The sequence below is a fragment of the Podarcis filfolensis genome (assembly GCF_964270895.1).
Source record: "Podarcis filfolensis genome assembly, chromosome: 10".
NCBI classification, from domain to species: Eukaryota; Metazoa; Chordata; class Lepidosauria; order Squamata; family Lacertidae; genus Podarcis; species Podarcis filfolensis.
This window is the reverse complement of record NC_139612.1, coordinates 47,692,872-47,836,522: the sequence shown is the minus strand read 5'-3', so window position 1 is coordinate 47,836,522 and position 143,651 is coordinate 47,692,872. Positions and strand designations below refer to the sequence as shown.

At 45.6% G+C, this 143,651-nt stretch overlaps 4 protein-coding genes across 4 annotated transcripts; 1 reads left to right on the top strand and 3 right to left on the bottom strand.

Moving 5' to 3' along the window:
• Nucleotides 1–8,170: 8,170 nt before the first annotated feature.
• C1QTNF6 (C1q and TNF related 6) lies at nucleotides 8,171–17,115 on the bottom strand. The gene is made up of 3 exons (XM_083573980.1): nucleotides 16,715–17,115; nucleotides 13,273–13,522; nucleotides 8,171–11,901 (listed from the first exon to the last, which is right to left on the bottom strand). Exons 2-3 carry the CDS (start codon nucleotides 13,514–13,516, stop codon nucleotides 11,354–11,356), a joined length of 792 nt encoding a protein of 263 aa, XP_083430106.1. The 5' UTR covers nucleotides 13,517–13,522; nucleotides 16,715–17,115; the 3' UTR covers nucleotides 8,171–11,353.
• A 21,344-nt stretch (nucleotides 17,116–38,459) lies between these two features.
• SSTR3 (somatostatin receptor 3) lies at nucleotides 38,460–42,004 on the bottom strand (the record flags this gene model as incomplete). Its single annotated transcript, XM_083573961.1, has 1 exon — nucleotides 38,460–42,004. The coding sequence occupies one exon, from the start codon at nucleotides 42,002–42,004 to the stop codon at nucleotides 40,775–40,777; it is 1,230 nt and encodes a 409-aa protein (XP_083430087.1). The 3' UTR covers nucleotides 38,460–40,774.
• An 18,092-nt stretch (nucleotides 42,005–60,096) lies between these two features.
• On the bottom strand, nucleotides 60,097–79,756 carry RAC2 (Rac family small GTPase 2). Its single transcript, XM_083573990.1, has 7 exons — nucleotides 79,590–79,756; nucleotides 76,015–76,086; nucleotides 72,541–72,658; nucleotides 70,533–70,595; nucleotides 67,618–67,777; nucleotides 63,927–64,059; nucleotides 60,097–61,192 (listed from the first exon to the last, which is right to left on the bottom strand). Exons 1-6 carry the CDS (start codon nucleotides 79,622–79,624, stop codon nucleotides 63,929–63,931), a joined length of 579 nt encoding a protein of 192 aa, XP_083430116.1. The 5' UTR covers nucleotides 79,625–79,756; the 3' UTR covers nucleotides 60,097–61,192; nucleotides 63,927–63,928.
• A 5,053-nt stretch (nucleotides 79,757–84,809) lies between these two features.
• On the top strand, nucleotides 84,810–134,177 carry CYTH4 (cytohesin 4). Its single transcript, XM_083573962.1, has 13 exons — nucleotides 84,810–84,960; nucleotides 103,161–103,243; nucleotides 105,091–105,155; nucleotides 107,495–107,561; nucleotides 111,303–111,421; nucleotides 111,853–111,933; nucleotides 113,598–113,710; nucleotides 115,454–115,602; nucleotides 122,186–122,297; nucleotides 123,681–123,757; nucleotides 124,368–124,439; nucleotides 132,116–132,270; nucleotides 133,646–134,177. The coding sequence occupies exons 1-13, from the start codon at nucleotides 84,942–84,944 to the stop codon at nucleotides 133,716–133,718; spliced, it is 1,185 nt and encodes a 394-aa protein (XP_083430088.1). The 5' UTR covers nucleotides 84,810–84,941; the 3' UTR covers nucleotides 133,719–134,177.
• Nucleotides 134,178–143,651: the final 9,474 nt, after the last annotated feature.

The window sequence follows — 143,651 nt, the reverse complement described above, 5'->3', positions numbered from 1 at the left end:
GAACCACCGAGCCTCTTGGGCTTGCAGATTGGAAAGTTGGCAGCTCAAATTCCTGTGATACAGTGAGCTCCCATTTCTTTGTCCCAGCTCTTGCCAGCCTAGCAGTTCAAAAGCATGACAGTTCAAGTAGATAAATAGGTACCGCTGTGGTGGGAAGGGAAATGGCATTTCCGTGCACTCTGGTTTCTGTCACAGTTTAGTCATACTGGCCACATGACCTGGAAAGCTGTCTGCCGACAAACGCCGGCTCCCTTGGCCTCAAAGCGAGATGAGCGCCACAACCCAATAGTTGTCTTTGACTGGACTTAACCATACAGTGGTCCTTTACCTTTACCAGCTCCTCTTTTTCTAGAAAAATAGCACTGATCACTTCAAAAGGAGGCAGGTCTAGGATCCTACTTGCCACAATTGCCAACTATGGGGGAAACAGCAGGTAAAAAAGTAAAATGTGGGTCCCATGTCTAAAAAGACCATGGAATATTTGCATGAGATGTGCAGATGGAAATGTGGTGAGGAAGTGCTAGTGAAGCCTCAGTAGGCTGCACATGATGATAATATCCAAATGGTCAAGAGACCACAGTTATATCTTTATGCAAATAAGGTGTGACCAAGTGTTTCTCAAAGGTTTCAAACAAGGAAAGGTTTCTACAAGTGGAATGCAGAACGATACACCATAAAAGGGCATGAGAAGCGAAACATAGCTGTCAAAATTCCTGGAGTGACAGCATAGTTCTCAAAATGTGGTGATGCAACATCTTAGATTCACTCCCCTAATAATCTTCTCATCTGTATCATGATAATGTCTGATCAGGGATGATAAGATGTTTTGGACCACAACTCCTGAGAGTATCAAGTTTGGGAAGGTTGATGTACATAGTTTTTTGGGGGTTTTTTTTTTGCCCCACATCCTCTCTAGCTAGATACATTTTGCAGAGTTCAACGAAAACAAGAAAAACCTGTTTAACTGGAACTGAGAGTGGGATAGGGCTACCATCTTGCAACCCAGACAGTAGAACCCCCTGATTCACTGGGAGGGAAGGTAGCTCTGATGTCTCCTACCTGCACTTGTCACTCACCTGCTGCCATCCCTGCAGTGGCAAGCCAGTTTCCTAAGGGTGCCTCCAGGTAGACACAGAAGGGAGAATTCATAGAGTTGTTGTGAAGATTGACCTACTTCTAAATGCTATAGTCAACGAGCTCCTTGGAGGAAGGATGGGATAAAATGCAGCAAATAAATGGAAACAGCTTCATGGCAAGCAGAAATATTTCAAGCCCAGCTTCCCTATCACCCTCATGCATGAAAAATATTCACCTGCTGAATTTCTCCCTATTCTGCAACTAGGGTAACTCAAGAGCACCTGTAGCTTAAGTTCCCTCTTTTATACATCTGCTAAAGACTGAAAAGGGAGGAACACTGTCAGAGACCAGGCTGAGGAGTACTGCTCTGATGAGGAATGGTGGGAACCTCCCCCCACCCCGTGCTCCTGACCAGGATCCTGAAGCTGCCCAGGAGCAGTGGAGATTCGGAACAGTGGTTTGCAGAGGGGCATAGTTCTGAAGACAAAAGCTGGGAAGAACTGAGGGGTGAGCAGCAAAATGAAGAAGAGCTGGAAGAGAGAGAGCTAACAGACTCTTTCTCGCTGGAGAGTGTCCAGCCTATCAGTCCGAGGTCACGCAGAACAGATAAGGTGGCTACACAAAAAGCAGGGTAGTTGTGAGATCAGGTTGCAAGATGGAAGTGACTAGGAGGGAAGTGGGTAGAATCCTTAATTGGGAACACCTTTATTCTGAGAATGGATCTTTGATTATTAAAGACTCTTTAAATGGTAAGGGACTCGTTTCGCTTTGTCCTGCTTATCTATGGCCAAAGGGGTGGCGGGGGGGGGGGGGAGGAAGCCAAGTCACTGGAGCCTGAGAGACACTATTCCAGTTGGTTAGATGCCAAGTACTGTACTGTATTTTTCCATGTATAAGACTAGGTTTTTCCCTAAAAAATAATGCCAAAATTAGGGGGTGTCTTATACACAGATACATCTTCCCCATTTTCTTAAATCTGAGTCCCAAAAAATAGGGGGTGTCTTACACATGGGGGCTTCTTATAAACAGAAAAATACAGTAAGTGTACTACAGCATTGATTTGACATGTCAACAAAGGAGGAGGAGCCAAAACAAGTTGGCTTCACCTGCAGTGACCTCCTCAGCCACTCCAGGAGGTCCAGTAAGGGACCTTCTGCATTAGGTCAGGTGAAGCTATTTGCTTCGGGTGACAGATCCTACCCTCATCCCTCCCCTCTGTTGGGCTGCTTCATTCTGTCTAATGGTAGGACTGCCTCCTGGGGAATGGGGGGAGACTTTAAGAGAATGTGTCTTGGTGTCCAGCTTGTGAACTGGCATTCCTGCAGCCAGGTGGGCATTGCCTGCTATCTATTCCGGTCCCTCACTCTTGTCTCTGTGGCCTTCCCTCCCCCCTCCCCGCAACTTTCGACCTCTGCCACTCTTTTCACGGTCAAACAATGTCAACCTCTTTTAAGAACCAAACCATGGAAGCAGAACAAATTATGCAAAGCAAATAGATGCAAATGTCCTTAATCTGTGCAATTTATTCTTAGCACAGAATGTGGATTACTTCGGTGCGGCGTAAGTCCCAGCCTTAGAATTAATAAGGAAGTGATTTACGTGTGATTTGCTGAAGCCAGAAGAAGGGATTCCATTCTCCAGGAGCACTACCAGAAAGCCCTGCTAGAAAGCAATATTGGAAACAGAGGGAAATCTCAATGCAAGAAATATGGGGCCCACAAAATATATGCAAACCAGGAATGCACAGGCTAGGCATGTTTAAATTAGCATACTTTCTTTGTATTCCCTTGTGGTTTTTCTGTAATTTGAATGGCATGATTTTGTACGTGAAAGCCAGTGTGATGAAATGGTTAGAGTGTCGGACTAGGACCTGGGAGATTGGGGTTTGAATCCCCATTCAGCTTAATAGGTGACCTTGGGCCAGCCACTGCCTCTCAAAGCCTAATCAGCCTCGCAGGGTTGTTGTGATGATGAAATGGGAAGGAGGAGAATCATGGACACCTTGAGATCCTTCGGAAGATAAAGGTGGGGTATAGAATAAAGTAAGTTTCTGTTATGACAGCCTATAGGCAAATGTGGGGTGGGAGGAAGAAAAGGATTCGAGTTCTAATGGGGAATGGGGGTGCTTTCTAACCCCTATAGTGCATTTCAAGATGTCCAGGAAGTCTCCTCTTGCCCCATGCCCAGGACATGCCTTCTGTCATTTGGTTTTGTGTGCACTGATGATGGAAAGGCTGCCAACTTTTCTTCCAACAGAGTTCCTGTGACTTTAGCAGCTGCCTGGCAAGGTAAATGCAGGGCTTTTCTTGCCATGAAGTGATGGGGAAAGCTTCACCGCTTAAATTGTTTGGTTTTGTAACTGTTAAAAGGTCCAGAAGTCTTGCTCAGACTTGCATATAAGTCTACAAAAATTGCTAGTCTGCAATAAGCAGATAAATGAATGAATGAATAAATGGTAGCCTAGTGAGAGTGCTGTGACCCTCCTCTGCCAGCCCACTCGTTCATCAACATGCAATTCCTTGTCGCTTATGGTGACCAGGTAGTGCTTCAATGTAAGTCTGGCCTTGTTGGAATATGAAAAGCTGGCAGAGCAAAGGGGAGAGGTTTTGAGGTTTTGGAAGGCACAGCAGCACTGCCCTCTGCAAAAGCATGCTGCTGGTCACATTAAACACTGCTTTCCTATGCAGCCCAGAGCCCCAGCTAACACCTGTCTTGGGCTCACCTGTCAGAAAACATCAGCTCTGCTCTAGCTCTTTGAGCAGTGCTGGATTGCTGGGTCCAGCAGTCATTAAAATTTCTCACAATGCCCCAGAGCAGTGGTTTTCAACCAGTGTGCCCTGGCACCCTGGGGTGCCTTGAATGATGGTCAGGGGTGCTGTGGGCAACACTGACCTCTGTCCCTCCTTTCTACCCTCTGTTCCTCTGACGCCCTCTTGCATCTCTGCCTCCCAAAGGCTTGAACAGCCTTTGGTGCCTCTGGGGCTGGTCAGGGGGTGCTTCCCAGGTCCCTGAGGGGCAGTGTGAGGAGACACCTCTCTTTGGGGCAGGAGGGGGCAGCTCAGAGACCAGGGCAGAAGCTGCAGCTGCCCAGAGGACTCCCAAGGAGAGGGAGAGAAGAGAGGAGGCTGAGGGAACACTCCACAAAGGAGGGTGTTCGAAAAGGGATGAGGGGCTGCCGGCTCTGCAGGCACAGGGGTGTCACAGAAAGAATGTGGTCAAGGGAGCCGTGGACCCAAAAAGGTTGAAAACCTCTGCCCCAGAGCGATGCCTTAATGCAAGTGGTGGCTAGACCCAGTTGTTTGGTGCAGCTCAGAGCACTGCTGCCACTGTTGCCTGATAAGCACCCCCAGGATTCACTTTGCCCAGAACCTGCTCAAACCTGGAACTGGCTGACCTAGCCAACATATATAAGACACCAAACACTTCTGTACCAAGAAGAAAGCACTTTCCTTCTAGAAAGTCTATTTCTGTTTGTATAGATTTTTATCAGATTTACGGCTTGTAAGAAAGAGGAAACCACACATTGGGGTCAGTATTCGGAAGGCCAAATGAAACACGATACCATCAGCCAGGTTTTGTTAAACAAAGTGTATGTGTGTTTTCAACATCAAAAAGGGGCTCAAAAATGAGGGGAGTGCAACTTCCCCCTCTCTTAACCTCCTTTACCCCAGGCATTTCTCCCCCAGTCAATTGCAGAGTTGGGTTAGGTGGGAAAAGGCAATGCAGGTGACAGTGCACAGGGAGGTTAGGGCCGGCGAAAGAGGTTTCTTCTCAGTTCAAGTTAGGTCCACTAATTGAGGTGAAGGACAAAATTATGCCCTCTCTTCTCCTCCCACGTATGAAAACAAACTGGGCTGTTGAAGCTTCCTTCAATACGAGCAGTAGGACAGAACTTCGTTCAACACTGGCAGTAGACACAGAGCATAAACATGTAAGAGCCCCTGCTGGATCAGGCCAAAGGCCCATCTAGTCCAGCATCCTCTTCTCACAGAGGCCAACTAGCTCCCTTTGGGAAACCAACAAGCAGGACATGCGGTCAACAGCAGTACACTCTGCCCTTGTAATTTCCAGCAACTTGCGTTCAGAGGCAATCTGAGGTCAGCAGCAGAAGCAGAACCTAGCCACCATGGCTGGTAGCCAACGATGGTCTTAACTTTCATGACATTTAAAGCCATACAAGTTGGCAGCCACTACTGTCTCTCATGGAAGTGAATCCCATAGTTTAACAAGGCACAGTGTGAAAAAGAACTTTATTTTGTCTGTCCTGAATATTCCAACGTTCAGTTTTGGTGATGTTTCTGAGCTCCAGTGTTATGAGGGAGAAAAAAATTATCTCTTCCCACTTTCTCCTCACATACAATTTTATACATCTCTACCATGTCCCCCTCTTGAGGCTTACTTAAGAATATAAGAAAAGCCCTGCTGAGTTAAATCAAAGACCCATTTAGCCCAAAATCCTGTTCTCACAGTGATCAAGCCACATGCATGGAAAGTCCACAAGCAGGACCTGAGTGCAGCAGCCTACTGCTTCCTTGTATCCCCAGAAACTGGTATTGAGGGGGGGAAATATTTATACACAGAGAAAATGGCATGTCAGAGAGAAGGTGAAGCTGGAAGTCTTAAGCCTGACAAGAGTTTTCCACATGAAGGGATTTTTTAATTATTTTTGATAGGGAGTCCCTATATCTAAAAGTAGTACAGTCTAGAAACAGGTTTACAGTCTCCTCTGTTTACATGAGCTGGGTCTGAGGGAATATAGGATATTTCGGTTGTCCTTCCACTGTCTATCACATTATTTTGGAGATATTTAAAGACACTCAGCACCCCTGAAAAGAAATTCAGAAAGACCTTTGTGTGTTATCCTTGATCCCTCGAGCAAAACCAATTCAATCTGACTTGTTTTATTTCTGCAGCTTGTCCAAGCCATGAACGAGAAGCCTCAAACCTTCCCTTTCCCACATGCCCTTGAATCAAACCCCACAGCTCTTCTCATGTTATCATTTTCAAAGCTTGTAAAAGTCGATTTGGAGGTTTTGTGCGTGTTTTTTCTCTGCTTCCAGTTCCTAAAACAAAATGGACATACAAAAAAAATCCAGAAGGAAATACTGCTGTTCCTAGCCAATTAGAAAAAGTTCCTGTTCTTCCATGAGACTCTTATTTCCAGCTTCATAACTGCTAGTTATAGGGCCAAAGTGTCAATCAAGTGGCTTTGCACTCCTCTTTTCCAGTACTTCTCTAGTGACCCCTGCAGGTTGAGTTTTGTGAAGGTCATTACTTCCAATTTACATTCAGAGAAGGAGAGCGAGAGATGGAGCAGTATTAGTGACTCCTGACCTGATGTCACACAGCGGGGACCATGGCAATAGTCTTAAGTTCAGAGGCAAACTATTTGCACTAAAACAAAGACTCAAATTCTGTGTTATGGAAACCCAAATTCTAGAGTTCAACCGCACAAGGCACGCAGTTCTGCATGCATGCATTATATCTCTCTAAAGTAAGTTTGCCTCCCCTCTTTCCGCAAGGAAGAACATTCTGGTCTAACAGCCAGTTGTCCCAGGACTGCAGAACCAAAGGGAGGCATCCTCTGGCCTCTCCCACCAAGCAGGGCAGCAAGGGCCACTGGGAAACTGCACCTTCTGCTTCTGAGGCACAACATCAGGGCAAGGGGAAAACCAGCCTGGCCTCACCTATCAGCCAGTTGTTGTTGTGTTGCTGTTGTGATATGATTGTTAGGTGTGCTCTGGATCCTGGAAGGATGCAGTTAACCACTAAAACCAGATATTTATCAGGTGAATAGCACCAGAGATACTGAAGTCTAGAAGCTAAATGTTTTGCTTTCTGCCTTATTACTGATAAGAATCAAAATGTGCTGTGGTGAAGGTGGCAGTTATAGAGTATTTAGCCGTGTGGCATTTGTTGTGGCTGTGTGACGTGAGATGTTATCCTTTCTAAGCCGAGATCATGTGGAGTTGGAAGCTATGCCAAACATCTGATTAGTTTCTGGGATTCAAGAAGAGCCCTGCTGGATCAGGCCCATGGTCCATTGAGTCCAGCATCCTGCTCTCAGAATGGCCAACTAGATGCCTGTGGGAAACCCGCAAGCAGGATTCAAACACAAGACCACTCTCTCCTCCTGCCATTGCCAGCAACTGGCATTCAGAAGCTTTCAAGTATGCAGGCAAAGCATAGCCATCATGAATTTGTCTTTCAAAGCCATCTTGGTTGGTGGTCCATCACGTCTCCTGCAGGAGCAAGTTCCATATTTTAAGACAGATTTAAGACTGCATTAAGAAATACTGTCTGAATCTTCCAACCTTCCGCTTCATTGGTTGTTCAAGAGTTCTTGGGCTAGGAGGGAGAAAAACTTGTCTTGTTCCACATTCTCCATGCCATAAATAATTTGATAAAACTTCTGTCATGTCACCTCTTATCTGCCATTTCTCCAAAGTAAACAGTCCCAGACATTCTGAAACATACAGCTGCCTATGCATGGTTACCCAGAAGATAATCCCAGTGAGCTGAATGGGGCTACTCCTAAATTAGCTTTCATGTTATGTACTGTTATCCTGCACTTCCTCCAAGGAGCAGCTTTCTAGCCACACAACATCTGTAGGGCAAGTAAGACTGAAAGGCAGTATCTTGCCCAAAGTCGACTGTTGAGCTCATGTTCCTGTTGAGCAACAGAGCCTGAGGTTTCCCATGTTCATAAGAACACAGGAAGCAGAGTCAAAGCATTGCTCCATGTACTCAGGGCTGTCAGCTCACAAGGGTTTCAGGTAAGGGCTATTCCCTGCCCTACCTGGAGATGTCGAGGCTTGAACCCGGGACATCCTGTGTAGGAAGCAGATACTCTACTTCTGAGCTACAGCTTTTCCCCAGTTCCAGTCCTCCAGCCATACCTCTATACCGGGTCTCCCCTCTTTTTAGAAATGCCCCTCTTTTGCAAAGAAACAAAATGTTCAATTCTTAAGCAGCTAAAATCTTGATAGATCCTGCAGAGCAGAAGTAGAAAGGATGTAACGTGGCTCTTGCACAACAGTGTCCTAGCTGCTTCACAGAGAAACAGGGTGGGAACAAAAGGAGAAAAACCATCTCAAAGTGCAATAAAGAAGTTTTAATATTTAGGAAAATACACACACACACAAGAAACCTGGTTGGGTGATTTGGGTTCTCTATAAAGCACCATAAATTCCACAGTCCACTATGTCTGCAATATATCTCTCATTAAGCACCAATTAATCTCCAGGATCCTGGTTTAGCACCAAAGGAGCTTCTTTAAAAGTCAGAAGCCTCTTTTTTTGCACCAAAAAGCAAGCAGTAAACACCGACACACCACACACTTTGCCTTATTGACTTTAAACGCAGAACTTCTTGTTAGGAACATTTGAGAGCTCTGCTGACATTGGAATGGAGGCAGAGGCTCGAGGAATTCAGAGCTCAGGTCTGGAAGCGATTCAGTGCTAGAAATTCCTGCTGTTCCCTAGAGAGACACAGGGACGCCACGCGTTGCAAATATACAACAGCTGGTTTCTCCGTTTATGCCTTGCAGAGAGGAGGAATTTGGTTCCTTGTCCAATCAGTCCCGGACTTCCACATCTGAAGAAAGCCCCCTTTCCTGATTCTTTCTCATAACCTTGCTCTGCAGGGCTCTCCATGGGGGTCAAAGCAAAAATGTCTGCCCCCACATAGCCCTTTGCCCCCTGAGAGACCTGTCAACTTGGAAGGAGAGCCCTGCTTTCCTATCTGCTGTCTCTGCACACTTGGCCACATGGCAGTGGGAGAGGCAGCGAGTACGCTTGGTGGGGCATGTGCAGATTCACAGCTTGTGCATAAAAAGTCGCAGCTAAACATTGTGCACAGCCGTATGCCAACTACATAGCCCTTTAGAAACTTCAGAGTGCTTTACTCAAAGTACCTCTGCAATTAGGGCTGGGGAATATATCAATATATTGTCCAAAACTGGATTGAAACCAATATTGTGATATCGTTTTCATAATTTTTGACCTGGCTGTGAATCATGATGTATCACGAATCATGATGTGTTTGTGTGTGCTATGTGAAATTTACAATGTAGGAAAAACTGTGAAGCCAGCCAATGCCTCTAGATAGCTCCAACTTTATTTCAGACATCATGTTTAGCTGGTGATATATCATGATGTTGAAAACCAGATATTGCCCAGCCCTATCTGCAATCCTGGCAAAATCCCTGTAAGGCTGATCAGCAACATCATCCCTATATAACAGGAGGAGCAGGATTCTGGATGAGTGAAAGTAGCTTGCCTGTGGGTGGAAAAGGGTTGTTGCTTTTGCTACCTTCTAAACTGGCTGCAGCTTGCTGGATATGCATAAGACAAGGAACCGTGGGGGGGGGGGCTACCACCTACCGTGCCCACATGGTAGTACAAGGTGAATAGAGAAATCATCTGCTACTCCTTCTTCTGATGAAGAACATTAAAGCTGCCTTCTCTTGAGTCAGACTGTTAGTCCATCTAGTCCAGGACTGGCTAGTCCAGGACAGCAGCTTCCCAAGTATTCAGACAAGATGTCTCCAGCTCTGCTACTTAAGATACTTCTACTACTGAGCTATGGTCTCTTTCCTATGATGGACAGCTACCCATTCCCTGCTCTATCCCAGACCGCTTCCTGATGAATTGCCTGCAGGAATAGGAGCTAGTCAGTGCTGTGCCACTGCCTGCCATATGACTTTCAGTTTTTTTAAAGCAACCCAGGATTAATGTGCTATATATTATTAATAGTGAATTCATTATCTTTGTTTGGATCATGGTGTATAGCAAAGAGCAGCCTCAATACTCAAAAAAGTGATAGCTACAGAGAGCTGGGGGGTGGGACCGGGACCCAAGGTTTGCACAGGTATGCATTTTTTAAAGGAAAAAATCCTAAGGACTGGGCATGCTCAATGGGCACAGAATACTGACTAACTGATGGAAGGGGTGGAATGGAAAAGCAGGAAATAAGGGCATGGAATGGAGTATCTTCAAAGTGGGTAGGGCTGGCTAGTTGGAAACTTGAACAAAAGCACTCTACAGTGTAGTAGAGGCAACGGCACTTTAAAGCATGCATGATTGTGCACATGTGCATCACTGCAAGCTGGAAATGGCTGGAAAAGGGGGTGGGGATATAATGGGGTGGAGTGGGCTCTGTCAATGGGGGGGGGGAGTCATGAAAGCATCCCCCATGCAAAATGATCATTGCCTGTACATAGGTGCAGGTCTCACTTATGAGAACCAGAAAAAATGTTCCCTCTAAAAGCCTTCTTTCCTTTGATGTTTGCCCCAGCCTGAGCTGACCTATTTCTTCAACACTTAAGGCACCATCAAAGTTAAACCAGTCTAGGCCCATGTAACCCATATGTGCAAATGTCCTTGCATGGCAATGGCAAACAGAAGTTTACAAAAAAGGTAGTTGCACCATTCCTTTCTTTACACTTCCCTGTATCTTTTACACACCTATTTTAAACCATGACTGTTCAGCTGACAAGCTCTAAAATCACAGGCTACGATCCAGTTCACAGTTGTGTAAGCCCCATTGATCTCATGCACAATTTGTGGGCTGGATTCTGACCTTTGTGTGCACAGCCTACTGAAGAGATCTAAATTTCAGCCTACAGAGCTACAAAACCTGTTCAGAGATGAGCATGGCATGCACACAATGGGTGGGATTCTGAGTCGAGCTATGGCAATTGCTCCATCAGAGAAAGCACTTCTGCTTGCCAGGCAGAATTGCCTCCCCTCTCTGCATGAGCTATTTTGGGGGTTCTTCTGACCCTCCCAACCAGATTTTGGAGAGGAAGGTCCCATTGCACCAGGTGAACTCATGTGCAAAAATAGTGGCTGCCGGGGTGTGTTTAGCTTGGAATTTATATGAAGATGTCACTCACTTGAGACTGCTCAATTCATCTGTGTCCTTCATGTACAACAAGAGCACTTTGGGCATTCCAGTAAGGAAGCACCACTTTCCAAGTCCACGCACCAATATTCCCATGAGGGAAATGTCTGGGGTAGCAGGTGTGAAGATTTCAGATAACCTAGAAAGCCCAGCTCTAACCTCACGATCTTGTCTGAAAACAAGCAGGCTTATGAATTGGTCAGCAAAACATTTCCCTTCTTCCATCTTAATTCTCTAGTGAAATGGTCTTCTCGAATGGCCCCGCATTCTTTGGATGCTTCCAGTCCTTCTGTGTATGATTTGCAGCAGCTTACAGGCAGTGTTACAGTAATGCTTAGGAGGACAGCGGAGGTGCTGGAGAGGCAAGCAGCTACTCAAGGCTGGGCTTGATCAGGTAGCCGCTGAAGGTGATGTAGATGTCCACGTTGTCACTGTAGATGGCGTTGTCGCGTTCTCGCTTGTAGAGGCGCACCCAGACCTCATCGTTCTCCCGCAGCTCCAGCATCAGGCTTTGGCTCTGCATGATGCTGCGGTCGCTGGGCTGGGCATAGAGGATGACCTCCTCCTGGTCGTTCCGCATGACGTGCATGTAGGTCTCCTTGAAGTTCCAGGTGTGGACGTTCAGGCTGAAGAAGTACAGGCCAGCCACGTAGCAGTAGAACTTGCCCTTGAACATGTCAAAGTGGCTGTAGAGGTTCACGAAGACCGTGTCGAAGATCAAGGCCTGGTAGCCTTCGCTGCTGTGGAGCGCCTTCTTGCGGCCGACTGAGAAGGCCGCGTACTGGTGCTTGCAAGGATCTCCGGGGGCACCCATCTGCCCCTTGCTGCCCTTCGGGCCTGGGGCTCCCCGTTCACCTGGGGGCCCCTCTTTGCCCCATTTCCCAGGAATCCCAGGTTCTCCTTGATCTCCTTTATCTCCTGTGCAGGGAGAGAGAGAAAGAGAAAGCAAAGGCTTAGGGCACCCATGGTTTGGTGAGTGGGCTTGGAACCCTCCCTTACAATGTGTTTCCATGCATTTTGTAGCATCTTTGGCAGTCATCGTGATAAAAGGATGACACAGCTGCCAGCGAAGGAGGTGGGCTGTGGGGAAAGATCCACGGAAGGCGGGGCAAAAGCAGCAGCTATGTCCCACATGCAAGGACAGCTGGAGAAGGATAGTCTTTGGAAGCCCTCAAAGATAGGAGGCTGCAGCCAATTAAAACATATGCTACCACTAGGCAGACTTTCCTCAATTAGTTGCAGGCTGGCAACCTCTGTCTGCTTTGCATTTGGCCTGAAGAGGATAGCTTTTGGTCTTGGGCCTGAACTGATTTCAGGCTTTTTCTAACCAAATGGAGCCATTCCTTGGACTTTTATGGTTCTGCTACAGACAGATGAGCAACTTACCCAGCATTGAGGAATGTTACTTGTGGGCAACTTTAGTTACAAACAAGCTTGTACTGGGCTTAGACACACACACACACACACACACACACACACACACACACACTTATACACAATCATATTGTACATATTCAGGGGAATGTGAATTGAGTGGTTAATATGTGTAACGACTGACCGTTGTGCACATTCATTGGGTCTCATGGAGAATGTTCACATAGGGTCAGATTCATTTGAGTTGCTGCACTTAGGAAAGCCAGGGCAGTGAATCCCACTAGCTCCTCCCACCAACATTTCCTCCCTCCATACCCTCCCCAGTACTGCTTTGGATGGTCAGGAGACCCTGAACACTGTGCACACCCTGAACACTGTGCAGGGGTGGAGGAGATTGTTTTATCTGGCAATCTGAAAAGCTTGGGCTGATGGAACATGGCCTTAGTGTGGCATTGAATTCTACCCATAATCCTTTCATGAAGAGGAAATTGTGCACTTTTCATGGTCAATATGCCTAATTGCCAACAGACGTTGGGAAATGTGCATATCTTGATTGAATTTTGTACATTCTCTGGCCAGCATGCATAATCCCCAACAAGCCTCATTGATTGACCGGGAAATGCGTACATTTTCCTCTTCTTGGAAGAATTATGTGCTCTCCATGAGGCCTGGTAAATGTGCACAATGGCCAGTTGCTTTGCACATTAAACCGCTCAAATTACATTTCTATATATGTTATATACACACAAGCATATATACAGTAACAACACTTCACACGGATGTTTACAAAGTAACAGGCAAAATTCAAGTACATCCCCCGGCCCACTGGGAAGCTTAAAATATGATTTTAGGCACTGTGGTGATGCTGGGAGGAAAGAATGAAGGGAGAGGAGGAGTAGCTGAATATGTACTTACCCTTCAGAATGGTAATGTTGATATATGGACGCACCTCTGGAATAATATACGGCAAGGAGTGGGGACTGTTTCTGCCGGGACTGGCCTCAGAGGAGCCAGGTGTATCCAGGGAATCACAGCAACGTTTGCAACTGCTCGAGGTGATGGTGACTTCTTGGGGGCCAGACGCATCAGCGGGAGCCCCAAATACAAATAGTGGGAGTACAAGGAAGACCAAAGGTACTTGCATTTGGATGGTTTCCATAGTGACCTGGCAGAGAAGAGAAGGAAACACAAAGGGAACTGAAATCGAGAGGATGTGAAAGGGCAGGGTGTTTCTGGGCCTCGATTCTCTGCGGCTAAAAACGCCTCAGAAGCAAGGAGAAGGTAGGGCAAGCAAGCAGAAAGAAAGAAGAGCGAGAGCGAATCCTCTTCAGAGAGGTGCTATATTAGTCCTTTCAGATCTCAAAAACATGGCTGACTGCCTCTAGTCATGAAGGAACATTCTTGATATTTTGGGGGGTTTGAGGAGCTGGGTTGGATAAACTCTTACAGCAGGGGGCTGGTCCACTGTACCTCAGACCTTGTGGGTGGCTGGACTATATTTTGAAAAAAGAAATGATGCAAGAGCACCATGAGCCCCCATGGCTGCTTACCTGTGTCTTGCGAGCGGCAGGGGCTGGCGGCAGCGGCGGCAGGACAATGAGTGGCGCATGAAAGGGCTCCGGAGAGGGCCTGCTTAAAATGGTGGCTGCTCAAGTGCTGCTGCTGCTGGCACCAACAAAGCCCAGCTTCCTTCCTTCTCTAGGCAGGGCGGGGAGAAGCCAGGAGGAGGGAGGAGGCACCAGCGCCACTGCTGCCGCCGTTGCCCTGTGAGGGAGAGGGAGGGAGAGGGAAAGAACGTGCATGCTGGCGATCCACGCAGAGGTTCCCGGACTGTCCGCAGGCCAGATCCAAAAGGCAATTGGGCCTGATCCGGCCCACGGGCCTTAGTTTGCCTATCCATTTCTTACAGTGTAGGGGGGGTATTCAACTAAGTTTTTACTCAGAGTAGACTAATTTAAAAGTCTGTTAATTTCAGTCTACTCTAAGTAAAGACTTAGTTGAGTACCACCCCGCCACTGTAAGAGTTTATACAACTCAACCTCTCAACCCCCCTTAAAATACCAAATGTGTTATTCTCTTATGATTAGAGGCTGCCAGTCATGTTTTTGAAACCTGAAAGCATTGATATAGCACCTCTGTGACGATTCTCTCTCTCTCTCTTCTTTCTAGGTATTTCCTGTTTGCACAGATGGTAAATTACTTTACAGCAAGTGACGCGGTTGTTCCTTCTGCACTCAGAGATGATGAATAGCTCCTGTGGGCCATAATCTTCTGCATACGTCCTCAATGGACCTTTTCTTTTGAGTGGACCTCCACAGGATCGCTCCATTGGTTGCACAGAACATGTGGTAGAGGTGAAACATCTCCAAGAACGTCAAAGAAACAACTGAAAACCAGTAATTCCTTCACTGGCCAACGGAAACCTTGATAAGGGCAAGAGGCTACGTATGGGCCAAACAGGATGTGATGTGGAAGATCTGTGATTGGATTTCGCAGAGTCCTTTATCTTCAGTTAAAAGCACCCATGGGAGTGGGATTCGGATCGGGGTTGCAGCAATGGAGGAGAAGGAGATTAACTTTCCCTGTTGTGCAGTCTCTCTGATTTACAGCTGCCAGCAGGCATTGTTATTAACCACAGGGACCTGTGTTGTTCCTGTATCTCCCTTTCACTTTTTTGTTTGTTTGCATCTTTATTTAAGATGGAGAAATGGTGTGGATTGTGGGTGTGAAGGGTAGTCCCTCTTCGCCACCCTGCAATCCAGATTCCCCCTCCTCCAGCAGTTGCTTTTAACCAAACAAGAAGACATAAAGAGATCTTATCAACAGACCTTCCACATTACATTTAGTCTTGCTCCTATAATTTATCATGTTACCTTTAGAAAGGTACCATAAGCGGGAAAACAATAATACGTGCTAATGTACACCTTCCTTATATAATAACTTCCTTACCTTACCCCTTTTCACCACCATTCTTAAGCCCCCTGCCATGATTACAGACATCACAGTAATTACAAGGGGATATTTCCCTCCAGGATGACTTAACTGAGATAAGTATTATTTATAGTGATCTTGAAAGATCCCTCCCATTCAGGGAGCATTTTGGATGAACACAGCTCATCCAGTCAGGAAGGCAGAGTTTAGATTGTTAACTGATCTTTCTTCCTTGCCAGAAAGTTTCCTGTTCTAAAAATGAAATCTCAGTAGTATTAGAAATGTTAAAAGTCTGGTGTGTATGTGTGTGTTTAGATCTTATGAACATAGTAGCATAGGAAGCTGACTTATACCAAGTCAGTTCCATCTGTCAATCTAGCTCAGTTCTGTCTACACGGACTGGCAGCAGCTCTCCAGGGTTTCAGGCAGGGGGCATTCCCAGGCCTACCTGGAGATGCTTGAGAGGACTGAACCTGGGACCTTCTGCATGCAACAAAGGTGCTCTCTCCCTGAGATGCTGTACCAATCAGCCCTTTCCCCTATCCATTTTTAGGCGGGGCAGTTTGTCTGCAGCGCCCACCCTATCCGAACATCTGAAAGGATGCTTTAATTTTAGTCTGCACATGTGTGCAATTGAGAACTTCAGATAATAGCCTGCCTCGGTTTTGTGATCTGCAAAATGGGAAGGAAAGCTGGAGCAAAACAAACAAACAAAAACCCAGAACAAAAACCAAACAACCTGATTCAAAGGGAATTGACAGGGCATTTGCACATTATTTTTTTAAATTAAAAAAATACTATTTCTGCTAGGGATGGGGAAGGAGAGAAGAGCTCCTTTCCGCTCTAGCAAGCCGTGCCTGTGAAGACCTACCTCGCGTGCGTTTCGGAAAACTGTCTAAAAAGCAGCTGACTTCTGCCCTCTGGTGAAGCAGCACCCCTTGCATTTGAAAGAAGAAGAAGAAGAAGAAGAAGAAGAAGAAGAAGAAGAAGAAGAAGAAGAAGAAGAAGAAGAAGAAGAAGAAGAAGAAGAAGAAGAAGAAGAACAACAACAACAACAACAACAACAACAACAACAACAACAACAACAACCACAACAACCCCGTGTTCTTTTGACCCTCCACCCCTTTGGAAGTTTGCAGAGCGGCTGTGGAAGCAGGAATATGCAAGCCTTGCAGAAGAGGCGGAGGGGCTGGCACGGCTGGAGCGCGAGGGGAAGGCAAAAGCTGCTGCTGCCGAGGCATGTGCGTTTGATTAGGGGAGCCCGGGCTGGAGTTTTGCAAGCTAAGCATACACGCGCGCGCGCGCGCGCACAAAGGTGACACGGAGGAGGGAACGGGGGGCTGCAAAGGGGCGGAAGGCCAAGGAGTTCTTCTCTGCCTGGATCCATCCCCCGGGACACCTAGCCCGTGACCACCAGCAGGCTCACCCTGGAAGAGTGGCGCGTCGTCGCCGCCGCCGCCTTCTTTCAAAATCCCTGAAAGTTTCCGCTCCTCTGCCTTGCCGGTCAGTCCCCTCTGCACACTGGCTCCCCTCTGCTAGCCAAGCCAGCCCGGAGTCCCATGTCTTTAATAGCTTGTTGTTGGCAGAGGAAACTCAAACCGCCGGCACAGCCCGCCTGCGAGGCTCCCGTCCCGTCCCCTTTCTCCCCTCCGCGTTTGGGCTCTACGGCTCCAGCGGGTGTTAGGTTTCTGCCGCGTTAACTCTTTCCTCTGCAAAAAAAGAGCAGTTCCTGCCTCCTTCCTGGCTCCGTGCCTGCTCATCCCGGCCCCTTTGCTGGGCCCGGTGAGAGCCAGAGAAAGGGTGGAGGGAGGCATGTCTACTTGGGAGTAAGCGCAGGCGGACTGGGCCCCCAGCCCAGGGAAGGGAGTGAAGGGATTGCAGCCTGTCCTCTGTTGAACAACAGAAATGGATGGTGACCCTCGTGCCAGAACCGAGGTGAATTCAGTCTCTGTGAAATCTTAGCATCACCCGCCCAAAAGGAGATGCCTCACTCCAAAAGATTTGCACAACACTTTCTGCTGCTAATTGTTAGATATAGATGTGGCTTTAGAAACAGCTCATCACAGTGGGGAAGGTGAACTAGGTGGATGGTGTGGCAGCTCATATTCCTGTCCAGATTCCACATTATTGTTGTGGATTTGGCAGTTAGCTTAGCTGGTGTGTTGTTGATAATGCCAGGGTCATGGGTTCAATCCTCACATGGGCATTGCAGGGGGTTGGACTAAATGGCCCTTGGGGTCCCTTCTAATTCTACAATTTTATGGTTCTAGGGTTTGTTCTGGATGATATCTGTGGGTACCATCTAGGCCTGTGATCCAATGTATGTAAGGTTAGGATCCATAAGAGGAAGCCTGCTGAACCAGTCAAACCAGCTCCTTTGTTAAGATCATGGCCTTAGCCACTCACCTAAGTACCCATCAGCATCTTATAGAGTAAGCTCTGTTACCATAGTGACAAATGAGTGGGCCTTTCCCCACCTCACTTGGCTAGATGCCTCTTCATCCTGAGCAAAGTGGACCAGTGGTCTGACTCAATAAAAGACAGCTTCTAACCTGTGCAGAGGAGGGTGACCAAGATTATCAAGGGGTCTAGAAACCAAGCCTTATGAGGAACCCTTGAAGGAGCTGGGTATGTTTAGCCTGGGAAAGAGGAGACTGAGAGGAGATATGATAGCCATCTTCAACTATCTAAAGGGCTGTCATGTGGAGGATGGGGCAAGCTTGTTTTCTTCTGCTTCCAAATATAGGACTCAAACCAATGGATTCAAGTTACCAGAAAGGAGATTCCAACTAAACCTCAGGAAGAACTTTCTGACAATACAAGCTGTCTAACAGTGGAACGGTCTCCTTTTGGGAGTTGGTGGACTCCTTCCTTTGTGGTTTTAAAGCAGAGGTTGGGTGGCATCCGTCAGGGATGCTTTAGTAGAGATTCCTGAATTGCAGGGCATTGGACTAGATGGCCCTTGGAGGACCTTCCAACTCTATGATTTTATGATTCCTCCAGGAATTTCCCTCATGTCTTTTAAAAGCCATCTAGATTTGTGGCCAACACCACATCTTGTAGCAGTGAATTCCATAGTTCAACTACGCACTGTGTTATGACTGTCCTTATCTTCTACCTTCAGGTAGGTAGCCGTGTTGGTCTGACACAGTAGAATATATATATATATATATATATATATATATATATATATGCCCAGTAGCACCTTAGAGACCAACTAAGTTTGTTCTTGTTATGAGCTTTCGTGTGCATGCATATCTGAAGAAGTGTGCATGCACATGAAAACTCATACCAAGAACAAACTTAGCTGGTCTCTAAGGTGCTACTGGACCATTATCTTCTACCATTCAGCTTCACTGTATGAACCCAGGTCCTGGTGTTGTGAGGGAGGAAACAAAGGTTGTGTGAATTGTTTCTTTCATAACATATCCTGTTGGAGATCAAGATCAGGCACCTTTTAATATTGCAGTTAAAGTAATCTGGGGTGCAAGCTGGTAATAGTTCTCACAGTTTTGCTATCATATTTGGTAGACTGGCTGGGCTAATTCAAAATAAGCATCGGGAAAGGCTAGGCAATATGTTTGTCATTGCTCAAGTATTAATGGCTCAAAATGGAAGGAAACAAGAATTTCCACCAGTAGAGGCCTGGAAATAAAATATATGGCATAGACTAGAGTGATGTTGTATAAGATAATGTATTATATTAAAAAATGTGGGAAGCATGTGTGACAATAAAAGACTCTCTGGATTGTTGGCAGAAATTTATTCAGTGCTGAAATCAAACAACAAATTACAACAATGTTGGGAAAGAAGTCTTGGAAATGATTTAAGTTACTATGACAATAAGCCAATCTATTAGTAACAGCAGTAGTATTGAAATAGCCAAAAGATAATGCAATTTAAATAAAAATGTATGTGTATGCAAACATACAACTGATATTTTCAAAAAGATAATACTCTCTTTTTTAATGAAAATAATTTCTATCAATGCTGCAGTCCCACTGAAAACCGCACAAACGGCAGAAGCATAAGGCATTCATTGGGAGAGGTCTGTAGCTCAATGGTGCAGCATCTATGTATAGAGAAGGTCCCATGTTCAATCCCTGGTACCTCCAGGTAAGGCTGGGAAGAAATTCTGGGGAGCCACTGCCAGTCCATACTGAGCTAGAGGAACCAATGGTCTGATTCAGTATAAGGCAGCTTCTGATCTCTTTTCCTGTGTTGTTCATGGCGCAGGCTCTGCTTTTGGCTGTCACCAACTTGTCTTCTTTGATAACAGAGAGACCGACACCTACGAATGCAAGTCTTCCTGGATGCTCCCTACAATATGGTGCCAGTCATCTTCTTTGCACAACCTATTTAAGAGCTGCAGAGCATTCCCGCCGACAGCCTTCCGGGTAGAGGCAGCCACTGCTGCTGTGCAATACTTTAAAGGGCCCAAGTGCATGGTAACATTTAATGTATGCTCTCTTAAGTGCTAAATTGGACTTGATTTTCCTGGCTTTGCACCCTCCCGTTCTGGCAACAAGCAAAGAGAATCGCATTCTGGCCAGTTGGAAATCCCAACCGGAGGCTTTCCTGGCTTCTCCTCCCAAAAACTGAGTGAGAGGGTTTGGTGGGTCTGTTCCTGGCTGAGGCATATAAGGGAATCAATTCTTGCTTGCTTCCCACTGAAGGCAGAACAGCAGCATCAGCAGGTTTACTGTATCTCTCGAGTTATTTGAGGAAAAGCTGGAGGATGCCTAACATGAGGCTCTGGAGTGGACAAATTGTTTCCATTTGTTTAGATTAGGGAGTTGGAGATGGCTGTAGCCAAATCTGGGTTGCTTCTCACAGCTTGGCAGGAAAGCAAAGAGCACAGAGGAGCAAACGGAAAGTCTGGAGAAGGAAATGTGGAGGGGAGGGGAGGGGAGAACGGAAGGTACTGGGATGTTGTTGCCTTTGAATTCTATCATAAAAAGCCATTTCTGAAAATGGAGTGGGTTTTATTTGCATCCCTGGAGCAAGTGTGGTCCTCCCCAGCCAATGGTGGCTGAGATGTGAAGCTGTGAACAAACCATGATGTTCCAAGTAGTCATCCCTGCTCTGCTTCTGGTCTTCCTGTGTCCTTCGCTAGATCATTCCATCTCTTGTGATGCTTTGATTGCTCCTTAAGGAATTCCCCAATGTGTCTGGAGGAGGAGGGCTGGCGGTATCATTCCTCTTATTGTGTTCCCTATTTCCTCTGCTTGTCCCTGGCTTTCTCTCTCTGTCTCTCCACCTCCCTCCCTCTCTCTCACACTTTGCCATTTCCAAGAGAATTCCTGCTAAATGCAAACAGCCATATTCCGTCTTCTTCAATTAGGCTTTCAACGTTAGGGTAAAACTGACCCTTGAATCATCTTCTTGTCTAGGGGAGCTGCACATCTTGGCAGTGCTGTTAAAACAATGTCTCCTGCATCCCCTCCCCAAAGCATTCTCTGTCAACTGATGAGGGAGAAATTGCATTCAGAAATAACCAAAGGGGTTATTTTCAGTGGCATCCCCATGGGTGGTGTGGGGTTTGTTGTTGTTGCTGCTGCCCTTTCCTTACTTTCAAAGTGACCAAGGGGTGTTTGTGAATGTCCCTCCTTTCACCCTACAAAGCATTTCCCCAGCGGTCTGTACTCTGCAGCCTCCCAAGGTGCCCATGTTTCAACCAAAGCCCAGGGGAACACATTGTTAGGTAACTCCTACCATAGGGCTTTTTCAGATCAGGAAGCACAGGTAGCTGGGGAGCCTGCAGAGAGGCTGGAGAAATGTTTACTGGGAAAGTGAAATACACACAAAACCCTGTGCTGAAGTTCTAAAGAAATTATTTAGTGCCCTCAGAGGGATGCAGAAAAAATGGAAGCTTCTTTTATACAGGGAAGAAAACCAAGGAGAAACTGGAGGATAGGTTTTGGCAGAGCACTAGCTTTTGGGCACCCAGTTTGCTTATGACATTACTCATACGTGCCGAGCCTCTAAGCTTGGGTGTGTGTGGGAAAAATCAATGGAATCTTGCTATATACATAAAAAGGGAATGCTGTTGTCACACAGTCCCCATTGGAGGATCAGAATACTGGATTTGCAGGGGAGGGGAGCCAAAGAGAAGGCAGATTGCACAAGAGCCGAGGCTATGGTATGGAAGTGAGAAGGGAGGCACACAGAGTGAGGAGGCGGCATGGATATGCGGGTGAAAATGGGTGCAAAGTGGGACTGCAGAAGAGAGAGCGGCTTCAGAAATGAGGTTGGGAAGGTGAAAATTGAGCTTAGGAAGTGGAAGCTCCAGGGGTTTAATGTGGGGGGGATGGTAGGGGGCTGGCAAGCAGGGTTGCAGGCTTTGGTAGCCATGTAAAGGTATAAGCAAGCGGAATGATAAGATCACATTTCAAGAATCTAGTGCTTGCACCCGGGGAGGGGGTGTCACTTTGGTGCACAAATGCAGCGGTTTGACTTCACCCCTTGAGGTGCACTCTATTGTCTCTGGAGACAGATGGATGCAAACAACAACCTGTGACATTGAATGCATCTTTACATTGAATGTGCATGATTGTTTTTTTTAATTGTACAAAAAACAGCTGCTTTGGGTGATGACAACAATTACTGAGACCAAAAGCAGGTTTGGTGAGGAGGAATTTAACTTTTCTGCTGCTGCTGTACTTCTGAGGAAAACCCTTCCTCTGAAAGTGCTCTTTTCATTTGGAGGAAATTTCCCACTTAGATCCCCTCAGCGGATGCTATTTGTATCCTCAAAGGCTTTTGTGATAATTGTAAAGACGTGTCTCAGATCATGTCTAGATCTTAAATGTGAGCACCATATCTTAACAGGGTGTTATCACCACCGAGTTGAATGGCAGATCGCTAATCAAATTTTCCAACTCGTTTCTGAAAGTGCAAAAATAAATGAAATGGCACAGGCTAAACAAAGAAAATAGTAAGATCACCCTGACATAGTCTAACACTCGTGCATGCTTCTTGCAGGGACTTAGCTGATTGCTCTGAAGGTAGGGGAAATGTGGTAAGCTAGCCATGAAACTACCATATGTATGGGCTATGCATTAAATCCAGAGAACCAGAGGCCAGTTCTGATTCACAGTAATAAAAAGGGGGGGGCAGGAAGCTCAATGTATCCCTTTCCCCAGCATCTGGATGTACTCTAAATTAAAGAAGGAAAATACAATACGAGGGAGGATGCTTCCTCTCGGAATAGACAAAAATCCCAGGGAACTTTATGCATAATGAGAAGGGCACTGCAGAACATTTCATAATGGATGGAACAGTCATCCGCAGATAATCTGTGGAGGCCTGTTCAATCCATTATGAAGTTTTTGATAATTCAGTATTAAGCATGTCAAACAGGAATCAAAGAAAGCAAAGCAGAGAAAGGAAGATAAAAGTAAGCACAGAAAGATGCTTTTAAAAAAGAAGTTGGATAACACTCCACTAAAACAAAACATAGATGGAGAGAAAACTTACCCCTGGCTAAGAGACCAATCTCAGAAACCACTGTCCAGTTCCTAGATATCTTCTTCTTCTTCTTCTTCTTCTTCTTCTTCTTCTTCTTCTTCTTCTTCTTCTTCTTCTTCTCCTTCTCCTTCTCCTTCTCCTTCTCCTTCTTCTTCTTCTTCTGTTCTATTTATTAAATTTCTATACTGCCCTTCATCCAAGGATTACCGGATGGTTTACAATATAAAAACCCAAAAATACAAAGCATAGTAAAAAAAAAAAAGCAACAACACAGTATTATTATTATTATTTATTAATTTCTGACAGCATGTCTTTACCACAAAAGGCTTGACCATGGGCAGGGATGTTGAAGAATTCTGATGAAAACTGCCATGGGAACAGAAAATGCTAAAGTTTTTTTTATTTGTTCCAAGAAATACGATTCGAATACGATTGGTATTTGCTGCTGCTGTTTATTTCAGTCTGCAAACAATATTTAATTGATTGTTTTCCCCTTCCATATTTACATTATGTTTCCTTTGCACTGAAATGAATAGGGGTAGAAAAAGACATATACATAATTTTATTTGTATGCCGCCTTTCCACAGTTCAAACCATGCTCAAGGCAGCTTACAAACACACAAAAAAATACATAACTACAACATAACAAAAGTAGTCATTAACAAGAAATAAAACACTAAATAAATACACAACCAACTGGACAATTTCCGCATAAATCACACTCAGATCTAAAATAAAGATTCAAAAAACAACCGCAACAAATCTCCCTAAACAATACCAAAGTGCAAGAGTCTGTTCAGCAGCCTTAGCTTTTGTAGCTGGAGTCAGTGAAGGCTGTGTCCCCACCCCCGCCCCCCAGCCAGGTGGGAAAAAGACCTGCAGGGCAGGGAGCAGGTCTTCCAGAACTCACAGATAAGATACATAATAAAGTAGGTCAGTTGTGTAATTCTACTTCATTAGACAGCGAGATGAATAACATTTTTGGTGGAAGAGGAACTGCAGCAGAACAGACGTAGTGCTGCATGCAACAAAGCCATGGGCAACAATTGCTTTTTTTTTTTTTAAAGTGTGTGTATAGGGACATATAAAAACCCTGTGACCACCTTCTAAGTTTAAGTAAGGTAAGCAGGATCTCTTGAAAATTTCAGCAAATTTTCTCCCTGCCCATCATTTTTAAGAAGGGCTTAATTTCACCCCCACCCACCCAGCAAGTGGTTGGAAAATATTTTTTTTCTAGAATTCACAAGTAGTAGAGAGAAAGTATGTAAAACCTGTTATGATAATCCAAAATAATTACTTTGCTGGCTTTAGATTTGGTTAAACATGCCCAAGGTTTCACTCAGCAGCTTAAGATAAGCTTTACAAGGGGTTGGTTTCCAGACTAAAAGGTTTACAATTTATAACCACAGTAAATTTTTGTTAAACAGGCAAAATATTATTCTTTACAAGATAAGCTTTATGAGAGGTTGGATGCCAGAATTCCGATTTAAAGCATGCATATCTTCTCAAAGTTTGAGATGTCACTGACCCCAGCTTCAGTGCTGGCTCCTTCTTTGCAGAGCAAGAAGACTGGGGCAGAGAGATCAAGAGGGGAAGTGGGGCGGGCGGAGTTGTAAGTACCGTATTTTTCGCTCTATAAGATGCACCAGACCACAAGACGCACCTAGTTTTTGGAGGAGGAAAACAAGAAAAAAAATATTCTGAATCTCAGAAGCCAGAACAGCGAGAGGGATCACTGTGCAGTGAAAGCAGCAATCCCTCTTGCTGTTCTGGCTTCTGGGATAGCTGCGCAGCCTGCATTCGCTCCATAAGACGCACACACATTTCCCCTTACTTTTTAGGAGGGAAAAAGTGAGTCTTATAGAGCAAAAAATACGGTAAATGCCCTTTGTGAGACTAGAATGTGTTTACTTCTTGTGGGGCAGGAACATAAAAAAGGCATCTTAACAATTGCAGATTTCATGTTTTTTGTTGAATGAGTGCATTTTAAAACACTTTAAATCTTTTCTTAAACCAAACAGGGTTCTTAAAATCAAAGATAAGTGTATGCCGTTCTTTTCTCAGCCTGAACTCAGTACCAGCACCTCTCAGGTGGGCGCCACTGTGGGCCAGTGCTCCTCTTGGCCACTTCTTGCCTTTTAGTACTTCTGAGAAGCCCCAAATGAGCATTCCAAGTCAAAATGGAAGCTGGTCAGCGTGTGCAAGTGTACCCTTTTTTTAGATCTATGACTCCACCTAGCTCCTAGCTGCTCCTAGGACGTCAGGGTTACTGTGAAATGTCCTGTGCAGGTTTATCAAGAGAACAAGTCCTGTTTGGCTTTGCTAGCTTCAGAGTTGCAAGCAAAGAACCAAGCACTTGCAGATAAAGTTACATAGTGCAAGGACTCATTCAGGTGTCCTACATGCCAGGAAATGAGATTCCTGCAGATCTGTTGTCTAAAGTTAACAGGGAACGTCGACACTAGCTGCTTCTATAACTCCACCTAGCTACTAGCTGCTCCTCGCCACCATTGGTAAAGCTATGGAGTGGGGTGCTGGATGGGTGTTTTGAGGTAGTGATGGTTGGATAAATTGAAACTGAATCCTGAAAATACACAGGTGTTCAGGGCCGTCTTTACCCGGGGGTGCAAGGGGTGAGGGGCACCCGGGTGCCGAATTCTGGGGGGAACTAGACGCCCGCCACTGAAGCCGCCTAAGCTCTTAACTATCTACCTGTTATGAAATAATAAATAATTTTGATCAAGCTAGAAAAACAAAATACATATATACCTAGGTATTACCGAATGTATACCTATTGTTTCACTAAAGGACTTTCGACTTTGTGCGCTCATTTACCAAAGACGCGCCGTGCCAGTGGTGGCACTTGTCATTCACAACGGCGGCGTTTGTCAGACTCAACGATGGCGCTTGTCATTCTCAACGGTGCCGTGCATGCAAAAATAACTCTTACATCAAAACATTATGTTAAGAATTGTATTGAGCTGCTATTCTGCAGTGGAGTAAGCCGTGTGGGAATGTTGAGGGATGCAGGAGAGGATATATTGTTTGATTATAGCCTTTCCAACTTGTGTAAACAAGTTCACAATTTAGCAGAGTAACATCCCCCCTTTTAAACTTGCAGTGGATGCGTTTGCTCAGGCTTGCTAAAGCCTCTATAATAACTGTCCTGGTATTTCCCCCTTATTCCCTTACAAAAGATAAGACATGACACAGTCTTCTATAAACGTATAAAAATAGTTTACTCACATTCTGTTCACAATCAGATCCCAGAAGCTTAGAAAAGTAACATACACCTAGAAACTATCCCATAAAGAGACAGTCCCTCTGTCCTCTCTTGGAGAGCATCTTTGGCTAAGCAGATGTTGCTTCTTCTATGCATGTAGTCAAAGAGAGAGAGATGGCTGCCCTGCCCTGTGCTTTTGTTGTTACCTGCACAGGTGAGGCCACACCCACCTCTAGTCACATGCAGAAGAAGTCTGTCCCAGCCCAGAAGGAAATAGGAAGTTTACCTGCTGGCTGGACAAACATTCTTCCCCGTGTTCACTCTAGGAATGTTGTACATGACTGCTCTTGTGTTTCACATCCCACAAGCGGCACCTTTGACACTACTGATGTTTCTCCTAAGTAGGTGCCTAAACAATACTTACTGTATAAGTTTAAGTGTGGTGGTGTTGTATACTTAAGTATAAGTGTATTGTAAATAAATGAGCAAATAAAAAAGTTTGTTTCTCTCCCCCTTCTTTCGTAAACAAGAGATAAGGTGTAAGTGTGGTGTGTGACATAAGCATAAAAAAGTTAATTTGGGGGCTAAACTAAATTTGGGGGTGCTGGGTGGATCTTTGCACCCCAGTGGCGCATATGCTAAAGATGGCCCTGCAGGTGTTATATGTTCCAAGGTATTGAGTCCAGGAGGTGGTGTTGCAGAGCTGTCAGGCATGGAATGCCCAGAGTGAGGACTTAACTCTTTATTTTCAAAACTACACATACAAGTTAGGAAAAGGCTGGTCTATCAGTTCTATATCTCTCAGCTACTCCTAGGTGTGCACCCGATGAGGCAGTTGCAGCAGCAGAGAGGCCTCACTCCAACCTCAGCTCATGTATCTGCCCTATCCAAGCTGTGTGCAAGCAGGTGAAGATTCCACCTCCCACTTCAGTCCTCTCCTGTTCCTGGGAGACAGTGGAGCAGGAAAGGTGGGGACAGGAGCAGGAAGTGTGGAAGCGCTTGACTCTCCACCAACCTGACCTATCTCCCCCCACCTCCTGCAACTCTTCCTCTCTCTCCAGTCCTGCAGTTTCGCCTGCCTCTGACTCTCATCTACTGGCTGTTACAGGCTCCCCCCAAATCTCTGCTCCCTTCTTCCAAGTCAGTCTCCAACCCCTCTTCTCCCAGTGCCCACTCATCAGAATCCAGCCACACTCCTCAGTGTCCAGCCAGTCCCTGGCTGGTGGGAAGACAGCTTATTCTGGGTAGAATTACACTTCACTGGAAGGAGTAGGTTCATAGCTTGGAGGTATTCCTGGAACCAAAATTGTCACTTGAGGCCCAAGTGGTGTTGGTGGTTTGAGTAACTATTCCCAGCCCTAGCTAGCTTACTAGCTATGATCCCTTTGGGACAGAGATGACTTGGGCACAATGCAACATGCTCTGCTAGCTTCCAGATTTGATTATTGCGATGCGCTGTATGTGGGGTTGCCCTGGAAGACACACCAGAAACTTCAACTGGTTCAAAATGCAGCAGTCGGATTACTGGCTGGGCTTGCCTTTACCATTTCCTGAGTGGCTTAACAGTCAATCCCCTTTCCCAAGGAACTCTGGGAATTGTTCTGTGAGGGGAGTAGGGGCCTCTTAACGACTCTCAGCACACTTAACAAACGATAGGTCCCAGGATTCTTTGGGAGAGGTTGTGACCTTTTAAAGTGGTATAATAGTGCTTTAAATCTATAGTGTGGATGTGGCCCTTGACTGGCATTGCTCTGAAGTGTATGTTTGGGGCACAATATGGAAGTCCTCCTTTCCTCCCCAACAAGCTTTGCCTACGAAGCCAAGTTGTTTATTTCTCAAAGTGACTGAGGTGGAAATAATTCTTCCTGATAGCAGGCACCCCCCACCCTAGTCAAGAAACATTATTTTAACCATTTTATACGACAGGCTGACTTAATTTTCGTCTCTGAGATGAGGCATTTCTTCTGTGGAGCAGCTACTTAAATGGGTGACCCTGACACGGTGCCATTGTGAATCTGCCTTAAAGGCTTTCACTGTGATGACTTGCTCACTTGCCAGACTGGAGCCTGGCTACTTTCCTCCACTCTGCTGCTCAGCTGTTTGGAAGTCTCAAGATGGATTGTCTGATGCAAAGTACAATTATTCCCAGTTTGTACACCAGGTTTTAAATTTCGGATTCCCATATTTTGACCCTGGGACAATGCACCTTTCTGGGTTGGGTGTCTGAGGTATTCCACTAGTGAAACCTAAGAGTAAGAGTTGTTTGACAGTGGAACAGAAGAGAGGTGGAAGACTCTTCTTCCTCACCACATTCTTTACAACTTCTGTCATAGCTTCCTGACTGGTGGAATGAGGCACATCCCATATATTAGATGTGCATCTCCATTTGAAAAATTATACCAGTGCCACTATCCTGACTTTCCCCAAAGGATTCTGGGAATTGTAGTTTGGTGAGGTCACTGAGAATTCTCAGCTAATAATCTGTAGCCCCTCACAGAACTACAGTTCCCTGAAGAGAGGGGATGACTGTTAAACCGGTTTTAAGTCTGTAAGTGTAGACATACCAAATGAACCAGGAGCTCTTTACTATCTAAAAACTTAATTATCTTTGCTGATAATTAAGCCTTCCCCCTCAAATATTATTTGATATGGGTTCTGGACTTGGAAGGGAGGGCTTTAGTCTGAATTGCTGAAGGGGAATGTTTGTTGGTGTTTGGATTATGGACCTCTGTGAGTGAATAGCTCCTCCTACAGGAGAGCTGGGGAATCGCATGGAGAGAGAGAGAGAGATGTGACCTGTGCAGGGGATAGACGGACTATCAATTTCCTCATTCTATAGCCTTACACTGTTAGCTCAGGACATGGACTCCAAAGCAGTTCACCGACGCAATCCCCACACTTGGTACCAGCTTTTGAACTGGAAGGGGAACCCTCCTGACTTCTACTTCTGCATTGTTGGCTTGAACATGCACACGGCCCAGTGATCAAGATCTGTGGCATGCTGGGATCCACTGGCGGGATGCAGGTGTGATCTACTACAGCAGCCATATTGAAGTGGGGAATTCACCCATGCTGGGGGACTTCATTGGGACGTCCAGTGAAGCTGAATGTTGGAAGGCACTTCTTCACACAGTGCATTGGCAAACTATGAAATTTGCCCCCACAAGTGGCATACCCTCCAACATTCCTCAGACGGAAATAGGGACATTTCTCATCCCACCACAGAGCATTTCCTATCAAAAGGAGGGACACAGCATACACACCCTCCACTGTCCTGAGAAAACCCCTTAATTCTGATTTTATTCTATTATATTCTTTGGTAGATTTACAAAAAAGAACGCTCCAGAAAAGAAAAGCACACTCCAATAAATAAATTTTAGAAAGGGGCAAGATTAGACACGAACACACAAAGCATAAAAAAGACTTATTGAGCTCTGCTCTGCTCTCCCTTTCATCCTGTCCAGGGTGGCCCTGCCCTATGCCTGCCCCTCAGATCCAGTGAATCATGTCGGGCTGGGCCTCAGTGGCGGCAGCCTCTCCCCCACCTCTCCCATTCTGTAGCAGCTGCTCTGAGCTGCCCAAGGGAGGAGGCTGGCCATGGCGTCCATGGATAGAAAATGGAGTGCTCCCTCACAGCCACTACTACCATTGCCACTACTCGGGACAAGTGATTGCTCATCCACCTCCCCACTCAGGTCCTGAATCCCACAGGGATCAGGTTGGTCATGAGTATGATCCAGCGGGGCTCTTCTTACATTCATTCTTATGTTTGAAACTCCCCCTGTCCCACCCAACGAAAAATAGAACTCAAAGGTCTCATTTTATCTTGATGCCTTCCGTTTCTTAGTCTGCTTCTTTCGGCTTCTGTCAATTGGGGTATGCCCTCCTTTTATTCTGTAGTATTATTATTGATTGACAAACCTAGACAGCATCTTAAAAAGCAGAAAAAAAGAAAAAAAGCAAAAAGCAGAGACAAAGGTCCGTATAGTTAAAGCTATGGTTTTCCCAGTAGTGATGTATGGAAGTGAGAGCTGGACCATAAAGAAGGCTGATTGCCGAAGAATTGATGCTTTTGAATTATGGTGCTGGAGGAGACTCTTGAGAGTCCCATGGATTGCAACAAGATCAAACCTATCCATTCTTAAGGAAATCAGCCCTGAGTGCTCACTGGAAGGACAGATCCTGAAGCTGAGGCTCCAATACTTTGGCCACCTCATGAGAAGAGAAGACTCCCTGGAAAAGACCCTGATGTTGGGAAAGATGGAGGGCACAAGGAGAAGGGGACGACAGAGAACGAGATGGTTGGACAGTGTTCTTGAAGCTACCAGCATGAGTTTGATCAAACTGCGGGAGGCAGTGGAAGACAGGAGTGCCTGGTGTGCTCTGGTCCATGAGTCGGACACGACTAAACGACTAAACAACAACAATTATTATTGATTAAATTTGTTATATATCACCCTTCCTCTGTAGAGCTCAGGTCGGTTCACAACATAAAAATGCAAGATGAAAACACAAAAATACATAATGAGAACAAAACAATTACCCCATTGGCGGTGTAGATTAGAAATGGAAATGAACTGATGGCAAGTCAACAAGATTTGAGTACATCAGGGACCTCCCTTTCTCCTTTGCTAAGTGTTCACACAATAATATGCACACACACACATATGGAGGATTGCAGTTGCAATTGACTGAGCCAAGATTATTTTTATTTACTTATTTATTTCCCACCCTTCACCCTTACATCCAAGGGCAGGTTACAGCATTAATACACAACATTAAAAACAATTAAAAACAACTTACAATCATAAAAATAAGGTACGTCTTCAAAATATACACCTTAATTGTCAAAAGCCCAGGTAAAGCAGTGTGTGTATTCAGCATCCTCTGGAAGCTGTATAATGAAGGTGCCTGACACACCTCTGTGGTGAGGGGGTTGCACAGTTTAGGGCTTGCCACAGAGAAGGCCCTCTCCAGGACACCCCTAGCCTCTGAGGGTGGAGGAACTACTAGGAGGGCCCCTTCTGTTGACCGCAGCCCCTGAGAGGGTCTGCAGGGAAGGAGATGGTGTTTCAGATATTTGGGGCCTGAGTCATTCAGGATTTTAAACTCCAACGTGAGCACATTGAATTGGCTCTGGAAATGAACTGGCAACCAGTAACCCGGCTGCTGCATTTTAGACCAGTTGAAGGCTATGAGTTGTCTTCAAGGGCAGGCCCACACAGAGTATGTTGCAACAATCCCATCTGGAAGTTAAGCAAAGCACGGACTACAGTGGCCAAGTCTATGACAAGTAAACAAACATGTGGAAATGAAACACGATCCAAGCTGGCTGATATGTGCACCTAAAACCATGTTGCAACCCTGTTACCTGTGTAGGCGAGATCTGTTGCTGGGATATGGACCCCGAGATAAGAATCTTTGAAATAACACCTGAATCTCCGATGGTGCAAACAATCTTGATATCTAGATAAGAGGCCCAATGTAAACTCGCTGAGGTTAATGGGGAGATGGAGAGCGATAACCCAAGTTATTTGATTTGGTTTGGCTTTGGGATCATGGATATAATGGTGTGGAAAACTATGTTCGCACTCCATGAGCAAATGAATTGTTATCCCTGGGAACAGCTGCATTTGTGGTTGAGAACAGCAGTCACAGGACGTGCTGTGCAGGAGGACCTCAGTCTGCAAACACCTGCTCTTGGCTAAGCAGGACACCTGGACAAACAATTATCCCCCACACAAGGCATGCACTGCAGGCATACAGTTGCCGGCCTGTGCATGTCATGGTAAGACACAGAACCTATTATTTTTCCAAGTTGCATTCTGTCCCACAGGTATTTTCTGAATGAGTTTGTCAGTAGTGGCAGGTGGGGTGGTGTTGCTTAAGTGGCTTCCCAAAGTAGAGGTTGCTGCCAGTTATGGAGATGGAGAGGAATGAGCTGGGGTTGGCTCTGCTGCTGTGCTTGCACCACGCTGGCCTCCTCACCCCTCTCAGTTACTGACAGCAGCCTCTGTGTTGGAAAACCAGGTGAGCAATGCCACCCCGACCTGCTCCACCAGCTGCTACTGGCAGCTGCCAATGAAAACCCAACTCAATCAGAGTTTAATAATAATAATAATAATAATAATAATAATAATAATAATACAGTAGTATATGGTCCATTTTGTGGTAGGGTGAGAGTGGTCATGTGCAGGGCTGGCCCTACCATGAGACAGAGTCGGGCAGCTGTCTCAGGTGGAAGATGCTGAGAGGCAGGGAGGAGACACGGTTGTAGTGAATTTCCAGGTATTTAAGGAACAGGAACTGTTCAGTGAAAAAATGTTGGCAATTCTAGTAGATGTACCAAGTCAACATGATCACAGAAAAGAGACTGATAGGCAACTGCCAATGATTCAGTGGGAAGAGATATGACTACACTGCCCGATGTGCCACACCAACTACACAGCGCATATCTGTGCCTGCCTGCCCTGGTTCTGGGTAACGTGCCTCTGTGCTGTGTGAGGGTAGGCAAGCTGTGTGTGGCACTAGCATAGTCTATGCTTGAGAAAGTACAGAGTGGCATGCTTTCGTGAGCAAATATTTGCATATTATCCACTCGTCCGAGCAGATGAACTGCTCCGTGCCCGCTCTGGCTCTGTGGAGCCCCTTGCTCATTTCAGAGGTGTGTACCGTGCATGTGTGCAGCTGGTTTTTCACCACATCGGAGCTGCAGGGAGAGTGCCGGCAGCCCAGGCCTCCCCTCCTCCTCCTCCTGACGATAGCTCGCAGTGATGGCGAGTGTGCAAGCAGCCTGCGCAAGTGATTAAGATGCATCGCCTTGTAATAGGCCCCGCGTTATGCCAAGTCAACCCCCTCCTCTGCTTCCCCCCTCCTTCTCTCTCCAAATCTCTTTAAAGCCCAGCAAAGGTCTCTTTTCTTTTCCCTTTTCTCTCTCTCCCTCCGCCTCTCTCCAGACGCCACAGCCGTGGCTTGAGGGGCTATAGAGGCAGTTGTGAAGGGAAGGAGACGTGACTGATTAGTGCAGTGGGTACATTCAGCCAAGGGGGTGTGTGTTGGTGGTACGTGGCGTTTGTGCTGCGTGGGTGAACCTTGTTTGCATGGGAGGGCTGTGTGTCGTTGTCGTTTGCGTGGGCGGCTGTGCTGTGGTGGGCCAGCTGAAACTCGAGGTGTGTGGAGTCACAAAGGAAAGGCCTCTCTTCCTCTACATCAGGCACACAGGCAGAGGCTGCTTTTGCCTTTAGAATTTGTGTGTGTGTGTGTGTGTGTGTGTGTACTTCTTCCTATGCAACCTGACTGTGATCAAACAGGAGCTGGGAAGAGGCACTGCAGGGGCTGGTGTGTCCGCCGCAAGCCTTACAGCTCTGGCCACCGTGTGACAGCAATGAAAAACACTTTGCCCCCTGCAGGGTCTGAAGAAACCTCTCGTCTCTCCGACTCTGCACCTGGAATTGGGGGAGAGAAATCCATTTCCACAGCGGATGAAACAGATGCACTAAGACATGCCCAGAATGCAACTCCAACGCTGCTCTGTGTGTGAGGCTCCTCTGCCGTCATCCCCATCGCAGCTCTCTCTTGCGCAGTGCGCAAGCCAGACACGACTCTCAAGGCTGTTCAAGCTGCAGGAGCAAAAGGCAGCTGGGCTTTGCTCCCTCCCAGGACCACAAGGAGCCTGAGTTCAGATTCCCACCCCAACCCTCATGCTTCCTCACCTCTTCCCAAACAGAACAGCCAGTGGGGTTTCATGCAATGCCTTTTTCCTACCCAGTGTCAGTCTCCTGTTACAATGTGGGATCCACTTGTCCAGCCCGATCTGGGGCTTTTTTTTTACTGCTGAGTTCATAGGGGTTTATTGCCTGGTGAACATGCAAAGACATTGCAGCCTTAATTTTCTATGATCCATGTCAGGAGTGGGAAACTTTGCTCCTCCAGATGTTGCTGAACTACAAGTCCCATGAGCCGAATAAGTGAACACCGGCAATTTCCGCTCCTGTTTTCATCAGAATTTGACAACCTGGGTCTTGTAGGACCTTAAAGCCTAATAAATAGATCGTGGCACAAACTTTTGTAGATCAGAGTCCACAACTCGCTTCTGACCAGTGGCCAAGCAGGATGAATGAATGTAGTGGCAAGATGAACGATGTAACAGATGAGCAATTGAAGAAAGACAATTCCACTCTCTAGTGGGCTGGGCATTCCCCGTGTCTATTGAGACCAATATCCACTATGTCAGGGCTGCTAAAACTGATTACAATTCAGTAGTTTCCATGCTGGAGTCTTCCTTTGAAATTATTATTTTGATAGAGTATGCTATCTATGATTATTTATTTATTGCATTTATATCTCACATTTTACTCCAAATAGCTCAAAATGGCATACGTGGTTCTCTTCCTCCTCCTCATTTAATCCCCACAGCAATCCTGTGAGGTAGGTTTGACTGAGAGAAGACAGTGATTGGCCCAAGGTCACCTAATGAGCTTCATGGCCAAGTAGGGATTTGAACCCTGATCTCCCAGGTGCTAGTCTGACTCTCTAGCCACTACACTAAACGTATTCATTGCCTGTGGAGGTCATGAGTTGCGCCCACATTGTATGTTTCTATTCAGAAGGTTTATGTGTTTGACAAACGCCCTGTTCGGACATTTGCCTCCATTCATACTCCTGATGTGTGCAGGAGGGAGTTTGGACCACATCCTCTTGCCTTGCCTCTGATATCATTCACCCTCTTCCCCAATGTTCATGCATTTGACATGACATCTGAAAAACAGGGATACTACACCAACAGCATGAATTCAGAAAACCCCCCTGTACCCACTTTTGATGTGCAATGGTGTGGGTGTGGGAGAACAACCGAATATAGACTCATATTCCGAAATCAACAAAGAATAGAAATTCAAGATAGTTTATGGGCTTGGCAAGCAATACAAGTTTTACCAATGAACACTTGAAAGGCAGATCTCTAAAGAATCTGCCAGTGAGCGGGGAATGAGGAGAAACGATCTCTCCGTTTAAGAAGTGTCAAGTTTTGATGGTTTGGTTTCCCCAATCCTTCATGTTCATGTTGGCACTGATAGCTGTTGTTTTAATAGCACATATGTCAATTACAGCCATCTGGACTCAATTTGGAGTATAAATTGTGCAGGTACAGCAAAACAGGAAGAGATGACTTATTCTTGCCTCGACTGGGGAGAAGGTCCATAATTCTGTGTCTTACCAGACTGCTCCTGAGAGCCTGATGTCTTGTTCACCGTTGGGCTAGAGCTGAAGATGGCGCTTTGCACCTTTACCATTCTAAACAAAGTACCGTATTTTTCGCCCTATAGGGCGCACCGGCCCATAGGGCGCACCTAGTTTTTTTTTTGGGGGGGGGGGATAAAGAAAAAAATTATTATTTCCCCCCCAGGTGCGGGGCTGGGGCGGGGAAAGCCTGAGCTTCCCCTGACCCCAGCCCCCAGAACAGGCTGCTATCCGCAAGCCTTGAGAGCCTGGTGGGAACTCCCGCCGGGCTCTCCAGGCTTGCGGATATCTGCCCAAAGCCTGGAGAGCAAGAGGGATCAGTGCGCACCAACCCCTCTCGCTCTCCAGGCTTCAGCGAAAGCCTGCATTCGCCCCATAGGACGCACACACATTTCCCCTTCATTTTTGGAAGGGAAAAAGTGCGTCCTATAGGGCAAAAAATACGGTAACTGTGCATGGCAGGACCTGTTCTTGCATGTTTCCTGCTCCTCAGCAAATAAGGCAAATGTGTGACTGTCTGAAGTAAGTGCCTTTCTGTTCAAATTGCTCTGGTTTTGTACAGTCATACCTCGTGTTGCATTAGGTTCATGTTGTGAACGCGGCAAACCCAGAAGTGTATACTTCCGGGTTTTGCTGTGCGCACATGCAGAAGCGCCCTGTGCATTTTGTGCATGTACAGAAGCACTCTGCTTGCTTTGCACATGCGCAGAAGCGCTCTATTGTGCTCTGCGTTTGTGCAGAAGCGTTGCTCTAGTTGTGGACTTTTTGGGGTGTGAACAGCACCCCGGAACGGATCGTGTCCGCAACTAGAGGTACCACTACACTATGAAGTCCTTCCTTTCTCTCTCTGTTACCTCCCTTGAAGTTATTTTGCACTGGTCTTCAAGGACAAGATCCTCATTCATACATTCTGCAGAGTCTTAACCCTGTACAGTGGTACCTCGGGTTACAGACACTTCAGGTTACAGACGCTTCAGGTTACAAACTCCGCTAACCCAGAAATAGTAACTCAAGTTAAGAACTTTGCTTCAGGATGAGAACAGAAATTGCGCAGCAGCGGCGCAGCGGCAGCGGGTGGCCCCAGTAGCTGAAGTGATGCTTCAGGTTAAGAACAGTTTCAGGTTAAGAACGGACCTCCAGAACGAATTATGTTCTTAACCAGAGGTACCACTGTACAGCAAATATTTCTTTATTTGTATTATTTAACAAAATTTGTGTACCTTGATTGTAATAAAACCTTGCAGCGGTTTACAAATAATAAAATAATAAAATAAAATAAAATAATGTTTTCTCTTAAAAGGATGTTAAAGCAACAAAGGGGAACCTGTGACACACACACAGCAACATTGTTGGACTACATCTCCCATAATCTATCCATGCTGGTTGCAGCTGATGGGAATTGGAGTCCATTACAAGCTCCAGAACCACTCAAAAAGATTTGTGCCAACAAGATGGCATTTTAAAGCCCACAGTAATACTGTAGGCAATACTTGGATAGTATACTGACTGAATGTATGCATGTACACTCAGAAGTAAATCTCACTGAGTTCAGTGGAACTATTGCAATATAAATGAGCAAAAGCTCATTTTCTCAAACTCTATCAGCTGCCTGGTACTAGGCTGTCCGATGCCTCAATGACATCACAGCAGCAAACCCAATTGTAGCTTTGAGGGTCAGTAACACTGACACTGACTTCAGTCATAGGTACATGCTAAAATCTATCCTTTTTATAGCTCTCTATAGACTTTGCTACAGGTTGTTAAGGAGTAATACCTCAGCTTTAAGTCATTTAAGGTGTTGATAGCTTGAAATGTGCTCACTCACCTCCTTTTAACACATCAGCCCTGACTCAAATATAAGAAAAACTGCACAAACGCTAACATAGTTTCTCATAGTTTCACCCGGGCTGTTCCCAAATGGGGCATTTTTGGAAAAAAGAAAACCCAATGATTGATGTAGTATTGAAGAGCAGGGTTTCTCTGTCCACCCTTGTCCACCCATCCATTTGCTCCTCAGCATATCAAAACCCTTTCCCTCCTGTTCTTTCCTTCTCTTTTGTCCCCCCTCCCTACTCGCCTCTTTCTGTTTCGGAAAGCTCCCTCTGGAGGATAGTGCCCAAGATCACACACAGGACTCCAGATTGAAGTTGGTCTGTGTATCTTAGCAACGGCCGTGTATTAGAAAGTTCAAGGCGTGGGGGTGAGGGAAAGTCATATACCAGCACTTGTGGAAGCAGAATAAACCTGAAGGAAACATACTTGGGCCCACTTGTTCTCCCATCCACCCACCCGCTCTCATTCCTCATTGAACACGCTCCCAAACATGGCTGTTTTCAAATAAATGAACTTGTTGAAGCTGCTTGGCGAAGAGGAGAAGGGTTGACACCAGATATTGCCTAGCACCAACACGGAAACTAATTTCAAGGATTCCTACTCAAGCAAAGAAGAAGAAGAAAGCCCGGCTGCAAGAAATTTAAAGAGGCTGAAAGGAATGTTGATGACAAATGGTGAGGTCTTGGAAGCGTTGAAGTGTGCCCGTCTTCACAAAGCTCTCTTAATCTGTTCGGGTTTTTTGCTGACTGCCATTTAGCTTTCAAAGGCCGCTACTTGGGGAGGGAGAAGATGGCAATGTGAGCATCAGAACACCAGGAGAGCTCTGCTGGATCAGGTCAAAGCCCCATCTAGCCCCATCTTCACAATGGTCACCCAGATGCCTCAGGGAGAAGCCAGCGAGAAGGACCAGTTGTAAGAAGGACTTTCCCTGCTTGTGATTCCCAGGAACTGGTATACAGAGGCAATGGAGAGATCCTTTGGCAATGGAGCATTATGCAGTGATCATGGCTATGTTGTGAATACAGTGGTACCTCGGGTTAAGTACTTAATTCGTTCCGGAGGTCCGTACTTAACCTGAAACTGTTCTTAACCTGAAGCACCACTTTAGCTAATGGGGCCTCCTGCAGCTGCTGCCGCGCTGCTGGAGCACAATTTCTGTTCTCATCCTGAAGCAAAGTTCTTAACCTGAAGCACTCTTTTTGGGTTAGCGGAGTCTGTAACCTGAAGCGTATGTAACCTGAAGCGTATGTAACCCGAGGTACCACTGTATTCCCAAAACATTTCTCCTCTGTGCCCTTTCCCACCAAGAAACCACCCCAGATCCTAAAGTTAGGGACAACACATTTAGGAGAATTCCAAGAGTTTTGTAATCATAAAAGGCAGCAATGAGAAATGGAGGCCAATACCACTGGAGGGAAAAAGTTTATTGTATTTGCTTCCTGAGGAAGTGGTTACTTGTCAGAAAGGGTGGGTATAAGTGGCAGCATTTCATAAAAACAAACTCTTTTTTTCCTGCCACCTTCCCTGCTCACCCACAAGGGCACATCACAAACAAGACCCCTTCCACTGAACTGAGGGCTGTGCTTAATAACCTCTCCATATGTTACAGAGCAAAGCTGCAGCGAGAATAATCACAATTCTAGTATTATTATTTTTTTAAGAGAGCATTTCAGAGCATTCATTGCACTTCATATACAATCCTTACAGGGGCGCCATCCCATAGGGACATAGCTCTCCCCCCAATATTTTTCGGAACGGGTCAGGGCTTCCCCCATGTTCAAAAGCAGTGGAGGAGGTCAAGTGCGGAGCCATTCAGGGCACAGCTTTAGAGGCTGGCTCCTTCTCCTCCTCCTCTGGCAGATGGGAAGGAGGGTTGAGGAGGAGGAGCCATTGAAGCTGTGCTGCCACCACCTTCAACATCAGCCCTGCCATTCTCCTTCAGAAGCCGGCACCTCTGGTTCCTTCAGTCAGTAATCCTTACAACAACCTTGGAAGGTAGGTTAGGATACCCGTGTGGCAGAATGGGATGCCAAGACTGTTCTCAGTGTTCCACTTGGTGGTATGGGGACAATACTAGCAGAGAGGAAATGAGATTTAAATCAGGGACTTCCTGGTCCATAACTCAGGCTGTAATCCTATGAATACTCCCTTGGGAGTAAGCTCCATTGAATATAGTGGGGTGTACTTCTCAGTAAATAGGCATACAATCACACTGCACTTCTTCGCCACTATATTGCACTGACTCTCCAAAGACTTAAGTCTTGTCCTACATTTTTGTCCAACAGACCTTGTTTTTCAGGTATACTGCCTATTTTCTGGGACGTTTCCTTAGTAATAACAGATACTTTTTTAAAAAAGAGATTCTGGAATGGCTTTTAAAGCATTTTGTTAGTAAAATGCCCCTGTTAGTAAAGGACCCCTGTATGGTTAAGTCCAGTCAAAGGCTATTATGGGGTTGCAGTGCTCATCTCGCTTTCAGGCCAAGGGAGCCGGTGTTTGTCCACAGACAGCTTTCTGGGTCATGTGGCCAGCATGACTAAACCACTTCTGGCACAATGGAACACTGTGATGGAAACCAGAGCACACAGAAATGCTGTTTACCTTCCTGCCGCAGTGGTACCTATTTATCTACTTGCACTGGTGTGCTTTTGAACTGCTAGGTTGGCAGGAGCTGGAACAGAGCAATGGGAGCTCACCCCATTGTGTGGATTCGAACCGCCAACCTTTCGATCAGCAGGCCCAAGAGGCTCAGTGGTTTAGACCACAGTGCCACCTGCTCCCATCATTTTGTTAGTGGGAGCACATGGGAAGGTGTCTTATACTGAGTCAGACCATCTCGATCAGTACCTGCCCTGATTGCCAGCAGCTCCCCAGGGTTTCAGGCATGGGACATTCCCAGCCCTGCCTGGAAGATGCTGCAAACTGAACCCGGGACCTTCTGTATGAAAATAAAATGCTAAGGCCCTTCTCCAGATATTCCTTTTTCTCCAATTTCCCATGTGCATAGCGTAAGTTTCTTTTCTTTCCGCTTTCCCATGTCCATTGAATCAGAACAGTAATAAACATTACCAAAAGGGGTTGAGTCATAGCTATTCTCTAAGCCGGGATAGCCAATGTGGTGTCCTCCAGAGGTCACTGGACTACAACTCCCATGATTCCTAATCATTGTCCATGCTGGCTGGAGCTGATGGGAGTTTGGATCCAGCCACATCTGTAGGGCAGCAGGTTGGCTGCTCCTGCTCCAAGAAGTCCAATCAGAGTTGGGATGAGATTAAAGTCCTATTTTAAGTAAATTGTTATGGTGGACCGAGTTATTAATGCAGGGTATATTAGCACAGAATGCCTTCAGCAATGTGCAATAATGGATGGATGGAGGTGGGATTGCTTCTTGGGAGAAATCCTTGGTCTGAGAATCATAAACATGAGAATCCCTGTTTTCAGCTGTAAGATGTTGGAGAGGACACAGACACTCTTGACCTTACTCAGCTGACCAATCATGTCAGCCAAGGAAATACACTACTTCCAAACCAAATCCCAGAAGCCTTTGCTCTACCCGCCACTCTGGTTGTTAGGCTTTGCTTTACTGTTTGAAAGAGGATATTTATCTGCCCACATCCCTCTCAGGCTTTCTGTTTTTTAGGAATCCCTTGCATTATGAATGATCCTTCCGTTTGTTATTCCAAATGAGTCACTGCCAGGGTGTTTCAGAGAGAAGAAGAGTCACTATAAGTAGCTAATGTTCATAACACTAGGCTTCTCAGAGATCCCAGGCTCCTCTGGCAGTGGCTTCTGTTCACTGCTCCCCCCTGCCCCACTGATGGGGGCGCACTCTTGCATGCCATTGCCGTTTTGGGCTATCTTGCTGACCTCACTTGCTTCTGCCTCCATTTCATCGTCTTCTTCTTCCTCTTCCTCCATCTTACCACCCGTGCTTGCTGCTGCTGCGATTTCTTGGTTCTGCACTCGACGGGAGGGTCTGAGGAGAGCCCTGCGGAAACCCTGCTTGAAGCGGTACGAGAGAAAGCCATAGATTATGGGGTTGGCACAGCTGTTAGCATAGGGCAAGACCACAACAAGGAAGTAGATGCCAAAGAGAGATGGCTCCTCAGGCAAGGTCCAGATGACGTTGATGATGTTGAGCACATAGAAAGGTAGCCAGCAGAGGACAAAGACCGCAACGACGGCAACCACCATGCGCGTGACTCTCCGCTCGGAGCGCTTGCGCTTGGCCGTCAGTGCTCTCACCTTTCTGCCGGACGACCGAACCTTGACCACAATAAGCAGGTAACATAGGCAGATGACCAGCAGAGGCCCAAAGAAGCCAAGAGTGGCTGTGTAGACAATGAAACCTGCTTTCCAGACTGAAGCTGGCTCAGGCCACTGGATGTGGCATGTGCTCATGCCCGGGGGGACATCTGAAAACACGACCACAGGCAGCACCACCACGGAAGAGAGCACCCAAACAGTGGCACTGACTGCCTTGGCCACACGTGCCGTCCGCCATTTTGACGATTTCACCGGGTGCACTACCGCCAGGTAGCGGTCCACACTCATCACGGTCAGGCAGAAAATACTAGTGAACTGGTTTATAGCATCCACGGCCATCACCAGCCGGCACATGAAGGAACCGAAAGGCCAATAGGATAAGGCATTTTGTGCAGCCAAGAAGGGCAGGCCGAACATGAAGAGCTCGTCGGCCAGCGCCAAGTTGAAGATGTAGACGTTGGTCACCGATTTGCTCACGGAATGGCACAAAACCACATAGATGACCAGGGAGTTTCCGGCTAGCCCCACCACGCAGACAATGAGGTAAACCAGAGGGATGAGGACACCGCTGACATCCAGGCCGAGTCTGGAAGCTTGGGATAGGTTCCCAGAAATAGGGGCTGCCCAGCTGGCTGTTGAATTCTCTTCCCAGGAAGCCAGTGTGGTGGTGAAGTTGAAATTGTCCATGGCAGAAGAGTGAGGTGATTATCCCACTGGATCAGTCGGAAGGGGTCTACATTTGGGAAGAACAGGGAGGGGGTGAGAGAGCTTATAATGCATCTTATAGCAAACTAAAGGTAGCACCAGAGAGGGAAATAGGGGGAAAGTCCACTTTACAAGCTCCATTCATTTTGCTGGGGCTGGAAGAGGAGCACAGAAGTTAATGGAGATTCCAGATTTTACAGCTGAGTGGCTCGTGCTCCTCTTGTACAGAAAGGTGCACAAAGAAGTCCCCATTGATTTTGATGGTCAGCAGACTGTAAACTTCCACCTTTCAGTTTTCCGCTTCTTACATAGACTTAACTTTGGCTGGATCATGCCTAAAGGGTCTTACGAGGGACTCAAATGCCTCCTATCTGAGTGCATGCCAAAGCTTTGTCTTTCAGTGTTTAGATCTATATCGCCTAAACCAATAAAAATAAAATTTTAAAGAAAATTCTGCCTTCATACATAAACCTTTTAAAAAAGATTTGTGCAAACAAACCAAAGCTATCATCCGGGGGGTGGGGGGAAGCATTGATGGTTTGTTTTCTGTTGTGTGTTTTTTCAATCTAGCAGCATATAAATTTTATGAAATAAATGAATAAAACAAATAGTTTTGCTGGAGACTAGTGTTAAGCAGTTGCACTATGGCCTCAAGTGGCCTGCTGCCAAATATCAGTGCCCCAGTTCTTGTTGCCATTTCTGTATTTCCTCAAAGGTTGACAATGGCAGGAGGGAAGAGATTTAGCCCAGGGGCTGCTAGCTTGTGCCCCCAGTTCTCCAGTCATGGCAAGGCCGAGAACTAAAACTAGCAGGGAAATTTCCAAGGATGGGAAAGGAAATGAAAGCATGCAGTGACCATAAGGCTGCTCAGAAAAGTGAGACCATCTCCATCCTCACTGTGTAGTTGGTTCTTAGGAATGATTGGGCCATTGGAACGTTATAGAAAATGGGAGAGATCTAAAAACTGATGAATTGGTCAGATTAAGTTACTGACACCCATATTGTGTATAAAATGGTGCATTCTACAAATGGCTCAGACTGAAATGCATATTTAGTTTCAGTTCATTTTAAAAATACTTATTATTATTATTATTATTATTATTATTATTATTCAATTAAATTTATACACCGCCCTTCACTCGAAGATCTCAGGGTAGTCCACAAGAAACAAATACAGGATAAAAGCACAAATAAATAGAACAAAAACATAGTGAAAAAAATAACCCCCCTGTCCCAAAACACATTTAAAAGGCTGTAGAATATTAATCAGCCCAAGGTCTGGGTGAAGAGGAACATTTTCACCTGGCGACTAAAGACGTCTAATGAAGGAGTGATATGAACCTCCCTGGGGAGAGAACTCCATACTTGACTTGTCAAAGATTCTTACTGAAAATGTGAACCCAAATCCAAAGCTGCAAATACCTTAAGGAGGAGATCTTGAAGAACTGGTCTCTGAATGGAGGAAGCCCTTTCAGCTGGACATGCATTTGCTGCTACTGTATTCTCACTGAACAATCTATTGCTAGGTCATTTAACCTGCACCTTTTAGCCTGTTACTATGACACCCTGGCACATGGCTGGATTAATCATTATGCTCACTATATCATATAATAAAGGCCCCTGTTAAGCTAAGTTCTCTGTTGAACTGTAATCATCCAAGGAACATCTATAGGTAGACTATAGTTGTCCACTATGCAGTTGTCCACAGGCCTCATTTAAAACTTTTGTCAACTTTAGAAAGCAGCGGTTGTTCCTATGTAGAGGAGCATCAACCATGTTTCTTGCTGAACCCTTGGAAAATCTTTGTCTCTGTGACAGAAAAAGGGGAAGGACAGCAGCTGATTGACCTATCAGGCTTTTGCATGAAAAATGACACTCATATGCTTACAGAAAATCCTGAAGATGCTTGTATTGCAATGTTAAATTTCTGCTGGGGTTTTCTCCCCAATGATTACTTGCTCCAAACTTAAGTCTTGGCTTCTGGGATTCAACAATGGGTAGAGGCAACCCAATACATTTTGCTGCCTCCAAAGTCAAGGTGTATATTACCCAAAGCTGGTCAAGATATTTGGGTACCTAAGACAGAAAATTCCACAAGTGCCTCTACCATCCCTTTGCTGCAAAAGTACTACAATAATAAATCAACTAACCATTTGCTATGCTTTCATGTCACTCAAAACCAGCTGCTTTCCCATTCTGCCTAATGGTAGGGCCAGTCCTGGAAACAGGGAACCTTCCACAAACATCCTGTTAATAAGCGCCAATCCCTCCTCTAAATGTGTCGACATATCATCCTTATGTTCTTGATGACATTTCTGCATCCAGTGCTCCATTGAAACAAACCACCAGGCCTTCTGCCTGAATTTCTACAATTATATTACTTGGATGGAAGTGCTGCAGATCCAGGAGATGAAATGTTTTGAGAGAATAAATTGAATCAAGTAAAGCCGAGAATCCAGAAATATAATACTTCCCTGTACCAGAGACCCTTTATGAGACCCTTCATTATTCAAACTTTGGGCATTCAAAACCCCTTATTATTATCTGAATTTGCCACAGGGCTCTCAAGTACTCCTGTGTCAGTTTCACCCTCCATTAAGAGCTCTGCCACCTTCCCCAGACGCCTGATTACACCTCCCAGGTCATTTGAATAAATGATTGTAATACACAGTGAAATCACTAATTTTCCAATGAAGTCCCATCGTCAGTCTCTTGATACTATGTTAGACAAAGCCCAGAACTCATTGTTTAATGAGAGGGAGGACTAATGAGCTCTTTTCTGCTTCTAATTCCCCTTGTTATGATCATTTTCTTTCTGCTGTTTTCACCCAACCAAATACGTATTATTCTTGCAGGCATGGGTAGTGCCAGAGGATGGGAAGCCAAAGCTGTTGCCATGAGACGGCCTGGGGTGGGCAGAGAGCTTCACTGCAGGGGTGAGAATTAGCTTGGGCAAAACAAGATGCCTTGTGGTCCTGGTTACCTCTTTACATCTTCACTAGGTTTCCTTTTGACTTCATTTGATGCCAGATCTGCGTATAAAGCTCCAGAATGGCATTCTGTCGTAAGTTATAATGGGAATGAAAATTGGGCAAATTTGGAATGTTAAGTGAGGGAGCTGCTTTAACATAGACCAGGAATTGGAGAAATTTTTTTTTCCAAGCCAAGAGCCACATTCCCTTGGGGGTGGGTGGGCTACAATTCAGTGGTGGGCAGGGCCAGGGGCAAAGTGGCCTGCACAAGGGTGCCAACTTGAATAAAATATTGTGGGTGGAAAGACGAGGACCTTCAGTTCCTACAACTGTGGCAAGCCCTACCGGGAACAGTGGCCGCTGAGACCATATAACACAAATCCTGAAAGACCGACATTGGCTCTCAGTACGTTTCTGAGCACAATTCAAAGTGTTGGTGCTGACCTTTAAAGCCCTAAACGGCCTCGGCCCAGTATACCTGAAGGAGCATCTCCACCCCCATCGTTCAGTCTGGACACTGAGGTCCAGTGCTGAGGGCCTTCTGGCGGTTCCCTCACTGAGAGAAGTGCGGTTACAGGGAACCAGGCAGGAGGGCCTTCTTGATAGTGTCACCCGCCCTGTGGAACTCCATCTGATCAGATGTCAAGGAAATAAACAACTATCCGACTTTTAGAAGACATCTGAAAGAAGCCCTGTTTAGGGAAGTTTTTAATGTTTGATGTTTTATTGTGTTTTTAATATTCTGTTGGGATCCGCCCAGAGTGGCTGGGGAAACCCAACCAGATGGGCGGGGTATAAATATATTATTATTATTATTATTATTATTATTATTATTATTATTATTATTCATTGGAATCACTAGGTCTGAGCTGTTTGGGTTTCTCAGAATAAAGAGTTAACTGTACTGACACTGTGTTTTTTATTGCTGACTTCTAGGCATGTCTCGCATGTCTCTGGCTCCTGACATCCACTATAGTACTTGCTACTTTAAGATGTAGTGATGGCTGCCGACATGGGCAGTTTTAAAAATTGAAAAGTCAGATTAGTGGGCAATAATCAGTGCTTTTTTGAGGGGGTGCTAAAAGGGTACACGGTACCGGCACCTCTCTTTTTTGTTGTTAAAAAGTGTGGCACGTACTGCAACAACTTCATGGTGATGAGTACCGGCACCTATTTTCCTAGGGAGGGGGAGCACTGGTGATAATGCTATCAATTGCTACTAGCCAGGATGAATATATACCACCGCCAGTATTAGAGAGAGTCTGCATGTGAATTTCAGTTGCTGGGGACCACGAGCAGGAAAATGCTACTGAGCTCAGGTCTGCTTGTGGGTTTCCCAGGAAGTACCGTATTTTTCACTCTATAGGATACACCTTTTCCCCTCCAAAAATTAAGGGGAAATGTGTGTGCGTCCTATGGAGTGAATGCAAGCTCCTTGGCTTCAGCGATAGCAATGTGAAGCCTCTGAAGCGCAGAAGGAGTGCTCCCTCCGCACTCCGGAGGCTTCGCGTTGCTTTCACTGAAGCCTGGAGAGCGAGAGGGGTCGGTGTGCACTGACCCCTCTCGCTCTGCAGGCTTCAGGGATAGCCGCCTGAAGCCTTTGGAGTTCCCGCTGTGTTCTGCAGGCTTCAGGCTCCTTTTGCTGAAGCCAGGAGAGCAAGACTCTCCTGGCTTCAGCAGAGAGGGAGAGCTGCGCAGCACCCCTTCAGCCAAGCAGGAGGAGAAATGGAAGGGGCTCTGTTTCTCCTGCCGCTTCGCTGAAGGGGTGCTGAGCAGAGAGGGGGAGGATTTTTTTTCTTGTTCTCCCCCTCTGAAACAAGGTGCGTCCTATGGTCCGGTGCGTCCTATAGAACGAAAAATATGTATGTGGCTGGCCACTGTGAGAACGGTGATTGGATGGGAGATTGTTCTGATCTAGCAGGGCTCTTCATACACTGAACTGAAGGAGGAAAATTCCTTGTCCTTCTCTATACCAGCTGAACTGGATGTAGCTACTGGTGAAACATGAGAAAGGAGACCTTTCTAGCTATGAGAGCAGTTCCACAGTCGCAGAAGTGGGGATGACCCTGAAATGCAGATAATGAAACCAGATTTTGAGGAGTGGATCTTGGGCTGGATCATGCAGATCTAGGAGCACATACCTAAAGAGACTTTCAGGAGTTCCAGGAACAACCCTGGAAGTCCAACTGGGAATGGGGGTGCTGTGGGGAAAGCTAAAGCAAGGAAGTAGGTGAAGAATAATGTGGACGGAAAGCTCACCCTGATATTTCATGGTCTTCTAACCATTTTTTAAAAAAATAATAATAAGTAATACAAAAACAAAGAAACAAGGCCAAACGAATTCTCCAGCTAGAGGTGAATGAAAGGTTTGCCAAATACATTTCTTTCAATAAATTTCTGATATTTCCTCCCACTTAACCCTAAAGGGCCACTTTGCAGAATTTTTCCGGAATTTTTGCCACCATTCAGAAATTTTAGTTTTAGTTTAGCTTTTTTGTGGCAGCTGCCATCCCTGCAATCTGGCACAGCACCCTGGAATGATGCAAGCTCTGGGGCACTGAGGAAGATGCAAAATGGTGGCCAGGTGGGGAGGGAAACCAAGCAGGGGGCAGGGGAGAACAAAACTGTTCTACTGCCCCATCCCTGGGGAACTGTTGGATAATTTATCTCCCCCATCCTCCCATATGGAGAAATTTTTTGAAATGGTCTGTCTTTCCCAATTTCTCTTCCCACAAATTTGGTGCAGAATTTCCAGAGGCTATTTGCTCACAGCTTGAGTCCCAACTTTGGTGCAACACAGTGTGAATAACTTGTTTTAAGTGTTTCAGATAAGTGTCCCTGACATGATGTGGAAGTGTGAAGCCAACCTTGGACGAGTGGTCCAGCAATATGGCACTTAAATAAACCCACAAATGCATCCGTGTTTAGGAATTGCAAGCTAACAATGTGGTGAGAAGATGAGGAAGATGAGGGCTGGGTCTCTCCACTCCCTGTGGCATGGCAATGCTCCATCATTGGTGGGTGATCCTCACACAGCCATTACTCTAGACAGCCCCCCCTTACTGGAATAGATTGGACTAAACTGGGGGAGGGAGTTGAAGTTATCCCCTCAGAAAAAATACTATTGTTTGGGTGCTAGGAAAAGGCAAGATCCTACAAACAGAAGCACAGGCTCAAGGAAAGACATTTGGATCCCAATTCAGGAATTAGTAATGACTGTGCATTTTATCGTGCAAAAAAAGTCAGCCGATGAAAATTCCAAAATGATGCCGATGAGATATGTGTGTTAACTCACTAGTGCAGACTCACCTTTATTCTGTAAGGTCTTCGGGACAGTAAATTACATATGTGCAGTGTCTAATCCAAAAGAACCTCAGTCTTGTTTTGGCAATAGTTGCTTCAGATATGCACATTCATAAATTCCTCACATGTTCAGTTACTGGGCTCCATTTTGTGCATCGGTTCAACATGTCAATCAGCCTTTCGGAAATGAAAGCTCTCTTTATTATTTTGTCAATCTAGCAACGAAGAGGATAGCAGGACAGGCCAGGATCCTGCAAGTAAGAATGCCATGTCTTCTGAAAGGAGACCGTGTTGACTTTTACTTATAGGGAGAAATAGGTTTGTTCAAAATTGTCTTGCACTGAGGATGGGAGAGGGGATCACAAAGACTTCTACCTGCCTAGCAATCAGTTTGAGTTATTTTAAAAACCAACATGACAAAACAACCTCCAAACAGAACCAAAGATTTCAAAAAGAGTCTCGTGTGCCTGCAGCTGTAGAAACTTTTCTTATGAGGACCCCATCTAAAATGACCCATAGTTCAAATCTGCATGCTATCGTTACCACATCCAGAATTTCATGTGTGTGTGATTGTGTGTGTGTGTGTACTACTTGTTGCACATTTCCCTCTTAATGTTTACAGGAGTGTCAAGGAGCCCCAGTCCCAAGCAAACCCATGTCATGCCACTGAGTACAGGATGTCTCTTTCTGCTCCAAAAGATTTACAACCCAAGACTGCAATCTTCATCCCAATTACTCTGCAACAACTCCACAAAAGTTTGTTCTGGAACAAACAGTTGCAGATTGCAAACGGCAACCAAAGTGTGAAATGGAAGACAACAGGTGGGTGCCCTGGACAGACCCAGCAGGAGAACGCAAGCCAGTGAATCTGAAGATAAGCAGCTCTGCCACCCAGCCTGTTAGACCCTGTCGCTTGTCTTCCCTTCCCACTTGGACTCAATAGACAAATATTTTTTAAAACCTGCATATCCCCTGGAGATCTGGGGGGGGGGGGGTGCAACACAGCAGGGAGCTTCAATGATACAGGTGTCCAAAGAAAACTTTTGCATGCAACAGAATTTGGGGGATTATAAGCAGAAGCAGGAGGCAAGTTTGCCCAATACTCACGTATCAAAAGAATGGATATCTGCCTTCACTCTCCAGGACGATGTTTAGTATTCTTGTTAATTCCTCTTGGGGAGGGGAAAAGACAAAAAATATTTCAATTCCCAAGTTGGTATAAATCCAGAATCCGTAATGCTTTTTAACATCTCTTCCCCCCCCCCCGCTTCCTTTGAGATACCTGATTATCTCCCCTTCCTTCTGCTTCTGGTGTAGAGGTGGCATCCCTGCTCAGGCCCCTGCGCTCCTACATCTGCTTCCCTGCCGTTGCTGCTGATACTTTTGCACCTGGTCTCTCCAGGGCTGCTGCAGGTAAGAAGGCAGGCAGTCTTGCAGCGTTTGCTGAGTGGAGCCCAGCCGGACGGTCCCCCCGCCCCGCCAGCTCTCCTTCTGCTGAAGTGGGGGGGGGGCGCTTGTTGTCTCGCGCAGGGTTAGGTAGATCAAGCGGTGTGTCAATTACTCCCGGGAACGGTGCCACCAGCCAATCGGAAGAGGTTCCGAGGGGAGCGACAGGGGAGGAGGTGTGGGGCGAGGATGAGGGAGGAAGAGAAAGAATGAATGGTTGAGAGAGAGATATTGAGAGAGAGAGAGAATGAGGAAGGGATGAGGGGGAGTGACATAGTGATTATGATGGAGAGAAAGAGCATAAGGAGAGAGATCGAGAGAGAGAGAGAGAGGGGGGGGGAAGGATGGATGGATGGAGGGAGGGAGGGAGAAAATGAGACGGGAGAAAAAAGGGGGAAATGAGGGGGTGTGAGAACGCAGTTGTGACAGATGGTGACAGAGGAGAGTAAGCGCAGGAATGAGAGAGGGGAAAGAGAGAGAGAGAGATGTGGGGAGAGAAGATCTCGCAGGCTCCTGGAGTGTAGTCGAAAGGGAGGCAGAGCTGAGCATTCATGGAAATGCAGGATTTCATACACATCCCATCATTCTCCCTCTCTCTGGCTTCTTTGAAGTTTTGCAGAGTTTTTTTTTGGCTGGTAGAGATGTTCACCTGCTCCGACATTGCTGCCTCCATAAACCATCTTCCCATGCTCGTTAATTCAGAAGTGTGGCTTGGCTTTTAATAATTTGGTGTTATGTAACTTGTTTATGAATGGCTGAGCCCGGGGCCATTTCTACAAGGGGCACTTAAATTTAAACCCTTTGCATTTTTTGGCATCTGTGACTGGAATATTCACTTTAGAAACTTGTTACTTGCTTGAACAGAAGTGTTCATGGGATCATAGAATTGTAGAGTCAGAAGGGACCCTGAGGATCATCCAGTCCAACTCCCTGCTGTGCAGGTATATGCAGCTGGCCCATATGGGCTTTGAACCCACGGCCTTGGCATTATCAGCACCGCACTTTAACCAGCTGAGCTAACTGCCCAGAGGAATCTGCCATACACTGAGCCATCGAGCTCAGTAATGTCTACACTGGCTAGCAGTGGCTGCCCAGGGCTTCAGGAAAAGTTCTCCCCCAGTCTTACCTCAATGCCAGGGACCTTCTGCATGAAAAAGAGATGCTATGTCGATCTTCATAATAAGAATTAATATACATTTTATTTTTAAGATGCTCCCCAGACCTTTTCATTCCGTAAGGATATACAGTGGTATCTCGGGTTACAGACGCTTTAGGTTACATACGCTTCAGGTTACAGACTCTGCTAACTCAGAAATAGTACCTCGGGTTAAGAACTTTGCTTCAGGATGAGAACAGAAATTGTTCTCCAGCGGCGCGGTGGCAGCAGGAGGCCCCATTAGCTAAAGTGGTGCTTCAGGTTAAGAACAGTTTCAGGTTAAGAACGGACCTCCGGAACGAATTAAGTACTTAACCCGAGGTACCACTGTACTTTTATTGCCTTGCTTGATCAGACCAAGTTCCATCTTGTCCAGCATTCTGTAGCATAGACCAGCCAGATGCCTCTGGAAATTCACAAGAACAGCATGGAGGTGATGGCCATCCCAAATCTTAGTTTCTTCATCTCTTCAACTGTTGCTCAACATCAATGTTGCTTTGGTGTGGCTAACAGCAATTGTTAAATCTGTTCCGCAAATCTACCTAATCTGCCTTGAAAGCCAGTGGGACAGTCCTCAAAACATCTTCTGGCAGCGAATTCCACTGGTGAACTTGTGTTGTGTTAAAATCCTGCATCCACACCATTCACAGGTGACCCATTCCAGACGAAGAGCCATTGGTGGCTGCCACCACCTCTCTCATAGTTTAACTTATTTCATAGCGATGTGAAGAAGCACTTTCTTTTGGCGGTCCTGAATCTTCCAACATTCAGCTTCAGAAACTTCTGCACAATTTTATATACCTTTCTCTTGGTCTCACATTTTTTCTACCCCCTCTCCTGTCATTTTTCCTCTTCCGCACTCTGAAGGTGTCCTCCTGATCCCTTCCCTGCCTCTTTCGCTCAAGTGAGCTTGCTGAGTGCAATTATGAGACACATTCCCCCATCACTTAGCCGCTAGGAGCCTATTAAGCTGCCTCTTCTCGCCCTTCTAAGTGGAATTTTGAGGGCCAAGTTCAGATGCCTGGCTGGGGGTGCAGTTCCACATGAATAGTACGTTTTCTGCTTCTTTCTTCTTGTCTGGCCTCCATTGCCATCACATCTCAATACTTTTGCAATAGCACTTTGTTATTTGGGTAAAACTAACAATGTCTCGTATTCTTAACAAGCTGGAGAGGATTATGCCATTCCTTTCCCCACTGAGAGATGGAAAATCACAGGAATGAAATGTAATGGGTCAAGAGCTGCTTTAGGTAGCACACAGCGCTGTCTTTGATGACTGTCCCCAAACTGCCATTAGTTCAGAATGCAGCCGTAAATTTTGCCAATTTATATTGTTAGAGATTCCCAGCTTCTGGATGCAGCACCAGCTGGGCTTGGCAGCGAGAGCTGGGTGCAAAGGATGAGAGATCGCTGGAGATTTGGGGTGTTTGCAGACTGGGACTTAAAAACGGCAACCAGGTTGTTCAGATATTGCAAACGGGACAAGAAAGGGAGAGAAATTTGGGGAGATAGGGAGGCGAGACTTCCCTGTGAGCAAAGGTTGCGGCATTTGGAACTTTTTTAGAGAAAAGGCAAGCATGGCATAGAGAAAGTGGGGAGAGGTCATGGAGATCCAATGAAACAGAATGTTGGAAAGAGTTTGGATTTGATATCCCGCTTTATCACTACCCTAAGGAGTCTCAAAGCGGCTACCATTCTCCTTTCCCTTCCTCCCCCACAACAAACACTCTGTGAGGTGAGTGGGGCTGAGAGACTTCAGAGAAGTGTGACTAGCCCAAGCTCACCCAGCAGCTGTGTGTGGAGGAGCAGGGAAGCGAACCTGCTTCACCAGATTACGAGACTACCGCTCTTGACCACAACACCACACTGGCTCTCAGATAAAGTCAGAACAGATAAAAGCACTTCTTCATGCAGCACCTAGTTAAACAATGGAACTCGCTCCCACAAATGGCAGTGATGACCACTAACTTGGATGGCTTTAAAAGAAGAATAGACAATTTGGGGAGGATAAGGCTATCCATGGCTACTAGCCATCATTCCGCCTCCACAGTCAGAGGCAATAATGCTTCTCAATGCCACTTGCTGGAGACTGCAGGAGGGGAGACTGCTGTTGGGTTTGGGTCCTGCGTGAGGATTTCCCACTGGTGGGCCAGTTTGGCAACAGGATGCTAGACTAAATGGGCCATTGACCCTGATCTAGCAGGCGCTAATGCAGGGGCTCAACCTTTTGAGACCTGCAAACTCCTTCCAAAACTGGAGAAACCTGCACACACACACACACACACACATGGCAAGCAAGCACACACCACAACCTATTGTGCAATTGCTGTGTGGGATTGCTGTATTTTATATTTTAATTCTGGCTGTTTATATTTTAATGTTTCAATGAGATTGTCTCATTGTGTGCCTTAATTATGGATGCTCATAGTTTAATGTTCTGATGGGATGGTTTCGTTGTGCATTTTAATTATGGATAGTTCCATTTTAATGTTTGTGTAACCAGAGGTGGATGAAGCTGCTCGGGTGCCTGGGGTGGTGCGCCCAGGGGCAGGGCAAGCTGCCCATAGGGGCAGGGTGTACCTTGGGGCCTCCAGAGTCTGCCTGCCTCCTCCCACTCAGCCGCCCGACAGGGGGGGGGGGAAAGGCAGCGGACGGACTGTTTCGGGCGCCTGCAGGCCCCGCGGTGAGTGCCGCCCGGCATTTTGTCACCCCCCTCAGTGGTGACACCCAGGGCAGCCTGCCCCCACTGCACCCCCTTCCTCCGTCCCTATGTGTAACAGGTCCTTTATATTTTGTAAACCGCTTAGAAGCCTATTCTCAAATCAAGTCCTTGATATAAATGAAATGAAATGCTTCTTTCAAGACTCCTTTCAGCTGGGGGAGGGGCTGGGGAAAGGATCCTATGGCTGCCAGGGAAGGTCTCTGTGGGTGCATGTCCACCTGTTGGCACAACACTGCTGATCCCTTTGCTAACGTCATCAGCTTTGGGGCTCCTTTGGGATATTGCTAACTGACTTACCAGTAAGCATTTTGCTCTCAGTTTTGACTTGCATCCACCAGTGAACTGCTGAATTATTAGGGATTGCAATTTTTATTTCGTGTCATGGTTATTGCACTATTGTGCTTTGAGCACGACTGTATATGTAGCATATAAATAAACAGTCTATAACTAACTGGTACAGCCTACTGCTCTCATAGTGACCAGCCAGAGGCCTGTAGGAAGCCCATAAGCAGAATCCATGAGCAATAATATTCTACCGCTGTTGCTCCCAAGCAGCTGGTATTTGGAGGCCTGTTGCCTCCGATACTGGAGAGAATGGCTATCATGATTCACGACTAACAGCACCCATTGATAGCTTTATCCTCCATTAATTTGTCTAATCACATTATAAAGCCATCCAGGTTGGAGGCCATCACCACTTCTTGCGAGAGGAAGTTTCGTAGTTTAATTATGTGTGAAGAAGTAATTCTTCTTGTCTGTCCCATAACTCCTAATATTCAACTTCACTGGAGAACCTTGGGGCTTAAAAATTATGCATTTTCTCCGTTCTATGCATAAATGTATATGCTTTGATTGTATCATCATGTTGTGAACTGCCCTGACTGAGATATATGGATGAAGAGTGGTACATTGAATAAATGGATGGATGGATGGATGGATGCATGGATGGATGGATGGATGGGATGGATCACCCCCGTCTTGCCTTTTGTCTAAACTAAAAAGCACCTCGTGTAACTTTTCCTTGGAAGGAGTTGCTCCATCCCCTTGATTGTTTTGGTTTCCCCTTTGTGAAACTTTTCACCTCTACAATAGCCTTTTATTTTATTTTATTTTGAGGACCGCAACCACAGTTTTCCTGTTGTGGCCACTCTACAAATTTGTAAAAAGCAGGGATGGGAAGTCTCCAGTCTACAGGCTGAATTTGGCCCACCAGGCCATTTCCCTTAAACCACACCCTCTTTTCCCATACCTGTCATCATGTGACATATGGTGCAGGGCAGGTACTGATGTGGCTGCAAAGGAACAATTTGGATTTTAAAGCCAGCTCCCAATCATTCATCTGCTGGAACAAAGCACACTCTGCCCTGCTCATCAGCTGATGGGCTGGCGGAGTGAACCTTGCTTCAATAGCATGAAGCAGCTTGCATCGAAACTACTGCTAAAATGAAGGGCGAATTCTTAATATTAGCAATGTTTTCAATGCAATTTTTCAGCCAAGTCACAGTTCAAAACTGCAGGTCAGTTTCCAGGTTCTGGTGGCCTCTCCCATTGAAAGATTTCCAACTTCTTCCTAATCATAAGCTCCTTCTGAGGAAAACATCCTGGGCTATTAGCCTCTAATCTGCTTAACAAATGCAAATTGCCAAGGCACTGTAACAGGACTGTTGGTAGACAATATTCATTATTGTTATTGGAAGAGCTTCACTCAATGCTACCACTTTGCTTCTGGACACAATTTAAAGTACTAGGGCAGACCTCTAAAGCCTTATAACATTGGTGGCCAGGGAGCTGAAGGACCACTGATCAGATTATTAAGAACTTCTTATGAAGCCCTGCTAAGGAAGCTCCTGTTTTCTGAAGTTAGGTGTGTAGGAAGCAGGGACAGGGCCTTTTGGGTTGTGGTGCCTCCTGTAATGGCATGTCCTCTCACTGTCCATTCTCACACCCAGGTATATGTCACATTACTATGTTATAGTACACAGAGAAGTTTGTTGTTGGGGGAGAACATATAAACAATGATCATAGGAATTCATTTTTGTTTTTGCTGCTTTTAAAAATTGGATTTGCTGCTGCTATTTTAACTTCAGTTTCTATTTTTGAGATGCATTTCTGTTGCTGCTAATTTACATTGTGAGCACCTAGGAAACCAAAGTTTCATGGTGCACTATTTTATTTTATTTTAGAAATAAAGAATAGGTAATATGGGGTTCTTTTCAATATCATCAGGAACCGCTTTCTCCTGAGCCACACTGCTGGTCCATCCATCTCAGCACTGTCTTGTGCTTTTTACAAAATTGCATTTTATGTATATTGTAAGCCGCTTTGAAAATTTTGGTTAAGGTGGGGGCATAAATGCTCCAAATAAGCAAATGAAACATATTGGCTGGCAGCCATTCCCCAAGGCTTCAAGCAATGTGGTTTCCCCAACCCTACCTGGAAATACCTGAATTTGAACTGGTGGGGTCATTTGCAGGCAAAGCATGTCCTCCACTCCTGCATTACAGGCATTCTCTTACGGGGTTTTTGAGTTCACAGCAACCACAGCACCATCTTATTGAATGCATTTATTTTTATTTTTTTTGGCTACAGCTGATTCACAGCTAGTAATGCCAGAGAACTGGCTTTAAGCCCATTGCTCCTGTTAATCTCCAAAATAAAATGTGTGGTAGAGATCCCTTGCACAGAATTATCGAGAGCTAGAAGCTGCTTTTCATCTACAGCTCTTCTCTCCCAGTGTGCGTGTGGTTCTCCGCAGTCATTTCTGTTGCTCTGAACCTTGTTATCAATGGGTAAAAAAATCTCACGGGGTAGCAGATGGGCAGCAAAGCAAGTGGGACTCCTGGAAAAAAAAAATCTCACGCACCGAGTGCTTGGGGGGAGATGTTCTCAAATGCATCCTGTAACCAGGGATCACATCCAGCCCCTCTCCTCTCCTGGTCCATTCCACCACAGTGCTCCCAGAGCCCTTGTAATGAGTCAGTAATACAGGTGCCAGCAGCTGCCAATTCTATTGCACCACAGGGACAGCTCTCTTCAGTTTTATTTTAGCAACCCGTAGGCTATTAGTCTTGACGGGTGACTCATTCCGTCGCCTTCTCGCTCTTTCCAGCTTTCCAGCCCCATCCGCTGCTCCGCGTATGCGAATTAGTGTGTGCGTATGCGATGGAACGTAAGTGGAGCCATGCACAGTTCCTTGTGGGGATCTTTGAGGACTCTGGGAAGATGAAGGAGCAACAGAGATCTCTCTCTCTCTCTCTCCCCCGGCCCAAGTCCAGAGTGTCTCCAATCTCCTTGCATATTATGCATGCTCAGTAATTGCCATCCTAGAAGGCACTGATTTTAATTGTGATGGGCTGGTGCAGCCTCTCCTCATTTATGCCCTTTGGCACCATTTCTCATGGAGGGGAGAAAAGCCAAGGCGCTGATGTAAAGCGGTCTGGCATATAAGTAAAAATAATCATCGTAATTACCATCCCGCGAAAGTTGTTACCAACCATCCTGCTTATACACATACACCTCTGGGGCGCGGGGTAACTTGAGTGACAGGTCAGATAAGCAAGAGCAGCTGATGGGAGGTCTTTATGCAGCGCCTGCATACAGCCGCAGTATAGAGTTTCTGGTGCTTGATTGAAAGGAAAGCCGGGATTGGCTTCTGTCATGTCCCACTTCAAATGGGACAGTTGGTAGGTCTGCAATTGTCTGACTCGGTATGAGGTATTCTTCCTATGTTCTTCATCTGGCTGTGCCCTGTGTCTTTAATTTACATGTCGCTCCAGTTAATAATAATAATAATAATAATAATAATAATAATAATATATTTATACTCCACCCATCTGGCTGGGTTTCCCCAGCCACTCTGGGCTGCTATTAGTGCTGCTATTTCAAAAAGTGGATCTCACAAGCCTAATGCCTGCCTGCACATGTACTATTTTATTTTTGTGCCCCTTTAACAAGCTCAGTATAGATCTTGAGAGCAAGGAGTCATTTCAATACTTATTTCCTAGGAACCTATAAGGAAGTAGTTCCCCAACCCCTTCCCACCCAAACAACCTGAATACAGGAGAGTTGCACAAGATCCAGGGGCCAAAGATACGCTTCTGAGAAGAACATTCTACCCACCAACATGTCTCAAAACGCCATCACACACTAAGATAAAAACATGGACCTAGAAAAGTCCTCGGCAGAAGTTTACTGAAGCCTTAGATTCTTCTTTTGCAACATGAAGCCATGGCAACACAGTTTAGGTCAGGAACTTGATATATTACGTCTGGGCTCAGACAAGCTAGAATCTCAGCAGGCCTGGGGGTCTGACTAATGCTGATTGCCAAACCCCGTAGGAAATGGTTTACAGGACCCAGAAAATAATGTTACATATGGCACCATTAGGAAGATTTCCTGTGTGTGAGACTCTGCCTCAAGCAAATGCCTTGGAGGCAAGCCTGTGACAGGGAGCAGCAAGGAAATTTGCCCATTTGTTAGAACAATCTTGTTGCGTGGGGCTGATGGGAATTATAATCCAAAATGTCTGGAGGGCATCTCAGGCCACATGCACACCATACATTTAAAGCACTATGATACCACTTTAAACAGTTATGCCTTCCCCCAAAGAATTCTGGGAACTTAGTTTGTTAAGGGTGCTGAGAAGTGTTAGGAGACCCCTCACAGAGGTACGTTACAAAGAGTGGCTGAACAATCATTCCCTCTTCATGCAGAACCCTGCGAATTATAGCTCTGAGAGGGGGAATAAGGGTCTCCTAACAACTCCCAGCACCCTTAAGTAGCTCCCATAATTTTTTGGGTGAAGCTATATCACTATTTGAAGTGGTATCATAGTGCTTTAAATGTATGGTGTGAATGTGGCCTCAGATTACAGAAATAAACCTGACTGAGGCTTCCTCACATCCCTTCTTCTGGCCTGTTAAATGTCCAAGTGGCTCTTGTAGGCTGCTTTCTTGCCATTGCCTCCTGTCTGGGGTCCACTTGTGACTGCACAGCTCAGCCGACCCGATCGTGAGTTTGTATGGCTGGACTAGAGGTGACAGAATGCTGGAATCCCAGAAGTCATTTCAAAAGGTTCCTGAATGAGGAGACAAGGATTGGAGGACTGCAACCAATCATGCAAGTGGGGGCAGAGGGGGAAAGGAACTAACCAATGGGAAAAGGGAGGAAGCCCACAATAAAGACTCTCCTACTGCAAAGAGGGGAGGGGTTGTGGGTGGGAGCCAATCTCCGCCTCAAGCAGGGGGCGTTAGCCCCCTGCCTCCCACTCTCCTGGCTGGCGCACCACGCCCACAGGCAAGCACCCAACCAGGTGCCTTGGAAGGGGCGTGGACGGCAGCTTAACTTGCTGCTGCACCAGCCACACGGCCTCACTTTTCGCCGTCCCGTCGCGAGTCACCCACCCTCCACTCCCTTAGAGCTCAGGGTTTCAGTTTTTTCTCTTGGCCTTGCTATGGACCCTAGGTTGGTCGCCCTGGTTGTCCAGGGGGCCTGGTAGGAATTTTTCCATTTGGCATTAGGCTTTGTGGTTTTTTCGCCTACCTCGTAGCAATCGTCACAACTTTCGTGGTATTGGTGGGTAGGTTAGGCATTGGAATAATGTGTTTGTGGTGTGTGGAAGGGCTAGGTGTGGCCATCGCCTACGCCTTCAATTTTTGGGTATTCCGTTAAAGGAATCCGGCGGTCGTGTATTCTGTCCGATGCCTGTGTGGCGGGGGGCCATGGCACGACCCTCGGTGACATCAGGGGAGAGCTTATAGTTGGATTATCATCAACAGGCTCCATCTACTGGTGAATAAACCCCCCTTTTAGACTCACCCCTCTCCGAGTGGGTGGAGTCAACTGACGTGATCCAATGCCTAAGCCAATACCTTTTCACTTGCTGTAATCAATAAAGTTGTGGCCTTTTCTTGCCCATTAACCTTATATCACGTGTCCGTGTGTTTTCATTCCACTAAGCGGGGATCGGGTCCTCGAACCACAACCCACCCTTCCCAGATCCTGGTATGTCAGGATCATGAAGGTGGGGGAAAGAAGGTAGCATCTCTGGGAGGAAATCTTGAGTTGCTCACCTACATACAGAGATGTCCCAGCAACATGGGACAGACCATCCAATGACGAAGTGTATTTCTTCCCCGTATCAAGGAACTTGGGCACCTGACTGGCTTAAGCCAAGGACTGAAACTATGCCTTTTGAGGCAAAAGTGACCATGGCCCTGACTTATCTATGACAAATCACACCTCCTTTAGCTTGAACTCCATAATTGGTCAAAAATCCCTCAGAACATCCCCAAGGTCCCAGGATGAGGATTTGATGTAGGTCAGAGTTGTCATGATGCTTTGCAAAAGGAGATGCAATGTGTGAGTTACAGCTTCTTAGCTAAGTAGGAGACATGTCGTCATCAGAGAGGCCCAGCCCTGAATACCCGTCTCTTTATCATAGTTCTTTAGAACCAGAAGACAAGGGTAGCAGAAGAAGAGTGGCAGAGATATTTATTGAGCCTTTATTGAGCCTTGTTTGCGATGCTGTGATCAGGGACAGAGAGGTTATATGGGGAGATTTCAGAGAACAAGGGCACTTGCACACAAGAGCCCATTAGCACAGCTGAAGCACTGCTTTTATACAATTGGCTAGAAGTGGAATTAAAACAGAGTTACCACACAAGAAACTTTACAAAGCGCGGTATTCTCCAGCAATACAAGGGTCGAGATCATCCATTAATTACTCAGAAGAAAGGCCCATTCAGCAAAGGTCCTTTCCAATGCTATTCAAAAGCCTTCTGTTTTACTATTTCATGTTGGTATACGTTGAAAATGCTGAATGGTGTTTCTAAATTGCCCCAGGGTCAGTTTCTCTTCCCACAGGGAATTGTGGTAGGGGGGAGGAAAGATGTTAAGTACTTATTTTCTCTTATTCCCCCCCCCTCTTTTCTTTGGTTAATGGTGAAATAGCACTTTTATGATGCTATCTCACCATTAAAATAAGTAAATAAAGGTCTAGTGAGATGAAAGCAGTAATTAGAAGCTCCTCTCCCATCCACAGGGAGAGAAACTGTCATTGGAGCAATTTAGAAAGGCTATTAAAGGTGCAAAGTACACTCTGTTAACCAAAAACCCTTTAGCCAAGATCAACAGGAAGCAATAAAACGGAATAAACCTTCAAAGAGGAACTGGAAAGTACAGAAGCCTTGAAACCCCTTAATAGCGCTTTTCCTGTCCACACTGAAGAGACTGGTGCTACAATTGCACTAAACTTTTTTAAAAACAATAGCCATAGATCAGGTTGGGGGTGGAAACTACAGGCCAATGAATCAGAAAAACAATAGAACACAGCAGACTAAATATGGTGTGATGGGGGGGGGGCTTCCTAACAAGTGAGGAATTCCAGGAGGCAATTCCAGACTAAATAACTAGTGTGGAAGCATCCACCACCACCCCTAAAAAATCTCAAAACTCTTCACTGGCATCACTTCGGGAGATACAGGAGAGGAATCCAGTCTTCAGTCTCTTTCCAATCAGCAAAGCCCAGAGAAAGGAGCAAATTCATTGGGTGAGGGAGCCGGGTCTGGAATCTGGAAGACAAATAAAAAGAGTCAGTCTGCGCCATCCGCAAGTGAGACTTCCATGTGGCAGTGCAGTGGGGACTTCCAAGCATCCTTTATAAGGTCAGGTTTCCTTTGGGGAAAGTGTGCTGGAGACCTATGGTCAGTGGAGAGTCCTTTTCCATTCATGGTGTTTGCTTGCTGGACACCTGCCCACAGCTCTAACAAAGAAAAAAATGAGGAAAGAAAGAGCAATGGTGGGCTGGTTCACTGGGACTTCTCTTGGGCTCCCGGCAACCCATTTTTCTTGCCGCTCCTCTGCCCTTTGTTGTTGAGGGTAACTAGAGCCACTCATTAAAGACTGGTCTGGGGGGAAGGAGAGCGAGAGTACAGATGATACCATCAGCCTGGCTGCTGCTGACTAAAGCTGAGACAGGAGAGCAGTTTCTAATTGTGTTAGATGCCCAAGCAGCAGTAGGAACTCCTGTTTGGATAGTATCAGGCAACATCTATTTTCAGCAAGCTCCCCTCTCATATTCAGTTGAGTGTCCATCCAAATTTTCTTGACTTTCTTACCAAATGTGTAAGTGGGGAAATCACGCATTCCTCCCTTATGCATTCAGTGAATATGTGAGGGGGAAGTGGGGCTGCCCCTGAATTTTAATTAAAGTAGAGCCCCTTCACATGACCAGTAAATGGGTGGACCTACAGGCTGAATAAATGAAATTTTAAAGTACATTTAAAGCAAACAACTTCCCCAAGGAATCCTGATAGTGGTAGTTTACCACCACCTCACAGAGCTACAATTCCCACCAACCTTAACAAAACTACAGTTCCCAGGATTCTCTGAGGGAAGTTAGGGTGCATATGTTAAGATTTACAAACCTTATTTCTATCCTATATACACACACATATAGCATCAGAAACTCATCTCAGGCTTAGAAAATCTGCAGTCACTCATTCATCTGGTCTATTTTGATTCCATTGCCGAATAAAAGACATCTGAGTTCTTTAAAAAGTCTGTATTTCCCCTTTCCATAACAGTTTGCAACCAGCAATTTAATCCATGACCATACTGTTCCAGATCTTCCATTGATCAGCTGTCGGGACACAGGATGTTCTCCAAGCTTTTGCTAGCAAAGTCAGCTAGCATATGTGTAACTAATTATAGTTATATAGTCTCTCCCTAATTGGTTTTTAACATGTCCCCCAAATATTGTTAGAGGGTTTAATTGAAACTCTAAGCTTGTGATATCTCTTAGGCTTTGAATTGTTGTTTGCCAGGATTCATTAACCAGGCTGCAATCCCACCAGATGTGAGCGAAAGTTCCTTTCTTCTCCTACACTTTGAATGCATGTGTGACACAGCTAGGAATATATTTGGTATAGTGACTGGGGTATAATTCTGCCTAGGTGTTGCTTTGTGAATTTCTCCTTTGAATTTCCATCTATCCAGTACTTCCCCCCTAGAAAAATAGCTGCCAGTACTCACCATGAAGTTGTTACAGTAAACGCTACATTTTTAACAACAAAAAAGAGAGGGGTCGGTACTGCGTGCCCTTGAGTACCACCTGGGGGGGGGGAGTACTGCATCTATTACCTATCTTACAAGGGCCTGTACACATAATTCCTCTGTACCTCCAATATAGTCACAGTGAACTCTCCCAATTCTGTTTTGCAATACTGATTTTGCGACCGCTTGGGACTACTAAAATTTTATACCTTTTAGACAGCAAACATTTTTTCTTTTCCAGAAACTAATTTTCTCAAATAACATGGGATCCCTTTCTATATCGACTGCTCTTGTAATATTTTCAGTATAGCTCCTTATTGGCAGATGCTGCAAAAATCGGCAGATGGAGATTGACTTGCTTTTCTGCTAATTGGCTTTATGAGACCATAACCCCCTGAAATATAGTGTCTTTGAATCTGGTTGTGTCCTCTCTAATCCAGGCAGAATAGTCTCGTTTTTCTTTCATTTTCTGAAAGCCCATATTTCAGGGGAAATTTCCAGGGCCAAAAACATTATCCATACTTTCCCCATATCTTAACAATTGGTCTCTTGATTTCACTTGCTGTACCTTTCCTTGTTTCTGCTTATTACATCTGAACCAATATAACAGGGAGTTGGTTCCTATTTGCTCTCCCATCCATGGTGAGGTATCTCTGAATTCCCAATCTGTATAAGGGAATTAACAGCAAGTCACAGAATGATTCTGTTTTACAGTTTTCCCTCCCAGCCACAGTCTCATTATCTGGTGTCTTCAGGTCTCTTTCCCACAATCTCTGTTAAGATACAAGTGGTTCAGGAACTGGTGGAGGGGGTGGCAGCTTAGGTAGGACTGGAGGCAGTGGTAAGCCGCTAAGAGTGAATCAGATGTTGAGCCAGAATCGGTTCCACCTCCCAAGATGAAGGGATGCTGGCCCTGGCATGAACAGACTCTTCAAGCTCAACACACTCAGAGAACTGCCTGCTTGCTTGCCCAGTCTCAGGGCTCTGTCCATTTGCCACACTAAGTGTTGTGACCTGTCCCATCCTTCCAAAAAGTGTCGCTCATTGAATCAGTGTCTTAGCTTCCACCTAGCCACATATCTGGTCCTCTGGTACACCTGCTGCACCTTGTAACCATGCCTTGTTTATGTACCATTCTGATTTAAGTATCAAAGTTCTTGGCAGAAACCAAACTGGAGATCTGAGCTCTTCGTCTGGCAGTGAGGGCTAAGACAGATGAAGGTCTTTGCCAGTACTTACTTACTTACTTACCCTTAAAGGATACTGCACCCCCTTTTCTTTGTCTTTGTGGGTTGTGGACAGAGAACTGCTCGAATTGCCTCATCAAACACTGTTTTCAGGCCGCGCTGAGTCAGTGCTGAGCACTCGAGGTACTTCACTGCATCTGTGAATACAAAAAAACATTCTGAGGAAGGGGTGCTTTTTAAGCTCAAATAAATCACAGCATCATCATGAGTACAGGGACAAAATGGGAACTTACTTCTGCTGCCCTGTTGCTAAATCAGGTCCTCCCTTAAAGAGGGCACATATTGCAGTGAGACCTGGACAACCAACACCCTGTGTTGTGGGTGGGTACGTTTGGACAGCCACAACACCCGATTGGTAGGTCCCTCGAAGCTGGGTGCAATCTGGCCAATGGGACGCAGTCCAAATGGTTTGAGGGACCTATTTATACCCATGCACGTGACCCAGAGCTTCCTCTTTTGGCACATGCATTTGGAACACCCGCTCACCTCTCCCTACTTTTAGGGCGTTGCGCTTGATCTTGCTATGCCATCGTGTGTCGTCTGTCGTTGGGACAGGGGCATGGTAGGAATTTTCCCCACTTCGCTGACTGGCTGTTACCATTTGGGTTTCGCCTGCCGCGTAGCAAATCGTCGCAACTTGTAAGGTTGTGGATAGGCTCTGGTTCAGGTGATAGAGATTGGAGAACGCTCTCGCCATCCCTATGTGAAGGGTATTCCGTTAAAGGAATCCAGAGACTCGATGGTTTGGTCGACCCCTGAGAGGGGGTTGTGCCCGTGCCTGAGTCCAGGGGGACATTTGGGTGGCGGAGTTAGCCCATTCCCAGCTTTCCGCATATGCAGGTGTTCACCCTTGGCTGACCTATGCTGGAACCCTGGGTCAGCGCTACCTTCATGGCAGGGAGCTAGTCGAACCAGAGCATATGCAACCAGTCACTTTCTGTAATCAATAAAGTTGTGGCCTAAATTCTGCCAAAAACCAAAACCAAAATTTGAGTCATGTGTGAATTTATTTAGGGGGGAGGTTTCTGGGTTTGAACGCGCAAACACATTGATTTGGTGATAAATACTATAGGTGACAGAAAATAGTAATAGATGAGTGCGTCTCATTGTTAACCAGAAGATTGGTGGTTTGAGCCCACTCAGGGAAGGCTGTGGACAGGATTCCTGCATTGCAGCTGGGTTGGACCTCAGGGTTCCTTCCAACTCTACAATTGTTGTTGTTGTTTAGTCGTTTAGTCATGTCCGACTCTTCATGACCCCATGGACCAGAGCACGCCAGGCACTTCTGTCTTCCACTGCCTCCCACAGTTTGCTCAAACTCATGCTGGTAGCTTTGAGAACTCTCTCCAACCATCTCATCCTCTGTCGTCCCCTTCTCCTTGTGCCCTCCATCTTTCCCAACATCAGGGTCTTTTCCAGGGAGTCTTCTCTTCTCATGAGGTGGCCAAAGTATTGGAGCCTCAGCTTCACAATCTGTCCTTCGAGTGAGCACTCAGGGCTGATTTCCTTCAGAATGGATAGGTTGGATCTTCGTGCAGTCCATGGGACTCTCAAGAGTCTCCTCCAGCACCATAATTCAAAAGCATCAATTCTTCGGCAACCAGCCTTCTTTATGGTCCAGCTCTCACTTCCATACATCACTACTGGGAAAACCATAGCTTTAACTGTACGGACCTTTGATTCTAATAAGTGAAACATAATAAATGGGCATCTGCAGCTGTGAATGTGCCTGGCTTGGTTGCTCCCTGGTGATAATATGTTTTTAAAAATAAGAAAAAAGGAAGCTGCAGTGACCATGTAGGCTCTAGTGGGCCCCAAGATGTTTGTCTCAGCTTAACACAAGGCCTCTTTGATGCTGCCATCTTCTTGTTCTTTGGCTGGTCATGGGGTGTGTAATGAGCTGATGGGCCCTGGACTTTGACCACCAAGTGCTGCTCCATCTGCAGAACTGCTGTAACATACAGCAAATAGATTTCACCATTTGTTTAAACAGTCTGGTGCTTTATTCGTTTGCTTTCATTTTCTGCATTTGTCTATATGCTTCCTTTATTTATTCACTGTTTTAAACTTGTTGTCTCTTGGCTGCCCTAGGAACCTAATTCATCATATTAATTTGCCAAGTCCTGAACAAATTAGGCTCTTGCTCAACCTACGTATCCCCAAATGCCCAACCACTTAGGTCTTGGAGCTGCGGTGGAAAGGAAAGATGAATTCACCTACGCAGGAAAGAACGGGGTTGCTTGTACAATGAGAGAAAGGGGCCTTGAGAATGAGCGAGTGCAGCATGTTACCCTTTGCTGGTTAGCACCAGACCACACGGCAGGAAAAGGAAGTTGTGGCTGAACAGTGTTTCAACTGACAGAACTTTTGAAGACCAGTTCCGGACAGAAAAGGCCAGGGAGTGGAGAGGAGGAGGAGGAAGTCTGAAAAGCATCTCCAATGCTCACAGTTAAGGCAAAAGCAGTCGGATGAACTACTGATAGTGAGGTCATCCTGCACAGGAAGGATGTTGCCGAGAAAATAAGCAGGCATCAGGTGGGACTCCTCCAAGATTGGCATCGTCTTGGCATCTGAGGCAAAAAGGCTTCAGCCTTCCTTCACAAGCAATCTCCTCTACAAATGGGCTGCATTGTAACCTCTGCTAGCAAAAGCAGTGTGCATCATTCTAAGATGGCGCAAGCAGGCAGTGTCCTAGAGGAGTAGCATAGGCAGCAATTCACCCAATGCAGTTTGTGCAATGGTAGGAAAATGGCTCTGCTGCAATATAGATATGTGAACTGGAGAGCAGCATTGATGCATAAGGAGGAGCATGCACAGAATCAGGCAAGGAGCCCCACCACACACACACACACACACACACACACACACACACACACTTTTGACATGGCACATTCGTTAAAAGTGCATACCAAAAATGTGTTCACAAAGAGAAATTCACACTGAAATGCTGAGGAATATTTGTGAAAATGAATACAGGTGTCCTCCCACTTATGTGTGATTGACTTGCACACAACTGCACACATGCGCAGTGACATGACATAATGAAATAATTCAATTCCAACCAGGAAATGGTGGGAGGGAGAGAGACCCACCCCAGAACCCAAAGAGGACGTGGGTGAGGGCAGAGGAAGCCCCAAAGACACCAGAGGCATAGCAGGGCTTTGTTTATGCTGCTCAGCCTCCCCGCCCACCGGCTGACGTGCAGGGGAGTACAGCAGCAACCACCACTTTCCCACATGTCCTCCAGCCTCCTGGCAGTCCTAGAGCTTCGATTCTAGTTGTGGGAATTTTTGGATACAGTGCTTTTTTATGGATTGGAGAGAGAGCAGCAGAGAGGGCATTTATAGGGTGTTAAGGGGGTGCTCCCCACTTTTGGAAATTTCATTTAGGTGCGCAGGCACCCAGAATATATGCCCCTTGCAAATTGGGAATCAGCTGTAAATTTCAGATTGTTGCAGAAATGTGGAAAACTGAATTTAAGGCTGGGAAAATGAGAAAAGGAGAGACCCGAAGTGGACAGATCCTTCCAGAATTGGAACATGTCCTGATTGCGAGCTTCCAATAGGCATCTGGTTGGCTGCTGTGACTAGATGGGTCACCTCCCTGACCCAACATGTTCTTATGCTGGTTTCCACAATTTTAACAGCCCCAGTTTGAATTGGGGCATCTCCTCCCACCACCTCACCCTCACATACCAATTTCCTTGGCCAGCGCAAGGCCTTGTGGGTACGTAATGGGTGCCAACTTCTTCTCTTTGAGCTTCTCTATGGTGTCCTTGTCATCTCGGAGATCCAGCTTTGTGCCCACGAGGATCATGGGAGTGCTAGGGCAGTGATGCCGTACTTCAGGGAACCACTAGAAGAAAGTTCAAGATTTGAAGTGGGAAGAGTGAGGCGAGAAACAAAAAGAAAGAAAGAAACTGGGCTACATTTCGTATCATTGTAGTCTATCTAGCAAACGCTTTACAGACGATAATAATTGTCTTGTTGGATCAAAACAAATCTAATATTACCACCTTTGCCAAGGTGGAGCCTTCCAGATGTTTGGGAGTTGCAGTACAAAACATCTGGAGGGCACCAGCTTGGCAAGGGCTGATTCACACCATCCCTATTCATAATAGGGTCATCTTTTAAGAAAAATCTAACTTTAAAGCAGCCCAGGGGCTCTGATTTTGATATGTGTGCTGGAGATGAGGAGTTTGATCTTTTCTCCTGTATCTTTTTCCTGATCTATATTTCACCCCTATGCTGGTAATAGTGGGGAAATAAATACAGGCATCTATATACACACAAACACACACACACCAGATCCAGCAAATAGTATCTTTGGGAGGTGGGTGGGGAGTAAATTTAAACTGGAAAAGTGGCACAGGAGGAAACAGTTAAGCATCACCTCCCCAGTGCTGCTGCTCTGATGAAACCCAGACTTCTCCACAACTGTTTCTGAAGCACAACCAGTCAATAACCAGGAGGTTTCATCATGGAACTCTTGTATCACATATTTTTTTGCCTAGGGCCAGCTCCAGGTTTGCGTGGTGCCCACACCTTCCATTCATCATGCTGCTGGCCTCTACCCATTTGTCACAGGCAGCCCCAGTTCCACTTTTGTATACTCCCACTCCTCCATCCTGTTAAAGTCCATTTTCTGCAGGCAGGTGTGTGGGAGGAAGCCACCCACAGACAGGAAGAGAAACAGTGGGGAGGTGTGGACAGAGGAGAAAGCGGAAGCGACAGCACAGGTGGGGAGGAGGAAGTGGAAGCAACACTGGTCCCTTGGCAGATTTCTGGCAGCATCACTTGGTGCCTCTGGGACTCATTTTGTTCTTAACAATGATGGTACAAGCTGATCTTCATAGTGGATCTTAACACTCATGATGGTACAAAGGAAAGGAGGTGGTCTTTCAAAACCTAGGCCTTGGCATTTCAATGGACCCCAGGACTAAGCCCTAGCAAATTTGTCAATTGCAAGGCATCAAAGCTGTCAGGGCTGGAGTCGGAGGCAGATCAGCAATAAAGGAAGCAGAGCTCTGTTGCAGCGGCAGAGCATATGCCTGCGCTGCCCATGGTGGACGTGCTCCCGAGGGGGGCGGGGCATGGAGGGTGCCCTCCCAGATGCGGGATTGCCACTTGGGTGCATGGAGCGGTGCACACACCCTGCAGCTGGAGGCAAAGTGAGCTGCCCATGGGGTGGAGCGAGCTGCTGATGGTGGACATTTGGCATGCCATGCGCCCATGACTACAAAGCCTCCCCTGAGCTGTCAAAATGAAGGGGGAAGGGGGGAATGCTGCCGGCAAAGCGGTGCAGCTCCCCCCTTCCCCCAACGGCTCGGGGTAGGCTTGGGAGTCGCAGGTGGGCGGCGTGCCAAATGTCACCCCTTCAGCGAAGACACCTAGTTCGGTCCACCTCCACTGCACCCCCTTCCTCCGCCCCTGCTCTGTTGTCAATGAAGTTTATTCTTTATTCAATAAACATGCAACTCAGCCTAGTGGTCTCAGCAACACTCCCCAGTAGGTCTTGTTCCTATGGAACAGTTGCCAGGTCCCTGCCTCCCACCCTTTCTAAGGCTCCTCCTCTCCCAAATGTTTTCCAAGCAGTCTCAAACTGCATCTGTGCACCCCTGTTCTCTGTTCTGCTCTTCTCATTACTCTCCGAGTTCTTGGAGACCAGAGGGGAGGGGAGCTGGTCTCAGCAGGAGAGGGAGACTTCCTGGATTCTTCAGCAGTCTCTTGACCTCCTCTGCTTCAGCCTCATAGTCTGAACTGCTCTTCCTGCTCACCAAGCCCGGTTGCCCAGGGGCGAAGGAAGGTGTTGTGACACCCAGGGCGGGCGTCGCTACGTAGGGTGCATGTGCGGCTTCGCTACGTACGATAGATGCGTCGTATGTAGTGATGCCGCACATGTGCTGTATAGCGGTTTGCCATCAGTGCCACTCCAGTACTGTACGGATGGTGCCGGGATCCCTCCGTCGCCACTACAGCTGTGAATGGAGGATCCTCCGTTTGCAGCTGCAGACACGAGCAGAGGGTCCCGGAACCACCCGTATGGCGCTGGAGTGGCGGCGACGACGGCAAACCGCTATACAGCACATGTGCGACGGCGCTACGTACAGATGCTGCACATGCGCAGTACTTAGTGGTTTGCCGCTGGCACCGGGATCCTCTGCTTGTGGCAACATCTGCGAGCAGAGGATCCTCCACATGTGGCTGCGGCAGCACGATGGCTGCTCGTGCTGCCGTGAGCCCCCGCGGGGTGACTTCTTGACACCCCTGCAGACATGGAACTCGGGGTACTCCACCCCCTGCCCCCCGTTGTGACGCCACTGCTGTAGCCCCTTCAGCATCCATCACCTCCACCCCATCTTCTCCCTCTGACCTCTCCTCGGTGTCCCACCACCAATCCCCTGGCTCTCAGTCTTCCTCCTCTGGGGTTTCCCTGGGGGTTCTCTGGCTGGTGCCTCCCACTACTCCTTTTCATCCAGCCAGTCCCTGCCGAAAACATCCAGGGTCACCACGTTTTCCACGCTGCAGCGGGCCCCAAGGCCAAGTATGATCAATTTCTCACGTGCCCTGTGCCTCCTTCCTCCGCTGCACAAACACCAGGATGATCTCACCTTAGCACGGACATTCTCATAAGATGCAGGGCTGACTAGAGAGAAGCAGATGAGGAAGACGTCCTGTGGGCATAAAATAAAAAAGGACACTTTAAAAGTCACACTGAGGGTTGGTGCTGTCTCATGTAGCAAAACACAAAACACACCAAATATTTATATAGTGCTTTGCCCAAGTACTCAAAGCATTTCAGGTACTTCATCACAGCAATCCTTAACAACCACCCTGTAAGGTGAGACACTATCGTTATTTCCACATTAGCCAGTTATAAAGTGATAGGGTGAAAGCAACAACAACCCTGCAAACAGTGCATTAAACCATGCAGATCAATCTAAATAATTATAATCAGGGAAACCAATCCAAAATGAATATTAGAACCAAAGATGAATGGCAGCTTAAACTGATGGAATATGCACAGCTTGCAGACTTAACTTATAGAATAAGAGAACAAGAAGAATGCACATTTAAAGAAGACTGGAAAATGTTTACCAGCTATATTGGTGAAAATTGTGTTTATTTAAGAACACTGGTAGCATTAAGATAAATTCAACAGTGTAAATAAGTTTTTATGGATGTAACAATGGAATACTGAATGGATTGTTCATGTAAACTATGCAGGGATGTATGGTATGCAAAACGAACCACGGAAGGAGAAGAAGGTAAGTCACTGATTTAAGGTTGTTTAAATGAATATTTTGAAATGTAATTTAGAAAAATGTAATAAAAAAATTAAAAAACAAAAACAAAATGAATATTAGCACACTCCAGTGTTTTTTCATTAGACTGCAAAACTTGGAGCATGATCCGATTAAGCATTTTTTTGGGTTCCATTGATTTTAATAAGCGAGTTCATTATCTGTTTCATTGAAATAAATAAACAGCACAAATAATACGCTAAACGTTAGAGAAGGAAGATTGCACTGACGTACTAAACTGATTGAGCGACAGAACAAACCCCAAACTTACTAGTGCTATTTCACGAATAAGTGAAAGAGAACCTAGAAACTGAATAAGAGTGTAGGGCAGGACATGTTCCTTCTGACACCCTAGGATAACCTTTATTAGTTACATTTGATTCTTGTCACCATCCCACATACAGGCAGGTGGGCATCTGTTCTACATTACAGAGGTCCGCCCTTTGTTTGAAGGTCTATCTGTTCCAAGTCCTGATACTGCTGGACTCCAACTCCCATCAGCCCCAGCAAGCCTGACCAATGGCCAGGGATAATGGGAGCTGTAGTTCAGCAGCATCCAGATGGCAAAATGTTTCCTACACGTGACACAGAGTATTAACTTTTTTCCTCCATTTCAGGCTTTACCTGACAGTTCATCTTAGTCTATGACAGGAAGAAGTGATTTTGGCCTATTGCAATTTTTCATGCAGAGGTACCACTGTACTCACTTTTGTTTTTCTATTTAAGTTAGAAAAGCCCTGATCTCCTTTGTATCTGTGTGAGCAGGGAAAAGGCAGTACCAAAAAGGAAAACATAAGCCAAAGCCTACACCAGTGCTGAAAAATATGACTTGATTTTGCAGAATAAACATAATAAAAAGTTCAATTATCTTTTGGTTCTGAAGGATAATATAGTCAAATGTGATTTGTTCTTTATAGGCAGAAGCAGTGTTGAGTGGTCCACTTCAGGCCACTGGGAAGACCCTCACACAGGTCAATCATCAATAAGGTGGTATACCAAGCATGGAGTCTGAGGTGGTTGACAGTAGGAAAGTTGCTCTTTTAGGTGCTTCTGCCCTGGGCCACTTATGGCTCGGGTAGCTGACTGGCAGCCAGTGCAGTGCTTTCGGGACCAGGGATCCATTGTCCCATTGAGCTGCCGCACTTAGCAGCCTATCAGCTGCCTTCAACACTAGGAGCAGCCTCCAGATTGTCTCAAAGGGCAGCCTCACACATGGTGCATTGCTGTAGTCCAGCTATAGGGAGGTCACTAGAGCATGGATAACTGAGTCCAAAACTGCAGAGAAAATGCATATGAGAAAACAAGAGGAACTCACTGTCTGAGGATAGGAGAGAGGTCTCAAGCGGTCGTAGTCCTCCTGGCCAGCTGTATCCCACAACCCCAGGTTTACAGGTTTGCTATCAACCATTACATTGGCAGAGTAGTTATCAAATCTGTAACAAAAGTAGGTGTCAGTTCCTTAAAGCTTAGTTAACAGGGTGGCCATATTTCAAAAAGTGGAAATCAGGACACAAAAGTTGTTCAGTTGTTGTTGTTTTTGGCAAAGTCGAGCTTTTGCCAGTTTCTACCCGGACACTGCTTCCAACTACAGTAACATGAGCTGTTTCGAAGGGGAGGATCTTTGCCCATTTTAAGTCAAATTTAGGAAGTTCACAGGAGGAACACATCTCAGCCTACCCCTTCTTCACCCAGTCACATGTGTCCTACAGAAAGCCTCTGCAGTGGGAATGGGTTTATGGGGTGGCTGTGGCGAGGGGGGATGGGAATTGCTTAAAATTAGGCTTGGGAGAATGTGTGCAAACTGTCATGATATAGTTTAGACATTAGGTGGCACAGAAATTTATTGTATCTGGGTGGAGTCGGGCGTTTCCTGTTACTGTTCTTTTTCGTTTAAGGGAGAAAGGCAATATAGTTCAAGTTCTGGCTTCCTGACAAATGCAACCTCATAGGTTTTACATGACAGATCCTAAATAAGTTAATTTAAGGAAGTTAATGGCAGGAAAGTTTCGCACCTCCACCCCTCTTTTAACACACATTGGGAGAAAATATAACTACAGCCCTCTATAAACCTCTTACCTTTCTATGGTTGCTACTTAGGGGACACGTGACATTTCATTCCAACACGTAACCTTTCAGGTGATATCACAGCATACCTATGCATCACATCAGTGGCCTGGTTTTTGTTTTTCGAAATTAATAATTGGTTAATTTTTACATGATCACGATCTGGATCAAGTTGAATTATTGTGCTTTTATAAGGGATAAAGCACTGCAGCTTCTGCCTTGGAAATCAGTTGAATGGATTCCATTTAAACCTGCAAAGAGATCCTTCTACATCCCAGCAGGCAACAATAGCACCTAGGGTGACTCAAAAGTATCTCTCAACTACTCTGCCTGTTTTGACTCAAGTGGTAAAATTCAGGGCTGCACCACTTCAGACTGGGGGGTGTTTATGTGTCAAAGCTTTAATCATCTCCCATATAAGTAACTCCCTGCATGTATACTACGCCTAAACCAAACCTTTTTCAGTCAGAAGGCAACATGCCAGTGATGGGCGGGGCCAGAGACAAAAGTGGGTGGAGCAATACATGACAATGTTACCTTTGCACAGCTAGCTAATTTCTACACACACGTTTCTGAATTATCAGGGTTCAAGGACACATACCAATCAGGCGAAAACACACAAGGAGAAGGGGTGTAACCCAGGGAGTCTCCCAAAGGCCAAGATATAGAAGTCTTGGAAGCCTGAGCTTCCAAACCGCTTCTCTACACTAAACCAATACACAAATGAAGCAATTGATTCCCAGTTATAGTCTGAACAGCTCGAGAATGTTACCATGTCCCTCCAGCCCAAGGCTACCTCAAGATGGTGCCCTCCAGATATTGTGGACCCCAACACCCATCAGCCCTGGGCAGCATGACCAATGGTCAGAGTATTGTAGTCAGCAACACATTATGCGGCCTCTGAGCTTTCCCAACCATCATGAAGTGTGTTTTATCCTAATTAATAGTGATTAAAATTTACAACAACAAAAATCCCATATTCTCCTCCTTAAGCCCACTTGTGAGGAGGATACAAGAACTATATCACCATTGCATTCATTTTATCTGTATACTGTTTTCCCACAAAGAAATCATGCTCAAAGGGGCTCACAACAAAGAAACAGGGATGCATATCAAACACACTACAAAAACATTTTCAAAATAGCATAGCAAAACCACAGCATGGCAACCATTTCATGGCATAACAAAAATAAAAACCATTTCATAATAACATAGCAGAAAAAGCACATTTCGAAAACACACATTCCAATACTGAGAAGACAACATGCAGCAGAAGAGAAACTAGCCTCTCTACAGTGGACTATAAGTAACACTGGATAGAGCAGTAATACTATTATTTACATATAAATTAAACAACGCTGCTGCACATCCCTGGAGATTCAGATATTATTGGATAGTTCTCCAGAGTGTCCTACCCTTTACTGAGGTATGGATAATGAAGCCCTTTGATTAAATAAAGTGGTCCACCATCAAAACTGCAGTCCTGTCTATTAAAAAGAAATGGCCTGCCCACCTGGTTGTGTCCTGCCCACCTGGTAGTGTCCTAGTCCTCCACTTGAGAAAAAGATGGTTCACAATTTTCAGTTGAAATAGACCGAGTCATATTACAAATATATGTAGCAATATACTTCCTTTTGGTCATGTGCTGTGCAGAAGGATGGTGGGATCTTTCGTTTCTAGCTTGTTTTCAGTGTGTGTTCTTGACGCTACTAACATGAGTTTGACCAAACTGCGGGAGGCAGTGGAAGACAGGAGTGCCTGGCATGCTCTGGTCCATGGGGTCACAAAGAATCAGACACGACTAAATGACTAAACAACAACAATGTGTAGGGGGAGCAGGGTTTGTACAATGGGCAGCCTCTGGCTAACTAATAAAGACTTTGACTATTAGGCAGATCCACATATATACACACACACACTGCTCCACCATTAGTTTTCACCTGAAGGAATGCAATTATTGTGACACTGTGGGGTGTAACATCATAAAAAGCAGTCAAATACAACATTGCCTGTTTGCCCAGAGTGGACACACAGGGGGATGTTACTCCAGCCAGGAGGACTTCCTGTCACACCTGGTCTGGAGCTTCCTCCCCCTGCATGTGACCTGGTGTGTGACCCTGGCAGACCCCATAAAGGGGCTAGTCATGCAGCCATCTTCCCTTCTCCTTATCTTGATGCTCTTTGCTGTCTGCTGGCTCTCAGCCAGCAGCACATGGGCTCATTCCTCACAAGAGGAATCCACACCTTTCTTTGTATCTGTAACTACAAGCTAAAGCCTGCTTTCATATTGTGAACTGAATGTAAGTAAACTTCTCATTACTTTTAAAAGAAGACTGTTGTATCTTTATTGTTTTTAAGATGGAATAAAGGGGAATTTACCAGGAACAAAACCAGTCTGGACAAGCTAGACCAGATTGCTTAACTCAAGAGATTCTAACGAATCTACCAATGAGCTTCCTGCTATGTACAAGGGAAGGTGCGCTGCTATTAGCTCACTAGCATGAGTGAGGAAAGATAATATTTAATCAATATATCCTCTCCTACTATCCACAACTTTCCCACAGATAGTGCATTGACATGAGCTGTGGGGACTTGCTACCTTCTTATTTTCTCTCTACAGGCCAAAGACTTAGTGGAGAAACAAAAATAAGTTTTATCTCAATTCTTCGAAAGCTCAAGGTCCACAGCCTATAGATCCTTTGCCTCTGAGCTGCACCATACTCACACGGTAGGGATGTATTCTCCTGGGAAGGCATTTGTGGTGTAGCTGATCAGGAGGCAGGTTTTACCCACAGCTCTGTAGAAAAGGGGAAAGAAGCACATGACACATATAATTCCAGTTTCTGCAGTAATATGCCTGCTAATGAAGCAGAGCAGGAAGTCCAGACAGTAGGGAAAGGGGGAGCCTCCCTCCGAGGGCCCCTTCTAATCCCAAGGTAATGAAAAGCTGGAAGGAACGCAAGAAAAGGTGTCACTTTCATTCATATATTCATTCATTAAATTCACCTTCCCCTTTAACAACAGCAACAACAACAACTCAGAGCAACTGGTATGTTTTCAAACCAGTTGAAATACACAGCAATAGTAAAATAAAAATAATTTAAATGATTTTTAAAACTCTCAATAATTTAAAAGCTGGGATAGTTGGATACGTTTTGGGGGGACGTTATAAATGGGAAAGGGGTTGATGGAGTGGGGTTTCAATCTGCTACAAATCTCGAGCAGTGAAAAGGATTAGTGGGTGTGCCAGGGGATATTCTGTGACATTGTGGGTGCCACCACTGAAAATACCCTGCTCTACATAGTTACAGATTGTGCCTCTCTAAAAGAAGGTATATAGAGCAGGACATCACATGGGATGGTGACATGGTTCATACAAGATTTTAACAGGGCGATCCTATACATGTCTGCTCTGAAACAAGTGTCATTGAGTTCAACGGGTCTTTCTCACAGGTAAGTGGGTATAGGATTGTAACCTAAACTACTACCTGAACCCAATGAAGCTCAGGTGAGCTCTCAACAATGGCCAAAATGGGAAGTTGTTTTTGCAGAGTAGGATAGAATAGGGCTCTGTGCCTGGCCTCATGATGCCCACACGACATTGGGTGGGGAGGAGGAGGCAGAGTAGGGACACAGGATTTGGGAGGGGGCAGCCCCTCCTTGAAAATTGGGAGAGCCTGAAGACCCCTCAACCCCCACTACCTGATGCATCTGCCAGATCTTTTTAGTTGGAGATTGAATATGTAATCTAGTTCATACACGTACTTGCCCTACTGAACTGCTCAAGAGAATGGTGCTTTCTGTTTTCTAAAATTTGCATGCATATGTGAGAAAGAGAGCTTACAGACTTCCTCTTTGGGGTATTTTTAAGAGGAAGGGACTAGTAAAGTGCAGGGAGTGGGAAAGTCTCTTTGCTGCTGGCCCAGGTGACACCCTTATCCAAAACTCCTGGCATTGCAATATGTGCCACCCTCTTGATGTTGCATTCAAAACTTCTCCTCAAGCTTCTCTCCTCCTCCCTAACTGTCCATAGTGCTACTTAGCAGATACATGCACAGATCCTATCCAAGATGCAAGAAACTAAAGCTGCAGTCCAAGGAAGTGCAGGGGTGGGGGAGAAATGGGATTGAGTTTGCTTTTAAAGGGAATCCTATCAAATTGGTACTTTCCAAAACAATGTGTTAATGAAAACCTAGGCATCTTTCAAAATTCACACTTCTCTGAATTTTGCATTGTAGTTCTCCAGCCAAATGTGTTCATTAGAAAATAACATTCAAAAATGTGTTGCATTAGGGGAAACTGGCACACCCCCCCCAACATGTGTGCATTAGCAGAAATTGCCTTAAAAAATGTGTGCATTAGGAGAAATTCTCATTAAAATGTTGATTATAAGTTCCTTGTGCAAGTTTTTTAATGATGTGGAAATGTGGAGAAGTGAATTTAAGATTGCAAAAAATGGGAAACCAGAACCTGACAGATTTGTACATTCCTAAACTGAGTCGGGCTTTCATCTAAGAAAACATGCGTAGGATCGGGCTGCAAACCTCAGACATAGAGAAGTTGAAAGCTTGTATGGAGCTAGCTTCTGTTTGTGGAAAATAATATGTTTTTGAGTCACCCAGACCACATCAGCAGAAAGGAGGTGAAGATGCTGCCCAATGAAGAAGTCTTTGTACTGCAAGCACTTTCCTGAGCTGAACCTTTTACAAGCTGGTGCAGTAAAAGATGCTCTCATTTAGTACTGCTCATTTCTCATCCCACCATCCATCATGGTGGCTTCTGACTCTGGCTCTCTCCAATCAGCAACTAGTTTTACTGGGGGAGTACTTAGAAAAAGGAAGAGGTGTGTGTCAGGCCAAAGGCCTAACTCCACCTGCACACGTCTACTGTTGCATGGTGGGAAGCCCACAATCCATCTGGCTCCCCATGTTTTCACCTCTCACTTGGAAACTGTTGGGCCAGGTAGTATTCTCCCAGAGTCCCACATTTAGCCCTTGCACCTCCAGCTGCTGGCCCAATTGCCGATCTTTAGCGACACCAGGAAGTGATTATTCTGGTTACACCTTTAAGGGTCACATAGGTGCCTTATACACAATAGAAACTCTTAGTGCCTTAGGCTGCCATGGTGCAAAGGCCTCTGCTTTCCCACGTAAGCTTTTGCCCATGGATGGTCACATGCATATTCTCTCTTGAGAACCTTTAGAGGTGTCCACATACTGCATTCAACCTGCATGTACAACCTGTGTACATAAATAATTGAGCTGTACACTCATACAGTGATCCACATGTAACATTCAGTAAGTGCCCATTCTACGTACCTGATAACCTAAGCTGCACAAATCAAGAGCTGTACGCTTTCACACAAACGTGTGTTGAGGCAGATCGGTGTAATGTGTGAACAAGCCTAATGGAATGTAGACGGTTGGTCCATCTAGCTCAACCTTGTCTACACTGACTGGCTCCAGGGTTTCAGGAAGGGGACATTCCCAACCATACCTGGAGTTGCAAAGCAGATATTCTACCACTGAGCTGTGGCTCTTCTTCCAAGGGTGTTTCAGATTAATCAATCTTCTCAGCACAGCAGGGAAAGATCCCAGGGAAGGATTCAGAAAGCAATGTGTGTGTAGTTTAATGCAGAGAAAGCATGGCCTAAATACAAGGGCCACATCTTCACTTGCAATTCATTTCAGAGATGACTCTGCTGTCCCACCCTTCAAACCCACCAACCCACAGAATGCAACTGTTTCTGGAAATGCTGTCAGAAAGACCAGGGAAGTACTCCAATCATTCCCACAGAAAGTAGTCTTGTACCATTTGGATGTGGACAATAATCTTCTGCAATCTGTCCTCAACCCCACAAGTAACGCCATAAAATGCAACACAGAAATAACACACTCTGTATCCAAGTCAGAATTTATCGAAAAGCACCTTCTTCTTATGCAACATATTGAAATGGGGGTGGGAAACCTGTGGCCCTCTAAGATGTTGCTGGACTCCCATCATCCCTGGCCATTGGCCATTCTAGCTGGGACTGATGGACCATTGCTCGCACTAGCTGGAGCCCCACATTAACTGACGGGGCCACAAGTCGCCCACTCCCGGACTAAGGCATGCTCTTCCCCCACCCTTGATTGCTCTTGAAGCAAGTCACAGTTCCTTCCTGTGCTTGCATGGCCTCTCTGAAAGACAGAGAGAGAGAAGCTGTCAGCTCTGGGGCCTCGGAGCAAGGAAGGATCTACTCCAAGGAAGAGTCACGCCTTCCCTCACTCTCCCCTGTCCCCTCAAGCAAATGGTACATACCCATCTCCAACCACCACACACTTGATGGCTTGCATGGCTGTGGCCTAGCGGACTTATGGAGTTCCGTTGAGTCCCCCGGTCAGATCTAACGGCTCGCAAGTGATGATGGCGGAAAGCCTCCGGCAGTTATGTCAAAACGGAAGCTGAACTGAAGAGCAGATTGTGGGTTAGGAAGGAAAGGGAAGAGAGGCTGTTTCTCAACCCGCCTACTGGTCCCTTCCCCCCACCAGGCAGCCGGGGAGGGGCATGTGCAAGCATGCCATTTCAAGAGATATTTTCTATCTTTGCTTGCCCCATATGGCTAGCCATTTCCTCTCATCACACTCTGTGACTCCAGGCTTTGGATTTGTTGGGGAAGCTACTTGTGTAGCTTCCAAACATCCAGAAGAGCAGATGGAGTGGTGGGGGAAGCACAGAAGGGGAGCCTCTTCTGTTTCGTAGCATTCCTAGTTTAGGAGAAGATATCTGGGTGAGGAATGGATTGGGCTCATGCTGTAGCTCTCTCCAACCCCCTGGTGAAGAAAGAGAGAAGCCACTTTCTTGCAGTGGGGAATGAAGGGTTTCCATGTTTAATTAGACACTGACAAAGTTGCAGGTTGCCTCCGATATTTTGCCGGAGGGATTCAAGAGCATACCGGAAATTTAGGTTTGTGCAATTAAAGTGGATTAAAGCGCTCTGTCATCCGAGCGCAATCGACGAAATCAACTTTCTGCCGTTAGACCTAAGGCTTAATAAAGACCAAACACTGTCTAAGCTTTGTGTAAGCAAGCAAGTCTGAATGGATGCTCATTAAAGAGATCACCTGGAGGATGAAATCAACACCTCCCAAAAGAAAAGGGGCCTCTTATAATTGAGCCATAAATCTTTCAATCACTCAGTTTATGTCTATTCTTTGACGCACAGGAAACCACAGGGGGGGGGCTCTTGTGCGTGTGTCCTGCTGGAGGGTTTCCCGCAAGCATCCCAGTGGCCACTGTGAGAACAGGATGCTGGACCAGATGGGCCACTGGCCTGATCCAGCAGCCTCTTATGTTCTTATAAGTAATGTGGCCCAAGAAGAGAGTGTGTGCCCACGCACTGGAAACCCGCCCCTTTAAAAGCAAATTGGTGTGTTTTAATGAAGGGTGAATTGTCCATGTGATCATTGCAGCTATCACTTGACAAATTACAGCTTTCATTAGTCGCCACTTTGCTCCGCTAACAAGCACACAATTAATTACTGCCATTGCCTGTACCAAGTCATTACGAAACAATGGGGAGCAGTGCGGCACCTTAGTGATCTGTCATGTGTCAGCTACTGAACCATAGTGAGGTAATTTAGCTCCTGTGGAGGGGCAACTGGATCATGTCCTCAGATGCTATGAGGCTGGCATGGTTTCCCACAGTATTCTCAGGCTTTCAGAAGAAGAGATTGTGACAACAGTGATTACACAACTCAAAAGATAATTGCTAAATTACCATCAATATGTCTTCCCATTCCATCTCCATCTCTTCTTTCTGCAGGACTTTCTTCCAGAGCACTTTCAAGATCTCTCCTCTGCAAATTTCCCCCCACTCTGCTGTCATGGGGTATCACCCATAGTGGTGCAATTTGGTCATTTCAGACTTGGGACATAGTGGTTTCATTACAAGCTACTGTGTATCAAGGCTGGACAAAATTTGCAAATTAATACATCCTTGTGCAAATTTCAGTTTCTCTCAGTTTCTCATTTTTCCTTTTATAAAAAAATCATTTTTATTTGATTTTACAAATAGAAAATTATAACAAACCAAATGCATATCCATATATAATGATTACTCTGAATCTCCCGACTTCCACCCACCCCCTCTGTGGGTCTTGTTCTCAACATTTATAACTGCATATTATTCCATAATCTATATTGTATATCAGTTCATATTATCCATGGTATTTGTTACATTACAAGTGCGATTAAAATCCTGCTAATATACTTGGAAGTACAGACCTACACAAATGAGTTTCTATATTACATTGCCAATCAGACTTTACAGTCCACCATATTGTCTTTGATGATCGTTCTCAGTTTTGGGGCTGCAACCGTGAATTTTGCAACTTTGTCTGTCACGAACCTATTGGTGCAGACAGCAAATACGTGATCTTCACTTGATCATCCACATCGAATGGCAGATTTTTTTTTTAAAAAAGCCATTGCCTGATGACCAGCACAAAGCCTTCAGTTTTCTTCTTACCTTCTTCTCTGTCCAGCCAGGGGCGCTGTTGCCCAGGGTTCTCTGTCCTCTACATAAGAAGCAAGTGGAGAAAGGGTGGTGCTGTCTTCTATTTCTCAGCCTTGCTGTTTGAGGAAGAAGATGCTAAAAGGAAGTGGAAGAGGAATTATTGACATGCTGACGCCGCTTGGCTGTGCCTTGTGACCCAGAGGAAACAAATGTGGTAGGAAAGACAGGACTTCAGTGCTCATGGCCTGTCTTCAGTCTCCACTCATGATCAGAGAGGCTTCCCAAATGATGAAAATATGCTTCAACACATCATTTCATTCCCATAGACCAGTGTCCAAACTTTTTCCAAAGAGGGCCAGATTTGATGAAGTGAAGGGCAGTGAGGGCAGACCAAAGGGCAGACCAAAGTTGTTAACCTTTTTTTATTTTAGGATTGAAGTTGTTGAGCTTTTTTATGCTTTTGCCCCAAAGTTGTTGGAGTGAGATTAAGGGGAAAGGCATAAACTACACAAATCCTACAAAGAATCAGATTGCATTATGACTCCAAACTGGGGCCACTATGGATAATATTGAGGAAACAGACCACAATTTCTATTGCAATTGCATGGTAGTCGCCTATACAGAAGTCAGAACAGTGTCAGGTTAGGATCTTTGTGCTTTGCACACACTCTCAATTCCCCAGAGGCCCCCCCCTTTGACTTCCTGCTTTGTTGAAGAAGCAGAAGTGAGTTATGCATATTGTCTTTAATGGGCAAGACTGGGAAACAGAGACTGTATGCACATTGGGGCATTAATGCATCTTTGGGTCTCTTTTTTCATATGCACTTTGGTTCACTTTCCCCCATGCATGAGCACTTCTAATTTTATGCCTCCCAAATCTATCTCGAAGTTTTCTGTCTAAACCATGGGCAGAACTTTATGGGATGTATTTGTAAAATGTGCTGTTGTCCTCTCCTCTCCATTAATGTGCTGTTGTCCTCTCCTCTCCATTACTACGTCCTCACCTCCAGTAGTTCTGGAAACGTGAGCTGCACGTTATTATTATTATTATTATTATTATTATTATTATTATTATTAACCTGCCCTTCACCATAAGCCCCTAGAGAGCATGTGTGGTATGGTGATTAGAATGTCAGACTAGGACCTGGAGACCAGGGTTCAAATCCCTACTTGGCCATGAAGCTCATTGGGTGGCCTTGGGCCAGTCACTGCCTCTCAGCCTTACCTACTTCATTGGGTTGTTGTGAGGATAAAATCAGGCAGACAGGACTACAGTGGTACCTCAGGTTACAGACGCTTCAGGTTACAGATTCCGCTAACCCAGAAATAATACCTCGGGTTAAGAACTTTGCTTCAGGATGAGAACAGAAATCGCGTGGTGGCGGCACGGCGGCAGGAGGCCCCATTAGCTAAAATGGTACCTCAGGTTAAGAACAGTTTCAGGTTAAGAACGGACCTCCAGAACGAATTAAGCTCTTAACCCGAGGTACCACTGTATGTACTTCATCTTGAGCTCCTTGGAGGAAAGGTGGGGTACAAATGAAACAAACAAACACACACACAAACTAAAATACAATTTTAAAAAGAGTTTAGAACAACTTACACAGATGCACTTAAACATGTTTTGTCCATGGAATTGTGCAACAAGTAACTTCAGACAAAGCAAACATTTCAAGCCTGTTTCATGGTGGGCAGAATGGCCATTTAAAATAAATAAATACAGTTGTGTTTTTCCATGTTCTGGCTTTAGATGATTTTCAAAAATAAACATACAGCATTTTCAAAAAAATAAATAAACAAACATGAGCATGTTGCATCTGGCCAAGCACTGTGCCAGAATGCCAGGGTACAGAACGGCAATGGATATCTGTAATACCCAGACCAGAACTTGAGGTAGAGTAGAAAATATGCGGTATGTTTCACACATATATACATATGGCTAAGGAAGCATGAGGAGATCAAGGTTGGGGTGAGGGGATAAATTAGTGTGTTCCTTTCCCTTTCCCTTTTTATTTCACACCTCCTGCAGCTGCTGATTCTTCCTGAAAGGCCTTTTAATATCTATATCCATATCGCTGTTGTGTGCAAGAGCAGTTCTATACAAAACAGCTTTAAAATAAAAATAGAATAAAATTACTATGTATGTGCCTTTAGCAACTACTGGTGGAAACAGGGACACTGTCAACTGCATCCTTTTCTTTCTGCTGATGAAAACAAGATAGTTCAGGTGTGCTCAGGCAAGGAGCAAATGGAAGTATGAAGTGTGGCAGTAGACAGCACCCAGCGAAACATCACCACACACATGGACCCCTGCCTCCCACCCACACAATGCGTTTTATTGCATCCACAATTGGGTACCTTGCAATTTTATATTGGGTTTTCTTCCCTTATCAGATTAACCATAGATGGGGGAAATCCAACTTAATTGGGGAGAAAGTGTGGGCTTCCACTTGAACGAGGAAGATTCTGTTCAGCTTCAAACCCACATTAAAACCTCGTGTGAACAAGCCCAGAGATCCTGGATGCAAAGAACTAAAAAACTTCCCTCCTTTTTATTTACTCGGCTGATTTGCTGTGCGGAGCCTGAGGACTAAAAAACAGATGGGGATACATTTGCAGCACCAAATCATCCTCTTAATAAGCAAATCCTTTTTGCACTTCCAAGTTCCCTTTTCCTTCCCAGAGCATGCAGGGTAAAATAGCCAACACAGAACTGCTCAGTCCTAGACTGCATCACAGCTCAGGCCACAAAATCCCATTATCCTCAGCGGGGCTGTCATTTTGTCTGTAAACACCTTGAGAGCTGTTGCATTGCTGCACATCTGCAGCTCAAGACCCTTTTCAGCAAGAACAGAACGGCTGCTCATGGCAGCAATACTGTGGCTTTTCTTTCAGGAAACAACCAAAGAGCATTTGCACTCGTTTCTGAACCAGGACCACATGGCTTCCTCTGTCAATCTGAACCCACAAGGAGGAGGAACCAGAGAGAAAGAAAGGGGCGGAGTCACAGATGAGTGCAGTCCTCCTGGGCTGCTCCCTACATTTTAGTTACTGTTCCTCTGAAGTCACTTTAATTCCGAAGAAGCACAAAGGGAAGAGAAACCCACACAGCTGTACCAGAGTTGGGAGAATTGTCTTCTCAGCCCGGCTTCAGAATGGATGCACATCCCACCAGTAAGTCAACTCTTTAGAAAATGGGGGCCATGTCTTTATTCTGCCTCCAAGTTATACATGCTGTGGGGATCCAGAAGGGTCCGCCTCATAGGATCATCGCCAGCCTAAACCAGTTATTGAAAAGAAATGAGACAACAGGGATCTCTTGGGCAAGATGTTGAGGTTTGCCAGTCTGGTCTGAAGGATTTATTTCTTTCACTTCCACCCTCCCAAAGCCACCTGTGACTGAAAAAGGTCTGGCTCATGTGTCCTTTCTGCATTTGATGCTTTACGGCTACGTGTGAATGGAGGGATACCAGGGGCGGCTGTACCATTAGGGAGAAGGAGGTGGCTGCTTCAGGCAGTGGATGCTGGGAGGCTGGGAGTGGCAGCAAGAGTGTTGGACGACAGAGCTACCTGTGCCACACAGCCTGTCTGGTGTGCCCCTAAACTAGCTTGTGGAGGTGCAGTGGAGGATGCTGCCCTGTGGCCAGTGTTGACTCAAGATTCAAGCACCACCAGTTTCCTTGGTTTCTGGATGTGGAATAGAAGGGGTATCCACCTTCTCCTATATCTCAGCATTCCAGTGTTGTTGGTCCACACCAATGTTATTGGGCGACAGCCAGATTTCACCCTGTACTTTTTTTTTAATGCCATCCAGAGGAAACCTTTCATTTTCTTTGAAGTGTGCTTACAAGTACACCTATTCTGGCTCAGATTGTGGATGAGCTCCCCCAGTTTGCTGACCTTTCTGCATAACTTTCAGATTGGGTTGAGCAGACCCAGCACCTTGGGGAGGAAGGGAAAGGATGTGTGCCAAATGACCTAGAGAAGTACGTTCGGTTAAGGGGAAAGATTGGAAGAAGGGGAGATCCAAACTGGGCAAGCAGAGGTGCCCGCAGGATTTTTCCTGGGGCGGCAGAAGAAAAACACTGAAAGGGGCGATCAGGTTAGTTTTTTCAGGGAAGGGTGTGTGGCTAATATTGCCTGTACGTTTTGCCTCAAATCTCAGATTCTACAATTGGTAAAAACTTATTTTCATTAAAAAAACACACACAACTAAAGTTGGGAATCTGAGTTTCATGATTTATCTGGGGTGGGGTGGGAACTGTTCCACTTCTCCCCAATTGTGGGTGCCTATGTGTGAAAATGCTGTTTGTATCAATGGTCTTTACATGGGAGTTGTGAGACCTCCATTGCATTCTCCATTCTCCATACATCTGAGAAACAATAGGAAAATTTGGAACAGTCAAGTGTATAGGGCAGAAAGGGTTTGCTGAAGGCAGGAAATGAAGGGTGGTATTCAAGTAAGGGTTACTCAGAGTAGACCCGTTGAAATAATTTAACATGGTTATGTTAGGTCCATTAATTTTAGTGTGTCTAATCTGAGTAAACTTAGTTGGATACCATCTGAAGTAGGGGTTGTATTCAACTAGGTTGAATAAGCCTCTGCCCATTTCAGTTTTCTCAGTTTCTCATTTTCCCACACTTAAATTCAGTTCTCCATTTTTGCAGCAATTTGCAAAAAAAGGAAAAAGAATCCTCACAAAAATTCACCAGCAAGATTTCTCTTAAACACGTTTTATATGCAAGCATTTTCCTCTCATATAATGCATTTCGTACGTTGTTTTCACTAATTTATTCGTTGTCATCCACATGTTCCCCCAAAATGTGCATTTTTGCAAACCTTGTTTGGTTGGAGAGCTGCCTTGCAAACTTCAGATAAGTGTGCATTCTGAAGGATAGCTGCGTTATGGTCCACGGGTTGTTTCAGAAAGTGCAGATTTGATAAATTAGGTTTTAAATGAATATTGAATCAAATTTCCCCTCAATCCCTACTCACCATAGACCTGTTGGATTGTATCTATTTATTTATTAAAATTTATACCCCTTGATTGAAAGAAAAAATCCTCAAAACAGTTTACTAAAAAAGTTAGTCCAACTCAGGAGTAGACCTATTGAAAATAATAGACCTAAGTTTCTCATGTTCATTCATTTCAATGGATCTGTTCTGAGTAGTACTGGATCCTACTGAATCTGCTTTGCTATTAATTATTTTACTTGAAAACTTCCTGCAATTGTGGCATGTAAGCTGAGGTGATACTCTGCTTCTCTCCCAGCTGTGGCAGCCCCACCAGTTGCCAGGGCCCAGAGAGGCAGAATGGGGCAGTGGTGAGGGTGAAGAAAGCCACTGGGCTGGTGGCATCCCACCTCAGTCGCCATGTCTTAACTCTCTCCAGGGGGCTCAGAGCCTCTCCATGGTGAACCCAGCTCTTTTGGCATATGTCAGCTGTACCTTATCATTGTTTCAAAAACATGTAGGTGTGCTTTTAGCTACCTTTTTATCCAGGTGATAAATTCTTAGAGCATGTCGTTATTTAGATTTTGTGACGTTAGTCGGTTTTTATTGACTGTTGATTTGTTTTAAGTGTTTTTTTCTTGAAGACTATTAAGTTATACAGGAGCAGCTTAGGCAATGAGCAATTTATCACTTAAGGTGGAACACAAACAAAAACCTCTTGTGGGGCGTAGGCAAGGGAAATAAACCCATGTGGGTCTTCACACTGTGGCAACTCTTAGGCACTGAGGTGGCTGGTGCCCATTGGGCCTAGTAGGGCAGAAGGAATGAGCCCATAATCTTGGTGGCCATTTTGGGTACTGCTCTCTTGCTCCCACCCAGAAGAGCTTTTTCAGGGGCAGATGAGATCTCACCCCCAAATAAACTCTTTTTCAGGGCAACAGTGAGGTGTGGGTCAAATGACCATGTCCCAGAATATACACATCTCAGTTTTGCACTGGGAAAAGTTGGGAGGTTTAGGAGCAAGAGTAGGTGGAGCCAAAGCCGATGACAGGCAGAGCTAACTAATTCTAGTTTTGTGCTCCATCCTTCCCCCTTCTAAGGCAACACTGAGGCCTAAGGAGGAGAATGCTGACAGGAAGTACCATCCCTTGGACTAGCAGTTGGCATGAGGACAGATCAAGGTTGGTGGGGCAGCACCCCATTTACCCTAATGGACTAGCCTCCACCTGTCAGAGTTTGGGAAAGGTGCTCTCTCAATATATAAAATTTATTTCTACAATTCATTACCCATCATTCTGTCAGGGATACATAAACATTTAGCTAGGCTTCTGTTTCGGATTCCCACCTCTTGGGTGTGGACCAGGAGGGCAGTTGACATCTGCCTTTGTTATCACATACCACAACAAATTGTATCCTAACGGGCTGGAATGTTGGAAGTAGAGAAAGTTTACCAAGACGAGACAAGGGTCCATGACAAGATCCTCAGGGCCTTCTGAAAAATGAGCAAGGAACATGTGCCTACTTTCCCCTCTTCCCAACCATCTCAAAGCATCTATAGCTAACCACAGCTAGATGGATGGGGGGAGATTTGTCTTCTTGTGGATGTAGGCCAACTGTGATCTTTTCCCTCCCAAGGCCCCATGTTCTCTTTGGCTGTACATAGGGTAGTCATGGTGGCGTCCAAATGGGAGGCTGTCTTAGGTCTGGGTAACAGGAAAGCTGCCACCCACTTCCCTCCAAATCTAAGAAGACCCTTGGAAGCTCCATGTTAGAAGAGGAAATCAGGAACTTGCCAGTTACTGGTTCCCAACTAAAAGAGTGAGAAGCCAAGTCTTGTTTTTCAAAGATGATTACTCTTCGGGAGACTCCTCCGACTCCTTCTCTCTCCCCTGCCCTCTGGATTTTGTTATAAGAAATTTGATTTTAAAAAAATTGTCACTTTATCTACTATCTGACCAAGATCTAGGTGCATAAGTTGCCTTCCAAAGTATCATCAATAAATGAAAATGGATACATTAAACTTAGCTAGACTAGGGTAATGTACCTGTGCCTTTCCACATGGTTCAACTATCAATCTCTCTTTCAAAGGGAACTCTGGGAATTGCAGCTCTGTGAGGGGGAAAGAGGTCTCCTGGCATCTCTCAGCATCCTTAGCAAGCAACAGTCCCCAGGATTCTTTGGGGAAGAAGTTTAAATTGGTATGATGCCACTTTACAAGTATAGAGCTGGTGGACCCCTAGTCCATCTACACAACTATTAAAGGTGCAAGAAACCTGCCTACTTTCACATCTGCTCCCCCCAATTAGGACACCCTGATTGGGGTAAGGTTAAAGCATATTGCATTGTTCCAGTGGTTGTGGTGATGGTTCATTATTTATATGCCACTTACTATCAAAACAGGCTTCTAATGTGTTTTATAAAACAGGAAAAAACCCCGATCATGCAACATGGTTAGAACACATTATAATTAATAATGCACCTGTCAGAGACTGTCTCTAGGTCCCGGCTCACAAAGGACCAACGCTAGCCGGTAGAACGGTATAAAGTCTTTATTGAAGTGTAGTTTCCATTTCCAAATCCTAGCGTGCGTCTCTACGTCTATTCCCTAGATCGGCGAAGTCCCATCTGAATCTCCGCCTCCTGTACACCAGTTCAAGACCCTAGCCTTGCTCCACCTTTTGCGTCTCTCCTTTCGCCTCTGGGTCCTACCACCCCCCGGGGTTCCTTCCTTCCTGGATGCCTCGGATGCGGACCCTTCGGATTCCTCCCCCTCCCTTCGGCGGGCTTTAGGACCTGGCTCCCTTTCCGGGCTGCTCATTGCGCCTCCCTCTGTTACATTTGAACTTGGCGCGCGCGCGCTGTCTCCGACCCTCCTCTCTACCGTTTCCTCGCTCTCCGACGCAGGCGTGGCTGCTGCCGGAGAGCTGCCTGTCGCTGGTGCCTGGAACTCCTCCCCCCTGCTGCTCTCTGGTGGCGTAGCTGGTCCGGATTTCCAGCTGCTGCTCTCCGGTGGGGTAGCTGGTCCGGATCTCCAGCTGCTGCTCTCTGAATCCCCTCTGGTCCCTCCTTCCTGAGGTGCCCCTCTTGGCAACCCCCCAGCTCTGCCCACGGGAGCCCCTTTCTGTGAATCCTCCGATTCGCTGGAGAGACTTAGGGACCTTGGTCGGCTATCGTCGCTAACTTCTCCCTCCGATTCCTCTCCATCCGTCCCTTCTGCTCCTGAACCCCTGACATCCATCCCCCCCTCGAAGCCCCCCCTTCCCCCCTCCCCTCCTTCCGGTGTGGGTTCTGGGTGCTCCGTCGTGGCGGGGGTGAGTGCCGGATACAGTTCTTCCCCCGTGTCGTACATCACATCGGGCAGGTCTGGCTCGTCCTCCGTGCGCTCGTCGACGTCGATCTCCTCTGCTTCCATCTCCCTGCCTTCGTGTTCAAATCCCACGTCCTCCCCCAACACGTCCATGTCCATCTCTCCCCCGTTCCCCTCTGAGGGTGATGCCTGCCAGGGACCCCCCAGCCACTTCCTGCGCCACTGCTCCTCTGGTTGAGTATCCCACCAATAGGAGCGGTCTGAGGCAGAACCCGAGGTTGAACCCTCCGGAGAGCGTATGTGTGGTGCCGTCTCCTCGTCCGAGTCGAACCCCTGGAACGTGCTGCCTGAAAGTGTGGGTGTGAAGAGCCAGTCGTCGAAATACTCGGCTGGCATGGGCCTGTGTGGGAAAATGGCATGGAACTCTTCCTTGAGAAGAGGCTCGTCCAAGGCATAGCCCGGCACCCAACTGTTGGCGCTGGCCGGGGTATCCTCTCTGGCAAGAAGGTATTCTACTCCCTCTTCCCCCCATCTCGAGTCTAAAATCTCTGTGGCTTCGTTGATGCGCTCCCCTCTTGGCGACCCCCCTTCCCTGGGTCCTTCTCTGGGCGGATCTGGTGCTGTGCCTGGCTCCTGAAATCTATGCGGTGCTTTGTAGGGCGTGAGCACCGATCTATGGAACACCGGATGCATTCTGGAACCCTCCGGAAGCGCTAACCGGAAGGCCACTGGATTGACCTGTGCCTGGACTTGGTAAGGCCCTAGCTGCTTATGCCCTAGCTTCTTCTTGGCCAACGATTTGGTCGGCACTGCTTGCGCTGCTAACCAGACCCAGTCTCCCACCTGTATGTCTTCCCCTACTCTCCTGTGTCTGTCAGCCTGCAGTTTGTATGCGTGCTTGGCCAGTTCCAACTGCCTCCTAAGCTGTTCGTGGACTTCCTGCAACTCTGACGCTAAGTCTTCCGCTGCCTGCGGCTCCCCCTCCCCCACTCTCTCTAAACCTGGGAAGGTTCTGGGATGCCTCCCGTTGTTGGCGAAGAACGGCGTCACCCCCGTCGACACGTGCTTCGTATTGTTGTAAGCGAACTCTGCGAGGGGCAGGTAGTCCACCCACGTGTTAGGCTGCTGATTGGCGTAGCATCTCAGGTACTGCTGCATGATGGCGTTGACCCTCTCCGCTTGTCCGTTGGTCTGCGGGTGTCTCGCCGACGCTAGATTGATCTTGACGTTCAGGATGCCCATCAACTTTTGCCAGAAGTTCGAGATGAACTGCCGCCCCCGGTCGGATAGAATAGATCGTGGCAGACCGTGGACCTTAAACACGTGGTCTATGAACAGCCTGGCGGTCTGTTCTGCCGTGGCCACCTTCGCACACGGGATGAAGTGTGCCATCTTGGTAAACATGTCCACCACCACAAGCACTGCCGTCTTTCCCCTCGAACTGGGCAGATCCGTGACAAAGTCCAGGGCCACCCGTTCCCACGGCTCAGACGGCGTCTGCAACGGTTCCAGCAATCCCGCCGGCGGTTTGTGCACTGACTTGGCTCTTTGGCAGGTGTCGCATCTCGAGACGTAATCCGCTACTTCCCCCCGCATCTTGGGCCACCAAAAGTCTCTGGTCACTAGTTCTACAGTCTTTTCTCTGCCAAAGTGCCCGGCAGTGGGGGCGTCGTGTAGCTGCTGCAGCACCCTCGCGCGGAGGTCATTCCCCGGCACGTAGAGTGCTCCCTTGCGGATGAGCAACCCGTCTCTGATCTGGAACTCGTCGTCCTTCACCGTGCCCTTGTGCACCTCCTCCATCTTGGCTTGCGCGAAAGGGTCCTCCTGCAACGCTCGGCGTACGGCGTCCAGATCCACGGTCGCCGAAGCGCAAGCCCACGCTTCCGGTGCGAAAATGTGCTTGGCTGCCGACGGTGCCTCCTCCTCGAGGTATTGCGGCTTTCTGGACAAGGCATCCGCCATGATGTTGTTATCACCCGGGATGTACTCTATCTTGAAGTCGAAGTCCGCGAAGAACTCTGCCCATCTAATGTGCCTCTGATTCAGGAACCTCGCCGTGCGCCAGTACTCTAGATTCTTGTGGTCCGTGCGGACCTGCACTGTGTGTCTGGCTCCGATAAGGAAGTGCCGCCACGCCTTGAACGCTGCATGGATGGCTAGCAACTCCCTGTCCCAGATGGTGTAATTCTGCTCCGACTTGCTGAGCTTCCTTGAGTAGAAGGCGCACGGCCTCCAGTCCCCCTGCTGGTCTTGTTGCAACAGTACAGCTCCCACGGCTCTGTCTGAGGCGTCTGTCTCCACCCTCATTGGTCTGCTGGGATTCACATGCAGCAGCTGCTCCTCGGACGCGAAGAGACGCTTGAGTTTCTGAAAGGACCGCTCCGCTTCCTCCGTCCAGAGAAACTTCTTCTTCTTGGAGCTGAGCGTGTCGGTGATGGCCGCCGTTTGCATAGCGAACCCCTTGATGAACTTGCGATAAAAGTTGGCAAAGCCGACAAACCGCTGGACTTCCTTCCGATTGCGCGGGCTTTTCCAGTCCAATACTGAGCGAACCTTGGCGCTGTCCATGGCGAGCCCCTTGTCCGACAGTTTATAGCCCAGGAAATCCACCTCCGTCACGTCGAACTGGCACTTCTCCAGCTTGGCGTACAGCCTGTGCTCCTTTAGTCTCTGCAGAACTTCCCTGACATCCCTCTCGTGCGCCTCTCGCGACTCAGAAAATATCAGGATGTCGTCCAGGAAGCATACGCACTTCTTGTAAAGGAGTCCCGCCAACACGTGATGCATAAAGGCTTGAAAACAGTGAGAGCCATTTTGTAATCCGAAGGGCATAACTCTGTATTCGTAGGTGCCCAGTGGTGTGAACATGGCCGTCTTCCACTCGTCGCCCTCCCGCACCCGAATCAGGTTGTACGCGCCTCGCAGATCCAACTTGGTGAAAACGCGTCCTTTCCTTACCGTCGCGAGCAGGTCGTCTATTTTGGGCATGGGGAAGGACGAGGGCTTGGTTTTCGAGTTCAAAATTCGAAAGTCCACTACAAGCCTCTTCTGGGGCGTGTCTCGCTTCTTCACAAAGAATACTGGACTGCCCCCTACAGCTTTCGACTCCCGGATGAACCCGCGCTTCAAATTGTGGTCTATGAACTCCCTAAGTTCCTGCAGTTCATCCTCAGACATGGAATACAGTTTCCCTGTTGGCAGCGTCGCCCCCGGCAGGAGATCAATCTTGCAGTCATAGGGTCTGTGGGGGGGTAGCTTGTCCGCTTCCTTCTCGCAGAACACCTCCAAAAATTCAGAATACTTGAGAGGTACTGCTTGCAGCGTGCCCAAATGTAACTGTGGGTCATCCTCCTCCCCTTCTGGTCTAGGCAGAATGCAGTGTTCCGCACAGTAGGAGGAGCCAAAAGTCAGTTGGCGTTGGTACCATGCCAATGCTGGGCTGTGCCTGTGTAGCCAACTCATTCCCAGAACTACTGGCGTGTCCGACAATTGGGTGACGTTGAAGCTGATTACTTCTCGGTGATTCCCAATTTGCATCACCATAGGTGGTGTCTGCTGTACCACCTGCCCCCCTAGCAGTTCCCTGCCATCCACTGTGACAACGTTCAGGGGCAGTGTGGCTGGCAGTAGCGCTATGTTGTGTTGTTGAAGGAATTCCAGTGCGATAAAGTCCGCATTACTGCCAGAGTCAATCGTAATCGGCACTTCTAAAGTGAGACCACTGGGCAGCTGGAGCGATGCGGTGAGCTGCACCACTGGTTTGGGCGGGAGGGGATCCGTGGGCTTCAAAATCTCTGGGGACTTCTTTACTGACTCGCCTGGCTGGCCCCCAGTGCTTCCGTTTCCAGCCAGACTCCTTCGTTTCCCTGCTGTGGTTCACTTTGCTGAGTTGCTCCCATTACTGTCATTGAAGCTGCAGTGTGCTTGTGGAGCCTCTGGGGACACTCTTTCGCCATGTGCTTCGGACTTTCACAGATGTAACACTTCCTGTTCCCTCTAGGCTGCTTTGTTTTGACTGCTCCCGGTGTTAAGGCTCTGGTGGCTGATTGAGCTCTAGCACCGCCGATCTCCATTGGCTCCTCCCCCCCTGCTTGCGGAGGCGTTGATTGTGCACGCGCGACATCCCTGGGCAAGAGGGAGGGCGCTCTGGCTGGTGTGCGTCCCCAACGCCCTTCTTCTCTGTCCCATGGGCGGTCCTCCAGCCTCACCCCCACTGCGAGCGATCTGTCCACCACTTCCTGGGTGCTTTTGGGTCTCTCCCCCCGCGCTATCTCATCCTTGATTTGGGGGTTCAATCCTTCCCAATAAAGATCTCTAACGGGGGGGGAATCCTTGTCCCACCCCAAGGCATTGACCAATGCAAAAAAGCGGGAGTGATACTGCCTCACGCTGGCTTTCCCTTGTCTCAGCCCAAATATGTCCTTACGGGCAATGTCAATGTCTATTTTCGATAGAAAGCAAGAATCCATCGCTTTAATGAATGCAGCTGAACTCTGGAGCGCTGGGTCCATATCTCTCCACAGATTGCGCAGACATGCTTTCGCGTCTCCATGCAAATGAGACAAGATAAACCCCACTTTTTCCTGCTCATCTCTAAACTCTTTTTCCAGCAGTTTCAGCGCAAACTGCACGTCTGCTCGGAAATTGGGGTACTGCTGTAAATTCCCATCGAAGTGCGATACAATGCTGCCTCCTCTCCTCCCCAACCCGATCCCCTCGGATCTGGACCCCGTTTGTGCCTGCTTAGTAAGCACGTCCAACCTGGCTTGGAGATCTCGGCATGCAGCAGCCGCTTCATCCTCTCTTTTCCTGGAGGCGATTATCTCTGCGCTGAGCTGCGTTACCGCTTCTTGCAGGGAAGCAATTTGCTCTTCAGTAGACATGTCGCTTGACTCTTGTGAGCTCCCAAGGCACCAGTTCTCTTTCCTCCCTGCTTCGCTCCCCACACGCCGCTTGAGTCAAAGAGAACTGATGAAAACTTTGAGAGATGGGACTTACTGTCAGAGACTGTCTCTAGGTCCCGGCTCACAAAGGACCAACGCTAGCCGGTAGAACGGTATAAAGTCTTTATTGAAGTGTAGTTTCCATTTCCAAATCCTAGCGTGCGTCTCTACGTCTATTCCCTAGATCGGCGAAGTCCCATCTGAATCTCCGCCTCCTGTACACCAGTTCAAGACCCTAGCCTTGCTCCACCTTTTGCGTCTCTCCTTTCGCCTCTGGGTCCTACCACCCCCCGGGGTTCCTTCCTTCCTGGATGCCTCGGATGCGGACCCTTCGGATTCCTCCCCCTCCCTTCGGCGGGCTTTAGGACCTGGCTCCCTTTCCGGGCTGCTCATTGCGCCTCCCTCTGTTACATTTGAACTTGGCGCGCGCGCGCTGTCTCCGACCCTCCTCTCTACCGTTTCCTCGCTCTCCGACGCAGGCGTGGCTGCTGCCGGAGAGCTGCCTGTCGCTGGTGCCTGGAACTCCTCCCCCCTGCTGCTCTCTGGTGGCGTAGCTGGTCCGGATTTCCAGCTGCTGCTCTCCGGTGGGGTAGCTGGTCCGGATCTCCAGCTGCTGCTCTCTGAATCCCCTCTGGTCCCTCCTTCCTGAGGTGCCCCTCTTGGCAACCCCCCAGCTCTGCCCACGGGAGCCCCTTTCTGTGAATCCTCCGATTCGCTGGAGAGACTTAGGGACCTTGGTCGGCTATCGTCGCTAACTTCTCCCTCCGATTCCTCTCCATCCGTCCCTTCTGCTCCTGAACCCCTGACAGCACCATAATTAAAACACGCAATCAAAGAATCCTATTAAGATGTAAACAACCGTAATTAAAATATTCAATAAAACAAACCCATTAAAATACGGTAATTAAATCAGGTGACTCAGAGCAGGAAATCAAGAGGATGTTTGTGTAAACAGTTGGTGTCCAGAGCCATTTAGAAAACTGCCAGCTACAGAAGTGCAGAGAGAGTGGAAAAGGAGGGGTTAGCAGTGCAGTCCTAGGCATGTCTACCCAGAGGTAAATTCCAGTGAATACAGTGGGATTTACTGCAAGATACGTAAGTGTATTTAGGATTGCAGCTTTATTCATCCTCATTCATAACACTGAAATCAGAGTTTCTCAGTGAGATTGATTGCTAGTTGATTCAGGATAGATTAAAAAACAAAGGTCGTTCTTCATGCAACACCTAACTAATTTATGCAATTCATTGCCAGGAATTGTGGTGACTACTAGCTTCCAAGGCTTTAAAAGGGAGTTAGGTGACTTCATGAAGAAGATGTATCTCAACAGCTGCTAACCATGGTTGTTAAATTGAAAATATGTGTTTATTTTCAACTGGGCAGGAAGACTGAGGTCTCAGGAAGGTGGGGAATTTTTATTAACTCATTTTAAATGGTCAAGTCACTCTTTCTCCACAAGGGTGGTGGACCAGTTGAGATAGTCTACCCCCAGGGCAGAAGTTGTGCCAAAAGTGGATGCAGATTTGCATAGAATGTACATGTGCTAATATGTATATTTAGAATTTAGAACAAGTGCCGTGATTTAAATAGAAATACAATACATCCCACCATAGTGAGGAGGACTGTGATTGAATGACCTGTGTGTCAGCCTGCTCAGTCTGTTGTCCGCATGCTAACTGTTGATGTGCAACTTCATGGCCCCTGTTCTTCATTCATAGGGTTGTTTGTCTCTAAACTGGACTTGGAAACCAGGTAGACCTTCAGACAGAAGTCTGTCCTCTACATGGCAGGACACATGGCTAAACTATCCTCCCCTTCAGGTTGATGCACCTTGATGGTTTCATGAGTACCATTCTCGAGTTAAAAGTTAGCATGACTGTTGATACCCTGGTTTCACTGTGGAATATATGGAGAAGACCAGGTATTCCACATAATTGTTCCTAAGCTTCATCTTCTGTTAAATAAAAAACAGGTTGACTCCTTGGTGTATCATAGAGTTGGAAGGGACCACACAAGGATTGTATAGTCCAACCTCCTGCAATGCAGGAATCTTTTGCCCAAGATGGGATTTCAGACCATCACCCTGAGATGAAGGGTCTCAGACTCTACCAACTGAGCTACTGCAGAGCAATGGTACAAATATTGTGGGACTCTACCTCTGCTAAGTCCAAGCAAGCATTGTTTTTGGTCACTGTTGGAAGCAGGATGTTAAATCAGATGGACTTGGGGGTTGACCCACAAGGATTCTCCTTTTGTTCTTGTATATGCCACACACCAGTGAGCCCCCACTATGATGCTACTGAGAGGTCCTTGGCTAGTGCCAACCTGGACCCCTACCCAGCACTGCTGCTGCTGCTTGAAGTGTCTCAATCCACCTCCCCAGGGTTGATGGAAGGCACGGTTTGACCACAAGTGGAGATCTATGGGGTTTCTACCCTGCTGTATAGGATTGCAGCCTCTGCATAGCAACCGTGAGCTGCTGTATTTGGAATCAATTTCCTTCGGAAGTTCACCAGTTCAAAGAATCCTGGAACGCCTTCATCCGCTGGAACAAGCCTCAGGCCTCCCAGGAGCAGCTTGGTTATCTTGATCTTTTAATTGCTATCTCTTGGGCTCTCATTTGAGAACTTTATTTAATTTCAGCCCCATGACTTTGAATGTTTCCAGAGCTTCCTACAGCCTCTGGTTCTGGTCTCCTCAGATCAAAATGCCATCTGTGAAAAGCTTGGTGCTCTGGATATCTTCAGAAACATGCCACTTACCCTCACTGAGCAGACGGCTCTGCAGAACGCCTCTCAAAGAGGAATTTGCAGAAAGAATATCTCTGAAGTAGGAAGTTGAAAGTACCCATCCGGGCATGTTCTGTGTCCAAGGGCACTTTTGACAAAACACAAGGGAGATTTCAAAAGGTGGAAAAATACTCGGCCACAGCCAGCTTCTTAAATGTTTCTTCTCGCATTGGCTGTGGAAAATCCCACCAACTTGGGCACGTCAAGGTACTGATGCAATGTTCCATCTTCTATTTATCCAGTTTTGACCATCTACACTGCTGCCTCTTTTTCCTACTATCAGGGGCTTTCGTAGTCTGCCGGATCATTCTTGTCTGAAACCCCGGAGGGATGCCAGTTGGTGCAGACAGCATTGAACTAGGTGGACTTGGTATATGGCAGCTTCCTATGCTCTTTACATTTCTATTTCCCAGCTAGAATCCAGAGGCTGGTGCAATTTGGCTTTGCCAGTTCCATGGATAGTTTCCCTTGTGCCCTAGAACAGGAGTGAGGAATCTGTGGTCAGGGACGATGGCAGTTCCAAGTTAAGTGCTTATAACAGTAATAGGAAACCCATGGTCCTCTAAATGTTTTTGGACTCCAACTCCCATCAGCCCCAGCCAACATTGCCAGTTGTAAAGGATGATGGGAGTTATAGTTTGACAACAACTGGAAGGCCGTAGTTTCCCACCTCTGTCCTAGAATAATGTTTGGGACAGCAATCCTATACCCTCTCACCACTGGACCTGAACCCCTCTGAACTCAGTAGGACTTACTTCTGACGTCTTTTTGCAATTAACAAGACCTCAGCATCCATTTAATCACTGAAGTCCTTTTGCTTTCATTTGGACTTATGCACATTTAACCTGGATCGTACGCTAGGAATTAATCCTCTGTTCTGGCTAGCAAGTGTGGGGGCTCTGTGGCATTGAAATCAGTGGGACTTTGCATCCTATGCTCTCTTTTTAAGAAGTAAGCCCCACTGAATATGTGGGACTAAAAGCTGAGCAAACAAATATAGGATCAGGCTGTACAAAATATTTAGTACAGGTGAGTTCCGGCACCTCTTTTCCTAGAAAAATAACACTGCATAAGCCCCTCATATTATCCTTACCACAGCCCCGTGAGGTCCTTTCATCTGAAAGATGGTGACTAGCCCAAGGTCATGCAGTGAATTTCACACATAACTGGGGATTTAAACTCTCCCAAGTTCTAGTTTAATACACTAACCCTAACCGGGTACCCTTTACAATGCATGGCCCATGGTCAGGGATGATGGAAGCTGGATTCCTTCTGGAAGGTACCAGGTTGGAGAAAGCTTGTTGGCTCTCATTATTCACCTTGCTCATCTGAGGATGAGCATCTAACTTTGCAGAAGTGCTGCTTGCCTCCAGGTGATGGATTAACAACACAGAGCTGCTGTATCCTTCAAGGTCTCTATGAAGAACGTCTGATAGCTACATGCCTCCTTCCTGTCCATCCTAGCAGTGCAAAGGTGATGTGATGGCCTCACCCCCGGAGCACAACTGAAACTCAGCTTCTGTTTATCGCACTACAATGTGACCAATGGTGTTAGTTAAAGTGGAAACTGCCCACATAGTTGTGTGACTGGTCCCCGAATGCAGTCGAATGGTAATAACCAGGAATGTATGAAGGTGGGACCTTACTTGAGTGGGTCAAACCCACATACTAAGGAACATGCATGACTAGGCTCCTTGTTTCTACCTCTGCACCTCAAAATCTAGGTCATTGGTTCTCCTTTTCTGACCATATATTTAGCAATGGTATTGCACATGCACTGTAGCATAGATAAAGAGTTTCCAGGACAAAATGGGTGGGACTTCCCTTTTTTGTCCAGACATGAGAAAATAAGATAAAAATAAAAGAATGGTTTACCACAGACTAGTGGCTATGTTTGGAAAGAAAACACAGGACTCAGCTATACAGTTGCAAATGAAACATTTTAAATGTGTTTTAAGTGCAATATACAATGTGATACTAAATGGCAGTGGCGAGCCTTATGGAAAATTCAATGTACAGTGGTACCTCGGGTTAAGTACTCAATTCGTTCCAGAGGTTCGTACTTAACCTGAAACTGTTCTTAACCTGAAGCACCACTTTAGCTAATGGGGCCTCCTGCTGCTGCCACGCCGCCGGAGCACAATTTCTGTTCTCATCCTGAAGCAAAGTTCTTAACCTGAAGCACTATTTCTGGGTTAGCAGAGTCTGTAACCTGAAGCGTCTGTAACCTGAAGCGTATGTAACCCAAGGCACCACTGTATTTTTAAAAATATTTTCTTTAAAAAAGCATTTTCAGAACGCTTTTTATATGTTTGTAGATTCCACCACAATGTGTGAAAAGCATAAGAAACCAAAGTCAGTCCATAAGGGAGGGGGACTCCAAAATGCAAGGCTGGGCATAAACCTTTGTTAGGACCAACCAAAATGTCATGAAACTGAGGTGAGCTTTTAAACTCTCTAGAATTCTTCAGCAGGCAGGGTGTTACCTAAAACAGGAGGAGGAGGGGAAACAATAAAGCAAAAAGGTACAAAAATTAGGCTGGATGTTGTGGCCATGAGGTCAGTTCCAATATGGGGTTTGCAAGCTGAATATGCCCCTGCCAGGTATTACAGGTATCAGATTACACCTCTAGGATTGTGGAATAAAGAAGCAATGACTGTTCCCCATTTCTGAAAACAGCCCTGCATCTTAAACAAAATACCGGTTCCTGTTAGGTACAACATGTGAAGTATGTTTTCAATGTCATTAAAACTGGTATAGCTTGAAAAATAAAACGAACAGAGGACTCGAACGTGGTTTAAAATATATCATGATATTGGATGCCTCCAGACTTGCATTACGGTACTTTGCAGAGGGATTCAAGAGGACACCAGGACATCAGGTTTTGCACAATTAAAGGGCTCTGTTGCCCTAGTGCAACAAATCCACTTTAAGTCAGAAGTGGGCTTTTGGCTGTTTGAAAAGTGACAGCATTGAAAAGCAAGGGATGAACAAAAGACGAATGGGAAGATGCATACACAACCCACAATAACTCACATAACCACCCTGAAAACAAATTGGAATAAATGCTCATTAAAGACTGGAGGCAATACTTTTGCCTAAGCTTTGTGCAAGCAAGTCAGAATAAAGGCTCAATAAATACAGGTAGGTAGCCGTGTTGGTCTGACGCAGTCGAAATGAATGAATGAATGAATGAATGAATGTCCAGTAGCACCTTACAGACCAAATAAGTTTGTTCTGGGTATAAGCTTTTATGTGCATGCACACTTCTTCAGATACACTGAAACAGAAGAGATATTGGATTCTTGTCTCATTACATATGCTAAAGCTATTTTTGGTCATCTGCATACTATCCCTTGCTTTTTCATGTTTGACTAATTTCAGTCGTTAACAGTCATCAACAGGTTTACCATGCCCATTGAGTCAATCACTCATCTCCCACCACCCTTCTGAGAAAAACCCCACCCCACCCTTCCACTAATATAAGGGTCTGATGACTTCTGTTTCAGTGTGCTGCTGGACTATTTATTTATTTATTTATTTATTTATTTATTTCTGCTCAATAAATAAGTTGCCTGGAGGAGTCCTTTTATAATACTTTTTTTTTTTGCTATCATCATCTAAAGAAGTTAGCATTTGCTGCCGTTTAACAGTTACCCCCAAATCTGTCATCTGAAAAGAGGAGTACCTTAGTCTGTCTAATGGTGCAGCTATTCCTGATTCCCGCAAGGAAAATAAACATTGTGATTTCTGAAAACTGTTGAATTCAAAGTCCAGTCTGAATACCCAGTTCCATTTTCACAAACGCTGCAGCCTTCAGAGAAAGAGAATCTTGATGCTGCTGACATTTATTTTCAGCTACCGCAACAGCTTCCCATTTATTGTCAGAATCTTGCTGAGTGCTCTGAGTAATCTTTATTTAACTATGGAGCTGCTGGCCCCCAGACCACTTCTTCTTCTTCCTTTTGGTCTGTAGTGAATCATTCTGTGGTTTTCTCATCTCTGACATCACCCACCCAGTTTCCTAAGAATAAAAGAGGAACTATGTACAACCTAGAGTAACATCTGCGTGTAGCCACTGGTTGATAAATAGCAAGGCCTCCTCTGCCCCTTTAAAAACCACCAGACACCTTAGCTGCCACCACCGCTCCTTAAAAATGGGAGTCAGGATATGCACGCCCAGTCAAGGGGCATTTCCACCAAAGATCTACAGTGGTACCTCGGGTTAAGTACTTAATTCATTCTGGAGGTCTGTTCTTAACCTGAAACTGTTCTTAACCTGAAGCACCACTTTAGCTAATGGGGCCTCCTGCTGCTGCTGCGCTGCCGGAGCACAATTTCTGTTCTCATCCTGAAGCAAAGTTCTTAACCCGAGGTAATATTTCTGGCTTAGCAGAGTCTGTAACCTGAAGCGTATGTAACCTGAAGCATATGTAACCCGAGGTACCACTGTAATGTAAATGTTAGGATCTGGAATGCTTTTGCACCGGGTGTGAATTTGTAATTGTTTGTTAATTATATTTCAACAAAATATTTATCTGATTTGTATTCTTCCCACTCCAGGATGCTTTGGAAGGAAATTATGGACTTGGTAATATTTTGGGAGCGAAACTTCTAGGAGTTTGGAGAGAGGGACATGGGGAGAATTTTAGGGCAACAATCCCTATGTGTGTTTTCAGTCTTTTTGGCTTGTATTTGCCTCATAAAAGCGTAACATGGGCCCTGCTAGACCCAACTAGTCCAGCGTGCCATTTTCTCAATTACCAACCAAGATACCTGTGGGATGTCTACAAGCCAGACATGAGCACCATACATTCTTCCCACTTGTGTTCCCCAGCAACCACCTCTGATACTGGTAGGGATATTTCCATCATGGTTTGTAGCTATTGATTGCCTGATACTCCGTGGATTGGTCTAATCCCCCTTTAAAGCTATCTAAGTTCATGACCATCGCATCTTGTGTAGCAAACTCCATAGTCTAAGAATGCAGGGCACTTTCAAGTCCCCAAACCGCTTTTAAGCTCAGCTGACTTTAAGGAACAGTTTGTGGGAACAGCACCTGAAGGACCAGCTCTGAGAAAATGTAGGTGGTCTAGATGTCCGTATCAGACGAGGAGTGGTGAGACCTGGATTGAAATCCCCACTAAGCCGTGAAGCTCACTCAATGGTCTTGGGTCGACTGCTGATTCTACCCCAAAGAGAAGCTATTAGGATAAAATGGGTTTGTGTATTTCCAAGGAGAACCTTGTATGCTGAGTTGTGCAGAAGACAAGCAGCTCAAAAATGTGCAGGTCAAAAAACGGCCATGTTCTCTTCTGGATCATATCCTTGACATTCAGAGAAATCTCGGGTGGGAGTAAAAAAAATTTTTTTTCCTTTCAGGCACATCAGATTTAAATGAAACCGAGGAAGCTGAGCTACAGACCATCAAAAAGCACAAGGAAGAGCTGCTGGCAGACATCCAGGTGGGCACCATCCCAAGGGCAGTTAGGCCAAGTCTTCCTCAACCTGGTGTTAGACTACAACTCCCATCAGCCCCAGCCTGCATGGTGAATGGAATGGGATGATATGAACTGTAGTCCAACATCGTCTTCAGGTTGGCAGTGGCTGCAGCATTGCCAGAAACATGACTATTGCTGGGAAGGGTCCAAACACAAGAAGCTTCCTTATTCTATGACAGACCACCATTGGTCTGTGTAGGTCATTATTGTTGATGCTGCGTGGTAGTGACCCTCTAGCATTTTAAACATGAGTCTTTTCCAACTGTACCTGAAGATGGTGGAAATTGAATCTAGGACCTTTTGCATGTAAAGCATGGGCTCTGCCACTGAGCTATGGCCAGGGCAGGCCCACCCATGAGGCCAGGTGAAGCAACCACCTCAGGTGGCAGGATCCCCGAGGCAGCAGATCCCAATGTAGATCTTTCTGTTAGGTTTCTGTTTATGCCACTATGCAGTTTTTGGAGTCACAAGGCTCTGTTGACATTCTTGACTGTTGGAAGTCTCACAGGAGACGGGAGACGGATGTTGATGTTACTGGTTTCCTATTTTTTTGTTCCAGTTGTTCACTGACTCTCACAGAGAGCAGATGCATATTCTTTTCTGTCCTGCGTAGTTAGAAATAAACGTAGTGATGTAGCACATATTTCCAGCTGTTTGTATACTCTGCGTAATGAGGGAACATGCCTGAAGCCTCATTAAAGGCTTAGGTCATTAATCAGCATCGTAAGAGAGCCTTGATGGATTCCGAAGACACGGAGGAGGAGAGCCATTACAGCTCGGCCATACACAACGGAACCTCTGACACTTTCTTCCCCCTTTGTTCCTTCACTCACTCCTTCTTCTCTGGCCAGAGTGGGGGCAGCATTTGGTGGTTCGCTTCAGGTGCCAAAATGTCTTGGGCTGACCCTGGCTAAGGCCCTTTCCCCAAGGCCAAGGCCACACCTTTCCTCCCAAAACACACATTCATCATAATCACAGATGCAGCTCCAGGGAAACAGCCCCAGCCTTGTTGCTAGAAGACTTGTGACCAACCATCTCTATTCAGTCTCTGGCTTGCAATGTATCTTAAAAAAAATGTACTGATTTGCTACCAAATCAATTACATTTTTGATTTGCTTTATATTTTTTATTGATTTGCTACCAAAAAAAAAAAAAAAGTGCAAACATGACAAAAAGAAAGAAAATGAAGAATAAAAAAATATAAGCCATAGTCTGGAAGGACAAAACCCCATAGATACAATGCTACTCCAAAGGGACAAAAAAATAGTTTAACCGTCAGTCATCTCCTTAAAGGGAGCTCTGGGAATTGTAGCTCTGTGAAGGGAATAGGGGGTCTCTGAACAACTCTCGGCACCCACAACAAACTCTAGCTCCCAGAATTCTTTGGCTGAAGCTACAAGTGCTTAAAAAGTATGGTGTGTATGTGGTCTCAATCTCCTTCTGCAGATGTTATTCATCTGTAAAATGGGAATAACCGGAGCAACTTCCCCCTAATGACTGCCTCAAGGATAAAGATTGTACAGCAGTTACCAGGGCTGAATCCACAGCAAACAATTTCTGGGGAAACTACTAAATGTTTTGGCCACTTGATAGACAGCTGACTTTAAAAACAAACCAGCGGTATGGGTTCCCTTCAGATGGGAGCGAAGTGACTGGAACAAGCCCCAGCTCTATTTTAGTAACCAAGTGTAACTGGTCTTTACTTCCTTTTCACACGTCAGACTTCTGCAGTGAATAACTATTCTGTGTGCTGTTCTTTCTTCTCTCACCCCTCCCCTCCCCTCATTCTCTCTCTTTTCTCTCATTTATAGAGGCTAAAAGATGAGATTGCAGAAGTGTTTGAAGAGATAGATCGTTTCCAGCAAACACAAACAAGGTGAGGAGCCAGGGATGCTCCACAAGGAGGAGGGATGGGAAACTTCTGGCTCTCTAGATATGTAGGACTCCAGTTCCCGTAAGCCTTAGATAGCATGATCAATGATCAGGGTTGATGGGAGTGGTGGTCACGACCACGTTAAGTATTTATAGCTTTATGGGAGACCCTATATTTCCTGGTTAGCTGATAACTAACCCATGTTGTCTGGATACCATGCGTATGATGCTCTCTCTTTGTGTTCTTCTGAAAGAAAACCTAATCTGCTGTACAAATTTCTGTATATTTGAAAAAAATAATGATGATGGGCTCATGTGTTGCAGATGATAAAGAAAGGAACCGAGTTAAACATTACTTACCGTAATCATGGCGTATTCATTTCACCAACATTCCCAGCGATGATCTGTGAACCATGTTTATTTTCCAGTATCTCCCAATAAACAGATTTTCTTTAATTTTCAAAACAAGATACCTAACATCTAAGTCAGGGTTGATCCCCCTACTTTTGACTCCCACTGCATTTTGGGCTATGAGCCTGGGCCTGAACTGCTTTGAACTGTGTATCACTCCGAAAAAGCATTTCATATAATCTTTACTCCGTTACATCATAAACAGAAAATATCAACGATAGTATCTTTAGCAGCTGATCAGTTAGGTTTCCTCTGAATCTGTTATCAGCACCATATGTCTCTGTGAGTCTAAGAATGTGCTATAAGTGTAGTTGTGGCACTGCCAGAAAAATTGCTAACTAAAAACAAAGCAAAAAGGGGGCTGCGTTTAAGAAAATAAACAAAAAGCATGAGACTAAAGAATAAATCTATCCCATGTGAATAAATCTATCCCATGTTTTAAACATATACTGTTATGAAAGTTGGCATAGAAGAATGTGTACAGTATATACAAAAATATAGATGATTTACACGGAAAATGTCTAACCAGGTTCAGGAACACCCAAGATGCCACAATAAGAATTCTAAAAAAGGAGTGCAAAGGCATTAAAATGAATCTATATATCCCTAATATTCATAGGAAATTCTTGGAAAGCCTGATGTGAGATAACTATGTTGTCTTGCATGGGGCAAACAATAAAAGTGATATACATGCCAGTCTTTAGAACAATGTTCTTCAACACTGGGTCCCCAGATGATGTTGTAGTACAACTTCCATCATCTCTGGTCCAAGTGGCTGAGGGTTATGGGAACTGTAGTCCAACAACATCTGGGAACCCAGGGTTGAAGAACACTTTTGAGCAGAACATGGTTAGCAGACCCTTGCAATGTTAGGTACTGCTCCTTTACATCCAAGTCAATGAGGCTGAAATGCCATGACTCCAAGTCTCAGTAAAGTGCCAGGGTTTGAGTGGACGGACTCTTGAATGGCCCATCTTAAGGGAAATACATTTTAAAAGACATCTGAAGGCACCCCTGTTCAGGGATGTTTTTAGTGTGTGATGTTGTATTACTATTACTATTTTTTGCTGGGAGCTGTCAAGATTGGTTGGGGCAACCCAGGTGGAATCTACACACATATAAAACAAGTTCTGAAAATGCTTTTTAAAAAAGCGCTTAAAAAAAAAATACATTGAATTTTCCATAAGGAAATTTCACCATCTAGTGTCACATTGTATATTGCACTTAAAACACACTTAAAACATTTGCAGCTTACAGAGGAGTCCCCAGTAACATGAGTGGCACATAAATAATAATAATAGTTCTTCTTCTTGTTGTTGTTGTTAGGTGAATGGGGAAGCTGTCCATTCAAAGTGATGGCCCATTCAAATGTGCATTTTAATATGTTGGCCCTGCTGAAAAGCTACACATTGTAACCTTGGTGGGGGTAGCCAATGCTGTGATGTGTATTAATTATTGTTCAGAATGGGCCAAAGTACATGTCACATGCGAAAACATGTAACAGTAACCTGATGGTCTCCCCCACCCCACACCTTTGGATGAAAAGCTGTTGTAGGAGGAAAGAACTGGGAGCAGAGAAACAGTGGAGGGTGCCTAACCCTTTCCCTATGGGTGGTTCCCCTAATTCAAGTTGTTGCTTCCCAAAGCATACACACAAATGCCCACCAAACTACCATAACTCATGATCCTACATCATGTTTAATTTGACCCTGTGGTCTGGCTTAGGCTGGAGGAAGGTGAGCCATAAATGGGTTCAGTGCCAAAACAAATTGGCAAAATGGTGGAGCATCTCCCGACCGAGCCAGAATTGAGAAGATTTGGATTATTTTGCTGGGAAGCCAGCAAGCACCCAGGAGGAAAAGTCTAGAAGTCATAGGCTGCTCTTCTTCAATCTGTTCCATATTTAATCAGATCTCATCTTGGTTTTTGCAGCAAGCTGGTCCAGAGGGATAAAGAAATGTGCGTTGGACGGAAGAAATTTAACATGGACCCTACTAAGGTCAGGTCAGGTCTATGTGTATTTGTACTGTATAAGTGGAGATTGACTAGAATCATAGAATCATAGAATCATAGAATCATAGAACTGTAGAGTTGGAAGGGACCCTGAGGATCATCTAGTCCAACCCCCTGCAATGCAGGAATATGCAACTGGTCCATACAGGGATCGAACCTGCAACCTTGGTGTTATCGGCACCATGGTCTAACCAACTGAGCTATCCAGACTATTACATGTAAAATTCAAGATCTGGAGTTTTCATTTAAAAAGAAGCAAGTTTCTAATCCCTAAGGTTGGGAAGCTTTTGTTTTTAAAGAACAGAGTAGGCGCAGAAGACTCATCAGTGCAACTCCTAAATCCTATTCAGATGTCCTCTCACATGACTTTACAATTACCTAGAAGGAAGTTGGGGCCGTCGCATCCTCAACTCCTCCTGTCTATAAGCATTTTGTGGGGAGGGAGTCACATTTGTTGAGAGGAGATTGCTGTATGCACCTACGATGCTGCTGTGATCTGGATAGACAGGTCCATGTGTGGAGACACAACAGTGCCCTTAGTTCAGTGGATGCAGCTCCACCCTTCACTGCCATGTGATTCTTAATCACATAAGCAAATGTCCAAGTGCTCGGAGAATTTTTGGATATACATTCAGTTAAGGCTAACTTCTCCAAAGACGGCCAGCAGTTAAGCTAAAAGATATATGCCATTTCAGAAATTGGTAATGAAGGCAACGCAGACAGTTTTCAATAGGACACGACACCAACAGAGAAGGCATCTCATAATCATGGCTCTTAGAGGTTGGATTCTGTCACAATCTTGACAGCAGAAAAGGTGGAGTCCAAGAACAAAGGAAGTCCCTTTCACTGAGTCAGCCCATTGCTCCGGCTAGCTCCATGTCATCTACACATTGTGGCCTTCCAGTAGCACCTTAAAGACCAACTAAGTTAGTTCTTGGTATGAGCTTTCGTGTGCATGCACACTTCTTCAGATACTTCTTCAGGTATCTGAAGAAGTGTGCATGCACACGAAAGCTCATACCAAGAACTAACTTAGTTGGTCTTTAAGGTGCTACTGGAAAGGAAAAAAAAAATTTTGTTTTGTTTTGACTATGGCAGACCAACACGGCTACCTATCTGTAACTGGAACATTGTGGCCTGTCTTTCTGTCTGGTGGTGCTGTTGCTTAATGCCAGCTCAGTCCACAATAAAACAACTCTCATCCACAATTTGATGGTGGGTGAGGTGGTTGATCCAGTGTAAATCTCAGACACCTGGACTGGTGATCTGGGAGGTGGGGTGACCTTGCCCAGCTTTTCCCACCTTGGTATTCAGTGCAGCACCAGTCAAGGTTGGTTGGAGTGTGGCAATGATCCATTGAAACCCCATAATTCTCCCCAGGAGGCAGACTTGCTGTTGGTGTTGGCAGAGACGGAACAGACTGTCACTATATTCAAGCGGGATTTGATCACACATCAGGTTGGGTAGCTAAACTCGATTTGGAGCTCTTGTGCGATAAACCCACTTCCAAAATAATCAAAATGTCATTTGCGATAAGGAAAGTGACAGGAAAACGCACAGGGACAAATGGCATTTGTTTGATGCAACGTGGTCTCTGACCTCCTCGCAAACCAATCAGAATGAATGTTCAATAGAGATGCAAACAGGAAATGCAGAATGAAGAGGAACAATTAGGAAGGACTGAAAAATCAGCAACAAAGAGGCAGAACAGAACTATTGTAAGAATTCTTCTTCACCAGGAATATATGACCCCCATCCTCAATTCTTCTCTCTGTAATTGAATGAAAATGTTCTAAGGACGCCCAGAGCACTATCACCTCCCTTATAGTCCAACCCCAACCAATGTTGCAACTGCCAAAAATGGAGAGGCAGTGTAACATAGTGGTTAGAGAGCCAGACTGGGACCTGGAAGACCAGGGTTCAAATCCTCACTTGGCCATTAAGCTCCCTGGTGATCTTGGGCCTTTCACTACCTCACAGGGTTGTTGTGAGGATTAATGAGGAGACGTAGAACCATGTATACCACCTTGAGCTCTTTTGAGAAAGAGGTGAGCTAGAAATGCAACCTAAATAAATAAATGTCACCTTAAAAAGAATATGGGAACCGTAGAAAGAGACCTGGAGTGTCTCCCTCCTCTGGGTGGTTCATGCAGCATCTACTTTAGAAAGAAAACCAAAAACAACAATAAAAGTATTTGCAGCCCTCTTAACTGGGAGATCTTTCACCTCTTGGTCTTGCGCCATCTTTCTACAACAAGCCCTCCTTTAGCCCAGCAAGAGAGAGACCTGCAAGGAAAGTCGATAAGGCCCAAGCCCAGAACTCACCCTGGCTGGACTGAAGAGAATTGAAGTTGTGTCTGCTCTTATCTCTCTTTCTTTGGCCTAATTACATCTGTGCAGTCTATCAGCCCGAACCCAGTCTTCACTGCACTTCCTGCCAAACCGTTCCTTTCAAAATACTCCCAACTTAATTACTCCCCTCTTACTGTCAGTGCTGCAGTCAGGAGCAGAAGCTCCACAATTAAGCAGTAGCTAAGCCTCAGCAGAGCAGCAGATACATGAGTGGGGAAAGGCATCTCTGAGGTGTAGTGGATCGGAAATGTCAGGAAGTGTAGCCCTAGTCCTTTGAAAGCAGCGATGTTAACTGCTAGAGCTCCACAGTAAACAATGGGACTTCCTTGCTCCTCAAAATGAATGAGGCAATAATGAGGCTTTCAAGTTTGACTGTTGTTTGTGACCTGTTAGCTTTGAGGAAGTTAGGGAACCATGCCAGCATACTAATATATGCCTGCCAGCTGATTGTAATAAATTGGGTTTTGTGCTATCCTGATGAATTGGGTTTTGTGCTCTGTGTGTCTGTAATGGATTAACACAAAACCTTCAGTTTTTGGACTCTATAGTGGTACCTCGGGTTAAGAACTTAATTCGTTCTGGAGGTCTGTTCTTAACCTGAAACTGTTCTTAACCTGAGGTACCACTTTAGCTAATGGGGCCTCCCGCTGCTGCTGTGCCACCGTGGCTCGATTTATGTTCTCATCCTGAAGCAAAGTTCTTAACCCGAGGTACTATTTCTGGGTTAGCGGAGTCTGTAACCTGAAGCATCTGTGACCCAAGGTACCACTGTACTTTTGGGCATGGATAAGGGAGCTGTCCTGATGAGCTTCTGCACTTCGAAGTGGACCATTCCAATAGTGGGCATATTCTATGCTACCATGGTAGGGTTAACTGCTTCTGATAACTGTGGCACTAAAATACGGTTGAAATTATTCTGGAGGCAGGTAAGGAATGTTGATTAGGGTTGAGGCTCTTTGCTTTTACCCTGTTGGCATTGCTGACCACATAGGTTTTGCAGGTTTTGAAGCACTGCAACTACAAACCGGCAGAACCTGTTTACAGTATTTGACTAGATAATGATGTCCAAAACAAATTACCATCCTTCCTTCATCATAAGAGTCACTATAAAAATATAAACATAAAGCGCAGCAGCTATATTTAATTCCAATAAAGTATCCAGTGTACGGAGTATAAAGACAGTGACAAACCAGAAACAGCTGAATGAATTTAACAAAATGAAAGTGCAAGAAGGGTGTTGCATGGGCACAGAGAATTTTAGAGAGCTGGTGCCAGGCAGGTAAGGTATACATTTTTGCATATAAGCAGTATATAAATGTGTATTATTACTATTATTGACTCCTCCATGATAATCAAGTCTGCTTTTCACAAACAGGGCATCCAGTATCTGATTGAACACAAAATACTGTCATCAAATGTGGAAGAAATTGCCAAATTCCTTTACAAAGGAGAAGGCCTCAACAAGACAGCCATTGGAGATTACTTGGGAGAAAGGTAAATACTCTTTCTCTCTCTCTCTTTTCCCCATGTAACCACCTGAAATCATTTCCCCCACTGCAATAAATAAATATTAGTGGTGGAAAACAATTTCCAGTAGAGAAATATTTCATTATTTTCATAATATTTCATTATTTAAAAATGTTCTTTTTTAATATTTATATCCACCTTTCTTCCATTCTGAAATACAAGCAAATTGTTAATGAGAAAATGTCTTAACACCCCACAAATGAGGATGAATGTTCATTGTGGTATAACCACTCTGCAAACAAATCAGAACAAATACTCAGTAAAGACTGGGCATAGTCTAACCTCCTCATAGTCTTTGTGAAAGCAAATCAGAATGCATGATGAATAAACAAGTTAGGGGTGAATAACCTTCTTCTTTGCTTTCTCCCCATCTCACGCTGTTATTTTTCTTCCACCAGGGATCCACTGAACCTCCAGATTCTACAGGCCTTTGTAGAATGCCACCAGTTTGCCAATCTCAACCTTGTACAAGCATTAAGGTATGCTCTAAACAAAGCATTAAACATCTACAGATGGAGAAATTCAGTTCCATTTGTATGTAAAGGTGAACTTACCTAATTCACCATTTCTGAAGCAACATGCATACTGAAACACAACCTTCCTTCAAGATTTGCACTTCTCTGACTTTTGCAGTGCTGTTTTCCAGATTAGTATGATGTACACAATTGCATATACTCAAGTAAAGTGCACATGCAGTTGCATATACGAGTGAAAACAATGTACAAACATGCATTTTATGGGGGGAAATTTCATACAAAAATGTGTCTATTCAGAACAATTTGCCCTAAGATGCTGATGAATTTTCATGAGGAAACTTTTAAACAAAGAAGCAAAAGCCTGCAAACTGATGTTTAGATGTGAAGAACTAAACTTAAGATTGGAAAAACAATTGACTGTGAGAAGCTGAAATGGACATTTTCACTCATTCCTGCCTGCAGTATCCTATGCTGATTTGAGGACCAGTGCTGTGTCTGCTTCTTGACACTTCATGAGGGACACCCTTTTGGATAAAAGAAACCCAGGTGCTGCTGAGCCAGAATAGTTGAACTTGGGAAGTCTGGGTTTTCAATTCATGCAGCCACCCTTTAACTCATGGAGAGCTGAAACAAAGAAGAAGATGATGAACCAGAGGCTCGTGGTTTGGCAGGGAATTTCCTCTCCTCCCCATGTGATTGTTATTACGAATTCATGCAGAACACCCCAATAGGGCTTTGTTGAAGCTACAGTTATACATTCTGGTTCCTGTTGCTATTTGAACCAACTGGTAGCGACTTCTTTTCACATCACATGAGCTAAAACTGGTACTGGAAAAATCTACTGTTTCCCCAGATCCCTAATACCTGACTATCTAGCTGACTGAGAATCTGCTCTTGGTGACAATTTGTTGGAGGAGATAGCTTCCCTTTTGCACTTTGACGTTTTCTCCAAATGCTTATTTGTCAACATGAGGTGGGTCTTGCTTGTGGGGAAGACATATTGGAGCAGAGTTGCTTTGAGATAATTCTTGAGAAGGGAGCAGTGAGGAGGAGGAACTGATGCAATATTGACTTAGAGCTGCTGAACACATGATGAATTTCCTGCTCCAAAATCAGCCAATCAGCTAATTGTATACCCTTTGCTGTCACCTAAAAACCAAAGCAAGAACTTTTCAAGAAAATAGTCATTCAGGATGAATTACATTTTGAGTCATTTGTTACGTGGAATTTGAATAAGATGATACATATAAAGATACATAGAACAAGTTGCATAGATCCTGCTCCAGCACAAAAGATGATTCCACATTTATGTAATTCATGCTGTGTGGCAAGTAGTGGTCAAATGCACTTTCCTTGGATGTGAAGAACCCATGAATCACCCATGTACAGCATCACATGAGATAATCTGTCATTAAAATTCCATAAAGAGACTCCATGTTGGCTTCTAGTAAACTGGCCCTCAAGAGTTTCAACTTTTCGTAGGAAGATATGTAGTCTAATCAAATAGGATCAAATGGAATGAATATTAATACTTTCTTCAATTCAGTAACCTGCAGCCATGTGTTAAGAGAATTCAAGATTTCCAGGATTGATACCAGTTTCAGTGGAAGACTCTCCCATCCTTATGCCAATTAGCAGACTCTGATGGTTTGGTTTCTCATTCACAGACAGTTCCTGTGGAGCTTTCGGTTGCCTGGGGAGGCACAGAAGATTGACCGTATGATGGAGGCCTTTGCCAACCGGTATTGTCAGTGCAACCCAGGAGTTTTCCAGTCAACAGGTAGCTGAGAGGAAGGCTGTGAGATGGAAGTTGCCAATGCGGTGCCCTCCAGATGATGGGCTCCAACTCCCATCATGCCTCCCCACTGGCCATGCTGGCTGAGGCTGATGGGACTTATAGTCCATAACATCGGAAGGGTGCCTCATTGGCTACGCCTGATGCCGGGAAACATTTATTCAGGATTTTTAAAAATGAATCAAAGGGTAGCCCTAGTAACCACCAGGCTGCTCTGGTTGAGCTCTTCTTCCCTAGCTTTTTGGGGGGGCTCTCCCCTGAAATTTTGTTTGTCTTAACCCCTCTGCCAAACCACACACTGACCCCATGCTACCACAAGCTAGCACCCCAGTTCCCCCACTGCTGGCCATCTTTCCCCTTCCTACAGCTACTCCCATGCTCCAACTGTGGGTATTTCTATTAAGGCTGGGCTGAAATCTCCCTGGAGTTTCCTAAAAAAATACCCTTCTGACCATGAAAATAAGGTGCAATTTTCTGGTGCTTTCTTGGGGAAGAGTGGGAGAAAGTTCTATAGAGATTTGGGGAGGGGGCTACTTGGTTTTGCCAGGTAATGAGGCTAGTCGGAAGGCATGGATAGAGCCTCACGTCACTTCTCAGTAGAACCACAGTCCCTTTGCAGTGATGCAACACAACACAATGTCTCTGAAGACATTCCAGGAAGTGGGCCAGGCAGGAAGCTGTGGAGAGAGCCCTGTGCTGCTGTGAAAAGCATGGGGCTTTAAAAGAAAAAGAAAATCAAGGAAAAATTAAAAATCCTTGGTTACCTTGTAAAGTTAAATAAGGCCAGTTTGGATTCCTTCCTGGAGGATTTGAAAAAAAAAAATTCTTACCCCTCCAGTTTTTTGCAAGACTCAAATTTCCATAAATGTGTTCTTTTTCTTACTACTATGTGTACATAAAAATGTAAGAGCTGGCCTGTAGCCCATGTAGTCCATCATTCTGCTCTCACAGAGGCCAACCATTTGCCTGTGGGAAATCACTGATAGCCTTATCCTCCATGAATCTGATCGACACTCTTTTAAAGCCATCCAAATTGGTAGTGTAATGGCTTTAGGGGTTGCTTGTGCGTAAATAGCCGCCGCTCTGGGCTAGGTTGGCTGGTTAAACCATTTCTCGCTGGACAGCCATCCACTCCGTGGCTGTTCAGTCGCTGGCAGAATCCGTCAGTGGGCGTTTCTTAAACCTTTTCCAACATAAAAGTTGTTTGACGCCCAGTCTCCTCCTACTCTCCCTGCGCAGAAGTCTTCTGCGCAGGGAGGGCGTGGGTAGCGGAGGACCTGTGCTCTCCCCACTTGTGTCCAGTGAAGAGTCCCGGAGCCTGCTCTCTGCTTCCCCCATTGGCCCCCCTCTATCCCTGGTGTAGCGCTGATTTTCTTCCCCAACAGGAGACTTGCCTCTCTCCCTGCTTGGCCCCTCTCCAGCATCGTTGTGGGGCCTCGCCTCCTCCTCTAGTTCCAATGGCAGTTCCCTGACAGGTAGCTATCACTGCCTCCTGTGGGAGTGAGTTCTGTAGTTTAACAGCGTAAACGTATCCTATTTCAGGATAGTCATAGATAACCACAACTGAATATGAACGCTGAGCTTAGGAAGCAAGTCTGTCGTATTCAACTGCATCTACCCAAACTAAAGATTCTCTTTGAAGCTTGCCACAATGCCTATTCTTCGAGCTTCCTAGAAATCATAGGTTTTAGGCACACCACTCACTCACTTGCTTCCTTTCTTTGGCAGACACCTGCTATATCCTCTCTTTCTCCGTCATAATGCTGAACACCAGCCTGCACAACCCCAACGTCAAAGACAAACCTCCCTTTGAGAGGTTTGTGTCCATGAACAGAGGCATCAATGATGGAGGGGACCTTCAAGAACCACTTCTGCGGGTAAGAGAGCTCTGTGCTTCCCTCTACTTTTCCTGCTAGTTGGAAGTGGAAAGAGAGATCTTCAAGAATGGTTGAAGAGCCCACATATTCACCTATGCCATCTAGCTCAGGCCATATTACCCAGAAATCCTCAGGAACAATGACTTCAGAGGTTTCGCTTCTCTCTTCTCAGAAGTTGGGTTCTCTCACTAGTGGTATTGTAAGTGAGGCCAGGCAGTAGATATTTGGCACTGACCTAATGACACCAGCAGTCAATTTAGCCTCTGTCCATTCTGGAAAGGACCTGAGAGATGCAAATATTTCTTTGGGATTGAAAGATGCATTGCAGTGAGAAGCAAAGGAGAAAGGGTCGACAGGAACTGCCTTGTTATATACCACTTTCTTACAACAAGCAATGTATAAATTTTATAAAATAGATGAACAAACTGAACTGTGGGAAATCCAAATAAGAAAGGCGGAATAAAAATCTTGGACAAACTAGTTACGATTCTGGGTGAAAAATGATAGCAGAAAAAAATATGTATAGCTAGAGTTGTCATCTATTCCACACACACACACACACACACACACACACACACACACACACTTGTTTTTTCCTGCAGGATTTCTGCATTGAAGACCATTGTGGATTGTTCAGAAATCCTACAGGTATGGCTTTCCCAGCATGGCTATGAAGTGAAGGGGAGCTTCACCTGTTGGATTTCTGAATGGTATCTAACCAGAAAAGGGAGACCCTCTGAACCTATAAGCCAATGGATCCAAAGTGGTCCACTAATGTATGGAAAGAAAGCACCAGGGGAGCTGAGCTCACTTTTTAAAAATGTATACAACTTATAGAGCAAGTCAAACATAATATGTACCTGTAGTAGTCCAAAATCTACACGTTTGCTTAGGCATGTACAAATGACGCCCTCCCTCATGAGAGGAGAAAGGGGAGAAAGTGTCTATCATACTCCTCCTCCTGTGCCAGACTCCACTCTACAGCAGGCGGTTCTCAAAGCACCTCGTAATAATGAGCTCTCCAGCAGACAATTAATAGACCTGTACAGAAAGGGAGCAATACTAATTTGTAGTCGATAGCCCATCAATTTCCCAGGTGTGGCAATTTCTTCCAAGGCTTCAGAGGATGTCATGAATCATTCTTCCCTCTCCACTAGAAATATTAGCTTCCTCTACTTAGTGAAGCCCTTAATGAGCTCAGGTTTTCTGCAGTACTGACACTGACTCAGCCCATTCTCCCGGGGAAATGTTGATGGGAGTTATTTATCTGATTGCATGTGATTATTTTCACAGGCACATAATATGTGTTAACTATTACCTATATACCCTTTGCCTTAGTAGAATGCTATGTCGAACGACTATATATAGCCACTGATCTAATAACAAATTTGGGTGACCCAGTGCCTGCCAGTTTGTTTTTTTTATATAAATATTTATTAGATTTTCCAATTTTATATAAACACAAAAAGAAAAAGAAAAAGAAAAATATTAAAAACAGATCAATTTCGATAGCAATCTTTCAATAACATATTTCTCTGACTTCCTCATACCTCCCCTTCTTGTTTTCTAGTTCATCCCAATAGTTCAGCAAATCCTAATCTCTTAACCTTCCTTTTAAAATAAACCTCATTTTCATTCCACTTTTTTTTTAGATAATAACTTAAACGATCTTAATCCCCATTATCTTTATCATAACAGCTAGAGACCACCAAAACTCAAACCAACATCTTTTCAAAGTTCATCAATTTTATAGTATTTCTGTAAATAGTCCTTAAATTTCTTCCAGTCTTCTTCTGCTGACTTTTCTCCCTGGTCGCGGATTCTGCCGGTCATTTCTGCCAGTCCCATACAGTCAATCAACTTCATCTGCCATTCTTCCAGAGTGGGTAGATCTTGAGTCTTCCAGTGATTTGCTAAAAGTATTCTTGCTGCCGTTGTAGCATACATAAAAAAAGTTCTGTCCTTCTTTGGCACCAAATGGCCGACTATGCCCAAGAGAAAAGCCTCTGGTTTTTTCAAGAAGGTATACTTAAATATCTTTTTCATTTCATTATAAATCATTTCCCAGAAGACCTTAATCTTTGGGCACGTCCACCAAAGGTGAAAGAATGTACCTTCAACCTCCTTGCATTTCCAACATTTATTATCGGGCAAATGATATATTTTTGCAAGCTTGACTGGGGTCATGTACCACCTGTATATCATTTTCATAATATTCTCTCTTAAGGCATTACATGCCGTAAATTTCATACCTGTGGTCCATAACTGTTCCCAGTCAGCAAACATGATGTTATGTCCAAGATCTTGTGCCCATTTGATCATAGCTGACTTAACCGTTTCATCTTGTGTATTCCATTTCAGCAGCAAGTTATACATTTTTGACATGATTTTAGTTTTAGATTCTAGCACTTCTGTTTCTAATTTAGATTTTTCCACCTGGAAGCCAATTTTCCTGTCCAAGTTGTAGGCCTCCATTATCTGAAAATAATGAAGCCAGTCTCGGACTTTGTTTTTTAATTTCTCAAAGCTCTGCAGTTTCAGTCTATCTCCTTCTTGCTCCAAAATTTCCCAATATTTTGGCCAACTGGCCTCCATATTGAGCTTTTTCTGAGCTTTCGCTTCCATTGGTGACAACCACCTTGGGGTCTTATTTTCCAGTAAATCCTTGTATCTGATCCAGACATTAAACAAAGATCTCCTAACAATATGATTTTTAAATGCTTTGTGAGCTTTAACCTTATCATACCACAAATATGCATGCCATCCAAAAACATTGTTAAAACCCTCTAAATCCAAAATGTCTGTGTTTTCAAGAAGCAGCCAATCTTTCAACCAGCAGAATGCTGCTGATTCATAATACAGTCTGAAGTCTGGCAGGGCAAAGCCACCCCTTTCTTTTGCATAGTTAAAATCTTATATTTTATCCTGGGCTTCTTGCCCTGCCAGACAAATTTAGAGATATCTTTCTGCCACTTCTTAAAACAGTCCATCTTGTCCACAATTTGTAATGTTTGAAACAAAAATAACATTTTAGGCAATACATTCATCTTTATAGCTGCTATTCGACCCATCAAGGAAAGCTTCAAATTTGACCATATTTCGAGATCTTTTTTCACTTCTGACCAGCATTTCTCATAATTATTTTTAAATAAGTTCCCATTTTTAGATGTCATGTTAATCCCCAGATATTTCACCTTCTTCACCACAAACAGACCCAGTGCCTGCCAGTTTGAAACAGGAATGGACCATCCCCAAAATGAGGTGGTGATGGTGCAAAGCTGGGGGATTCCCTAGGTTTGAAGATGTATCAAAATTTAAGAGGAAAGGGAAATATCAAAAATAGCATGACAAGGACCTGTGACCTTCCAGTGCATACAGAATGCCAATACATGAACCGAAGAGGAAGGGGAAGGAAACTGGAGCAGGGGAGAAGGAAGGGTTGGACTGGTCAAGTTTCTAATAACATATAGCAAGTGTATGATGGAGGGAGAATCAGAGTTTGTGGGAGAGTTGTGTGCCAAGAAGAGGCTACACTCTCCTCCCTGCACTACAAAGCAAGGCTGCAGGAAAAAGGAGAGGACAAAGAACACATTTCTCCTTTCCCACTCTCCAAAATGCCTCCCCACCCTCTCACCCACTATATAGCTATAAAATATTCAGAGTCAGGGCTAGCTATGATGTTTCTGGCTGCTGAGAGTTGGTGGGTTATGAGCTCTTTATGGTGTGAATGGGTGTTATTATCTTGGAAGATGTTTAGTAGGGCCAGTTCTGGGGTGACTTCTAATACTTGTTTAGTTATTTTGCATATTTCTTGTATGATTGCTGTCCAGAAGATTTGGTTTTTGGGGCATTCCCACCACATGTGGAAGGATGTGCCTGTGGAGGGGCATCCTCTCCAGCATTTTGGTGAGGTTCCTTGGCATATTTCCGTGGTGTTAGGTACCATCTGTAAGTGAGTTGTAAGTGGGAGGTTTAGACCATCTGTAAGTGGGAGGTTTAGACCACATTCTAGTTCATTGGGTGGGTTTAATCTCATGTACATTGAGCACTAATAATGAAACATATGTTGTAGATTTCCCCCCACATTTATTATGCTATTTTTGTGATATACAAATGGCATAAGAAAACTTGGTATATTTGTTGTATAACATTATCCTTGTTTTAAAAAGAGTCAGGGCTAGCTGCCAGCCCCAAATCTAAGCTCTATAGTGCTGGACAGCACAACAGATAAAGGGTTTTTTTTGGGGGGGGGAGGACAGGAAAACATGTTGCTCCCTCCTAAAACTTCTCTCCCCTCTAGGAGGCTTGAAAAGCACTATAAGCGCTAGGAAGGGGCAAGGTGAATATAAAATGGAAGAATGGTATAAAGAGGTGTGGGGTATAGCTATCAATGATAAATTAACATGTGCTATTAAGGTAAGATGAGGAATATGCGGGAGAAACGATTTTGAGGAAGGTGTTTGTATAATTTGTACTGTTAAAATGGAAAGGGGTCAAACCATCGCAAGAGCTGTTGAATTTTTGGGAGGTTGGATAGTTACAGTGCAATGGTACTGGGGGTGGGGTGCACATTTTTATTCTTATTTGTTTATTATTATTACTTCTGGCGGTTCCCTCATTGCGAGAAGTGAGGTTACAGGGAACCAGACAGATGGCCTTCTCGGTAGTGGCGCCCGACCTGTGGAACGCCCTCCCTTCAGATGTGAAGGAAATAAGTAGCTATCTTATCTTTAAAAGACATCTGAAGGCAGCCCTGTTTAGGGAAGTTTTTAATATTTAATGCTGTATTGTTTTTAACACTTGATTGGAAGCCGCCCAGAGTGGCTGGGGAAACTCAGCCAGATGGGCGGGGTAAAAATAATAAATTATTATTATTATTATAAAATTAAAAAGAAAATTATAGAAAAAGAACAGCACTGTAAGCCTCGGGTCCTAAACAGGAGTGCTTTTCTAAGGGTCAGGATATACCACATCATTTTGTTGCAGGATGTGTGTGTGTGTGTGTGTGTGTGTGTGTGTGTGTGTGCATGCACCCACATACCCCTGCCTGCCAGCACCCAGCTCTCTAAAACTTTCTTACATTTCAGTGAGATTAGTGTCCTTTTTTTATCTATGTTTGACTTTTGAAGACTTGGGAGGTTTACCAGAAAATGCTGCTCTTACACACTTACACACACACACACAATGTCCTTACCATTGGAAACATTGGAGGTGTATGATTACAGGGTTAGGCTTCTCACAGTGTCCTTTATTAACTAATGTTACAGAGTCCTGGACAATTTCTCAGGAATTTTGCAATTTCTTCCAATTTCAACATAGCCTACCTATCAAAAATTATTCTGAAACACCACTCAGGGGGCAACTCTGATGTTATATAGCAACCACTGAAGTGCCCTTCATATGAAAAGATTGGATTTCCTGCTGCTGGCAGTTTGGAGGAAGTTGCAGTGACATTACATAATGTGTGACAGCATGTTCCAGTAGTCCCAATGTCACTATTTTACTGGACAAGAAATGAGAAAATCCCCTTGTGAATGAGTCAGATGTGCAAAACTGGGACTTTATGTTCCTCCAATTTTGAAAATAAAGAAATAAACCATATAAAGGAAACCCACTTGCTGAGTATAGAATAGCTTATGGAAATGAAAGGGATGTTTTTTATTCTATTTGGAGACCAAGAATCAAGTTCATTATGCTTGAAAGGGAGAGAAGAGTGATGAGAGGAGGAAATAGGTTTGAGGTAGGAAGCACTGGGTACTGTGGAAACTGCTGAAATCTGGGTTGCTTCTACACTAGTCCTTTTCTCTGAAAGTGTCATCCTTTGCCCTCTCACTTTTTGCATGTTTAACAAATCATTCCATGCCAGTCATTAATTATAGGTTGGCCTACAGTCTATATTTCAGACCTGATTTGTGGCCGTTTTTAAATTAGAAATGCATTTGCAGTGCCATCCTGCCCCATGTGCTCTTTGGGGCTCCTGTGCCTTTAATTAAAAGCATCCTGATGGCAGTTTCACCTCTTGATTCCTATTGAGTACAGGATTCCTGGTGAATAGCCTCTTAATTGCCCCTTGGTCTCTCTTAATCGCACCTTATCAGTTAGTGTCCCTGCGTTGCTTGTGTGCATATGAATGCTTTCATTCCTTATTTCATTCATGGCCTATTAACTTTTGTGTGGAAAAATGGCACTATTCCCATTATATAAAAACAAAAAGGAAAACACTTTGGCCAGTATTTTACTAAGTCAGGTGGAGACTTCATTGGTTTCAGAGGGTCTACTCTGAGTATGACCCACACAGCATATCTCCCTGTGAGAGGAATAAGTGATTAAACACACAGGTGGGCAGGAGGAAAGGGAAAGGGTTGAGGGAGGAACCATAGCTCAGCTAAAAGGCTCCTCAGTGCTCAGTTTGAAGGATCAGGTGGTGGGAACAATCTCTGCTCGTGATGCTGGACAACTGCTGCGCTGAATCACCATTACTAATACCACACAATCCTAGAAGGCAGCAGTCTCCTGTGTCCCTGTGGTGAGATGTGTGGCATTCCCCTTCAGTATTTTCCTCTTTCTCCTTTTCCTGAGGCAGAGTTTGTTTGACAGCATCAAGAACGAACCATTCTCCATCCCAGAGGATGATGGGAATGACCTCACCCATACTTTCTTCAACCCCAGCCAGGAAGGCTGGCTCCTTAAACTAGGTAACATGTTTGTATTTTGCTGAAAATCTCACTGCTGCCCCTCTACCCCAGGTTAGCCCTCCCCACCCCCCTCAATCTCGCGGAAGGAAAACCAGCAAAGCCTTTCCTCATGAGCTCAGGACTGCAGCAAGCTGCCAGCCAGGCATCCTTGCCTTGTGGTGGGGTGACAGTGACCCCTGGCGTTCAGTTCTGCTCTATATTCCCTAGAGATTCCCATCTTTCAATGCACAGGCTGTCTTGAGCCTGGATGAAATAAATGATCTCCTCTGCCCTTATCCAGCTTGGTTCTTGGCCTGGATTCTTGGGGCAGGAAGGAGATGGTACCTGTGTTGCTGGGGAAATGGCATTTTCAGAAGATGCTCAGAGCACAGATGGGGGTGCAAGGATCCATTCCAGCGACACAAAGGCTGCATACATGCCATGCATCAAAAACACATTTCCTCTCCCCCCCCCAATAAAGAATCCTGGGAATTGTAGTTTGCTGAAAATTGTAGCTCTCTGAGGGGTAAACTAATATCCCCGGGTTTATTTGGAGGGAAGGGAAGAGGTATGCTTTAAATGTGTGTTGTGTGCACAGCCAAAGATGCTGAATATTGTTTTAGGATTCTTTCCTGGCTGTTCTCAAGATCAAGGGCAGGGATAGTCAACCTAGTGCTGCAGATGTTATAGCCTGCAACTCCCATCAGCCCCAGTCAGTAGAGCCAATTGCCAGGGGTGACGGGAGTTGTTCTCCAGCAACTTCTGGAGGACACAATGTTTTCTACCCCTTATCTAGGATGTGCAGGGTGGTATAGTATTTCTTTACAGTTTCATCATGGTCTCAAAGCCTTGCAAGATTGGACTGAGGGATAGTAACTTGCCTGAGGCTACCCATTAGGCATCATTGCCAAGCAGGGCTATGAACCTACACCTAACAGTAACTTTCTAGACATGGCAGCCCACCACCACATCACATCCAGAATATCGTTAGCCATGCACGTTGTGACCATGAACAGTCAATGTTTTACCACCCCTAGGAAACATGGTCATTGCTTTTGTGCCTTGTGGCTGCAATCTGCCATATCGTTCTCAGAGAACACTAAGACTGCATGCACACCATACACTTAGAGGAAATTTAAAGTACATCTTGCCCGCCCCTCCAAAAAGAATCCTGAGGACTGCAGTTTGTTAAAGTTGCTTAGAATTCTAGCTCTGTGAAGAATATACTAGTTTCCGGTATTCTTTGAAGAGAATGTGCTTTAAATGTTTGGTGTATGTGCAACCTTCTAAGATAATTCTAAACTAACTCAAGCTATAGCAAACATAGCTTAAAGATTAATCCAGTCTTAAGCATGCATTGTGTGTGTTTGTGGACTGACATATTTTTAATTCCTTTTGCACTAGGAGGCAGAGTGAAGACCTGGAAGCGCCGTTGGTTCATTCTGACGGATAACTGCCTGTACTATTTTGAATACACCACGGTAAGAGTTGTGTCCCTTCCATTAAACCCCCCCCCCCACAAACTTTATCTAAAAGATGTATCGTCAGAGATGTGAGGGACATTCTAGTGTGGTGCAGGGGTTAGAGTATTGGTCCGGGACCTGGGAGATCAGGGTTCAAATAACCACACAGCTGTGAATGAACCTGGACCATTCACTGTCTCTCAGTCCAACCTGCTCCACAGGGTTGCTGTGAGGAGACAAAAGATAGAGGGGGAACCATGTATGACAACCTGAGCTTCTTGTATGAATAGGGGGATAGAAATATGGTGATAAAAACATACATAGAACAGGGTGCTCTTTTATTTTTTACAATTCTATACCACCTTGGTCTTCAAGATAGTATACCTGGTTCTCCCAATTTAATCCTCACAACAACCTTATGAGGCAGGTTAGGCTGATGGTGAGTGACTGGCCCAAGGCCACCCAGTGGGCTTCATGGCTGAGGAGGGATTCAAACCCTGGTCTCCTAGGTCATAATGCCAACTTTGTTCTCCAGCCCAGGGTCAGCGGGCAGCTGCTAGCACTAACTTCCTAGGTACTGCCTGCACATTGGGAAGGTAACTCATCTCTGATTTGAATTTTTTTCCAGGACAAGGAGCCGCTGGGGATTATTCCACTGGAAAATCTATCTGTTCGAAAAGTAGATGACCCGAAGAAACGAGTAAGTCACTGCTACTAACTGTGATCAGTGGTTATCATCCTTTCCTTAGACACAACAAATATTTTTTCTTCCCCAGTTCAGTAGATTTGCTGTAGCTTGAAACTCCAGGCCAACAAGGCCTCTACTTCTGGTTCTTTGGTTGTAAACTAGATGGTCCAAGCAGAGTCCGCAATAAAATGTGATGTGGATAGCTCTTTAAAAAATAAATAAATCTTTATTATACTTCAGATAACAAAAAGTAAACATAAAACCATCCAATACATTACATACATTACATATAATACATACCTTATATATATACACATCCTACATGTACACCACAAATATTAGATTTCCAACTCTTCTCTTTGTGTTTCATGTGGATAGCTCTTGTTTAGGGCTCCAGACATCAAGTGGTCCCCTCTCCCAGATTTTCCATTTGCTTTTCTACTTCAACTGTCAGTCAACCTGCCATGCTAACTGAGCATTGCTCAGTCTTCAGTGAGCTGATTCTTTCCCCCACTGAGGATTCTTTCTCCTATATTTACTTTGTAATTCTACAGACTTTGGGGTTCCTCCGGGTTTGCTGATCTCTCTGTCTTGTGCGTGGATGATACCATATTGGGCACATAATGATACTTCATTAGCAAGACCCAGTGAAAATATGTTACTACTAATTGGTGTCTGTAAAGCCAGCAAAACACAGGTTCCACCAAGCTTCACTGCATGACCAACCAGGCTCCATCTGACTCTCTTGTGATGCACTAGATTCCCCCAGCCTCTGCTCTGGCTTCTCCTTCATCCACACCCAAGTTCCTATACTTTTGAAGTTCAAAAACAACAGCCTTGTGGATGATAGTTCTTGGAATTCCCAATGACAAGGAAGTGGATAGAATTAGATTTGGTAGTCTAGCTTCCCTCTTCTTCTCCTCCACCTCCACCTTTGCTTACATCAAAAGATCCATCGTAAATTTCCATGGAACACCAAAATCCAAGTCACCCAATATGTATGTTATGCAGCAAGCCTGTACCAACTTAGCCAAGAGTAAGACTCATTAAATGCAGTGGGATTTATTCCTGATTCAGCATGTATTGTAAATAATTTTCATCTCTAAAACTTTGTGGGGGTCTTTTTTTTTTTAAAAAGTAATGAATTAAGGACCATGTGCTTTTCAATCATACATGTGCGTTGGCATTCAGAACACCATAAAGTGGGAGACAACTTCTTGCTGAGTAACTGGTGTAATTCTCTTCCCTCCCAACCCACTCCATAAAGGACTAGGGCAGCCTTCCCCAACCTGGTGCTCTCTATACATTTCGGACTACAGCTCCCATCAGCCCCAGCCAGCATGACCAATCATCAGGGACTATAGAAGTCACAGTCCAAAACACCTGGAGGGCACCAGTGTTATAGCTCCGCCCCAAGTCCCATTGCCAAGCAACAGGGTGCAGAGCTGGGTGGAATCAGATAGGAGGTGAGACTGATACACCTGCCTCAAAGTCAAATCCACATGCAAAGTCCTGTCCATTCTGAGGGTCAGGCGAACAGCAATCCAAATTGTCGGGTAATCCAGAGGTCACAGAATGCAAGCGGTCATGAAGTGAAGGGTCCAAATGGAAGCAGCAAGGTAGGGTTGGGAACAACAGACATTGTTTCCAGCGTCTGACTGCTGCCCAAAGTCCTGTTTAAGAAGGCTGAAGCTGGCTGATTCTCCTCTGTGTCCTTGAAGGCTGACCAGCTGCAGGAGTGGCGTTATATGTCAGGGATGTGTATACCTGTGAAGAGATGCAAGATTTAGAACCTCAAAGCCAAAGTAAGAGCATTTGGGTCAAAATTAAGGGAGAGAAGAATAACAGTGACCTCATTGTGGGAGTTTACTATAGATCCCCAAGCCAAACGGAGGACATAGATGATGCCTTCCTGGAACAGATGGCCAAGCATGCAAAAGGAAGGGAGATAGTAGTAATGGGGGACTTCAATTACCCGGATATTTGTTGGATGTGAAACTCAGCCAAGAGCATAAGGTCAAACAGATTCCTCACTGGCCTTGCAGACAACTTCATTGTCCAGAAAGTGGGAGAAGCAACAAGAGGAACAGCCATTTTAGATCTGGTCCTAACCAATGTTGATGACCTGGTTAGTGGGGTAGAAGTGGAAGGATCATTAGGCGCGAGTGATCATGTTCTTCTGAAGTTTACTATACAGCGGAAAGGAGCAGCCAAGCATACTAGGACTCAATTTCTTGACTTTAAGAAAGCCGACTTCATAAAACTTAGGGAAGTGCTGGGTGAGATCCCATGGACAGTAATACTAAAAGGAAAGGGAGTTCATGATGGCTGGGAGTTTGTTAAGAGGGAGATAGTAAAAGCACAACTTCAGGCAATACCAATGAGACGGAAACATGGAAGGTGCCTAAAGAAGCCAGGGTGGCTATCTAAAGAACTTTTAACTGAGTTAAGATTAAAAAAGGATGTGTACAAAAAATGGAAAAGGGGGGAAACCACCAAAGAGGAATTCAAACAAATAGCCAGCACGTGTAGACACAAAGTCAGAAAAGCTAAAGCACAGAATGAACTCAGGCTTGCTGGAGAGGTTAAAAGCAACAAAAAAGGCTTTTATGGGTATGTTCGTAGCAAAAGGAAGAACAAAGAAACAGTGGGGGTCACTCAGAGGAGAAGATGGTGAAATGCAAACAGGGGACACAGAAAGGGCTGAACTCCTCAATTCCTTCTTTGCCTCAGTCTTCTCCGATAAAGAAAACAATGCCCGACCTGAAGAATTTGGAGCAAATGATTCAGCAGAGGAAACACAGCCCAGAATAACTAAGGAGATAGTACAAGAATACTTGGCTAGTTTAGATGTATTCAAGTCTCCAGGGCCAGATGAACTGCATCCAAGAGTATTAAAAGAACTGGCAGATGTGATCTCAGAACCACTGGCAGTCATCTTTGAGAATTCCTGGAGAACAGGCGAACTCCCGGCAGACTGGAGGAGGGCAAATGTTGTCCCTATTTTCAAAAAGGGGAAAAGAGAGGACCCAAATAATTACCGCCCAGTCAGTCTGACATCAATACCAGGGAAGATTCTGGAGCAGATCATTAAGCAAACAGTCTGTGAGCACCTAGAAAGGAATGCTGTGATCACCAATAGTCAGCATGGATTTCTGAAAAATAAGTCATGTTAGACTAACCTGATCTCGTTTTTTGACAGAATTACAAGCCTGGTAGATGAAGGGAACGCAGTGAATGTAGCCTACCTTGATTTCAGCAAGGCATTTGACAAGGTGCCCCATGATATTCTTGTAAAGAAGCTGTTAAAACGCGGTCTTGACTATGCTACCACTCAGTGGATTTGTAACTGGCTGACTGACCGAACCCAAAGGGTGCTCATCAATGGTTCCTCTTCATCCTGGAGAAGAGTGACTAGTGGGGTGCCACAAGGTTCTGTCTTGGGCCCGGTCTTATTCAACATCTTTATCAATGACTTGGATGATTGACTCAAGGGCATCCTGATCAAATTTGCAGATGACACCAAACTGGGAGGGGTGGCTAACACCCCAGAGGACAGGATCACACTTCAAAATGACCTTGACAGATTAGAGAACTGGGCCAAAACAAACAAGATGAATTTTAAGAGGGAGAAATGTAAAGTATTGCACTTGGGCAAAAAAAAATGAGAGGCACAAATACAAGATGGGTGACACCTGGCTTGAGAGCAGTACATGTGAAAAGGATCTAGGAGTCTTGGTTGACCACAAACTTGACATGAGCCAACAGTGTGACGCGGCAGCTAAAAAAGCCAATGCAATTCTGGGCTGCATCAATAGGAGTATAGCATCTAGATCAAGGGAAGTAATAGTGCCACTGTATTCTGCTCTGGTCAAACCCCACCTGGAGTACTGTGTCCAGTTCTGGGCACCACAGTTCAAGAAGGACACTGACAAACTGGAACGTGTCCAGAGGAGGGCAACCAAAATGGTCAAAGGCCTGGAAACAATGCCTTATGAGGAACGGCTAAGGGAGCTGGGCATGTTTAGCCTGGAGAAGAGGAGGTTAAGGGGTGATATGATAGCTATGTTCAAATATATAAAAGGATGTCACATAGAGGAGGGAGAAAGGTTGTTTTCTGCTGCTCCAGAGAAGCGGACACGGAGCAATGGATCCAAACTACAAGAAAGAAGATTCCACCTAAACATTAGGAAGAACTTCCTGACAGTAAGAGCTGTTCGACAGTGGAATTTGCTGCCAAGGAGTGTGGTGGAGTCTCCTTCTTTGGAGGTCTTTAAGCAGAGGCTTGACAACCATATGTCAGGAGTGCTCTGATGGTGTTTCCTGCTTGGCAGGCGGTTGGACTCGATGGCCCTTGTGGTCTCTTTCAACTCTATGATTCTATGATTCTAGGTGGAGCCACTCCACCTTCTCTCCCTTCAGGCTGCTGTTCAGCAGGGGAAGTTGAGTCCTGGCCCATCACAACCAGATTAGGTTTTTTTTAATAAAGAAAGTGAAAATTTCAGAGAAGTGGACTGGGATATCCTTAAGAACTTGACCAGCAAAAACCCCTCCCTATAGCATCTGCCCCTCTTGCTTCTACACACCATTTGTTTCCTCCACAAATTACCGGGGAAAACCGGGTGCATTTTGTAGAACGCTTAACATGTATGAAAATGCACCAAGAGGGAAGGTGAGCTTCTCTTGGGGTTCTCAAAAGCTCATTTTGGAGCATCATGGTACATTGAAAGAGGCACCTGAAACCCTCCAATTACTTTTGCATGTCAGTACCTTCCAAGATGGATAGCAGCGGGAGCAATCCACCTGTCTTTAAAAAGAACATTGAGTAGCAGCGCTTTGTTACTGGTGTCTCGGCTAATCAAGATCTTGAGGGAGCCCACCCCTCAGTGGTGTCTGTCAAGGAGATCTCATCTGAAAGTTACACTGAGGAGGGGGAAACGGGTGCCAGATCAAAACAGACGATTTCTGCCGATAGCTTCTCCCTGAGATTGGAGTGCATCCATTCAGCAGATTACTTGATAGCTTAACTAGGAGTGCACTTGAGAGATGGGAGGTGGGAGTTAGAATTCTTCTAACAGGATCTTACAAAAGCGACATGGTGCCACATCAGGAAAAACACCACAGAAGGCAAAAGCATTTAGGCAGCTCTACAAAGCTGCTGCCAAATCACCCAACTTTCTGCATCTCTTTGGGACACAGAGCAGCCCGGGTTGGGGGTCCTTGCCCAAGGATACAGGAATCAAAATGCCCTTCAAGTGGGCAGCCGCCTATGAGCGCAAAGGGATTCCTGGCCCGTGAGTTGCTTTTCATTAGAAAGCTGACACTAAGGCTACCGAATGTAATCTTATTATGTGTAATAATTCTTATAGTACTCACAAGTAAAAATGCACAGGATTGGGCTGCCCAAGAGCAACTGCTATAAGGGTCCATCTAAGTGCCCCACAAAGGACTGCAGTTTAGTGGTGGCTGCTTTTCATGCAGAAGGTCCCGGATTCATTTCTGTGCATCTCAAAGTAGAGCTCGGGATTCCTGTCTGAAAACCTGGAGTACCACCCTCAACCAGTGTGGGCAATGCTGAGGAGATGGGTCAGTGGTCTGGCTTGCTATAAGCTTCCTATGTTGCTGTGTTCTAATGCAATGGTTCCCAAGCTTTTTCCTGCCCTGGACCACTTGAAAATTGCTGAGGGTCTTGGCTTAATTATTCTCCCACATGTTGCTTAGAAATTGTAATATGACAGATGCTGAAGTATTTTAATGGAATTTTAATGAAACACAACAAGAGCTCAAAGAAGCAATAAACATAGAATTAAAAATCAGTATTAATATTTTAATACTTCTTTCCCTTTCTCGAGACCTCCCCTTGTCTTGCCACCAGCCGTGACTTTATTCCACTGAGGAATGCAGAGCTTTGTCCCCATCCTATCAGCTTCCAGTCTGCCCCACTCACCTTCCAGGAGAGTCATTAAGTTCTAAGAAAGATGGAGCAGCCACTGCACTCACAATTCTTCCCACAAACACACACTGCTCTTCACACACATGTAGCTGTGCCTCTTTGCAGAGTTACTTCCCGGGGCCACCTGAAGGAAGCTCATGGACCACCGATGGTCTACAGACCACACTTGGGGAACCACTTCTCTAACGTGTAACAACGTACATCTACATCCCCACTTTTTCTTTCATGAAGTCAGAAAGAGGATTTGTTGTACTCAAGTTATTCGTAGCTCTTTTGTTACAAATGTTTGACAAATGAAATTCTTTGAAGGAAAGATTACTGATGCAAGGAGGTATTGGTATCAAGGCACACGGAAAGACAAAATTTATACCTTCATTTCCCAAGATGCAATGGGGTGTTTTTCACACCCCACCTACCTGTAACTATTCTTTTTTTAAAAAAAGAGACAAAGCTGTACATTACACATTAAGCCAGGGTAGCTCTCCAGATGTTGCCCTGCAGTTCCTCTCATCCCTGATGAGAGGTGGGCTCCATTTCTTGCCTGTGCTTGCTTCATACTCGTGGCTTTTGTCACACTGGCTTGGATCACTCCAAATCAAAGTTTGCATTTTCTCTCAAAAATACATTATGTATACAAAAAAAAAATTACATACCACTATTTGTTGAAAAAAATAATAGTACAATAATAGTTTACAATAATAGTATATACAACCACACAGTGAAAACCATACGAAAAGGTTAAAATCAGAAAACAGCGAACTCTTGTGGAAAGACATATTCTTAATAGCCTGCATACTTTCAAAAGTTGAGATGGAAAGCCCTGGTGGAATCTCTCTTGGCAGAGTATTCCACAGTACTGGGCCAATGGCACTAAAGGCTATTTTTTGTTGTTGTCAAATGAGCTGCACTGACTTGGAGAAAGACTAGCAATGCTCCTGCAGATGATCTCAGTGATCAAGCTGGAATATAAGGGTTCAGGCAGTTCCTAAAGTACCATGGGCCTAAGTTGTTCTTGGCTTTGTAAATTAATACACAGACCTTTGACCTGGTATGGTAGTAGCTGCACAGCCAGTGAAGGTGCTTTATTAATGGCATCATACATTTTCAGCAAGATGCACCCATCAGCAGTCTAGATGCCTCATTCTGCACCAGCTAGGGCATCCTAACCAGACCCAATAGCAACCTCACATACAGTATGCATTTGAATATGCATGTGAATATATGCATTTCTCTGTGTATTTTCTCTCAAATGTGCCTTGAAAAAATAAATTTTGATATGGAGATGTGCAAGATCAGATGAATGGCTATGTTTCGATCCACAAATTTGCCCAGGAGACATGGATCGGGTCAGCTCACGCCAGAATTGACAAAGTTCAAATCCCAGAAGTCAATAAAACGAGTAAATAAAATGGCATTCTCTGTTGCAAAGCCTTCCCTCTCTAGATAAATTTCAGTCTAAGTACACAGTTGAGGAATGCAATGCGAAGTGTTTCCCCAAGGTCAAGCAGCCAGTCTTTCTCAGAAAAAGGAAATAAATCCCAAGTCCTTCACAGCGCAGTGTCGTTGCCACGAGATCACATAGAATTTCAGCATTATTGTATATGTGAAAATCTGAAGGGGGATGCCTTTGCAGCTTTGACCTAAAGCACAGCAGAAACAGAGGCTTGCCGCATGTTGGATCTTGTAGCTTTGTTGATTTCCAGTCTCTTGATTCCTTTCCATTTTCTGTCCTTAGAATTGCTTTGAGCTCTTTAATACAAACAGCAAGGGGCAGAAAATCAAAGCCTGCAAGATGGACGGAGATGGGAAGGTGGTTGAAGGCAAACACCAGTCTTACAAGATCTCTGCACCCTCGGCGGAGGAGCGTGACCTATGGATTGACGCAATACGGTGAGAAGGAAGGCTGTCAGGGTGATGTGGCAGCATGGTGGTGCTATGAGAACAGTGGGCACAGGAGGGGAAATTGGAGGGGAGAAATACTCAGGGATAAGGCACACCATAGTTCCCCACCAGTGTGACAATCGAGAGCCCAGTGTGGTCCTGACGGGTGGTGCACCCACGAACCCTCACAGATCTGTGCATCTACATGGCCTCATTTGATTTCTAATTGCCCGTTAGCTCTAAGTAATTCATGGCAGAATGTGTGGACTGTCTCCACTGCAAAGCACAGTGTTTTGAACTGATGCAAATGGTCCGTCTGTGCCATTTGATCTATGATGCTCATTCATCTTTCGGTGCTGCAGTCACCAAGCGAGGAACACACATGGGTGATCCACCTCATGGCATTCACAGTTTGGTTTTTAAAACAAAATAACGAGACTGCCAGTTTTCAGTTATAAAAGGTGGCAAGACCAGACAGGTGTAGAGGACATAGACACATACTGAATTAACTTGGTACCATACCTTTTGGGGTTTTAAAGGCCAATGCAACATAGGTACATTGGTTAAAAACCATGTAGCCCACTTTCAGTACTGATATCTTTGCTAGCCCTGGGAAGGAGTGAGCCTTTTGCTCCATTCTATCAGCCACAACATCCTGCCTTTCCTTCTACTCTGTCCCTTAAAGGTTTGTGCTGATCACCAGGTGGCTTTGATTCTCCTATGAACAGCATCCTACTTCCTACAGTGGCTAACCAGATGCCTCTAGGCAGCCCCTAAGCAGGGCCTGAAGGCAACTGCCCTTCCATCTTGTGCCTTCCCAGGAACTGGTATTCAGTGGCATATCACCCCCACTCAGAACATGGAAGACAGGGGCTGGGCCATAGCTCATAGGCAGAGCATCAGCTTCACACATCGAAGGCTCCAGGTTCAATCCCCAGCATCTCCAGGCAGAGCTGGGAATGTTCCCTGCCTGAAGCCCTGGAGAGCTGCTGCCAGTCAGTGTAGACAATACTGAGCTAGATGGACCAGTGGTCTGACTCAATATGAGACATCTTCTTACCTTCTTATGAATTTCTCGTGGCCTCATTTGACTATTTCCCCATAGCAGATGCCTAGGAGCCTTGTCCTGTTTATTGTCCTGCCAATAGCATTGTTCTTAACTGAAAGGTTTTTATGATGTATTCATGATTTTTAACTGTGTATTTGCAATATCTTATAAGCTGCTTAGAGGATTCCCCCACCCCTTTCTAAAAAATATTAAGTTCTGCATATTATTTTCTAAATAAATTAAGAATGTCCTCCTGGTTCCTGTGAAGGTGATCAACACTTTGCTGGTGGCCGAGCCTTGAATATCTCCCATTTCCACCCCCTTTTTTTATTCCAGAACCAGCATCACACAAGACCCCTTCTATGATCTGGTTGCTGCTCGTAAGAAAAAGATCGCCAGCAAGAAATGAGCTCCCTAGCTGCCATCTTGCTGATGTTTCAACCTCAAGGAAAAAAAATTGGCTTCCATGAAGTCCTTCCTGCAAAGGAACTCAAAAACACCTCCAGCTTCCTGTCCAAGGAAGGAATGACTGACAGGCTGATGGAGGGTCTCACTCCTGGAGTAAAAATCTAACATGACTTGAGACTGCAGCTCATTTGCCTGAACAGATAGCAGGTCCTTGCATTTGCATCGCATGGAGCAGGGATTGGATGCTTATATTCATTGCTCAATGATCTGGGTCAAGGAGAATCATGGAAAGGAGCAACCTTTTCTTAAACTACCCAGCACAGCTGCCACTTATATATCAGGAAAGTCTTGTGGATGTGGATTCCTGTCTTACTTGTCATTCCATGGCCTTCTGGGTAATTGAGTTTTGCAGTATGTAATGAAAACACTCATTTGGAATAATAAAATGAAGGATAAAATTAATCTGGTGAGAGGCAATACAATGGGGTGGTGGTGCTTGTCTAGAGTAAGTCCATCTATGTTTTTGGTCTACTGAGCTTGCCGTATGGTTCTTTTGAACTTTGTCTTTTCAGGACAGAACCGCCCAGGCAGAATCAGAACCACCCAGGCAGAATCTGGCTCTAAAAGGTCAAGCAGGGAGTTGGTGGTTCCTGTGTTCTAGCTGCCTGCCCCAGCATAGGGGTGGGTTGTATGTGTCTTGTCATTTTATATTGACCTTTTGGGAGAGCCACCGGGCTGTTCGATTGAGACTTTGGGGCTTTGGTCCAGGAGGCATGCATTCAAGTTCTGCCTCACCCATAACAGGAGGAGCAGACAAATTGCTCTCATTCACCCTCAGATTCTCATCTGTAAAATGGGTATAAGGGCACCTGCTGCCCTGGATTCTTAAGAATTGGTACTGTGTAGAGCACTTTGTGAACTGAAAGTGCTATGTAAATTATAAATAGAAGTAATAATAATGATGATGATGAATTGCCACAGAGTGGAAATAAATAAATAAAATTCAAGCAACTGTAAAAATACATATGCCAGATGTAAGGGTGTAGTAAGGGTGCAGTTTTCTACACACACACACACACAAGGTTAAACAGATGGAGAAATGACAACTTTTCTTTATAAATAAAAATGTGAAAAAACATTTCAGCCTCTTATGCTCCGTTTTTGTTTTGTGTTATCAACGCCAAACAGAAGCAGTAGGAGTGCTGTGTATTTGTAGTCTTCTTTCCTTTTTCCCTTTGATACATGCAGCCTTCTAGCTGGGGAATTTGAAGAAACCAAAACACTGGCGCAGTTTTGAAGCCGATGGTTCAAATCAGTGCAGTTTTGAAGAGGCTCAGTCCGCCGTCTTTGATTCAAAATGGCATCCAATTGGTTGCAATCTCATAAGTAAAGTTGCACAGTGAACAAGCAACTTGCCCAGATACAGAGTAATGAATCCCAGCTACATAAGTCATGTCTACTGGGAAAGGAGCTGTAGCTCAGTGGTAGGACACATGCTTTGCATGCAGAAGGTCCTGAGTTCAATTTCTGGCATCTCCCAGAAAGAGTGGAAAAGCCCTGTATCTGAAAACCCAGAGAGCTGTTACAGCACCTTTCTAGGTCACCACCTACCTGGTTCTGAAATACTTTGATGCCACTGAAAGATGCAGACAATGTCCTCCAGTGCATTGAGTTTTGCTCTCCATTTCAAACCCCACCTCCACTACTGGAAAACGTTGAGCAAGTTGCAAATAACAGGTGTGGGGGAAGGTTGGTTATGACTGAGACCTCAGCAGGGGCAAATGGTTAAAGCACACCACCAAACCATGGTCTTAATCTTGCTTGGGGTCAGCTAGTTTTGTTTTTTTTAAGCCACACAAGAACTTTGTCCATCCACACTTCCCTTTGTCCTGCGAGTTCTTCTGTTTGTTCCATGATTTCTAGGGTCTGATAGGTTTTCCTTCTGTCTCTCTGCTTTCTCCGGGAAAACCCACAATTTGCTGCCGAATCAGAACAAGCATCAATCCACAGGTAACCTGACTGGTGTTTGTTCCAATTCAGCAGTGAATTGCAGGTTTTCTTGGTGAAAGCAGCGGGACAAGAGGAAAAACCCCTTGGAACCGTGCCTGGAAATCACAGGACAGACAAAAGTGAGGATGAGCCCTGTGTCTACTTGGACTCTTAGCCCTCTGCAAAACTGGAGTGTTACTTCCCAGATCTCAGAAGGCTATTTCAAAGCTGTGCAATGGAAGGACTGTTAGACTTGAGCCGATGGTTGCAATCCTGAGAACTAGGAACATGCTTTCTTTTTCCAAAATAAAAGTACAAATGAATGATCGGAGCACTCAGCTCTGAATCCACCACCGCCTGGTGCACTTCCACAGCACCACGTGATAGAGGACTCGGAGCCGAGCGTCCTGATAAGTCCTCCTTTCGTTTTGAAAAGAGAGCAAGTTCCTAGCTCTTAGGATTGCAACCATCGGCTCTCAAGAGGTTCAGAAGGTCATGCCAAACAGTTGCTGGGATAAGCTGCCCTGGCCTGCCTCGTTCTTCTCTGCAGAATGTAAAGCCAAGATAAGAAACTGTGCAAAGCCATTCCATTTCCATAGTTTATAATTGGTGGAGAAATCGGGGTGGGGGTTGTGACACGGCATTTAATTCCCCTGGGTGCAGAATTTTGATGTGATTTTCTTGCAGAAATGGGGAGCAGTCCTGGTGAGGATAAGGTCCATGATGCAGCAGTAGCCAGGGGGAAACGCCACTGCGTCAACTGCAGAGTGCAAGGCACAGAGGCTACCCTGACCTCTCTCCTTCCCCTCTTCCTCCCTCTCCTTGGCTCTTTCCCCTGTTGGCATCCAGTGCCCTTTTCCATTCACTGGCCTTCCTTGTTTACCTTCCTTGTCCTTTCCATCTGCAATCTCCGCTCTCATTTCTCACCTCTCCTCCTGAAGGGGGCTCTGTCCACAAGGAAATCTGCAGCGCGAAGGCTGCGCGCCAGTTCATCTACTTTCCCCTCCTCTTTTTCTTTTGCCAATGCAACAGGGCAGTTGAATTAATTCCAATAGGCAGAGAGAGAGAGACTGTATCTTAGAGTCAAGGCACGTGCAGACCTGGGAGAAGAACACAGAGGTTTTCCTCTAATGACGGCATTGCGCAGGTCTTTCTTTCCTCTAATGACGCCAATGCGCCGAGAATCTTATTGATTGATTTTGCTGGCTTCTGCGTGCCGTGGGTCTCCCCCCCAACTCCAACCCATCGAGAGAATGAAGCCCTCCACCCCAATAGAAATCCCAGTGGGTTTCAGATGCGGCATTAGCAGGAGGGAGGGGGGAGAGCATTTTACTCCGCTGGAAATGAACCTGCAGAATATATATTGAAGGTTGAATTTGCCAATCGCTTCGGTTGGCTCTGAATCAGAAGCGCTTTGGAGAGTTTGGGCGGCACTATTTGCTCAAGGTATTTGCTAGAGACGGCAAAAAGATAATCTATTCTTAGGGCCCAGAGAGTTGTAGGGGGCTTGTTTCATTTCTTCGCTCTTGTCCAGAAGAGGCCACCTCCCAGAGTTCATTCCAGCTAATATGAAATCCAGTTCCTGTTGTTTTTTTGTTGTCCTCCCTGAGCAAGGCTTAATTTTGAAAATGAGACAGACCCGCCCAAATGGCAACAAGCCCAGAGCATCCCTATGCATTTAATGACAGCACATCAAGCAGCATATCAGTCAGGTTAGTCCTTCTCCACCGTAAGAACACAGATGTGCCAAATTGCCCCCGATATGGGGAAGGGGCATTGTGCGTGAATGACATCACACATGTACCACCCTCTCAACCAGGCCAGGCTGACGTGGCCCGTCACTCCGACTCCCAGCCACCTTACCTTCATGAAAGAGATGTGCCAGGACAAAGATGCTTTGTGCTGGCATTTCCCTGGGGGAGAGCGCCTTCCAAGGGACATGCCAGGGTGCATCCTTTTGAGGATCACCACTGGATTTGGAATGGGTGGGCCATCTTTGAAAATATTGGGCAGCCCGGCCCCTCTAGGTGGCGCCCCTTTAGGAGCATAAGAAAAGCCCTGCTTTGTTGTTGTTGTTTAGTCATTTAGTCGCATCCAACTCTTCGTGACCCCATGGACCAGAGCACACCAGGCACTGCTGTCTTCCACTGCCTCCTGGAGTTTGAAAAGCCCTGCTAGATCAAGCCAAAGTCCTGTCTAGTCCAGCATCCTGTTATCAGAATGGCCAAAAGCTGGACCTGAGCACAGCAGCACTCTCTCCATTTGTGATTCCAAGCAACCGGCATCCAGAAGAATACTGCCTCCAACGATGGGTGCAGAATATATCCATCATGGTTAGTAGCTGGATAGTAGTCCTAAAAAGCAGAGACATCACCTTGCCAACAAAGCTCCATATAGTTAAAGCTATGGTTTTCCCAGTACTGATGTATGGAAGTGAGAGCTGGACCATAAAGAAAGCTGATCGCCGAGTAATTGATGCTTTTGAATTATGGTGCTGGAGGAGACTCTCGAGAGTCCCATGGACTGCAAGAAGATCAAACGTATCCATTTTTAAGGAAATCATCCCCGAGTGTTCACTGGAAGGACAGATCCTGAAACTAAGGCTCCAATACTTTGGCCACCTCATGAGAAGAGAAGACTCCCTGGAAAAGACCCTGATGTTGGGAAAGATGGAGGGCACAAGGAGAAGGGGACAACAGAGGATGAGATGGTTGGACAGTGTTCTCGAAGCTACCAGCATGAATCTGACCAAACTGCGGGAGGCAGTGGAAGACAGGAGTGCCTGGCTTGCTCTGGTCCATGGGGTCACGAAGAGTCGGACACGACTAAACAACAACAAAGTCCTATCATCCACAAATTTTTTCTAATTCCCTTTTAAAGCCATCCAAGCTGGTGACAATAACATCTTGAAGGAATGAACTCCATAGTTACTTATGCACTGTGTGAAAAAGTACTTTCTTTTTTCTGCCCTGAATGGTGGTCCCAAGTTCCACCATAACAAGAGAGGCCTTTCCATTTTCTCCACACCAGACATAATTCCAGGGCTTTTTTCCAACTCAGTTCTGGCATCTCTCAGGTGGGCACCATTGCCATTCTAAGAGAACGAGGGAGACGTTCATTGGAGACACTCTAGAAAAATAGAACTGCATAATTCTATATGCCTCTATTATGCCCCACCCCCAAACTCACCCTGTTTCTAAACTGAAAAACTCCAAATGTAGGAAGCTTTTCTCACAGGGGAGTTGCTCCAGCCCCTTCATCACGTTGTTTGCCCTTTTCGGAAGCTTTTAGAGCTCTATAACATCCCTCTTGAGGTGAGGTGACCATTCTGTATGGAATTATTACACAAATACATTGTATCAGGGAATTTGCTTTCAGAAATGGGCATATGAGGCAAAACGCCATACAGGGGAAAATGGGTGTATATGGAGACATTTGCACTAGAATGCTGATGGTTTTCATGAGGATTCCAACACACACACAATGTGGAAATGTAGAAAACTAATATTGGAATAATAAGAAATGGAGAGAAAATGAAAAGGTGAGATTTTTTTCCATCCCTGGTTCCAGGGCATCAAGAGTAGGTCCTATGAAGCCAATAGGGATCTGTTCCCTCCCCCCCCCCCAACTCTCTCTCTCACACACACTGCAGTTAACTTTTTCCCCATCAGACATCACTACTGGTTCCCTGCGTTGAGACTTGTAGCAGCCCATTCATGCCCACTGCCTCACCGCCTGTGTACACCTTCCCGTCTGCACATATACGAATATACAATCCCCTGTCGGATAGTAAATTTGATGGATTGCCAGCCAGCTAGTATGTTTCCGTCCCTGCTTGGGAACGCAAGCATGCTTGGAGACAGAAAACGAAGGCTGTCATTTGGGGCTCTCTCTCCGCCACCCACCCCCTGCATCAAGGACTTCTGAGTGCAGCTGGTAATTTATTTTCATAATAAAGGTCGATATATCTTCATAAAAAGCCAGGAGGCAATGGGCATAAAGCAGAGGGATATGTCAGGCTCCCGCTTTGTCCCGCCTGCACCTTCCCCCTCCCACCTCTGTTTATCAGCTCCTCTTTTGAAAGATAATACATTTTAAAGGGCTTCAAGAAATCATTTGCCAGCGGAGGAGATTGAAACTGGGAGGCCAGCCAAGGATTTTGTTCAGCTGAGTTTAGAGAGACGTGCAGGACAGGATGCAGAAAACATACTATGAAGAAACGGGGCTGTTGTGGGGTTTGGTGGGCAGCAGGGAAGGGGAAGTAGAGAGAAAGTCAGCAGCCTTGGGCTCCAGATGTAATTCTGCATCCCAAATGCAGAATTGTGGATCCTGATCCCAAATGCAATTTCAAGCCAGGTTTTGTGCTAATCCAAACTAGCTGTCGCCTGCTAACTATGGGTTAACCCTTATTCCACGTGTTGCAACCACAAACTAGCATGTGACCCAACTGAAAACCAAAGTGATCTACTTGGCTCTTGTTTATCATATTGCTAAGGACCAGAATGGCAGAAGGGGGCCAGAGTTGGGTAGGCATGGTGAGAGGCAGGAGGACACACACACATACGGAGGTCCTAATTATTGAAAGTCCTATTTCAGGTCCTCTTTTGTTGCTGAGCCTACATGCACGGTTTCAGAAATAATTCACAACCATGAGGGCTAGAAACTTGCTTTCAAAAAACAAATGCCAAGTGTAATGGTTTTAGGGGTTGCTCGTGCGTAAGTTACCGCCGCTCTGGGCTAGGTTGCCTGGTTAAACCTTTTCTGTCTGGACAGCCATTCTCTCCGTGGCTGTTCAGTCGCTAGCAGAATCCGTCAGTGGGCGTTTCTTGAACCTCTTCCAGCAAAGATGTTCTTTGACGCCAAGTCGCCGCCTACTTTCCCTGCGCGGAAGTCTTCTGCGCAGGGTGGGTGTGGGCACTTGCTGGTCTCCTGCGAGGAGTCCTGGAGCCTCCTCTCCGCTTCCCCCATCGCCCCCCCCTCTATCCCTGGTGTTACACTGATTTTCTTCCCCAGCCGGAGAGCTGCCTCTCTCCCTGCTTGGCCCTTCTCCAGCATCGCTGTGGAGCCTTGCCTCCTCCTCTAGTTCCGATGGCAGTTCCCTGACACCAAGGAAATTAAATTCCACATCATCACTTGTTGGGCTCTGAAGAATGCATGCAAGCGAAATGTATGTAGATCAGTGGTGGAGCATCTGTTTTGCATGCAGGAATCATGGAGTTGTGGAGTTGGAAGGGACATCAAGGGACCCCTGACCTCTCCAGGGAGGTCTGGGAAAGATCCTCTGTCTGAAATCCTGAAGGGTTGCTGCCAGTCAGTGTGGGCAGTGCTGAGCTAGATAGACTCTAAGTCAGTGTAGAGCAGCTTTCTACATTCCCATGAGACAACAGCACAGAACCCTGATTTTAGAAAAAAATCCTGCTCTCTATAACTTCAGGAGAAGAAAATGTAACCCCCACATCGCCCTTGCTCTTTTCCCCACCTGTGCTTGCCACTTGAACTATAATGAAAAGTAAATCCAGGCAAACCGAGGCAGATCATTTTAATGTTTTGCATTCATTCAGATTAGATACCTAAATGCTTGCTGAAGGCAAAAAAAATATTAAAGATGTTTACTGCTGCAGTGCTTCGCATTAAGGCTGTGCAATAGGTTTACATTTTATTCTTTCTCCATTCTAATTTTGGCATCTCTTCTTGTGGTGCAGGGGCCAACTAGCAATTAATTAACAAACCTTGTGATACTTGAGCTCCTAGAGAAATTGCTCATGTCCTGCCTGTAAAATCTCGGTGCTGATGCACCTAGTTTGGCCAAGGTAACTTCGTTTCCCTTGCAGGGGAGTTAAGCTGCCTTTCATGAGATCTAGCAAACAGTGATCTTAGCAAGTTTTCCACAACTGCAGATGGCCTTGTGCAGACATCTGCAAAATGTTCAAATAAAGATAGGCACGGGATGCAATGGCCCCACCTCAATTTCTGTGAACTCCAAAGTCCCAGGCACTTCTGTCCATACTAGGACTGTCCACCAGATTTGGGCAAGCTGCAAACCAAATTAATCATATTCAGAGGGACTTGGGTGTTGGATGAGTTGGGTGTTTGGTACAGATATCCACAGGTTGGACTGGATAACTCAGAGCTTTCCATAGCTATCAAGGAGCAGAGCATCAAACAGGAAGGAGAGGCGTGCATTAGGTGTGGAAACACCATGAAAAGGCTGAGACCTAGCCTGACCACATCTTCCCAGGAGATGGTGGCCTGGCTTTCCTTCAGACTACAGATCCCTGAAACATCCATGCTCCTGATCTGTCTTCCTGCCAGAAATCTCAGAAAAATATATTCAGAGACGTTTCAGCTCAACTCCAGTTCAGGCCGTTGATGTAAAATTGAATCTTTGTGTTCTGGGAGTGGGGGAGGCCAGAGCCCCCCACTTCCTGCTCTGTTCCTCTCCCCTCTGGTGCTCAGAGGCATACTGGCTCCCCTGAGTGGGTTGAGAGGAGCCCACATCAGACCCACCCTCTCAGGGCAGGGATAGAGTTGGGAGTGGGAGTGGCTTTTCTGTTCTCGATGTTTCGGGGAAAGGGACGCCTGGACAGGGTATCCCTGCAGGGCTGGCCAGTTTGTGGAAGCCCAGAGAAGGGAGGGTGGATAGACTAGGCAGTCAGTTCTCCTAGTTGCTGCCTGTTGGTGGTGCCTGGTACAGCATCAGCAATCAGCTGAGATTCCTGCAATGCAAGGGGTTGGCTAAATGACCCTAGGGGTTCCTTCAAACGGTACAATTCGATAATTCTATGATTTGCAGAAACAGCCCATGGATGCCTGACAAAACAGGAGGGTTGTTCCCATGCTCCCTCTGAGCATAGGTGCATACACATGTGCAAGTGTTCATTTGTGCAGTTCAGCTATTCTGTACTCAGGCTGTGCACTCACAGAATGCTGCATGCGAATTACGATATGAGTTTACAAAGGTTGTACACATCCCTGTGGTCACACATCCTACCCAGCCTTTCCAGGAGATGTCCATGGTGGACTTAGACTTACTTGGAAAGTCCATAACCACCCCCTCGCCCCTCTTCTCCTCTCCACAGTTGAACATGGGAATCAGCCTTCCTCAGCCAGGCTTCCATTTAGCAAATGCTTCTGGACAGATTGATAAAAAATCCATCCTTTGCGGGCTGTGTCACCATTGCTGTGGCCCCAGCTTTGTGCTCCCACTTGGCCCGAGTCTAATGAGCACAACTGCAGCCCCGCTCTAAGCAACTGTGACAGCGATGTGCCGCAGTCTAATCTTGCACGTGTCATTTCCAATATATCCTCTCCCATTTGATAATGATGAATGGGGCCTGTCCCACATAGGAGTAAAGGGAAGAGACCGTGCATGGGGACAGACACCCCCACCCCACCCCCCACAAATCTGTGCATCTCTACTACTGAAACTCCTTGAACTCATGTGGTGGAGGCAGGGGACCAGGGAAGGTCTGTTCACTCCTCAGGTGGGCAGTTTTGTAGGCAGGCCCTGGGCCTCCTCTGTGAACTGGCCTATTGCAGGCTGGATCTTCCCCGTGCCACCAAATTGGCCAACAGTGGCAAGAATCAAAGAACGTTCCCCTGGGCATGGTGCCAACTGGCCAATAGGGGTGCTTGGCCCCACTCCCAAATTCCTGGCCTGCGGGGCCTTTCAGCCTCTCTCTCACCACATGTTGTCTAGTTATTTTCACCTTAGGGAACAGGGTGGTTACAGGGCCTTGATATGCAATGACCCAGGAGAGGGACCAGTGATTTGTGGGGTGTCACACCACCCACAAGGCAGAAAGCAGGGATGAAGGAGGAGCCAGGGCAGTCCGAGGCAGAGGAAGGAGGGATGGGTCAGGCGAGGGATGGGTCAGTAGATTCTCTCCCTTCCTCTGCTCCACTCTCTCCTAGAACCAGGAAGGAGTTGAAAAGGGCAGAGCAG

What these genes read in the sequence shown, in the direction of transcription:
- C1QTNF6 (XM_083573980.1), bottom strand. Translation starts at nt 13,516, where the DNA reads ATGGAAACCATCCAAATGCAAGTACCTTTGGTCTTCCTTGTACTCCCA. An exon ending in CAACATTACCATTCTGAAGG is followed by an intron (nt 11,902 to 13,272) that starts GTAAGTACATAT and finishes CTCCCTGCACAG; the next exon opens with GAGATAAAGGAGATCAAGGA.
- RAC2 (XM_083573990.1), bottom strand. Translation starts at nt 79,624, where the DNA reads ATGCAAGCCATCAAGTGTGTGGTGGTTGGAGATGG. An exon ending in CTCTCTCCTATCCTCAGACA is followed by an intron (nt 70,596 to 72,540) that starts GTGAGTTCCTCT and finishes TTATGCCCACAG; the next exon opens with GACGTCTTCCTCATCTGCTT. An exon ending in TGCGCTGGCCAAGGAAATTG is followed by an intron (nt 64,060 to 67,617) that starts GTATGTGAGGGT and finishes TTGTATTCACAG; the next exon opens with ATGCAGTGAAGTACCTCGAG.
- CYTH4 (XM_083573962.1), top strand. An exon ending in ACTATTTTGAATACACCACG is followed by an intron (nt 123,758 to 124,367) that starts GTAAGAGTTGTG and finishes ATTTTTTTCCAG; the next exon opens with GACAAGGAGCCGCTGGGGAT. An exon ending in TAGATGACCCGAAGAAACGA is followed by an intron (nt 124,440 to 132,115) that starts GTAAGTCACTGC and finishes TTCTGTCCTTAG; the next exon opens with AATTGCTTTGAGCTCTTTAA.